At 37.4% G+C, this 144179-nt stretch overlaps 4 protein-coding genes, 2 long non-coding RNA genes and 3 pseudogenes across 10 annotated transcripts; 5 read left to right on the forward strand and 4 right to left on the reverse strand.

The window, feature by feature from the left end:
- The first annotated feature begins 15713 nt into the window (after positions 1 to 15713).
- Positions 15714 to 16770, forward strand: LOC147509508 (uncharacterized). The gene is made up of 2 exons (XR_015216570.1): positions 15714 to 16053; positions 16239 to 16770. It is a non-coding gene; the product is annotated as an uncharacterized LOC147509508 (long non-coding RNA).
- A 3572-nt stretch (positions 16771 to 20342) lies between these two features.
- Positions 20343 to 28192, reverse strand: LOC147509509 (uncharacterized; annotated as a pseudogene). Its single transcript, XR_015218505.1, has 8 exons — positions 27527 to 28192; positions 27157 to 27212; positions 26530 to 26802; positions 26212 to 26436; positions 25827 to 25946; positions 25405 to 25533; positions 22776 to 22844; positions 20343 to 20695 (listed from the first exon to the last, which is right to left on the reverse strand). The product of XR_015218505.1 is annotated as an uncharacterized LOC147509509 (transcript).
- An 18782-nt stretch (positions 28193 to 46974) lies between these two features.
- LOC147509510 (ubiquitin-conjugating enzyme E2 32 pseudogene) lies at positions 46975 to 48005 on the reverse strand (annotated as a pseudogene).
- Positions 48006 to 59512: 11507 nt separating this feature from the next.
- LOC147509511 (geranylgeranyl pyrophosphate synthase 7, chloroplastic-like) lies at positions 59513 to 64540 on the forward strand (annotated as a pseudogene).
- Positions 64541 to 67663: 3123 nt separating this feature from the next.
- On the reverse strand, positions 67664 to 68266 carry LOC147509512 (uncharacterized). The gene has a single exon (XM_086597841.1). The coding sequence runs from the start codon at positions 68264 to 68266 to the stop codon at positions 67664 to 67666; it is 603 nt and encodes a 200-aa protein (XP_086453967.1).
- Positions 68267 to 71189: 2923 nt separating this feature from the next.
- Positions 71190 to 98229, forward strand: LOC147509513 (uncharacterized). 3 transcript variants are annotated; one of them, XM_086601775.1, is made up of 15 exons: positions 71190 to 72244; positions 73003 to 73070; positions 73657 to 73807; positions 76762 to 76829; positions 80542 to 80552; positions 80610 to 80636; positions 81433 to 81492; positions 83602 to 83659; positions 83744 to 83856; positions 85625 to 85731; positions 92569 to 92614; positions 92710 to 92787; positions 94077 to 94158; positions 95461 to 95525; positions 97771 to 98229. In XM_086601775.1, exons 1-15 carry the CDS (start codon positions 71214 to 71216, stop codon positions 97969 to 97971), a joined length of 2166 nt encoding a protein of 721 aa, XP_086457901.1. In that variant the 5' UTR covers positions 71190 to 71213; the 3' UTR covers positions 97972 to 98229. The 3 variants fall into 3 exon arrangements, with proteins under 3 accessions (XP_086457901.1, XP_086457899.1, XP_086457900.1); XM_086601773.1 differs by having other exon boundaries at positions 80542 to 80666; XM_086601774.1 differs by having other exon boundaries at positions 80542 to 80636.
- Positions 98230 to 98598: 369 nt separating this feature from the next.
- On the reverse strand, positions 98599 to 102349 carry LOC147509514 (uncharacterized). Of its 2 annotated transcripts, none has more exons than XR_015218506.1 (5): positions 101994 to 102349; positions 101043 to 101140; positions 100837 to 100957; positions 99710 to 100750; positions 98599 to 98942 (listed from the first exon to the last, which is right to left on the reverse strand). It is a non-coding gene; the product is annotated as an uncharacterized LOC147509514 (long non-coding RNA). The 2 variants fall into 2 exon arrangements; XR_015218507.1 differs by having other exon boundaries at positions 98606 to 98942; positions 99710 to 99829; positions 101994 to 102270.
- Positions 102350 to 103731: 1382 nt separating this feature from the next.
- On the forward strand, positions 103732 to 105329 carry LOC147509515 (putative ribosome biogenesis protein C8F11.04). The gene has a single exon (XM_086601777.1). The coding sequence runs from the start codon at positions 103805 to 103807 to the stop codon at positions 105083 to 105085; it is 1281 nt and encodes a 426-aa protein (XP_086457903.1). The 5' UTR covers positions 103732 to 103804; the 3' UTR covers positions 105086 to 105329.
- Positions 105330 to 126656: 21327 nt separating this feature from the next.
- Positions 126657 to 131630, forward strand: LOC147509516 (glucan endo-1,3-beta-glucosidase 6-like). The gene is made up of 2 exons (XM_086601778.1): positions 126657 to 127824; positions 130273 to 131630. Exons 1-2 carry the CDS (start codon positions 127502 to 127504, stop codon positions 131384 to 131386), a joined length of 1437 nt encoding a protein of 478 aa, XP_086457904.1. The 5' UTR covers positions 126657 to 127501; the 3' UTR covers positions 131387 to 131630.
- Positions 131631 to 144179: the final 12549 nt, after the last annotated feature.

The raw sequence follows: 144179 nt of genomic DNA on the forward strand, positions 1-144179 counted from the left end.
ATGAACCAATGGAAATTACCAGGTTCTTGCTAGCATTTGTTCTTGGACTTGCTATGCCCGCTGAAATACAATACCCATGGTGCTATTGGGTAGATAATATGTATGTCTACACTTACGAGTTTTTGCATGAGTCGTATGGCACGGGCATTTTCCGTATCGAGGACCAAGGGGAATATAACGTCGCCTTTGGTAGCATGTCCATGAACATAGGAACTGTTATGTTTTGGATCATGCTAAACATTTTAGGGGAATGGCGTTTTTCTTCTGTGAATAATGCCACTTGCAACGTCTTCCTTGCTTTAGCCACGGGACGTATGTGTCATGACCTTCCCCGAACCTTGATGTCTAGTTTAGCTCGATCCCATAGCATGAGGCATAAGTACCTTCTTATGCCTGTTCTAATTTCCGTATTATGATATGTTTCTTTCCCTGCTTTTTGTACACGCTTCACGGATTGGATTACGGCCCATAATCGCACGCGACCCACCAATAGTATTATTCGATCTTTCCGTAATGACTTGGCAAGGGTGGAGGATACAACCTCATCAGGTTGCACCCTACACCTCGGCCGCACCAAGTGGCTCTTAATAGGTTAGCAATAATAGATGATAAATGGCGGGAAGCCCGGCAAATTATCATGGCATGGCAGACGCTGAAGGAACCTCACTTCTTTATAGAAGAAGAGGATGAGGAAGATGATGAGTAAAGCGGGAGATAAGGTAAGTTTTAATTCTAGTTAGTGTCTGCTTATGTCCCAAGCAATTTCATTCTTGTTAACCCCATAATGGGTAGAAGTCGTATAGAGTTGAGTCAGTTTTTATTTCCTATATTAGTACGTTCTAACCTTGTTTTGCAGATGTTCCTAAATTTCACGCGATTCAATGGTATTTTTCCTACCCTCTTTATTTAAAATGCTTTGAGGACAAAGCATGTTTCTTGTGGGGGGGGCATAGAAACACGTGTAATTAAGGCATCTGTTAGGATATAGATAGAGATAATATGCATTTGTTTTCTAGTTAAAATTTCAAAAATTCAAAAATATAAATAAATAAGTTCATGCTATACACTTAGGAATATTGGTATTGTTTTTCCTTCTATGCTCTTAATAATCTAGAAGTCTCAATGAGATTTTGCATTAGAATAATTTTTAGAAACTTAGGTTAATATATAGGTAATAATCTTTGCATCTATCTATAAATATATTACATGAGTATCGATGATTGTTAGTAGTAAGTTTCTGAAATCTAGGCTAGAGTACTTATTCTACAAATCCTCGCGGTGAGAATATAGCCTAAAGCCTTATATGAGTTTAAACATTTGAGAAATGACACAAGGGAGAAGTAAAATCCGGATAGAGAAATCACACGTCCACTTGCTTGATCACTATGCCATATCCTAAGCGAGAATTTAGGCCCTCTTTGGATCGATATAGCAAGAAATTCAAACCTATGAATTATTTTCCGCTAGTCGCCCCTCTAAGCCTTTCTTTAGCCTTTCATAAACCACAAATCCTTTACCCTGTTACAAAACAAAACAAAATAAAAAATTCAACCTACCCAATTTAGATAAGTCTGAAAATAGAATGAGGAAGAAAGAAGAAGAGAAAACTTGTGTAAACAAAAGTTAGTTAATTGCTTCAGAAAATAAAGAAAAGAAGTTTCCATCCAAAGAAAAGAAAAATAGAAATAGAAATAAAATAAAAACTCCAAAAATAGAATAAAAGGGAGTCAAAAGCCAAGAAAAGAAAAAAAAAAAAAATATGGCTAAGGATGGAAACAAAGTATAGAAGAAAAAGAAAATAACAAGGTTTTCTCTAAGTTACATAATATGAAGACTCTATTATCTCAGACTTGTCCTTTTTGAATATCCATTTCTTTCCTTCTTAAACCATCTCCTAATCCCCGCAACACCTAATAAAGACCTCTAGCTCAATTAGGAATAGGTTAGTGTGATAGTAAGTGGCAGATGTGTTTGATCGACTCCGGCTTCCTTGTTGTCATGAGAGATGCGGTAAAGTGTGCCCACCGCATTAATTGGAGTAAATTTGAACTTGAGTGGAAAAATTAGAGTGTTGTATCTTGACTATTATTGTGAAAACCTACTTAAGGACGCTATCCAGAGTTTCAAAACGAATCTGCTAGGCATTTCATAGTATTACTCATAGTATTTATATTTGTATCATAGATGATTGATTATTATGCATATATTAGCTTAGGTTTTTACTTGGTTATTCTTATTCATTTGCAAGTGAGATGTATATGTAGTTGATTTAGAGCATGAATAAGGAAACAATAGTTTTATTTCTTAGTCGTTGTAGTATAGATGAAGTTTGTGAGTACCTTCACTGGAAAACTCTCACGAGGCTATAACTCATCCACTAGGGAATTCCTAGTGGTTTAAGGCATTGTTGCATATGGTCAATGCAATCGCACTCAGCGAAACGAGAGTAGTTAGAACTCCATTTTTTGGTCACTTATTCTACTTTCTCATCTTTGCTTGAGGACAAGCAAAATGCTGTTTGGGGGTGGTTTGATAAGAGCCCAAAACTGTAGTTTTAACCCCCGTGAATAGAATCATACTATTAGACCAATTATGTGAGTAATAATTAAGAGTTAACACCGATTCGTGTTTTTATGCATTTCAGGCTTCAAAGTCCATTATGTGCAGAAATGTGCCACTTTAACGAGATAAAGGAGCAAAGGTCGGTTACTAAGGAGTTCCGTGATTAAAGGCCAAGATTCAAGAAGATAAAGCCTTTCTAAAGCCCGGTCAAAAGCTGAAAAGTCGACGCTGGGGCGTAAACAAAGACACAAGTCGTGAGAACTTTCAAAGCCGTATCTTTGGACTCAGACCTCGGAATGGGGCCTACCTTATGTCAAAACGACCTGCTCGAAAAGAGATGTCCAATGGTATAAGCCTTGATCCAATCAGAGGAGCAAAAGTGGACGAAAAGTCTGTTGAAGCCAACTGCACCTGAAGAGGCCTTTTTGGACTGAAAGAATTGGGTTTTGGGTCTGATTCTTTGGCCCAAAACATGGCTCCAAGCCCATGCACGATTTTTGGATCTGAACATATAAAAACCAAAGCTTAGCTCTTTGTTAATGGTAGATAGTTAATGGTAGCTAGTTAGACCTAAAACCATAGATAATTATAGATCTAGTTTTTATTTAATTTAATTAAGTTTAGTTTATATTCAATTCTTGTTTTAGATTAAACTCTTAGAATCATTATTCTTAATTAGTTTGATAAATAAAATAGCTATTTGTCAATTTCGATTCTTGTCATTTACAATTGTTTAGATCTAATTTCCCTTATTACGTAGATAGCTAGACTTAGATTAGTTAGATTATTAATTTAGTATTTGAATCATTGTTTTATTATTCATTAGATTAATAAAATAGTGTTCTCCATAAGTTAGTTTCATTTCCATTAATTGTTTAGTTTCAATTCGTAGATTCAAGTAATTGCCATTATTAGTTTAATTCAATTATTGCATTAGTAGTTTTGAATTGGGTTTAAACAAGCAAAGTTTCAATCTTTATATCATGTCTTGTTTGAATTCATTTGGGAATGATAGCGTGATGATTCTCGGCTAAACCTCCATTGAGGGGGTTGAAAAGCCTTGATGAAAGCTTGATTCGATTATCGTAGAAGTCGCCGTAATTTCCTTTCCACTCTAGAAATGATTAGTTCACCATGAGAATGGGTTTAATCATTCACATACTAGTTATGAATTGGTAGAAATGCCATGTGTAATTAGGGATTAGGAGTAACCATATTGTTCGCTGGGATTCAATTCGGATTACGACGATTCGTCGTTAGTAGGATTAAGTCGAGTTAAGGTGGAATCAATCCCCCTCTAACTCCTTATCATAGAATCAATGTAGCATTCCCATAGTTGTTCTAATAGTCGACTAGTTGCATCTTGTGGGTAGTTGCATCATAGTCAAGTTGCCACTTCGTAAATCTCTCATTAAACTTTAGAGTTAAGAGCACTTATACGTAGAGAACACAGCATGTGGAAGGACTAGGAGTGGAACGAATCACTCTACTCCACTATATCTCATAGGATTGAGAGTAGAATCTTTGATAAAGAATAAGCACATAAGATAGTTTAGTTTACTTACGTTTGAGTTTTATCGTTCATTTCGTAGGTAAACTATTCAATTTTATGCTTTATCATGGTCGCATTACCCAACGCAATATGATCCCCCTAAATCCCATTTTAATTGTGGAAATTTTTTATGTTTGGGGCATTGATTTTATAGGACCCTTCCCTATTTCTCAAGGTTTTCTCTACATTCTAGTCACTGTGGACTATGTGTCTAAATGGATTGAGGCACTCGCATGTCGCTCAAATGACCATAAGACTGTCGTGAAATTTGTAAAAGAAAACATTTTCTCTCATTTTGGTGTCCCAGAGCTATCATCAGTGATGGGGGTACATATTTTTGTAATAAAATTTTTGGGTTTTTAATGGAGAAATATGGAATTACTCACAAAGTTGCTACTCCATATCACCCACAGACGAGTGTCCAAGTGGAAGTCTCCAACAGAGAGATAAAGTCTATTTTGGAGAAAACAGTCAATCCCTCAAGAAAAGACTAGTCTATCCGCTTATCAGATGCCTTGTGGGCATACCGAATAGCCTTTAAGACACCTATAGGGATGTCTCCTTACCGCATTATTTTTGAAAAACCTTATCATCTGCCTGTTCAACTTGAGCATTGTGCCCTATGGGCCATCAAAAGCACAATTATAATATTAACGTGGCAAGCGAGAAGCGAAAACTATAATTAAATAAGCTTGAGGAGATTTAGAGTGATGCTTATGATCTCTCAAAATCCTACAAAGCTAATATGAAAAGAGTGCATGACAAGCACATTTTGCATAAAGATTTCAAAATTGGCCAAAATTTTTTACTTTACAACTCCATATTACACATTTTTCTTGGTAAATTGAAAACACGATGGTCTGGTCCTTTTATTGTGTCAGATGTGACCCATTATGGGGCAATCTCTTTGCTTAATCCACGTGATAACAGCGAATTTCAAGTAAATGGCCAACACCTCAAACATTACCACGAGTTACGCTCCCCAACTGTTGAACAAACTTTTCTTCAAGATCCGGTCTACATAGACTAGATGTTTCGTTTGATGTGCTCAATCTTGTTTTTCTAAAAAGGGTACATCATTTTGGTAGTCAAGTCGTCTTCTATTTTATGATCTCAAAAGTACTTTGAAGTGTGTGGTTGCAAGCGCTAGAACCGTAGTCCACAAAAACTCTATTTTAGAACTAAGTATAAATGTCTTCTGAAATGTGAGCAGACGTTCATAATGGTAAACGATGGGTTCCAAAAATTTCTCCTCCTTCTTTCTCCACTCTTTTCTACTCTCTTCATGCCCACATTCAAATCGTCATTTGGACAAAGTCTTACCCCTCTCGAATTGGACAAGGTCGTAGTACTTTTGCTCATCGATGACGTGCGCACAGAATGGGGTGGTGTATGCATTGTCAAACCCCTAACTGCCCTGGTCTTCATCCGCTTGGTGAAGGTGTTTATTATAACATATACACTTGTTTGACACTAACCGCTAGAGATAAACTTCGCCAAGTCGTTCCTCCCACAGGTTGGGATTCGTCTTGAGGATCTGATGTTAAAAGACTCAACTTGTATATATATATATATATATTGTTGTTCATAAAGAGATTCGTGTTCAACCTCGGATGTTGCCTACTTGGGACACAGGGAATGGATTCCACCAGGCCAACCCATAGAATTGGTTACTTTGAGTTCCCTTTGGGGCAGTTTGAGGATAGCCGTATGTAATAAGGGCAATATTATTAGACCATAGTGCGCACGGTCCAGGATGGTACCGTCATGCCCCTAGACCCATAATACATAAAGGTGAAGCCACAGTCTGGCTGGATTGGGTTCGCTCCAAAGCCGACATGACAGTTGCCTAAGAGTTTAGATGGTGAGTCTTCTAGACATCCATTGTTGTTCACATTAATCTCCTTTGTACACACATGCCTAAGAGTCATGTGTGTACGTTTACTTTTTTTAAGTTTGATTTGGGCTTTAGGTTTGATTTGGGCTTGGAAAAAAATTTGGGCCCGACCAAATCTCATGATTCTCACCATGCGTCACCATTCCCTCTTTCTTCCTCCACAAAAACCGGATCTCGTCCCCTCCAAATCCAGTCTTGCACGAGACAGCCCCTAGTTAAAATTGAGTCTCGCACGCGACCACCGTAGCTTAGTTTCAAATTCTGTTTTTGCCACCAACTTCAAATTCTTCCCCTCATCTCAAAACAATACATGTCCTCTTCCTGCGATCACAAAATGGCTGGAAATAGGCAAATTTCAGTGGAACAAAATTTTGGATCACTATTTGAAAGTGGGATGTTTGCCCAATTTTTTGATACTGAAACTCAAGCTAGAGGATGAGAGTATCTGTTGTATGCCAATGGCGGTAGTTATTCAATGGATTTGGTGTTAAAGTTCTACAACAATGGCGGCTTTAATGGCGACCATTTTTGGGTCACCATCGACGATGTGCCCTGCCAAGTCACACCCGCCTTGATATCCGGGATCACGGGCATACCTCTGGTCAACCATGTGCTGACTCTGCAGCAGTCTGTGTATCCATAGACTTACGATCTCATGCTCGACACATTAATCGAGGGTGATTATAATATGGATGGGAAATGTGCATATCAACATTCTGTGCGATGAAACAAGCTTGATGTGACTCAATGGCTGGGACAGAATGTCATTGGCACCTCTAAGCCATCTGACATTAACAAGACATTTCTCCACCTACTATGGGTCCTCCAGGAGCGAAAGGAAAACTTCTGCATAGTGACTTTTCTATTCGACATTATTACGCATGCCACACTCAAGTGAGCCCCTCTTGTCGTTCTTGTCACGCAAGTTATGATAAATTTGGGTTTCCTGTCTGCTACACCTTTAGTTCCTATGCTGCAATATGAGAATATGAATGTTTTCAAGAAGTGCATACTGTCCCCATGGGAAACCACAGCACACATGGCAGCTGAACACGATAACGTGGCTCCACCTCCCCCCATCCCCTCCACCTTTCTTTGATGAGGCTGCTATTTTTTTCAGATGAAGAAATCTAACCGTTGGATCTTACAAATGGGGGGGTATCACTAATAGGGGGGGGGGGGTAAGTCTATCTAACCCTATTTTATTTATGTCGGATATTTTATTTAGGTGTTTCCATTTTAATTTTATACCTAAGTATGTCTTATATTTCCTACAATTTCCAAAAAAAAAAATGATGTCACACATAACGGAAAATTTTACTGTCAACTAACAATCTACAAACGGTTAGAAAACGGTAAAAAAAACAATAAAAAAAATGATCAGAAAACGGTCATAAAAAAGGTCATAGACCCGCCACCGAAACGGTCAGAAAACGGCTCTATTTCCTTTCTATAAATAGAACGTTCACCACATCATTCACATTCACCCCTTTCATCTTCTCCCCTCTACACTTTTCTTTAAATCCCAATTATGTTTTTTTAAGTTCTTGCCACTCTTCAACTTCATGGATGCACTAGAAAAGTTTGAGCAAAAGCAAATTGAATATGCTACTCACGACTTCATGCTCGTTAGTTTTATTATCGTAATGTTGTTGATGTGGCATATAGTCTTATTTAATACCTTAGATCTGTATTTTGTTTTCCCGTTGTAATTATGGTGTGTTTTCACATCCCTGTACGTTGTTACATCTTATTGTGAGATTATATTTACATATTCCTTGTTCTTCTACTTACGCTACGTCTAGAAATCTTGCTTAAAAAAAATATATGAGGAGTGCTCCACTCCTTGTAGTCGCACTCCCTATTCTTTCCCCACCACACTACATCCACTTTTGTGCCTTGTTGAATTGATTTATGAATATATAAGTTGGTCAAACTACCCTGTGAAACCTTCTATCGTATAATCTATCTCTTCCCACATTGGATTCACAGTCTCAGGAATTTGATTTTAAACGATATTTTGGACAAGCACCTTGATAGAATTATTTTAAAAGATACAAGTGGTCTAACTACCCTATGACACCTCGATCCGTATTTTCTTAACTTTCGGATTGGTGCCTATTTATAGCAAGGCTAGACACCTCTCAAATCCAGTCTTCCCTTTTTCACTAAATTATCTTCACTACTCCATTGCTTCCATCTTTAATGGCCCTCACTCGAATTTTCTTGCCCGAACAAAACTTTATGGAAATTTTTCAAAGCGGTCTATTTCAACCATATTTTGACACTGAAATTTTACGACGAGGATGGTTCCCTCTATTACATCATAAGGAGGCTTTTTATTCCAGAGAATTTGTTCTTTATTTCTATAAACACAGTTATTTCTAAAAGGGGCAATTCTTTGTCCGTGCAAACGGATGCGAGTCGCGAATTGACTCTGGAAATCATCTATGAGGTCCTTCAAATTCCCATAACAAACCTTGGGGTACACCTTCAGGATTCACCATTCGACAATATAAGGTATCTAATGTTTGCAACTATCCTTTACGGTGAATACAACCGGAAAAACCGCATTGTTTATCAGCGATCCTTGCAAAGGAATCAATTATCTATGATCCAATGGCTAGCCCATAATGTGCTCGGCACATCTAAGACTTCCGAAATAACAAAACCCCTCCTCCATTTACTATGGGTACTGCAGACTAAATGCAATGATTTTTGCATAATTCAATTTCTCTGGAACGCAATCGCACGTGCAAGGAAAAAGTCAGCTCCTTTGCCAACCATTGTGATATTTGTCATGGTGCGTTGGGGTTTTTCTATTACTGCTCCTACTACCTATCTCAGAATAGCTAACATTCTCACCATTCACTCTGTCTATTTGAACGGTTTTTGGACTCCCAACGTTGCAAAGAACCATGCCGGTGCAGAAACCGGCGAAGCTTGTTCCTCTGTCAACATCTTCACTGAAAATGCAATACACAACTTATTTAATCCTATGGAAGGCCTTCGTTTAATTCACCAAGGACTAATAACATTATACACACGTCAGAACATCATCATTACTAGTCTTCTTGAATTTCACAACCTTCGGACAATACAAGACGAGGAACAAGTACAATTCTTGCACAGCCACAACCAGTTCTTGGCAAATCACAATCTCATAATGGAGAATCAATCCGAGATTTACCAGACACAAAATGCCCTGTTGCATGGATTGATTTCATTGAGAATCTTATAAATGGATTTCTCCCACCTAAGGATCCTCGCAGTTACCCGGGCCATAACCCAAATTAAATTTCACAAATTTCTATTAAAATTTCCGTTCTTTGTCATTTTCTGTTATTTTTTACTAATCCTAATTAAGTGTAGTGCAATTTACCTGTTGTAATCAATGTCATTTGTTTTTACTTACTCATTTCCATCGTATTCTAATATTTGGTTTATCTTTATCTACAGGTGGTATCTTTCATCACACATCTTCTGCATCTCCAATAATGGCACCGCCAAAGATCATCCCTGAACAATCCTTCCAGGCTTTGTTGGATTCTCTTGCTTATGGACTTCATTTCAGAGACCTCATTATATACCCAAGTCGGTTGGACCTCCTTCATTCTACCCCCTGAGCATACATACTCTCCAGGTTTAGCAGCTTATTTTTATGATAATATGGAAGATACAACAACATTTAATAATGCCCGTGGTTTCTTTTTGAACAGATTCGCAATCCGTATGGGTAACACCAGACATCTCTTTTATGAGCAAACAGTTGCTATGACTTTGGACCTTCCCTATCACCAGCCAACCCCCACCATTCAATACATCATACAAAACTCTTTTAATCACTACTTTTGGGAAGATTTTGCCAGACTCTATGGCGATGGCCTCACCCAAGTCATTGAACGTGAGGAACCTAGACGATGGCCAAACAAAACCATTCCCTTAGCAAGTATGACAATGAATGTCGGGACTACCATGTTGTTTCCTTCTTAACATCATGGGGGATTGGCATTTTTCCACTACCTCCGCATCAGCTTGCAAGACTTTTCATGCTCTTGCTCAACAACATACCTTTTTCGACATCACGAACCTCGTAATTGAAAACCTAAAGAGGGCTCGTCTTTTTTGACACCAGTATATCACCTTGCTAGTTACCGCATGCTAGATAATGAGGGCATTCTTCCCACAGTTTTCGGCAACTTTTCATGACTAGGTACGAGTAGATTCTATGTGTCCGGTGAACAGGATAATTCGCTCTTTGAGATTTCGGGTTTGGCGTCGGCGCTCTTCAAGGTACCTGAGGTACGTTTGTTGTTTCCCTAAAGACAAAGACATGATAGCTCATTTGGATACTTCTAAAAAGAGAAAGGGAAGCGAAGTTTGGTAGACCATGATAAACTGGCATGACGCCAAGGAATGGCACTTCGATAAAGATGAAGTTAGAATGGACATACCTCTAATTCATAATTAGGGTAGTGTAAGTTGATGTACATATTTGTTATTTTACTTTTTGAAGTGAAACACAAATAACCTAACAGTGTCTTTTCCCTTTTGTTTTATATATTATATATTGTGTTAGCATAATTCTCTGTTGAAGATATCAGCTCCATTTTTGCTCAAGCCTCTCAAGTATATTCTTTTTCCTCTTGACACTTTGAGGACACAGCGTCCTACTATTTGGGGGTGGTTAGAACCTTTCGCAAAAATTAAGCATTCATAGTTTGTATATAGTTTTATTTTCTGTCTAAATAAGTGTATTTAGTGACAAAGTCTCGTTTCCTTTTGGTGATGAAAAATATCTAGAAATCTCATCCTAGCATTAGAATTAGGATTTGTTCTTAGAAACTTAAGTTAATATGCATGCAATAGGTTTGTATGTAGTTAATTAATAAGTTAATACGTAGGCAATAGTTTTTACATCTTTGGATCGATATAGCCAAAAATTCAGACCTGTAAAAAAAAATCTCAGCTAGTCTCCCCACTGAACCTTTTATTAACCCTTTCTATTTCACCAAAAATTCATGTCACATAAATAAATAGGCCCACCTAGATGATGAGTATAAAAAAATAGAATGAAGTGTGGAAAAATAAAGAGAAAAACTTGTCACAAATCAAAATCAGTTACCTGTTTCAGCAAAAAAGAAAAATAAAAATAAAAACATGCTTCCAAAAATCAAAAGAAAAATCAAAGTTAGAATTTCCCCCAAAATCAAATTAAAAGGGAATACAAAAGCTTTAAAAAACCAAGTATGGAAACTCATGTTAGAAGCAAGAAAGAAAATAAGGATTTTTGTAGTGTAAATTTCTCGAAGACCTTATTCTCTCATACTTATCATTTTTTAATTTTCCATTCCATTTTCTTCTACACTACCACCTAAGCCCCATAACACCTATTAAAAACCTCTAGCTCAATTAGGAGTAGGATGGTGTGATAATAAGTAGTAGATATGAATTCTCGACTTCGGCTCCTCTGACTATCATTGAATATGTAAGGAAACATGGGCCCACTGCACACTAAAGTTAGCAAAACTTGAGTGGAAAAATATGAGAGAATTTGTGTTTCGACACATACCTGTGAGAACCTACTTAAGGACACTATCTAAAGGATCCAGAAACGGCCCTGCTTGTACATTTCATTATAAAGATCACTGCATGCATGATCATATGTAAATGTTTTGATTATTGTATGTATATTAACTTAAATTTCAAAAGAATTAATCCTTGTTTCCCCCGCTAGTGAGATATATAGATATATGAGATTAATTAAAGGAACAAGCCTTTGTTACTAAGTCGTTGTAGTATAAATGAAGTTTGTGAGTATCTTCTCTGGAAATTAAAACTCTCACGAGGCTATAACTCGTCCACTATGGAATTCCTAGCGGATTAAGGCCTTGTTGCATACGGTCAATGCAACCGCACTCTGGGAAATGAGACTTAGTTTAGGACAGCACATTTTTGGCCACTTATCGTTTTAATGTCTCTTCTTTGCTTGAGGACAAACAAAATGCTGTTTGGGGGTGGTGTGATAAGCACCCAAAACTGTAATACTAAACCCCGAAAGACATAGCATTTGGTTAATTATTTGTTTAACAATCATGAAATAATTATATTTTTGTACTTCCGCAGGTTTCCGCAGTTAACGTGAATATGATAATAAAACATGCATCAAAATACGGGAATACTGTGCATACTTGAAGTCCTCCCACTCAGGCCCAGTGAAGCCCAATAGAGCCTGACTAGAGCCGAAGATTCCAAAGGGACAAAACCAGTGCAGAACGGGTCCACGTGTAAAGAAGCAGGAAACTTCCGAAGCTCACATCTTTCAAACCTGGACACTAATTTTGGCAAGTGAACTGCCAGAACAACCAAGGCAACGAGCTCTATGCAAAGACAGAAAGTTGTAAAAATGCCAAAATCTGAGCCACCATTGGACACAGCACATGGACCTACTATGCGGGCCTACAAGAAATAATGAGTCATCATATATAGACAAGTAGCAAGACACTTGTGTGCCACCTTGCAAATAAAGACAAAATAATCAATGCATGAATTGATTTGTGAAAAGGAAAAAAACAAACTTGTAAAAAAAATTGGATTATTATGAAACAAAAGGACAAACCTTGTAAAACAAGGTTTGGATGTTTTGGAAATATACAGCCAAAAGGGAAATAAATGTACGGGGCTTTACGGAGAGAAGGGGGGATATATATTTGTTGGGAGGCTAGAGAAAACCAGACTTTAGACTTTATTTTCTCTTGCATATTTCCTTCCGTTGTTTTACATTTCAGTAGCTTTTTCATTTCAAGCTTTTGTATCAAGTATTGTAAGTATTCAGTTCAATAAAATCTATTTAGCTTCAAGTTAAATTCCTGCTCTTCATTCACTTCTTTTTACTTATTTATTGTATACAGTAAGATCAATCAATTCATCCAAGGACCATGAGCTAAAATCCTCCCAAGGGGAGGATTAATGATGCTCATGTGAGGATCAAGTTGCCATTTAATGTTTCAGAATCACTACTTATGAATTAGGTTTAGAATATACATCCAGTCCTAAAATGACTGAGTCTGACCAAGTTTGAAGTGCTGATAATATAGGACAGTCTCGTGAGAGACCTAGTCAAGTCTCGCGCGAGACCCTATGGTGGTCGTCAGCCATCTAGTTTGTCCAGCTGATGTAAAATCAAACCAGGAGCTGAAGTGATATTCCAGAGATGGAATGTTAAGTCAACTTCTTATGCTAGTAAGATGATCTCAGAGATTAGTGCATCTCACTAAGGATCGTTACTCGACGCCGTTTCGGGTTTGTCTATGAACTTGAGACGGATTAGAGCTATAGTGATATGGTACTCTAACTTTGGAAACTTATTTTGTATGATTATGATTATGATTAACCTTTTTCCTGTATCTTTATCCCTATTTATTTTATGTAGAAATCAATCGTTGTTAATTTACGATACTTGCGTTCCAAGTTTTAATGAAGCAACAAACTAAAATCCTACTCACTAATCCCTTAAGGTTGTAAATCCAGTTGTAAACCTTGCCTAATCCTAAGGTATGGATGATCCCTTACTCGACCTATGCTACCAACCCACGTGATTAAGGTAATTTGACTAATCGGACGTTTATGGACTTTGGACTTTGGACTTCGGACTTGGACTTTAAAGAACAAACCCTAAAGGAATGTTATCATAACACGTGGCAAAGATTTTTCCCGCCCAAACTAGATTCTTCACCAGTTTATCTACGTACAGACATATTCTTAGGTACTAACCATCAGCAACTTCTAATTTTGGTCATTTTACAAAGGGTGGGACTTCGAAACATTTTGGCTATTTGTATAAGAAAACTTTTTAAATATTGAACAATGGACAAGCTTGTAACTGAGTTGGGTGGGAACAATGGTGAAATATGGCACTAAGATGCTAGTTACTACTTCTCAACTTCAGTATATGTTATTAAATGCTACACTTTTGCTTTACTTTATATTGGATAAACTTATCAAAGTTAACTTCTATTTAACTTGTTATTGGATAATACTATTTTGTACATAAGTTATAGGTGTATATGAAAGTAAACCTGATAGTCTTAATTGTGTTTTTGTTTATGGCTTCAGTTGTTGATGTATCATACATAATACATTGCGGTTACCTCTGTTTATAATGGCATGTCCAGCCCAGTTTTGTGAATGCTAAATATGTATTTTCTTATTGAGTTTCCATACAGATTTCTCTCTCATTTATCTCCTTATAAACAAGAACAGTGATATAAGGGTACCCCTGATATAATCATAATCAAAACATGTGAACATTAACAGTTACTGTGCTGACACTCAACCACAATTAATGTACCGGCCGCTTCACAAACCACAAAATACCATTACATCGATTCATGCCCAAACTTATATAGTGAAATGTACTTCCAAAACTCCATAAGGTGATCTGTGAAGTGGAAGTGGGATTTCCAAAGAAACCCAAGTTGCTGACGGTACATGTAAGTGTAGCTGACGATGGCATCCACACAATCTTCATTGCTAAAACCTGGCAGAACCGCGGCTGAAAAGGCAATCCAATCTCACCACAATGACTACACAGTTGTCTTCTTCTGCTTTTGAATCATATTCAAGTAGTCAATTTTTTCATCGATCTAGAAAGAGACTTGTTCATCAAGTACATCACACAAAAACTCAATTTCATGCGCTTGGACAAACCTTCCACAAGACACATGAATCCTTCTAAGGAAATATACACATCAAATACTCTCAATTTCACCTCACCTGTTACATACTTCTTCACTCTATGCAACAAGAACAAAATCAACATGGAAATAGTAAACACAACTATGGAAATCTTAAAAAATTCTATACACTACTACGTAAAAACAAACCCTAGATGACCTAGAAACAAACCAACACTGAAGACAACAAACCAAAGTTCAAAGCATATCAATAAACAATGAGAACCATAGAAGGAGAGGATAATCAAGAAGATGAACCTTAGAAAAATCCATTATCAAGATTTGTGTTCTTGTCATCCATGAGAAACCTTACCAAAATCATGAAAGAGAGGATAATCAAGAAGATGAATTAAAAAAAACTAGAAGCTTTGGAGGTTTGTAAAAACTTTTATAGTTTGGCACAAAAATCGAGGTCAACGTTGTTTCGTGGCCGTACAACAAAAACTCCGAAACAGTTGCTAATAGTAGAGCAAGACATTGATACTCCCTCATTCCCACAATAGGTAATTCTACTTGTTTAAATGACTACCAGGTTTTCGTTTTTGTTAGGTTGAATCTAACGGTCAACAATTGTCAGTATGTATCGCGAAGAGAATTTAACAGGCAACTATCAATGTGCATGTCACATAAGTACGCAAGGAGAGAATGTGTTGCAGAGGAGAGAGAGTGTGGCAATAGGAAAAGAGTCTTGTAAGGAAGGGCAAAGGGTAAAAAACCCGTTGAATTGGTGAAAATTAAAAGGAATGGCGGAATCAAGCAATTACCCTTTTGTTCATTATGTGCACTTTTCCTAAGGACAATTGTGTAAATTTATTTTGTGACATAATAGCTAGCATTTTATCTCTAGAGTTTATTTGATTATGAATAATAACGATTAGTGACGGGATTATTTTATAATAAACATTCTCACAATTCCAAGCACGCGTGCAGAAGCTGAGTCATTCCTTCACTATCTATCTTTGTTACTGTACGAGGGCAAAGAGTTGAATCAGTCACCTCATACCATTGAACTAGATGAGAGAGGTTTTTACGATACCTCTTAGATGATAGCTGTAAAACAAGGTTCTTTAGTTTTTGGTTTGCCCCTTCATTATCATATATCTGCAATATCTGTAATTTATTTCGAAATTCTTAGGATGCCCTGAGTGAGGTTGTAGAGAGGCGTACAGTTCCTCAAGTGTTTGTAAATGGGAAACACATTGGTGGTTCAGACGGTATTCACTAGTTCGTACTACAGGTGTTATGATGCAGAGTAGACAGTTGAGGAAAGAAATAGACACCCTATCAAGAGCAGGGATAAACATGCAGTACTATATTTTTCCAGATTTCCTTTCTTAATTCGTATGGTTAGATTTTGAGTATCTTTCAAGAAGCATATATATGATATTAGTTATAGAATTCAGTATATGTCACCTATCTGTATTAAACACCAATATTTGAGTGAAAGCTAAGTTGTCAGTGAAGATATTTAAAGGGAGAATTATTCATGCAGGTTGAAGTCAGGGATGTGCCTGCTGATACTAAAGATAGAGATGATATTCTTGAGAGTGAATTTTTTGACACTAGACAGGCATTTCTCAGTCTTTGTCATGGAAATCATTATCAGTATGATACTCTACGTCGGGCTAAGCATTCCTCGATGATGATCTCGTATCATCTACACAATCCAAGCACACCTGCTTTTGTCACTACATGCAACATTTGCCATAATGATGTTGAAACAGGCCAGGGATGGTGATGTGAAATTTGCCCTGATTATGATGTATGCAATGCTTGTATTCAAAAGGATGGAGGCGTTGATCATCCTCATAAGTTGACGCACCAGACATCCTTGGGTGATCATGATGCGCTTAACAAAGAAGGTCGACAGATAAGAGTTTTGCAGGTATCAGGTATGTTATCTTTTTCTTCCAAGAAGGTCATGGATGTGCTCTATAGCATACTCACATTATTTTAGTAAATATGTATTCTGTAATTTTTACATTGAATATCCAGAAACATTGTCTTGTTTGAATTTGCCTTCATTATTGGTTTATTCTTTTATGTTTATTTCTTAAATATTTGTGTACGAAAACGAATTGTTCTAAATTTCGTTACACTCAGTACCTGATTCTAATTATGTTTGATTTTCAGCTATGAAATTTCTAGTTTATGAAGAATAAAAAGTGTAGTAATAGTGCTTAATTACTAGGATCTGCATCAACAATTTTTTCCTTGAGCTTATTGGAATAATCTTTTGTAGAAAGAATAGTAGCCCCCCTCCTTTTTCAGTTTGGTACTGTGCCTGGGTTCACGCATTGCACATAGTTGCAGTACTGTTGCCAATGACACCTAACATAGTTCTGATAAGGTGTTGTACACACCAGGAAGTGCAGTTGTGCATAAGGAGTTTGCATCTCGCTCCGTTTTAAGTTTTATCTATGACCAATAGGAGCGTCATATGGAGCTATCCAGCACTCGAGCCCATATCTTCTTGATCAGATGATTATCCATCTATGTTGGATGAAGAGACTCGATATTATACTTGTGCGAAGCATTTAGAGGTAGTCTCAGAAGTGTGTAAAGCATTCAAAGGTTAGTGTCCAAAGTGCATATGCCTTAGATGACAAAATATTGTATAACCAGGCACATGTCCTTATCATTGACTTGGAAGGAATGCGCGCACAACGTTTGATATCAAGAGTAGTATAACCACATGAGACCGATTCAGTGTTGCCTACCCAAACTCTGCGCTTATGATTAATATCCAACATTTTCTCACCACTATGATCTCCATCAGCACGATTTACACCATGTCTCCATCATGCTAACCCACTCTTTTTGGGCTATAATGAGAACTAAAGTATGTAGTGAGCACCTTTAGGATGCTTTTGCATCTTAGATATGGTCATTTAAGAAAGCTTTTGAATATCTTGGTGAAGAATTTTGCCTCCAATAGTGTTATAGGGATTTAGTTCACCTCTTTGCATGTCTATTCTGGACTCAACAAGCTCCTTTACCCACCCTTGACTTGTGTAATTAGTCTTACCAACTTCTAGGAGATTTCCATGTGGTCAATTGGAAATTTGTCCTTCGATTCAAATATAATTTTCCTCCAGGGGTGAGGAACATATATTTTATTTTGGACAACTTCATAATTCAAAGAGAGAACTAAATTAACAAAAAAGCACAACTTCATAATTCAGGAAACATAAAACACAGTACAATTGAATCCCAGTGACCAACCAAATTCCCACAAAACTCAGAGCAAAATTGTTCCAAATTAAATCAATATAACTTTTAACCAACACAAATATGAAGCAAGGTAGAGTAACTAGGATGAGGGAGAGAGTTAAAAAGGGCTGCAATCTCCTCATCCATGTAATAATACTCTTGTTCCCTTTTCCCTTCCAAATCAATATCACCAACATTGCCATTGTTAGAAAAAACATCATCATTCCCAAGCGCCGCAAAATCATCAGAAAAAAGACTTGAACCGTCTTCAACAACATCATTATTATCAAGAATATTTTCAAGTGAACCCCACCATGCTTCTTCTTCTTTTCCCTCTTTACTCTCTTCAGCAACATGATCAACAACACTGTTCATGCCAACCTCGGATGCGAGTCTACTCGAAACTTTCTCTCTAAGACACTTCAAATCCACGTCGAGTTGCTGCAACTTGTCCAATGTATCGAATTCGGATAAATCAACATTCTCCCACCAGAACTCACCCTTCTTATTTCCTTCTTCTTTTTTAGTACCCGCGTTCGCATTATGATGATGATCATAGACAAGTAGAGAATTTTTAGTTGAAACGTCTGAAGATTTAAGATACCGATCGACAACAGTTTGTAGCCATGTTCCGAAAACGCAAGAACGACGATCTCAGCATTGCAAAGTTTGCATAAGCTCTCGGCTTTCTTGAAGAGACCTTGTCGTCTTTTGCAAAAGGTGACTTGCCTCCTTTTTGTATTTTTTATCCTCTCGATCTCAATCTTATTCTTTCCCATAATCTCTGATCTCTAGCTCAGTGGCAGCAACAACTCTCGGGAAAACTAGGAAGAAGAAGATGAAACTGTCGAAGAAAAATTAAAGTGAAGTGAAGTGTTGTGCGACGGGGTGACAACTGGAGTTACAGCTGTTAACTACTTATTACTAATAACAAACTCAACTCTGAAACTAGATGCTAAAATAGACGCAGAGAAAGAGTTGGAACCGACTTATTACAACGCCTATTTTTTGGATATTTCACTCTATTGCCTTTTGGTGTACTGGAATACTTTTACATAAACCAAAATTGTATAATTTCTTTTAAGCCGGGAAAATATTTTCACCATATAAAGAGGAGGATTTGTTTTATTATTGTTTAAATTATCAACACTACTAAATACTACAAATTGATGATGGTGATACTAATAGCAAAAAGTTTGGGTTGAATAAACATTAACTGCATCAATTACCATGAAAGGTAGATGCAGTTATCGTTATCTATCTGAAAATGACCAATAATCAGTCCACACTTCACACTCTTGGATCACTGAAACAGGATGGAGAAACAGAGTACACTTTAAGCTGACATTAAGAAATTTAATACAAGACATATCTACAACATCTTTTGCGGTAAGTGCCTTCTAGGTTAGTTGGTAAAATCTTTGGGTAATGATACCAGAGGTCTGGGTTCGAACCCCGCTACACACTATTGAGTTACTGATCTCTTTAAAAACAGGTTTGCCCACACATTTACAACATCTTTTGCGGATGGACTATTTCTGGCATGCATCCCGCAGAATAGAGAAGTGGATCTTCCTTACAGCCCAATTACGAGCACTTGATGGATCCCAGACTCTTCCATGAAACTCTATACACAAAAATCCGTGAACTAACATGCATAATAGCCTGCTGAGGTAGCACTTAGATAGCCTTCGGCGATTCAAGGCCGGGGATGTAGTATGGTTATTGCCTTCTCATTTTCTGAAGCACTTTAAGCTTAGCACTCCTACATCGTTGATTCAGCCTCTCTTCCTCTTCAGAAGGAGTTAAAGGCCGCTTTGTGAGAATAATCCCGTTTGTACCGTTTATACTCTCCTTCACCCACGTTTATTCCTCACTACCATTGATGTCCAGCTGCAAAATTCTACATAACTCCTCACTGACATTAACAAGGTCATGAAACATTTTCTTCAGAATTCGGTCCTCCAAGCTGTGAAATGATAGAGATGACTGCCACCTTACCCCAAAATAAAGGCAGTCAAAACAAGCAGAGAGAGCATGCTCTAGTTTATTCAGTTCATCATTAACTGCTATCCTCAGTGCTTAAAATAGCAGTCTTCACCAAGCCATTCCTCCCTGTAAGTCATTCACAATTTATAAAAGGGTGAACTAGTACCCCCCTCTCCCCCTAGATGAGCCAATTAGGATTCCCCCCCTCTAGATGGGAAATTAGGGTCTCTCTCCCCCCCCCCCTCCAAAGACACAAAAAAAACACGGTCAATCCAATTTGACTTTTTTTTGTGTGTATATAAAGGGAGACCCTAATTTCCCATCTAGTGGGGGGGAAATCATAATTGGCTCATCTAGTGGGATGGTAATATTGGTTAACCTTTTATAAAAACCATTTAAGACAATGACCATTCTTGTAGTAAGAATTCAAAAGTTCAGAGACCAATATAAAGCCAACGCATACAAGGAACAGTGCATTGTAAAACTGAAAAAATAAATAGAAATGTATGATCCTTAGAAGATCACCAGCTAATAACACCAATGTAAAGCAGAACTCTAAAGAAAGAACGCCAAAACTCCGCACCAGATCAACTAGCTCTCCAGTGGAATGCAATCCTCCATATGAACGAGCATTCATAATTTTTTTTGAAGATGATTCTGGTTACTTTCCTCCCCATATTCTCGCAGAATTGGTCCTACCTCAGCCTCAGGCCACAAATATAAGATGTCTTCTGCTTTCAAACTTGCCTGTCATAAACTTGCAATCAGTCCCAAAGGAGGACAAATATGTGAACAAAGCATTACTAATTACCAACTGGAACTTTCTAATATGGTTGCACTTCAGCTCTCAAAACTTGACTTAGCAGTTTGGAAGCTGATTCTTCTTCAGTTCCACGACCAGTATAGGCTCATGCTCCAGTACTTTTCTCATCTATTATTGACCACCTTACCCCATTGCAAATTGATATACTGGATAGGACAGAACAAGAGAGAATGAAGAACAAACAAGAACTGAAGAACAAGTATAACAATACTAGATGGGCAGAGACTCACACCAAAAAATTTGAACCAAAACAAGAAATAGAAAAAGGATATGGCGGGCACTAGGGAGCTCAGCTAATTTCAACAACTTCTACTAAGCTCTTCTTTCAGTTTATTGTGCAGACGATATTTCTCTCCATGGACAGACTAAACTGGTCTTTTTGATTTTTACTAAAGAGGATATTTCTATACATCAACAAGCAGAGAAGGGAAACAGACAACAGAGGTAAGTGAGTGACATGTAGCTTGATAACAACTGGAATACTGAAGCAGAGTCTCTTTTCTCTCAAGCTTAAGAAAGAAAAAACATTAATAACCAAACAAACAGAACAGGTGAAGATGTTTCTATTTTACTCTTTTGTTGCATTGTATCCTTGTATGGTCATCTTACAATTCCCAAAATATCAAAGTCATAAGTTACCCGAGTTTCTGATATCATATCCCTGATATAGTCAGAAAGAAAATTTGGAAATGGGGGTTGGGTGGGGGTGGGGGGGGGGAGGGGAGGGCTGATCTTGGAATATCACTGTACACGAGGAACTTGCATCTTAGGGGGTTTCCAGATTGGGACACAAACAACCTTGCTACTATATTTGATCTACAGAAAAGAAAATTGGTCTGATAAGAGAAAGATTCTCTCACATGCATTAGGATAAGAAACAACAAAATTTCAGTGACTTAACAGTGATTTTGCTTGCTATTGTTTCTGACCACCACAAGAAGTGGGTAAGTTTATCTTCCAAGGATCTTTGGAGGATTTACTGGGTAAAAACTCAGACAACTAATCAGCCAGGAGCTTGGAGAAGGATGCACCAAAGTTCTATTCCAGTTTCCTTTTGCACTACAGAACCATAGTCTATTATTAATCACCTCTTTCTGGCATGTCTTTTCTCGAAGCAGTGTGGGATCAATTGATTCAGCCAAGAGTGACTGCCATAAGTCCCATAGCTGAAGTTATGAAGGAATGGATGGAATTGTAAAGTAATGGCTTCATTTCTTTGCTTTGAGACCTTACCAGTGGTGGGTTGTCACTTGTCAGATAGTTGGGATGTTCCTAAATGCTCTGATTTTCATATAACAAGCAGCAATAGTTGAACCAATGGTAACCCCAATCACAGCCACTCTACAGTAGTTAATCTCAGATCACTTGTGCAAAGAAGACACATTTTGAGAAACAAATCTTCCAACATGGCCAACTAATAGGAGTGAAGTGCTGTTGCGGAGTCTTCACTTTGCTTTATTGCGGATATTGGCCCTTCTTTTATCAATTAGTATTGTTGTTTTATTTTTTATTTTTTTGTGAATACTTCCCTCACCAAGATTGGTGGCGGTCAGCACTCAGCAGTCAGTAAGGTACCATGACAGGACAGTTCTACAGGTACAGACCTAGCACAGCAAACAGAAATTGATAAAATGGTATCTTCATATTTAATATTTATTTCTTAGATATTTAAGTGTTATGCTCTTTGTAATTAGAACTCACAATCACATTCAATTGCACATAATTTTACTATTACAAAAATTTCTATGGTTATCTTTGTTGTAATACAATTTCAAGGTTATGTTGGCCATCATAGCAAACAAGTGATTGTAGAGGACCAAACTAGTTGGGATGTCCTAGGGGCACATAGATGCTCTTGATAACACTTCTTTTGTTATATTACCCTCTTCTTAATCAATAAACTAATAATATACCTATTCAGCTAATGAATTTAATAAAAAAAAAAAAAATTAAAGCACATCAATAAAAATTTTACACTAAGAACACACTTGTAGCAGCACTCACCTTCGGATTCATGGGCATTTCAAGAGGTCCATCATTAAGGTCACTAAAACCTCTCTCGGCATTGCTTACCTGTAAAAACAAAGTATAGGCATGGAGAATCATAAAAACAATTGGTGTATATAGAAAACAAAATGAGTTACTAAATGATATTTTTCACTTTATTAAAATTGAAAATAACTCAGCCTACTCCTAAGACAAGAATATTGTGGAACCAACATTCCATTGAAATAAGAGGTACTCAACTGTTTATGTAAAAAGTAACCCAAACCATACAGCATCTCCTTCACACATGGCATACAAAGTATCAGATAGAAATTCTTCAAGTGGTCCCCACATCCCCATTTTGTTCCAAAGAAACAATTTAGGTTATCTTACCATCTTAATAAATCTACTGCAAGCTACAGTAATCTCCCGACGATGTAGTCAGATAGTCTCTAAGAAGATTAATCAACAATCACTTCCTGAGTACTCTCGTAGCTTCAAGATCGAGCCGACTTTCAAATTAATTGTTAAACCAATCTCTATGAGTATATCCCTGGTAGGTCAACCAAGTTGGCCTATTCAAGTCATAAACAACTTGTCAACTAACTTGTTTTACAAGCATTTGCTCACCTCTCCTCACCTTGTCAACTAACTTGTTTTACAACTTGTCAACTAACTTGAAACGACTTGTACATTTCACAGTAATTTATGACGGGAGAAAAGTGATAACCATACAATAGACCACAACTCTTCCTCACCTCTCCTCTCCATCGCACCAATGGATAAATTAGACCGTTTGGAGGAGTTCCAATAAAACTGGAAAGATTTATTCAGTCCCAAATCAGTATTGCATATCTTTCTCAACTCGTATAAGGTCGATTCCATATGTATCGAGTAAGTTGGACTTGGGTTTAGACTGTATCAAGCTTGTATGCCCATAAATTAGGGTTGTACATGTTTATCAATGTATTTGGGCCATTGGACCTTAATTGAGTTGAGACACTTAGGCTTGATTGTAACTGGATAATTTGTGTTTGAACAACGCCCATTATAGTGATAGGCATTTGATCCTGGGCTTGGCAATGGGTCTGTACCTGTTGGGGCCCAGAAAAGGGGGTCCCAAACATCGCTCCCTCCCCCATCTACATCAGTATTTAGTAATTGAGAACTGATTATAGTAAATTTCTCTTTTCACCTATTATTTGTACACTCGGAATATACATGAACATCTTCTATTCATTTTCGTAAACTAAACATATCTGCGAAAATAAAATGAATTTACAGGTTCTCTTAATACCATAAATATTAATGTCGTAATTCTTGTACCTTCATCATACGTCTAATACTTACAGAGTTACAGCCTTACAAGCTAACTGTGACGCATGTATTGTAAACTCCCAGATTATGGTTGGGACGCATCGATATAAGAATTCAGTCACTATCTGTATTTGTACACCTGATGAACCAACCGTTACAAAAATCAAAACACAATAGCAAAGCCTGATTCCCATATCTTTCTTTCAAGTCAGCTACACTACTGCAACAAGCCAAAAAGTATCTACAACAACTAGACATATAATGGTTCTCATACCTACCACAGTTTCTGCGAACATATACCTACAGATTCAAATACCAATTAATTTTAACGTGAAAGATTAATATGCAGTGGCCAACATATTACTACATTTTCAATCTGAAATTGTTTACTGAGTAATAGTGTAATACATATATATCTTGCTGCATACAGATTTCGTTGCAGCGGCCAGAATGACGATTTTGTGGAAGAAGTCCTATGGCCATCTGCTACTTCCAATCTCCTAAGGCATACTTCAACATTTTTAGAACCCAGTCAAGGGTGGGTTCTGAAATTTAGCATTGATATTCAGTTTGGGCTAATGATAGATATTCTACTTCCGGAACATACAAGTCAAACCCATGCAATAGACAGTGCGCCTAGTGGGTGTCTGGTCTCGCCTACGCTCGTCCCCAGCGTGTTCTTTAAATTGAACAGCTATACATCCGTAAAGTAGATACTTAGAGTTTATTGTTCAATAGCATCTATTCCCTTATTTCTTTTAAAGACTTCGACAGTAAGAGGTGTCGTTAGAATAAAAAATTATGGGCTCATGAAACTTTTGTCACAGTCAGAGCCTGCTCTTTTTGCAATATTAATTATTATATAACATATTCATACTAATATTGCTTACAATTTCATAAACTACTTGGCATCAATTCTTTCTTTGAACATCCTAACTTGAGTGTTTCTAGCGTCGGACACTTTTGTGTTTTATATCTTAAAAACAGCTCGAAATTAAATAGATTTTTAGCAAGGATGGTATTGACATGGATACGTAGTGTCCAACACGGCAAAATATCAAAAGTTGAGGTATGTTACATACAAAATGTGTCTGACACGGACGCGTGGATACATATGCAACACGGATTATTTTTGAAATATGGCGTCTCCATGTAACATAGCCGAAAAACAATGGGTGGTTTATCAGCTATGGGCATCAGACCCTCGTATTTAGCAAAAAAGGTAAATTTTATGAATTACAGAACACAAAAGCACACTACACAGTTCTAAAGAGAGAGAAAGTTCATTGTTTATATTGTAAGGGGGAAAAGTGATAAGTGTGTTGCATACCTTAATAATCCTAACAGCAAATCCAACAAAAAGCTTTCCTTCCCAGTATAATAAAGCTGTTATAACAGAACTACAAGCAATAGACCCAATTGATCTAGTGTCTATATGAAGCTCATCCCCTGATACCTCCTATTTAGCAAACAAATCCAGTATAGGATATTGTTAGATGAAAGAGATGGAAAGTCATTTAGAAGATTAATTGATGAATATTTCTAAGGTAACATCACCAATGAACCAAGTAAAAATAACAATATGTAATATTAAGCTATGTACTTATATGCATGTTGTATTTCTTGATAAATATGACTAACTACTAAACAACAGGATCAAATCTACTTACTCTAGTTCCAACTTCCAAAAACTAGCAACTAAAGTAGTGTACTGAACTCGGTGCAAATTTTAAAATTCAAGATGAAACAAACCTTTACATCCACCCCCTTATTCCAACCTCCCAGAAACAGCAATTTCTCCTTTATGTCAAGGGCAAATATAGCACCACTCTGAGTTTCTATGGAGCTTGAGAGCACGTCATTCTTCCATAACTGAAAAAAAGAAAAAGAAAAAGCAGAAGTATCACAAGAAATCAAAATTTCGTACACTACTCAAGCTAGTCAGTAATCCGTACATCTTTACAATAGATGTTCTTCTCATGAAACAAGGAAGGTGTGAGTGCCCAATTGAGCTACCCATTCAACTGACAATAGTCGTCCTTAAGCTTGCTCTAGCTTAGGGTTCATCTACTGTAGCACAGAATTGCAATGTGATACACGCACAGTATATGCTGGAAGGATATAAGGTATCACATACCTTTACACATCCATTCTCATGAGATTGCAGCAAGCATGTCACGGTCCACGGAGATCGCTAATAGAGAGGTGTGTCCTCCCCCAGTACTGCTAGAGGATTATGATTACTAAGTGACCATAAGCGAATGGTTCCATCCCAACTCCCACTGTATAGAACCCCATCACACACTGCCAGAGAAGATACTACTGACTTATGACCATTCATAGTGCATGTAAGAGTGTAATCCTGACAAAAGAGAGTACGCAGTGAATAACAGGTTAATAGTAATTTATCCAGTATAATAATAAGTAAGAACAAGGTGAGTATAATTGCCATTACCCGCGGTGACCATGCCTTAATTGACTTATCGCCACTCCCTGTATAGAGATGTTCAGTTCCAGAGACAGCCAATGCATGAATCCCACTATAGCGCCAATCTTTTTGCTCATACCACTTCTTTAGTCGCTCCTGTCCAAGAACTACGCCAATACTCCATACACATATGCCACTTCCACTATCACCGCTTATGCACAAAGGTTCAGTGGCATTCACAAAGACCACACTCATGACTCTATGCTCATGGCTTACGAAGGATTGCACATGAGAAAAGTTCTGCAAGGATAGAAATGGAGAATGGTAAGTACAGAGTGAGGCACAACAAATAGATTAAACTATTAAGATTGATTAATAAGGGAAATCTACAAAGGAGGATACACATTCTCTCATCTTAGTTCAATCATATTATTCCCTAATTTTTGTACTACTGTCAGTAGTGTGTACCCTAGGAGGAATCTTCATGAAAATAAACTTTTGCGTGTATCAAGCATCAGGAGCTCTCACTGAAGAATTTGTTCATATCTCTAGTAAAAAATATGAGTTTTCAGTAATCCAAAAAAACTTTGAGACTGGCACAAAAAGACTGCCCCTAAATACAGTTATAACAGGAGAATAATAGTAAATGTATACCTGCAGGGACCACACATGGACAGTCTTATCGAAGGAGGAACCAAATATAAAGCCCCCTACAAAAAGGTAGGACATATCAAAAATGTAATTGCTGCATAATAGGAATACACAAAACATAACCGCCAAAAGAAATCCAAGATTGATGGTTAATAACTCAAATTTTTTTCCTTAAATTTGTTCAGATATGAAAATCAAGACCAATATCAATAGGGTAAACAAGATCTGCAGGTGCAGCAAAGAAATCCAAAAAAGATTCTAAACATAAATACTTTTTCTTGATTTTGGAAGGTATAGCACCAATTTTTTTGATGTAGGTAGATAATTGGAATACCACAATATATGTTATAATGGAACTGACAAGAATCCTTACCTCCAACCGCTAATCCTGTGATGCAATCTAGGTGGCCCTGTAGATCGATAGATTCAAACTTTCCTAGACGCAGGCCCTCAACAAGACCTGTATCTATGTTCCCAACCCCGGTTTGCTGTTCTGCTCCATTAATGCCCTGCAAGTCAAATTCATCCTGTCGTCGGGACTCCGTGTCACTTTCTTTGGGCGTATCACACAAATTTCCAAGCATTAAGCAATGAATCATATCTTCCATGGAACCTAATGAATGGACGCCGACCAATATATCAATATGCGGTTTTACAAGCAATTCTCTAATGCATTTCCATACATCAGTAACTTTGGGCCGACTTCCTGGATCGAATTCCAGACATTTGGAGAGAATTTGATGTAACGGTACCAACTCTGAACCCAATGATACCTCCAACGTTGTTCTTACTCTCTCGACCCAACCCTTGTACAGTTCCATAAATTCAATAAATTTTTCTTCGTGTATTTCTGAAATAAGGTGATACAAAGTTTTGCATAACTCTTCACTTACTGATCCCCCCACAATAAATGAGACCAAAATACATGCCAAAGACCAGACATCCGAGGAGTACCCAACAACACATTCTAAGCTACTTAAGTCTTGTATAACCCCCTCAACGTGCAATAACTTAATAATGATCTCTGGGCTCACGAATGCTCAAAGTTCCAATAAATCATGAAAGATAGTTTCTGTTTTTGAGTCATTACTTCTTTGAGACCCGCAAGTCGCAAACTCCGCAAGACACTTGCGAACCCTTCTTCCCAGTACCAAAACCTCATTGGGGTTGACAAAGCCACGACCAAAAGGATCAAAACTAAAGCAAGACAAAGCTAAACTCCCACATACCAATCCATCAGAATGTAAATTAGCCAATGCTTCACACAACTCCATACCCACTATTGCAAAACTAGGCATTGCCAACTTCATCTCCCCATTCTCCTTCACATCCCCATTTCTCAACTCATCCAACTTTTTCCCCAAATCACCATCAATCCTCTCACACACCCATCTTCTGAACTCATCCACAATCCATAAACCTTACAAACCCGAACACGCAGCGACAAAGCTCTTAATATCAAACACAATTCATCTCTCTCCCCGTCATTCATTTCATTGAAAAACTGCAAAACTCTAACAATATAACTATAACTAATCACAGAATCATTCATAACAGAAGTACCAATACACAAAAGACTCACCATTTCACCTTCTCCCTCATCACACTTGACAGTCTTTCCATAACCCAACGAAAACAAATCATTCCCAGTCGTCTCGACCGATACCGAACCCAGTATTTCCAATTAGTAAAAAACTCTTGAGACCAAAAAGAAGGTAGAAAAAAAGCATGTTCAGAAACAAGTGGGATTTTGTTGGGAAATGAAACTAAGAAGATCAATGGTTTTAGTTTTTAGGAAGTGAACAGGGACCACCTTGGTCGTTAAAGCAGTTAACAACGGATTGTGTTTGAAAACGTTGGGGCAATTGTGGAATGAGTGAATGACCACATGATACAACTCTTGGGATTGTATCTGTATTGTTGAATTCTTGTAAACATACTGGACATTCTGGTAGTATTAGCTCCATCCTAATTTCTCACTTCTTGAGATTTTGTTTGTGTTTGATGCAACAAGTTTTCCATGACATCCACTTGCAGCCAAAAAAGTTGTGTAAATAGATGCAAACACAATAGAGGTGCTTTCTCTTATTTACGATGTGAAAAAAAGTAATGGGATAATATAACTAACTTTATAAGATGTGAAAAAAAGTAGTGGGATAATATAACCAATTTTACATCATTTTGTCTTGGATTTACCAAACACGAGTAAATTGGATGCAATGCAATCAGATGCAATACAATCACATGCCATTTGCAACTATTTGTCATTTGCAAGTCGGTACACCGAACCAAACAGAGCATGTAGCATCAATTCGTTACCATTTAATATTGACTCTACCTGTTCACCCGTTGCTCATCAAAGTTAGGTTTAATTCTTCCTCCCATCTTCTAAGTATCCTCTAGACGGAGTGGGAGCTTAGATTTATTACCTTCTTAGTGAGTAAGAGCATCTTTAGTAGTGATATCAACCTAGCATCAAACATCTTTAGTAGTGATATTAAGAATTTGGTGTTTTTTTAACTTCAGGAAAACTACATGTTGATGAAAACACTAAAAAAACACCAAACCAAACACCAAATCGACCAATATTTGGTTCCAGGTTTGGTGCTGTATCAAATCACTCACACGGTTTTTTTCCAACATGGGCTTGAAAGAACGCTAAATGGGCTTCTATGGAAGTTTTGGCAAAACAAAACGTGGGCGTGGGCTTGGCTTGAATGGCGGTTTTTGCAAAACCGCGTGTTTTTCGAAAATTAGAATCGTGGTGCATAAAACTTAAAAATTATAAGTTGTGCATAGAAGTTAAGAAATTAACAATTGTGCAATTGAAGAAATTAAGAATTGTAATTCAAAATCGAAAAAATTAAAGAAATTAAAACCTATGATTATGATTATGGGTCAAAATCTATGATTATGATATAATCATATAATATCCAAAATAATCCAAAACCTATCATATTACATCAAATTTATTTAGCTCTCTTCTTATGCCCATTACCACTCGATCCCTCTCCTCTCTCTATTTGGACTTTCCAAAGCTGCTCCTCTAAGTTCCTAATCTGAGAATTATGATCTTCTTTATCCAAGACGGAGGTTAACTACTTGACTTGAAGTTCCTCATATCCACGATGTTCTTTGCGTGTACACTTGCCGCATATCCTCATACGCTTTCGAAGTCGTCATCATACATGATTTGGGATTGTTGATATGTCTGAGAATATGCCTCCTCTCTTTCTTGGCTATAATGATACAAGGCAGTCCTCATCCCATCAAACATAAGAACCTGGTTCTCATATCTTTCTAGAACCTCAGCCTAAAAATCCAAGAAAATACAGTGTGAGTACATATTATATATATAATGAAGAAGATAAATAAAACAATTAAACTCACCATGATATACTGATCAATATGCGGCTCAGGAATGGAAATATAAGTAGGCTCCCCATCAGGTCCACACACGGCAAACATCTGAGGATTCCGCGCGGACACAAAGAATTTGGATGATATGCATTCGAGGAGGTTGTGGGTTGTAAAAGGCTATGGTAGATGAGGAATATGTAGCTCACGCGTCATCCCTTCCGTGCCCATTAAACTTCGAAGTTGTTTGCCCGACCAATGAGGAGGCAACAATGGACTCCATGGAGACACGGTTCCACCATCTATAATATTGATCGGTGATGCGCCTAACAACAAAAAAGAAGACGATCGCCAAGGACCACCACCGGCATGAACTTCATGAACTTAAATTCTACCCCCACGACTTTGCATCACTAACATCGGCATGGGAGCACATGGAACTCCATAGCGTCCGGTCATCGCCTCCAACATCATGCCCGCAATTACCAAACCGACAATCGCGTGCGGCAAAAACAACTCGTGATGTGACAACACACAAGCATGGTGTACTGTTGGATCGTCAAAGGCGGTGAGACAAACACCAAAGTCTCCACTCAATAGATGACAATGATCTAATATCAATCGAGCCACGAGCCATACGGATATTATTCCTAATCCCGCCTCTATTACGAGTCAAGTGAGGAATACGACCAACTAGCAAATCTAGTAGGTGATATCGGCAATCATGTCTATGTTAGGACAAAGACATCAAAAGTACTCATAAAACCAAATCTCTAAAAGTCCCGTGAATCCACGCAATCGAGGGACTTCTACTTCGAATGTCGTGAAGCTTTATCTAACGCCGATATCATTGTGGCATATCTTGAGCTACCCAGTCATAATCTCTCATAGTATGCAAATCGGATATATTAGCATAATATCTCCGCCGCATCAGTAGAATGACCATTGGGAAACAAAACATGCCCAATAAAAACATCAAAAAGCCCTAACATCTTGTCGGCACCCTCACTACCCGATTAGAAGCGATCAAAGCTAACTCCGCTCGTGTATCGGGGATGCAAGAGGGGTTCCATATATGCGATCTTAATATGAGATAGCTTAATCCCAGAAGAATCATAAGCATCCGCACCCAAACGAGGAAAACTCATAAGCATACTATCCATATTCTCATAACTTATATGAAAAAGTATCGGTTGGCCTATACCGATACTCAACCCAGAAATCATAGTGAAGTCTAGTGGTGTGAACCCTAACTCCGCACAAGGAAAATGAAATGTATGAGTTCTACTCCACCATCTTTCTACTAAAGCTATGACCATTTGCCCAATGTCGGCCTTCCCATAATCCGTATCAATCAAAATACTCAAAGGTGTATACAAAATACTATCTCTAATATGTACAAACTCATCCAAACTCCTAATAACCTTCCACCATTTTCTAACACTAAGTAAAGCCGATCTAACTCGGTAGTCAACAACATGCTGATATTATAAAAAAATAATGCGTATAAGATAAATAATTAATTGGTCCAACTCAACTAATTAATATTCAAAATATTTAATCAAAACTAATTAATTACGAGTATTAGCCATCGTGACTTTCGACCATGTTTTGTATCGCGTGTAGAAGACACAACTTCCATATCAAGTGCTTCTCCAGGTGCAAATTGTCAATCGAAGTCGTTCATCTGATACTCCAGTACATAGGGATGTCTATCAGTCGGTGCGACATCCTCGGGTTATTCTCTTTTTTGTCTTCTCCCCCACCGTATTCTACTTCCTCTGGTTCTTCTCCCTCATCGCCAATGTCGTATGTGTACTGCCAATCATCACCGTCGAAAGGTTCAAAAGGATCCATATCAAATTTTAAGAGTTTAGGTAGGTTTTTGTTTTTTTTTAAACTAAGGAGAGGGTTTTATAATTGTGAGAAGAGGTGAAAGTGATTGATTAAACGTAGCGGCTTTGGAGCTGTTTATATAGAAGTAGCATCGCGGTGTTACGAACACCGCGGTTTTGCCAAAAAAGCGTGGGCTTGGGCTTTGTCGGTTTGGGCTTTAGTTAAGGCGGTTTTGGCAAAACGCGTAGTTGCTGGTGTTTTTTGTTCAAAATTTTAGCGTTTTTTTGGTTGCTCTGCTAAAGATGCTCTAATACCCTTTCCCTAGCAGAGAGAATCCCATATTTGTGCACAATTTTACATCTTCTTAGGTGTGAGTTCGGGTGATCAAGATGGTAGAACTATTGCGTCTACAATTAGCGAGGTTAGCGCATCTGATTTCGTTCTAGGTCTCCATGATCAAAGTTTTTTACATAGGTAAGTCAATTTGGAGTGTTATGAGTTTCATTTTTAAGTTTGTTAAATGAATCATCACTAATTAGGACGTTTTAATGTTTGATTTAGTATGTTCCCTTTTTTTCCCACGATTACAATTTCTATGCCTTTTAAATAAGCTATCATGCCTTTTGAGACAATCCAACTCCCTTATTACTGCCAACAATATTATAGAGCAACAACACATGTTACAGCTGCCAACAATATTATAGAGCGACAACCGTGTTCTGACTACTCAATAAATCCATGTTCCAATCCACGTCATCGCTGATCAAATCTAATATCCATACATGGCGGCGTAGCGATAATCCCCCTGCGCCATCTTTTTCATTAAAATTGGCAAATTGAACATTGCCTCCTCATCCCAAAACGTTCTAGAGTATTACGGTAGTTTTTGGACACTTCTAATCGTGGGCATTTGGACATATGTGGTAGAATTAGATGGCGTCGATGAAGACGGAGATGCTGCGGCGAAGTAGATGAGGATGCCGTGGCGAGAACCAAATGATTGAGCAGCCTTTAACGGCTGCGGATTGTATATCTTTTGCGAAGAGGACATCGGACGTGGTAGTCTCCATGCGAGAATCGAGGAAAATTGGCGGTCGCGGACTTCCCTCTTAAGCCAATGCCGCAACATCATAAGCTCTAGCTGCCATTTCAGGTGTAATAAATGTTCCAAGCCAAATTCTAGACTTATTCGCTCGCGAACTTCACACACCCATTTAGATCCATTTCTTTGCCTCACTCCTCGTAAATAGGGTGTCGTGTTTCTTTAAACTTCTTTCGCCGCCCTGCTCTTCTCTTGTGACTTTGAATTCTTTGGGCGTGAATCGTTTGTGAGACATATTGTTCGGTTGTAGATGAAGAAGATGAAGTTGGAGAAGAATCATATTGAAAATCCATTGTTTCTTACCACAAAGGCTGTTGCCAACTTCACTTAACCATGATGACGACCGTGGAGAAGCGAGGAGGTGTTGGGGCTATTGGCGTACTCCCTTCCATTGAGTTCGAACATGAATCCACCACTTGTCTTCCACCATGCACTTCTCTATCCGACTTTTAACACCAAAGAAACCTCCGTCGTCCTTCTAAATAAGCTATCATGCCTTTTGAGACAATCCAACTCCCTTATTCGCCAACAATATTATAGAAGCGACAACCGCGGTTTAAAATTGCCAACAATATTATAGAGCGACAACACCTGTTACAGCGGGCTTACTACCCATTTCTTGTTAAATTAGTAATTGGTGGTAATAAATAGTAACACACCATCATTAACGATAAGTGCACCTAGTCTTCTTCATTCCTAGTACATAGTACTGCTTCTTGGACATGGTATATTGATATTGTTTCATTGCTTGCCTTCATATTCTTTGGAGTTGTCATGACCGATACATCCTTGGCCGGGTCAGTTTTCCTTTTGATTGTTAAAAAAAACCCATGAGCTCATGTTGGCTCATGGGAAAATAATATTGTTGTTATACTTTATGGTAGGCACCATGCATGTAGTGTGCCTACTAAAAATTCAATAGCACTAAATGCTATATAACATAACATTGTAAATTGGAAGCAATTGCTATAAGGGGGAAAAATTGAAAGTATAAATTAAAATTAGTCTTTAAAGGGATTTTTTGGGACTTATTATAGAGCCGCCGGAATTTTAGATGAAGCAATATCCAATCAAAACATCTTTGCTCCCATAGCGTTACAAAGTTTTGATAAATTTTGACATTTGTCTATGATTTTGGTGTGTAATTTATACTATGACATATCAACATTTAACTCCTTAACACTTAACTTTTCAACGTTCAAGATATAAGATAGGCCTTTGAGCAATCAATACACTTTTATGGGCGTCTACTTGACTTTATCATCTCAACATTTAACTCCTTAAAGCCAACACTTAGCCTTTCAACATTCAAGATAAGCCATTTCAGCAATCAATACACTTTTCATGGACTTCTACTTGACTTTATCATCTTCATACCAATGAACCTCAACTTTGTGAATAAAAGCTTCGGTTCAAAATAAATGTATTAATGTTTCTCAGCTTAGTGAACTTGATGTGTAATTGTGGTTAAATGTAGATGTAGTTTTGGATGGAAATCCAAAAAATCCATACTATATTATGGTTCAAATCAGTGAGAGATAATCTAAGGAAAATCTAATCAGAAAATCTACTTCAAATGCTTATGAAGGAAGATGAAAACCCATCAAATTAGTTGTAAAACCCCTAAAGACCATCTCATATGAGACTAATTCAGAAAGTACTAAATATAGTAATCAACTATAAAGAATAATGGTCGAACTGTTAATTTAAGACATGTTAATTTGACTTGTGATATTTAATTTGGTTCTCAAAAGCTCCAAAGCGGAGACAATATATTTCATTGTATGATAACAATATTAAAAGAAGGAGCGGACACCATTTAATAACCGATCATCCCATAAGGTGAGATCTATACTCCTGAAATTTAAATCGACTATTGAATGTCTTGAACAATGAAAATGATTTTTATCAGATTAAAGAGCATATTTATCCACAAAGATAAAGAAACACACATACCAAGTATTAATTGGATATATTTTATAGAACAAAGATCACGATAAATGCAAAAAGGAAAAGAACATCTTGAGAGGAAGTTATGTACTTGATTGTGATACGAAGAACATCTCTTGAGACTTGCGGCACCATTGTCGTATCTATCTATTTTGAACTTATGCTTGTTCTTTTCCCCGTGCATTGCCATAATGCCATATATGGACCATTGCAAATCTTATCTGCCGGGATTAGATGCTGTGTAATCTGTTTTCAGGTGTAAGAATCACAAAACCTTCACTATACTCTAATTGTAGTGGCCTTTATGGTCTTGCCCTACATTAATAAAATTTACTTATCAAAAAAAAAAAAAAAAAATGAATCACAAAATCCCACCCCACAGAAATATAGAGGAAATAATTGTAGAGCTTATACCTCTCGTTCTTTCTAGACCCACTCATTTTACAAAGTTTAGCAGGGCTTCTATGCTAGAGGTTCCCCGGCCATTTTTAATTTTACCTAGCCGCTGCTTTAATGATACTTGCAAGTTTGATCGAGTACTTGATGATAAGAGGCGAGTCCCTCGTCCCCTGTGATTGTGCAATTTACATTTAACTATAGGTGAGGGATAACTCGAAAACGATTCAGCCTTCCATCATCATGACTCTCACACAACCATCTCCTCCAATCTCTCTGCGGCTCATCCACCACCTCCACTACGTTCTTCTGTAAGGCAGGACCAGGAGCAGAAAGAGAATTTGTACAGCGTTGCCTCCAAACTTGCTCTATGTTAGAAACCCAAGCTACAAAAATGACCTCCACAGCGTACAACCTAGGCTATCCTCATCAACACTTATTGCCACGCTAGGCAAGTGGACCATGCCCTCGAAGTCTTCTAACATACCCTAACAATTGACTGCGCCAAACTTATGCCTCCACTCTTTGAATACAAATCAATCAAAGGGTTACATACTATTGGATCAGTTTCAAAACTATAATGCATAATCTTAGAGTGAATTTGATCAACATAGTGAAAACTCAAATTCTCACACCACTACACGCCCTAAGAACAGTAGCAAAAAGTAGCATTGTTAAGACTTAAGACATATACCACTTACATTACGCGCTAAAACCCTAGAAAAATAAACACAACCCCCGACGATACAATTTCTTTGCTAGAAACACATAAAAGGATAAAATAAGCAAACCAACCTTAACTTGCTTCAAGTACTCCTCTTGCTTCCTCATTTCCTTGACTCTGCGCCTCCTAGGCGATTTAAACAAAATTAAATAGATCAAGACAAGTAATATAGAGGATAACCTTTTTCGTTTTACATTATTTTTTTGGGGATGGGGTTGGGGTGTTGAAACATCACTGAAGGCGATGGACCCTCTGTGGCAAACTACAAACTTCATCGGACCGCTCTTTTCTCGGCATTCACAAACTCTTTTCATGCTTCAAACGGATCAAGATATCTATAAACGGAATCAATGTAGTGAGAATTAACTGTAGAAAGTGTATATAAGGTTCTTCAAAAGTAGTCTATAGAAGGGTAAATATACCCGCATACATAGTTTTCGAGGAAGAAAGAGATCAGAGGGGAGAAAATTCAAATCGTATTACCGCGGTGTATTTCTTGTACACTTGATTAACCAGCGACAAACCGAATGGGCATTTGTACTCCAGCCACAAGGCAAATCAGGTGCATGTGCTACATCTAAGTACATTGATAAATAATCTACATTGTTCCCCTTTGGATAAATCAACACTTTCGCCTATCAAAAACACAAAATTGTCAGAGACTAAAAAGAGCTTATTATATCAAATAGCTCTAGTAAGCTCTTGGCAAAACATGTAAAGAATCGGAACTCTCGCGGACTTTTCTTTTCGTGGTCAATGACCATTTGTGAGAACTCTACATTCCTAGCAAGAGCGCCATTTGTTTCATCCCTTTGCAACAGTATGAGACAAACAAACTAATGCCGATCAGTTTTCCCAGCTCCGCGCTTTCCAAAATACAGAGGCTTTGGCTTGAGATTACGAATGACCCTATCCCCGCTATGGAGAGTTCAGAAGAATCAAGAGATTTTTTCCGATTTGGAGATTTGAGAGAGTTTGGGTGTTTGGCGACAACTTGGGTTTCTTTTTGGATTGTTAATTAATTCCTTACCCTGACATACAATTCAAATGAGGTATTTTTTTTTTTTTTCTCAAAAGACATGTGAAAAGACCTAATAAATTTCTATAAATTACAAAATAGACCAATTTTAAGGGTATTTTTCTTAAGAAGGAAAATAAATATTCTGAAAATATGGGTTTTTTAAAAAAAATTGTTGATGTGGCTCACTGTGAGCATCTTGGAAAAATGGATACCTATTATTCTTAAACCCATCATGTCTGGGCTATATTTAAGGGAAGCACTTGGAAGTTTAACATATCCATATCCAATAAGTAATCCATATCCATATCTATTAACTAATACATATCCATATCTATTAACTAATACATATCCATATCCATATCCATATCCAATAACTAATACATATCAATTAACTAATCCATTGTTTTTAGAATTTTTTTTTTTTATCCCATCGTACATTTGAAATAATGAAATAATCGTAGCTTTGTTTTTGTTTTAGCATAACACATGAAAGGACAATTTTAATTTATATTAAATTAGAGAGCAGGCCAAATTCAGGGTTAGTTTGGTAAGAAGGCAAGTAATTATTTTTCAAATAGGGACTATTTTAAAAACTTTGCTGATATGGCTCACTATGAGCATCTTGGGAGAAACGGATATTAATATAGGTAGGATGAGTACTCTTTTTATGGACTTGGTTTTTGCCTTTTTTGGACTCAAACCCAATTTTGACACTTGTCAGTTTGGGGCCATTGCCTATGCGCGGATCCTACCAAAGGAGCTCCGTGTCACCAAATTTATTCTCAAGAAATAAGCCAAAATGCCTAGTTTCGAATTTTAATCAGTCTACGACAACTAGGTTTTGAAACCATTGATAAGGATATTTTTTTGTTTATAACTACTAGAAAAATCAGATTTCACGTTTTAATTATTAATAAGGATAGACTTGACTTTTTATATTTGGTATGCACTAATGTCAATGCATACTTCGTATACCAAGAAGTGGTATCCACTGACACTTGTGCATACAATTTTATTTGTGATGTTTGGTATGCACTAACACTTATGCATACCATTTTCTTTGTGATGTTTGGTATGCACTGACGTTTGTGCATACCTCGCATACCAAGAAGTAGTATGCACTGACACTTGTGCATAACATTTTCTCTGTGATGCTTGGTATACACTGACGTCTGTGCATACTAAGGTAGCATACTAAGGTGGTATGCATCGACACCTATGCATACCAGGGTACTATTGTCTTTTTCGGACAAAAGTCAACTATTGTCATTGAGAGTGTTTTTGAAATGCGGGTGGGTTTTTTGGTTTATTATTTCGTAATTTTGTCCTTTTTAGTTTTGTCCCCATTTATTCTTGAGTAGTTGTAGTTCTAAAAGGACATCGCAAGTTACACTAAAATAACTGGCGATGCAGGCGTAAGCGGAGAAGGAAGGGGCGTAGAAGAAAGGGAGAGAGTGAAGAAGGAGAAATGGGTTTCAGCAGTGTAGTTTGTGAGATATAAATTTTTTTTAGTGGGGGATACAAAAAACCAAACTAAGCCCTTGTTATTACAATCAGCCTACAACACATTCAGAAGAACACTAGATGGAGTTTTGTCTTACGGTCTTACCAAACAAGTTATGGTTGTGAATAAGAGTGCGGACGGATATCCAAAAATCCAAATCCGATTCGTATTTGAAAATTTGGATATTATCTGAAAATTTCAAATATTGGATTTGGATAAATTTTGCTATTCCGAATTAATTAATACAATTATATTCTTATATTCTTAATTAAATATATAAAGTAAAGAGACAGTGAGACAAGACTTTCGTGTCTTGTTATAGTACTAGCTAATGCCTGTGTCTTCGACACGGATTTCATAAAATTATTGTGTCACTTTATTGTAATTTGCATTAACACTTAAAATAACATGCCAAAATCAGTTAAAATTATATAGCAAGAACAACATAAATAGTGTTGCAGCAAAGCTACATCCCAATACCCCATAACCACTACTTGAGCACTACACGGGAGAGAGGCAATGAAAACCATAGAAAGATCATTAATAGCAATGCCTATCAGGCATGTCACCCACAAAAAAGTCAGATCTCGAAATTCACCTAGGTACAGATTGTACTTGAAGTATCTTTATATAATTTACATCTACGTTTTAAAAAACGAGATGAAAAGATAGCACTTAGATGGTTTTAAAGCATTAGATAAGTCCATCCAACAAATTAAAATATACAATAGATTAGGAAGTCAATCCTCGGTTGTTTTTGCTTTACGTGGTCTTTATGTAGAATTTCAAAGGGTATGTTTCCCAAGTTTTTTCTGTAACTGCAATAGTAAGATAAATATTCTAAGCCAGAACCTAAGGATCGCAATTACACTTCAAAACAAAAAAAACCAAATATCCCTTTTCCTTTTGTTGCTGGGTATACTATAATTATATTAATATCAAAAGGACGTACAAAATTGTTAGAGAGGGTGGTAACAACAATCTACTCCGATCCCTGAATTATCTACAGTCCAAGGAGTCATTATGGAGAACTATGTTATTGTTGCATTTGTCGATACCTTGGCTTCTGCATATTGAAGTGAACATAACTTTTGCATAGTTCTTGATGCCTTAAGCCATCTGAATTCCTGCAAGGGCGCAAGGCAGTTGTCCCTTGCATTGTTTGTCTCTTAAACTAGCCTCACACCAACCTGGCACACTCCTCCATCTCTACTAAATTCAGTTGTTCTTCCTTGAGGGTGTATCAATCCGCATTCTCTAGCTGAGTAAATTGCCAAGGATAACAACAAAATGTGGGAAAATCACTTCAATCAGTTCTCACTTTTGAACCCAAGATTTTATTCCAAAAGAAGATGGAGCAGATGCGAGAATAAACTGCAAAGCAAAATCTCTAAAAAAAGAAGCTACAATTGCAAGTAAGAATAAGGATTGTGTGGGCAACTACCATCCTCGTTCTAGCACTTGATTCCATAGTTTATTCCCCCTATCAAGAAACAAACAGATTTTTCTGGAATTTTATTTAAAGGTTCTCTTCCATGTCTTGCTTTTCACCATTAAATAACCATTTTTTGTTTTGCCACTAAACTTTCTTGCTTTTGTTTCAGTTAAAAGTGCATACACAGTGATAAAGTTAAATCAAATATCCTCCAACATAACCAATACAGTAAAGAGGAAGTGAATGTGAGGATACCACACACTTTTAATTGTTATTATCCTAAAAGAGGGTGGAAATATAAAAGAAAAACAATTCATAAAGCATTGCTCAGTACTAATTCCCTATCCTATATTTATAAAATAAAGCATTTCCACCAAACTCAAACTCACCTAAAGTAGACTTGTCATAACAAATTATTTCACATTCCAACAATGCTTCCTCTTCTCATCTCCCTCTAAGCATATTTGTTCGACAAAATCTACAAATCTAACTACAAAATAACCAACGTCAAATTGTCGTTTACAATGTCCTAGCAGAAGGAACTTAAAAACTATAAAACGTGCACTCACAAAAATATTACAATTGTTAGTTAGGCATAGTTTAATACGATTTTTAATTTTTGAAAAACAAATACTATAAATCATTTCCATTACCTTAGTATCCAGCAGTCAAAAGTCTTTGCTAATGATCTCATTCTTTTTCTTCAAGTTAATTGCTTCCACATTATCCTTGTAATACGAACCCTTACTTTCCCGTGGTCTTTTCCTGAGCGAAGTTTAGAAGGGTTTTGGTAATCATACATTGCCATTTCAAGTTGTACCTGTAAGATATTAAAAAATATTGATAAAAAGACTTAATAAAAGAAGGTGTTGCTGTTGATTAAATTATGCAAATGCTAAGCATAAATGGCTGACACAGGAGCAGCTAAGTTTTCCTATATTTAGTATGCTTTATGTGAGTTACATGACATATGAAAACCTAAGACCTGCGGAACGATTCCATGTTCTCTAAGAACGGCATAGAGGTATGCTCATACATTTGGTTGCACTGAGTTGGAACTTCTAATTTCAGTTGAGGCACTCAATCTCCAAACACTTGAATGATAGTCCATTTATCCCACATAATGTACGTGTTGGTAATCTGAATCAGCATTGTGCATTTATTTAGAGTGCCAACACAAAATTTCCATAATCCATGGTAGAACTCAAAGTGTAGTAGTAGCCAGTAGGCACACCCAGTTTCATGAAAGAAGCACAATTAAGCATATATGACACATACATTTTTAAGCTAACAGTAGTACTGTGTCCATAAGTTAGCAACCAAGATTTAATAGAAAAAATGACCATATAAAAGAAAACAAAGAAGAAATTGTAAAAACTGCATCAAACTAACAGATAAGAAAATGCCATACCTGAATTATTCACTTGAAAAGAGCACTAATCGAAAAGGAAGGGTATCATGAAGGTTGTGTCAATTACGCAAGTTATTGCCATATATATAAAAGTATACATAAGTCGGTTATTGTGGAAACCATTAGGTGTGGGGAAGATGAATTCCATGCTATCTATAGTCTATGAGTAGCGATGAAACATAATGGACGGAGCAATTAAACATCTATTATTATCTTACTGCAAACACCAAAACCCCTTACTGCAAAAATATTAAAAATCAAGGACAACCCTCTCTTTGATTAAATTCCCATATCGACACTCTAGTGTGAATAGTTTAAAAAGGTGGATAAACTCTTTTCTTAGATAAATTATGTTCTTAAATAAAAGATAGCATTGCATATAAAGCACTCAGATATCTAACCGTAGAATTGGTTTGCTGAAAATCAAAAAATAAAGTTCAGGCACGCTCTTATTCTCAACATTTGTTCAGATTTCTGATACCTATCTAGGAGTAGTACGCTATGGATATAAAAAACTTAGATATTTAGCAATGATCTTAATAGCATGATACCTGATTTTGAAGACTTAAGTTCAGCCATTCTACCCATCTGTTGATCTTAGTCAAAGGACGTGTGTCAATGATTTCAAGAGCATTAAGCGTCTTACATGATACCAAAACAAAAGGAAAAGTTAACACATCAGATGAAGTTGCACATCCAATTGAATCTCACTTGGTCAAGAAAACCAAAAAAAACAAAAAAAGTTTACACATCACCTGAAATGAAAATTTTCATTTGATAAGTGTTCCCTAAACAAAGACAAAGAAATTGTTAAAACAGAAACTGAAATAGAGGAGGGAAAAAGTACGTGAATATTGCTTTGCTATTTGTATTTTGATATCTCCCAAACTATATAATTAAGAATGACAAATATTGTAACGCATGACATGGTGAGGAGGCAATATGATAAAAATGAAAGATAAGATGATACATTGACCTGTTTTTACAGTTGATAACATCCTGGGTGTCTAAATATATGTAGACCTTTGTTCCACTAAGCGATGAAAGAGAAAATTTTCCTACAACATAGTATTTATTTAGACATGAATAAGTGTTCCCTAAACAAAGACAAAGAAATTGTTAAAACAGAAACTGAAAGAGAGGAGGAAAAAAGTACCTGAATATTGTTTTTCTATTTGTAGTTTGATATCTCCCAAACTATATAATTAAGAATGACAAATATTGTAACGCATGACATGGTGAGGAGGCAATATGATAAAAATGAAAGATAAGATGATACACTGACCTGCTTTTATTGTTGATAACATCCTGGGTGTCTAAATCTATGTAGACCTTTGTTCCACTAAGCGATGAAAGAGAAAATTTTCCTACAACATAGTATTTATTTAGACATGATATATGCATTATTTTGCTTCGTGGAGTAAAAAATAACATACCGATAATATAAAGGTGGAATAAATATATACCTTGGAAATCTCTTAAATCAAGTGAAGTTACAATGACAATCACATTTTCTAACCTGCAAAAGCCACTGTTGTATCATGTGCCATTTTTTTTTCCTTCGTTGAGAACTTCGAGCTTTGGAGAACGAAGGGATTTTGTGATCTTTGGAGAATGAAGGTTCTTTTGTTCATTTTCACGATTAATGTCACAGCCCGAATTTCTAAACAATAACAAAGTGAATATTTGAAATATAAAATCTCAAACATCACTAGGTTCACTTGTTTAGGAACCCAGACTATGACAGGGGATACTACACATACAAAACCCTAACAGCCATGTCATAAAAGAATCAACTTAAATTAAAATAATCCCAATAATTATCCACAACTTCTTTATTAAGATAACATCCTTCCAAATAAAATATCAAACAAACTATCAGAATAAAATTCCTCACTACCATGTTCTCATGCCATGAAAAAGGTAAACTACGTTATTACATTCTTCCAATAAAGAATCAGACCTAAAAGAAAACTAACGTTTGCTCGGTGCACGGATCCCAATCACACGTAGCTGCGGTTCCACTGCCTTCCACCTATGTTCCCAAGAACACACCCACGTTGCCAAAACAAAGCAAACATGGGTCAGCAAAATGGAATTTGCTGGTATGAGTAGACTAACTACATATAAATATTTTAGACTTTACTTATCCAACTAACACTTTAAATCTATCATCACCTAATCATTCTCAGCTTGGAAGACAGGTAGTTCCGTCATCTCAACCGGCATAGTTTCTTCCCAAGCAAAACTTCCATTTTATTAACTTCCATTTTTATTAACTCATTTAAATAACTCTTTTTAATATCTAAATAATTGCATTACACTTACCGATATCCACTGCTGTATAAGGGTAGGACCGCGTCCCTGCACAAAATATTATTAAGTCCTACCCTCCTGCAAAAGAAAGTTAGAACTTGTATATAACCTATGTATATATCCTATATGTATTCAAAAGTAAGCCCAAACACACTCTCATAATCAAATCAATTTCTCTTATCAATTAATCAATTACTTTTCTTATACACCCACCCTTTAGTACCTACTCCATGATTTGCACTCCACACATTTGCCAAATCACACATTCCTGTGTGCCTCTCTCCCACCGAATACCACAATATCATAGCCATCTACGGGCTTTCATACACATATTTCACGACCTCTTTGGGCACAAAACTTCAGGTCATTCATGGCACATTCAATGAATACCTTAGGTCATTCCCGCCACATTCAAGGAATACCTATCATATCACTAACGGGCCATTCATGGCACATTCAATGAATGCCCGGGTTATTCCGCCACATTCAAGGAATACCCAATCCTACATTCCATTACACTCAAGGAATACAACTAACCCGCAAGGGCGAATACCTTAGTTCCTCTTTAGGGCGGGTCCAAACGCAATCACGGTCATTCATGGCACATTCAATGAATACCGGGTCATTCATGGCACATTCAATGAATACCCTTATATAATAACACTAACGGGCCATTTATGGCACATTCAATAAATGCCCACCTAACATATGACTTCATCATCATAAATTAAATTCCAAAACTTGAGGTGGAGAGTTCTAAAAGGGTGCGGTAAGTTTTGTTTACTTTATTATTGTACTTTATTGCATAGATTATTTGAGAACGTAGGAATATCTTGATTCAATTATTTTTGGTTTCTGGCGTTATTAATTTCATGAATGTATAAGTGTCAACGCGTTGTGTATATCAAAAAGACCGAAAAATCACAAAGCAAGTAAATACACGTACACAAGTATATTTATAAAGGTCCTAGCCTAAGGTCAAACACGTTAATAGTCCTAGACTTATCCTATTAGACCGAATCATAATTTTAGGGAAAAGTCAAATTTTCGGGTCAACTGGTCAAAGTCAACCCTGGTCAAAGTCAAAGTCCACTCTGGTCAACAGTCAAAGTCAGAGTCCACAAACTCTTCTAACCCAAAGGCCCAAAGTCTAAGGCCCAAAAATAAAAATCCAAAAGTAAAAAGATATTAGCCCACACGATTTTGGCCCAAGCCCAAATTCGTTTTTGCTACTGTTCATCTCCTTCCCTCATTCAACTTCCAGCCACCACCGACCACCACAACAGCCACCACCGGCCATCCATGACAAAAAGAACCCAGCGGTTTTCATCCTCGCAAAAACCCCTACACACCTATCCTAACAATTCATGATTACGTTATCTTTGTAAAAATCACATCCCGCCATTAACAACCTTTGGAGCTTCGACAGCTCCTCTCCAGACCCAATCCACCTAACATATTCACCTCAACCCAACAACCATGTCCCAACAAAAATCCAAACAACAACAACATTCAAACAACACATTACAAATCCGGACGGTTTGGGGTCTTGGTCGAACGCCATTAATGGTCGTTTCAAGGCTTCCCTCACCCAATCAACCCAAACACCAATTCGATACCCAACTCTTCATTACCACAACCAAACATCATCAATAACATTCAAATTTAACACTTCAACATTTCCACAAATCAAAAATGAAATATACTTCAACCACAAAACGGGAAGGACGGTTTGGTGCTTTTGTGTCTTGATGGCGGCGCCATTACCACCGATGTCCGGACTTCGGCGGTTTAAATGCCAAAAATTCGAGTCCCTAGTTATTTTTTTGCGGTGTTTCCAAATGGTATCTAACATAGTCGACACCATTAACAGAATCGGCACCCTTTAACAGAGTTTACCGGATAAAAAAAAAAACCAACATTATTGTAGCAGAAACAAATATTTAAAAGATCGTCCGGACTACTCACCGTTTAAAACCCGAGCTTCTTCGAGCGAAACCCGAAAAACCCAACGTCTACTGGCCGCTAGCGAAACTGGACGATCTTTCTTGTTCAAACCCCTTTTTTTTTTTCTCGGTAAAAATTTTTTTTTTTTTTCTAAAACTCCCGTTTTGTTTTTCCCTAAAAACTCTACGTGAGAAACCCCTATTTTCTGGTTTTTAAAACCTATTTTCTGGTTTTTAAAACCTCCCCGAAAACAAGGGTTTTAAACCTATCTACTTACTTACGGGCTTTTATCCAAAAACTACTAGATATCTTATCTCTGTTATTTATTTACATTATTATTATTATTAATATTAATATTATTATAGGAAAAGCAAATAAAAGCCGGGCTGTTATAATTAAAGCTTTGGAGAACTTAACCGAAGGGTTCTTTAATTTCACAATTAAGCTCTTTAATTAATTCCTAATCCACACCTTTTATGTAACAAAGAGTGGCCTAAATTCCTATTCGACGCAACAATATAAGCAAGGAATTAGAAAAATAATCATGAAAAGTTTAGGGGAAACAATGTAAGTAGAGAAATAAAAGAAATGCACTGAAGTGAAGGAACTTAATAAATTAGCTGGTCAGGGGCTCTTACCTTTGAAATGTGACTGGTTGGACGAAATGCAAGAGATTCCAAGCGGTGCAACACGTGCCTGATGATCTACTCAACAATAAATGAACTATATGTCGGGTCTTCTTGCAACTGTGAGCCCTATCGCAGCCCATGTGAACAGCCGATCATCTGACTGTTTTGAAACTCTGATCTCTGGCCTTTGTGGCTATTCACCATGCTCTGCTGCTGGGACATGTCTTGATACATTCAATTCACTGTACGGAAACTGACACTCAGAGGACCTGCATTGGCATGGACCTCTCGAGCGTCAATCTGTCTTCGGCCGGGGTTTTGTCGCTTTCGTCGGGGGCGGCTATGTTATCACCATCCAAAGGAGCAATAGGTGCTTCACCTTCTGCATTGGTTGGGTGTTCATCAGATGACTCTTGTGTAGCAAGTTGAGGAACTGGGGGTATTTTGCTCAGCATATACTGGTGAATTTGCAAGCAGTCTAATAAGTTCAAAGCATACAGTTCACAACTTATAAAAAAAATTTATAGGGGATTCAAGTATAGAATTTAAACATACCTCAAGAATTAGTCTTTGGCGTTCAGACGTTCCAAATTTTGGCACTGCCCCACGCGATCTAATTGCCAAACAGCGCCTTTCTTCTTTCTTGTAATCCAGTGAGCCCAAGGCACCATTTGGATTTGTGCGCATGAATGCAATCAATGCAACTAAGGTTGTTTGAACTGCCATTAAAAGTGGTGGGTCGAGGGATATGAAAAGCATGTCAAACTTTGGGCAAACAAGAACATACTCATTCAATTGGAACTCTTTATCCAACTCAAACATCCTTGTATTTCATATATACATTAATCAGAACAACAACTCCAGTTATCTATCTTTTATAAAGGTCTATGTTTAACACAGAACTATAACAGAAAAGACAAACATAAAATTATCAATTACACCGTACCATGTTCGTAAAACTTCACATCTAAAAGGAAGAACCTAATACTTAATGGCAAGAGAGTCAACTATTAATAGTCTCTCCAACTTAATCTTTAAAATGATGGAAAACAATTAAATGCACATTGTATGAAGCTTACCGCTCCATGATGGCTGCCAATGCTCAGGATGATAATTTGATATGCTAAGATAGATCTTGGTTTGTGTCTCAAAACGGCCATTTGGCTGCAAAAATAAAAAATAAAAAATAAAAAAATCAACATAAAAAAAATAAGCACACAACATAATAGATCAGAAAAGTTTTACTTTAAGAAACTTATATTGAGCGCAGTCCTACATAAAATATGTAGAACTTTGTGGTATGAGTGTTAAACCGTTACCATTAATTTGACAATGAAAGACTGTTGGAGAGCTACATCAGAGAGTTTAGAGGACAGATTAATTTCCACTAACACGTCTAATAGACCAATAAGTTTAGTTTGCAACATAGGGTTGTTTGCATATAGAAGCAGGAACTATCTATTGCAACCTGGCAGCCCAAACTTCGTACCTAATCCAGACTTTAACCCGAATGCATAAACAACAACAAACAAATATCAGAATCAATAATTTAATAATCAATTTTTTCGTCTCCAAAAGATGGAAAAAAAATTACGACACGCAAACTTTTAACGCGTACAGTTGTTTTAAGATGACATCGATAAATTAATGACAACTCTTTGGGTAAGCAGTAATCCTATGTTTTGGGTTCTCATAGCCCCACCTCACTTGCTCCAGTGGGTAGGAACAACCGACATTAGCAATATCCAAACTGACATTTAGTAGGTAAACTACTAAATACTAACTATAGAATCAGCTAACACACAAAAGGTATCACATATTATAGCTGAAAGTTGTACCTATGAAGATAAGGAAATAAAGATGAAAATGAAAACACTAATAGTAACAAAAAAAAGTCGTTCAAATAATTTGGTTACCTACAATGGAAATTTGGCAATTTTTTACTTAAGCAAAAAGTCACAAAGGAAGGGCACGTCTGAAAATGCAACTGACATGTATAAAAACATAGCTACATTTAATTTCTAAAACTCACATTCTAACAAATGTATATGTAAAAGAGCCGTTTAAGTAAAGTATAATGTGTTGTAAGTTGATGTTGTTTTCGCTTGCAACAACCAATTCAATCTTTTATAATTTCACTCGCAAGCAGTCACTAAAAATCACAAACTAATTCGATCTAAAACCCAATTAAATTACCCCAATGTTGTGATTAGCTCTATTAATTTTGGCATAGGAAAATTATTTAATAATGATATTTGACATGTTCAGGAGAAGTGTCTATTTTTCAAAGGCCTACTACGGATACGAAACTGGATATGGAAAAAATTGGAGAAAAGAAGAAATAGGAAATTAGGAAAACATGATTAAAGTAGCGCTTCTTGGTCAAAGTAGCGCTTCTTTTTCAATTAATCGTCAAAGTTGATTTTTGAGTTAAGAACAAATAAATTACTTCATTGAGGCACTTTAACAAACATTATTTCTTCTATTATGCACCAAACACTTCCAGGAAAACGGTGAGGCCATTCACAATAAAAAGAAAATTGTTGCACCCAAAATAACACCAATTTACAACAGAAAATGCAATTAGATCCACTAAAATCAATTGGACACAGCCAATATAATTAAATCAAATCAAAACAAATCAATGCTAATAACCAAATCGGATTAAACTAAAAATGTAAAGGCTGTTAAAAACTTTACCTTGATACCTTGATAGAGGAAGGTTTTGCAAAAGATCATAAACACCTATACCCGAAAGCAAACAACAACAAATAAATATCGGAATCAATAATCTACGACTCCAAAAGATTGAAAAAAATTATGACATGCAAATGTTTTCATGTGAGCAAACATTAATCGATAAATTCATGATAGAGAGAAGCTTACAGCTAGAAACTAAAACGCGACTTCGGATTTGATGATGAAAGAATGCTGGAGAGCTGCGTCAGAGAGTTTAGAGAGCATGAGAAATGAGAGGGAGACTGCACTTGGGTTGAGAGCGGTGGAAACAGAATGGGTTTAGAGAGCGTTGAGTTTAGATCATCTCAGGAGATGAAGAGTTGCCTGCTTCAGGAGATGAAGAGTTTAGATTCGAGAGAAAGAGCTTTCTCTTTGTTCGGTTTCTCTTGGCGCGAAAGTGATTGCACTCCTAAGGGTTTTAACAATTAATACTTTTAATTATTCCTCATCCAAGGTGGCGCATTACGGACCCTCAATTTATACCCCTCAAAGTGAATCCCAGACGTGAGTCAGAAAACAGTCCTGTTTTGTTAAGTTGATCCAAATAAATGAAGTCAAGGACAGGAACCGGTTGGATACATGAATTTTGGGTTACCCCTCTTAAATCTAGCGGGATGATTTAATTTTTCGCCAAATAGTTGAGCCAGAATGAACTTTGAGAAAGCCCAATTTTTCACATTCACACTATGTCGCCCAATGGTTAGACTATGACGGCTAACGGTCCTTGTTATTTTACGCCAATGGTTATGGCTGTTTTTTTTTTTTTTTTTTTTTTATCAATTTGGTGTAGTGCACAATTATTTAATTTAAATTTCAATCTTTATATATATATGGAGAAGAAGAAATGTGTTATTGTGATGAACAATCAAATTGCGATGAGCGCTTTCAATAAAGGTTCATCTTCTTTACAAAATAAAAAATAATATTATGGAAATGGTATAAATTAAAATAATTTTGAAAGAGAGAAAATATGTGTTATTCATATATCTATTGGATTTCATTCATCGATAAATATTTGATGATAAATATCATAATTGAGTATAAAAAAAACTCATATCTAGAATTTGTGAGAGCTCATCATGTTCTTCATTAGAGAATTTGTGATGTGTAATGTTTTTTGTTTTGTGTGAAGGTTGGCGTTAAGCTGGCCAACTTGGCCGGTCTTTCAGCTAAGTTTGTTTGTTTAATCATTGGAATTTTCGGTTAAATATCGGATTAAATTGTTGGAATATTGGGTGAGATTTGGAGTTTTGAAATTTTCATATCACAATTTTATACAATAAAACAAAATGACAAAAAATGAGAAGACCATACAAAGTTTATGAAGACTTTGAAACAAACTAATATACCACATTGCATTTGGATTTTCAATCTCATTATTATCTGAAAAAGATCTTGTTAGTAGGTCATTTCTTTCAAACCATAGTGCTCATACATATCTGATTCAACTTTAAAGTTGTTGAGACCTAAAGTCGTGGTATTAACTAACGCCATTGCACACTCATCACGGATTAGCTTTACTCACATCAAGCCCCTACATATGTATCTTACACTTATCAAGAAAAACATTGATTGAATTGCCGAATGTAATTTTTGTTAAGAATCTGGCAAGCAAGACGATTAGTCTCAACACATAGTTGTGAGGTTGTAATATGAATTGTGAAATCCGGAAATAACTCTTAGTGCCTATGCACTCTGAAATTTATTTATTAAGTTACACACCCAGTGAGAACCTTTCCATGTGATTTCCAAACAAATATTATGTATATTAAATTATATGTTATCATATCTTATGGTATTGGATGGTATTTGAGATTTTTAGCTTGCCTCCAATATCTCAAATCTATATAATAAGACAGCTTGGTTTTTAAGTGGTTTGTGTGAAGCCTACATCGGATGGCTAATAGTTAATACAATTAGTACATCTGACGGTAGAGTTAATACAATCAGTACATTTGACGGTAGACCGGCATGATTAAAGAGTAAGTTGATTCCCATTAGAAAACAATCTTTATGAAAACGTACTCAAAAAAATTACTACTAACTTATCTAGAATTTATGAAATTTATCTAAATAACTTATCTAACTTATTTAAATTCTAACTTATTTAAATTTATGTAAGGTTATCTAAATTCTAATGTATTGATGATATTAATCCTCATAGTTTTTTTATCGACAAACTCTTCCGAGAGTATTTCCTTGGTGTTGTGAATTATCTATATAATAAAGCAGTTTGATTTTTTATGTATTTATATCAAGCGGTCGTTAATACAATCAGTATAACTGACGGTAGACCAACACGATTAAAGAGTAAGTTGATTCTAATTAGGAAACAATCTTTATGGGCATATTACCGTGTGAAATTGTGTATGTATGATGCACAAAAGTTCAATTTAAATATAAAAAAATAGTGGAAACACTCTTGATTTTTTTCCCAATAAAATTGGGGTTAAAATACTAAATTGACACGATTTTATTTTGCTAAATTTACCCATAATGACTCGAGTGGCATAGCCACAGGTTAAATTCTAGTATCTTATATGTAACACTACCTTGATCCACCATTCGATGCCAAAACAAAACCAAATAAGTCTAACTATAAATATAGTTATAATAAGAGTAACAAGTTAAAAAGTAAGTTATCACACGAGAAATCATGTCTATGTCAACATGCATTTTGCAATGGTTCATAAAATTATGAAACAAATGCGCGCAATTCACATTTTACATTTTTTTTTTTCATGTTTTCAATCATGTTGATTCGTGGAAATTTGGTTTTGTACATTGCAATTATAGGTGTAGCCATCTTATTTTAATCCAATTAAATGGTAGTTTGCACAAGTTTTGCCCAGTCGATAATTGCCAATTCCATGATTATTAATCAAAGTATCAAACTATATAAGCATGCGGCATTTGGTTAGCCCATGCTAAAATCTGAACGGTTGGAAGTTGACGCCGACTAATAATTTGCCAATTGATTTTATGCAAGATATTATTTGGTGAGTTGAAAGTTGAAACCAAAGTTAGAAGTGTTGGAATCTCCATTGTATTTCTAAATACTAGTGTGTGTACAAAGTGGAGGAGATGAACAAAGAGTGTTCTCTCCACTTTAGTGCATAGAAGATAGTCCCACATTGGTTATCCACTACAAGCAAGTGAAGTATAAGAGACATTCCTCTACCATAAGGGCACCTTAAATACTTTTGTGTTAGGAGGGAGGACTCACCCAAAGCCACACCCGCCCGTACCAAGTCGAGTCACGTCGGGATTGGGCTTGGGCTTGGGTTGGATGCCTCATAAAATGAAACATCTAGAAAATAGTCAATTTGAAACTCTAAATATCTTAGTAACAGACCCCACTTGCACTCCACAATAACAATCTCACATGCACGAATGTACAATAAGGTGAAAGATAAACCAAGTCCTTTTTTTCAACCATATAAACCAAATAACACAATAAAGGAACAATATTTAACTTCAAACTAATTCAAATCCTAAAAATTCAATCAATATAAAGAATAAAAATCAAGAATACGAATATGAACTATTTTCACTACCGAAGAAGAAGTTGGCGTTACTGTTTCTGATGGGACTAGTAATTGAGATGATGATTCTTCGACTTCAATTGTAATAGTTTGTTAGGGGAGAGATAGAAAGTGTACTTCTGTTTCTCAAAGTGTGTGTTCGTGCGTGTGCCCAACAAAAGTAGTGTTAGAAAGAAGAGGAAAAATCAAATATGGGACGTTCTCTCTAGCAAAAAATAATTACCATTGGAAGCGAGAAAATAAGGCACATGATGAAGTAGGCGCCCTGAGATACACTAGCTACTAACGTTTTAAGGCTATGTCTAGTGGTGCAGCAAAACATCAAATATGACGGAAATTGTAATCCAATGGTGCATCAAAATGCTAACCCGCCAACGTTATTAGTATAGATTTACCTATCGATACCACCAATTTTAACAATATAGCGTATGGGACTGGTGACTAGGGAGTTGTTGTTGTTGTTGTTTTTTTTTTTATATACATCATTGTCAAAGGCGGCTAGGTTTTTTTTTTTTGGTACGCCATCGGAGAAAATCATTGGGTCTTCAAACGGTATCCCACTAACCTTATACACTATTCTATTGTGGTTTGGTGCGATGGCGCCCCAAGCCATTGGACCAGTGGCGGAGCCAGGGGGCCCAGGGTACGCCCTGGCTCACCCTCAATTTTCGGCAGAAAAAAAAGTAGTTTTACTATTTGCAGAAACTAAAAAGTACAGCAAACTAAATGACAAAAGTCCATAAAGTACTAAAGTCCATAACCGACTCAACAATGTCTTTTAGAATTTAGACTATTACCATGACTCAAAAGTATTCAACTTGAATTAGAATTTAGATTATTACCATGACTTAACAGTATTCAACTTGAATTAAAAACCGACAAAAGACAAAATAAAAGCACAACACACACACTGAAACCAAACAAAAAGAAAACCCAATACCTTATACTCAATTTTGACTCTTTGCCTCATCAAAAAGTTAAACAAAATTACAAAACCCGCCCCCACTTACCCCACTTTTCCACAATTCCACCTTTCTCTATTATTCTAATTAGCTATCCATAATTTGATTAATTTCTAAAAGTTTGCTAGGTAAAGCCTAATATTATTAAATTTTTGTCTTATTTTTTTATCTTTTCATGTTAAGTTGATTTCTAAACCATGTTTTTAGTTTTTGTAATCTTTTTTGTGAATTCATTAAACCACATATTTTTATTTAATTTTATTTTGTGAATATCATAATAACATTGGTGGTTTATTTTAATTAGTGCAATTTCAATTCAGTTAATTAATGGTTTATTTTAATTATTTAAACAGATATATTAAAGTATTTGATCAAAGGAAAGTCGTCACCTGCTCAACCTACCCAACCACCTAATAACACAAATAATGTTGCCAGTGTTGAAGTAGGATCATCCTCAAAGTGAAGTCACCAAGAAACTGAGGATGGTGGTGTTGAACAACCCACGTCAAAGCGGGTTCAACGTGAAAATCGTGAAGAACTTGACTTGTCAGTCTTGGGGAGACCCACTGAGGAAAAATGTAACGCATGGTATTTTTTAAAATACATTTTTATTTATTTATTAATTAATTAAATTATTTATTTAAAAATTTGGTTTGGATTGGATTTTGGATCACGCTGGAACAGTTTTGGGCGAATGCGTGTTGAAACTGGGTTTGGACCCAAAGTATATAAACACATTTTAGAAAATAGGGTTCGAGAGAAAAATAAGATATTAAAAATGGAAAAGGTTGGTTTGGTTTCTTTGGAGGTGGAGCAGCGGACGGTTGGACTACGGAGGATTCGTTGGGTTTTAATTCAGGTGAGTAGATTAGTTTTCTATCTCACGAAATATGTTAATTATTCGGGTATTAATATTGGTCCTGTCTTTGGTAAAAACTAGCGTTATTAAAACGGATTTAAAATCTGTTGAAACTCCGAAAATTTGGTTTGAACTGTCAAAGCTTAAGCTTGGAGGCCGTCAATGGCGGCGAGCCAAAACAAGCATTTGTTCTGTATAAGGGTTGGAACTGTTCGAAGTTTATTGAACACTGTTGATATATATTAAATCTTGTTTGGGGTCGTTGGATGAGTTCAGGCTTTCGAAGCTCTGTCGAAGCTTCGACAGACGTTAATGGCGTCGACTTTCGTTTTGCTTGTTTTTAAATTTGTCGGCTTGAAAGGGGTTATTGTTGTTTTGTTTGGTGGGAGGTTGTCAAGGTGCTGCCAAAGCTTTGAGGGAGGCTTTAATGGCGCCGAACGCCTTTACTGGGTTACTGGAGGTTTTGGTTTTCGTTTTTACTTTTCGGGTTTGAACTGCGATTTGGGAGTGGGAGTATGGATTGAATGGTTTGTAGTGATGGGACTGAGTGAGGGCTGTCGAGTGGAGCTCGAAGCACCATTAATGGTGGCCGAATTTCCAGATCTAGATTTAGGAAGAGTTTTTGGTTTTGATGATTTTCGATTTTCGTTTTTATTAAAGTTGGTTGGTTTTTGATTTGTGACAAAACCTATTTGATGAAGTGAGGGATGGTGGCCGATTGTGGCCGGTCGATTTTGGTGGTGGTGGCTGTTGGCATCTAGAGAAGATGAACAGTAACCGAACTTGGGGCTTGGGCTTGGTTACTTTGGGCCGAAATGTTTTGTTTTGGTTGGGCCCGATTTGTTTTAAGTGGTTGGGCCTTTTCTATTTGTTTTGTATTTTGGACCAGTTTAGGTTAAGTTTTCTTGGGCCAGTTTCTATGAGTTTGTTTTGGGCCGAACCCATTTGTACTTTGGACCAGTTTAATTAAGCTTTGTTTGGGCCAGATTAATTTGGCTTAGTCTATGGGTTAGATCAGTTGATGTTGGGCCCGGTTTTGTTTTAATTTGTGGACCAGTTCAGTTAAATTGATGGACCGAACCATTTGTGTGTTGGACCAGTTTAATTAGTTTCCTTTGGGCCCGATCACTTAATTGTTTTGGGCGGTTTAATATTCTTTGGGGCCGGTCCCATTTGAACTTAAAATAGATCTACGTAGTCTTCCAACTTTTAGACTTTTGGGTTCCCAAGGTTTTGGGCTTGGCGAGTTAGGTCCGAACCATGACGCGTCGTACGTGAAATGAGCTTTACGCCTTCGACCTTTGACGAACCGAAATGCGCAATATTATCGAACCTATCGAGCATGGAAAGCAGCAGTTCGACTTTTGTGATAATGGTTTGACTTTGATTAGGACATGTTGACTTTGGTAGGACACATTGACTTGGACTTTGACCATGACATGTTGAGTTTGACCTTGACCATGAGGTGTTGACCTTTGACCGTTGACTTTATTTGACCGACCGACTGACTTTGTGGATTATTTGTGAAGGTTGACTTTTCCAGTTTTCACATGTTTGATTATATGGACAAACATAGTAATAAAATATTATCGTATATCAGATAACCCGGTTGGTCATTATCTAATTTAGATTTGGCGTGAAGTAGTGTGTAAAACATATATATATTGGGGCTTTGATTGTGGAATGGATCGCCTAAATTATCACGCTTTTTATGTTGTATGTTATATGGACACATATAGTAATAAAATCTTTGTGGAAGCTTTAAGTATATATTTGGTTGTCATTATCAAGAAAGATGTGACATTGATGTTGTGTATTTTGACGACGTGACGATATTGAGATGTTAGGAGACATTATATTCCTAATACGCTATATAAAAAGATGTATCACGATCGTTGAAGCATTGTGACATGATATAATATCTTTGGGATAGTTATATTAATCTAATATCTTGGAGAAGTGTATATACACCCCATTATTTTATATGTGAGATCTTTAATATAGTATCGGTGAATATTTTCACCTGCGGAGTGTGGTGTAGAATAATATATTGGGCGTGAATGAAGCGAAAGTGACTATGAGATATAATTGAGATGTTTTAGATATTATGGCTTAGTCTGATAAGGTAATTGACGCGCATTGATATAATAGAAATGTTTATGAGTCATTAATGTATGACACTTTGAATAAATTACATGCGAAAATAACGAAAATCCTCCTAAACTTCGTGTGATTACCAATAACTCGGTTAATCTGAATGGCGCTTCCGACCACTTCGGCGTTCGGTTAAAAATGAATGGCGTTTCCGAACGGGCGTCCCCTACAGAATAATAGTGCCATTGATTATTCCGATTCGCCAAAAAATAGAACGATGATCGCTTAATATTTTATCCGAATAGTGGCGGTGCTTACATAGATTTGGCTTCCGGTGTGAGGATTTCCGGTGTCATGGCATCCATTTCGGGGTGGTTACGGAGTGGCTCATTATGTAAAGGGAGGCATGTGGATATATGTGTTCGCGTTGGGTTCGATTTGGTAGTGGAAACTAGGTAAGACATAGATCTGACGTGAATTTTAGGGACACACAAAGAAAGCCCCAAATAATCTAATTATGGTAATGTGTTGGTTAATGATGTATCTTTAGATAGATGATTGCGATATGCTTCATCGGGTTATAGTTTAGTTAGAACCTAAAGCTACTCGATGGAGGAACTACACTTTATTTATTATGTGTATAGTTTTTGTTGTGTGGTTAGTGGGAAGTTAAAGAATACCAAAGGAGGAACTACCCGCCTTTAATTATTATTCTTAAGGATGTTGTATTTGTCGTTGAAAGTTAAGGCTCGATTGGAGAACTAACGCCTTGTGGATTGTGTAATATATGTATAAGTATATTTGTATTTAGCATTACTCTCACACCAAAGATTGTTTATAATGTCGACCCGATTTGCATGTTTGCTTATCGGGTGTGTTCATTCAATGAACATAGTTGATAAGTTTTGACGAGGGTTTAGTGTTGAAGAAGAAGAGCTAGCTAACAACGCCTTTGTGGTTTGCGTTAGCATCAGATTTCGGGATGTATTTTGTTTTCCCGGCGTGATATAGATTTTTCTGCATAAATGTATTTGTACTTTCATTTGTAATTTTAAATAAGGAGTTATTGAAAGAGATTTGTAACCTAATCTTATTTGTAAATTTTTGTAATGAAGAGGACATTTGTTTAAGTTAAAATTTTTATTGGTTTTCAATTATCCGCGATATTTAAAACCTGTTTATGGGTTTTGGAAGTGGAAGTCGTCACACCCGGAGATCAAGAGTCGGGAACAAATAATGTTTTTCCGAATTCTGTCGAAATTCGGGGTGTGACAAAAAAGATTTCAAATTATCATCCTAATGATCAAGACTCGGTGAGAAGAACATATTTGCTTAGGGGTCCTTGCTAGCCTAATCATGCTTTTCATCCAAGAACAAAGAGAATCCGACGCTTTCAGAAAGAGTGGTATAAGGAGTTTAGTTGGTTGAAATATAGTATTCAAGAGGATGCTGCGTTTTATCTATATTGTTATCTCTTTAAACCTAATAAGGGGGCACACGGAGGTGGAGATGTTTTTTCTCACAGGGGGTTTACTAATTGGGAAATAAAAACCAAATTAAAAGAGCACGTTGGAGGACCAAATAGTGCTCATAATATTGCTTATATGGCGCCACGGGCTTTGTTAAATCAAGAGCAAAGATAGCGAGACATTTCTTCACGGATTAATCGACCAAGTTCGGAAGGGATTATCGAATACACCTAGCCGCAATAACCGATTGCATTAGGTTTCTTTTGAGACAATGTTTAGCTTTCCGTGGTCATGATGAATCAAATGAGTTGATCAATAAAGGTAATTTTCTTGAACTTATAACGATTTCCGAAAGATCATAAATAAGTCATTAAGAAAGTTCTTGATAATGCTTCTAAAAATCGAAAATTGACCTCACCGATATCCAAAAAGATATTGTGAATTGCCATCGTGGAAACTACAAATGCTATTCTAAAAGATTATGGAAATTCATTGTTTGCTATTTTAGTTGATGAAAACACGTGATATATCAATTAAGGAACAAATGACAGTTGTTTTGCGTTATGTAGACAAGAAATGTTGCGTGATTGAGAGATTTTTTGGAGTTGTGCATGTTAAGGAAACTAGTGCAGTAACACTTAAAAAGGCAATCAATGAGTTGTTCTTTAAGCATGGGTTGAGCATATCTAGACTGTGTGGACAAGGGTATGATGGGGCCAACAATATGCAAGGTGATTTGAATGGCTTAAAAGCACTTGTAATGAAGGAGAATGAGTCTACATTTTATATTCATTGTTTTTTCCATTAGCTTCAGTTAGCCCTTGTAGCAATTGCAAAGAACCATGAGTCAATCGCTAACCTTTTTAGTATTCTCTAATGTGGTGTAAATCTTTGTTAGAGCATCATGTGCGGACGGGATATGTCATACGATGCAATGAAGGCTAAAGTTGTTGCAGCATTACAAAGCGGAGAAATTTCAAGTGGCAAAGGGTTGAATTAAGAGACTAGTCTTAAATGATCTGGCGACACTCGATGGGGATCACACTATTATACACTTCTTGGCATGATAACCACTTATGGTTCAGTAGTTTATGTGCTTGATAATGTAGCGGAAAATGGTTCAAGCTCAGAACAAATAGGCGAAGCTTACAGATTATTGGATTCAGTGCAGTCTTTTGAATTTATCTTCAATTTGCATTTGATGAAAGCGATACTAGGAATTAGCAATAATTTGTCAAAGGCTTTGCAGCGTGAGGACCAAGACATTGTCAATGCCATGACTCTTGTTAAAATAACAAAGGTACGCTTACAGGCGATGAGAGATGATGGGTGGGATAGTCTCATGACTGAAGTTTCTTTACTATGTGCCAAACATGATGTGGTTGTTCCAAATATGGAAGAGAGGTATATGGCTCGAGGGAGATCTCAATGAAGAGCAGAAGGAAACACCAATTTATATTACTATCGTGTTGGATTATTCTATCACTGTCTTGATTTGCAAATTCAAGAGTTAAACGACCGGTTTAATGAAGCAAACACATAATTACTTCTTTGTATGGCATGTCTTGATCCTAGTTAATCATTTGTTGCTTTCGATAAGCAAAAGTTTATCCGTTTTGCTCGACTTTATCCCGATGATTTTTTTAGAGATAGATCAGATGGAATTAACGGATCATCTTGAGAATTATATCATTGATGTACGTTTCGATACTAAGTTTGGTGAAATAAATGGAATTAGCGACCTAACCAAAAAAATGGTTGAGACAAAGAAAGACATTGTGTACCCACTTGTTTATTTGTTGAATAAGTTGGCGTCGATTTTACCTGTTGCTACTACCACTGTGGAGAGAGCATTTTTTGCTATGAATATCATCAAGAATCGTCTGCGCAATCGAATGGTGGATGAATGGTTGAATAATTGTTTAATAACATACAATGAAAAAGAAGTTTTTGATAGCATTGATACCGAGTTGATCTTATAACGCTTCCAGAAGATGAAAAAGGATGACGAAAAAGAAGGCCGCCGAGGACAACTATGAACAAGTACTTATTTAGATTTGATTTTTTTTTTTTCTAATACATTAATATATATATATATATATATATATATATATATATATATATATATATATATATATATATATATATATCTGCCGGCTACATCGACATACTATTCTAACATACTATCTTGACATACCTAGCCGACCCTCAGATCAAACAAAATCTAATGGCCAGATCTACTTCTAGAAAACCAAGCAAATAAAAGAAAATGGGCCACAAATAACAGGGCGAAAATGTCATTTTCTTTTAGAAAAAAAAAGAAAACCCCTTTCTTCTTCGAGTCTTTTTGAGTTATCCCCCCAAAGTTATGTCGAGTTTTGTGTTTAACCCCCAAAATTTGAATCATCACAATTAGACCCCCAATCTGTCTCAGACTTCTAAAAACACTGTTTATTTTTTTCATAATGCCCAAACTACCCTTTTACAGTTGTTTCCTCCTACAAACTACCCTTTCACAGTACTGAGTTCATGACCCTCTCTACAAACTACCCTTTCACAGTACTGAGTTCATGACCCTCTCTACAAACTACCCTTCACTAGAATTCAGATCGACCTCAAACATCATTTCCTCCTGAAAATGTAGAACAGAGCCTACATAGAGAATTGGCATGATTAAGAACTAAGAACAATTTGAGCTTCAGATCGACCTCAAAAACTTGATTCAAGGGTATGTACAGTCTTGTAGATTTAGTGAAGGGATTGAGTTGTTTGTTAGGCTTTGTAGAGAGGGTCATGAACTTAATCCTTTTGTGTTTACTACCGTTATTAAGTCGTTTATTTGTATGGAGTATGCCGAGCTTTGTTGGCGCGTTCATGCTTGTATTTGTAAGCTTGGTCATGATTCCAATGCATTTGTTGGATTTGCGTTAATTGATCATTATCCGTTTGTGGGTTTGTTGAGGATGCGAAAGAAGTGTTTATTGGGATTCTTGACAAGGATATGGTTTCTTGGACTGGAATGGTAGCTTGCTATAGTGAGAATGGGGAGGAGGCTTTGAAGCTTTTCTCTATGATGTGGGAGGAGAGCCAATGTTGGATTCAAAATGTGAATTTGAGGCTCAGTTTAATTGGGGAAAAAACAATTTTGCTCTGTAATTTTCTTGAAAGGGTAGTTTGGGCATTATGGAAAAAATGAACAGTGTTTTTAGAAGTTTGAGACAGATTGAGGGTCTAATTGTGATGATTCAAATTTTGGGGGTTAAACACAAAACTCAACATATCTTTGGGGGGATAACTCAAAAAGACCCTTCTTCTTCTTCATTCACGTTGGTTTTTCACAAAAACCATTGGGTCTTCTTTATTCACGTTTTTCTTTTCTCCACCCAAAACAAAACACTCTAAGATTGAGATCGGATTAGTTAGGAATGGGATGAGATGCTAAAATTTGATAAGAGTGTGTTGTTTTTTATTTGATTCATGATGACCTCCCTTGTATGGACGACGATGATTTTCGTCGTGGAAAGCTTACTTGTCACAAGGCTTTTGGTGAAGAGAAGCAATGATACTGCGGGTGATGCACTTTTATCTCTTGCATTTGAGCATGTAGCAAGCTGAAACCACGAGTGTGTCTTTCGACCGCGGTGGTTTGGGCCATAGCAATACCGGGCTTCGGCATTGGATCGGGATGGGGCGGGAGGAGGTCAAACGGTTGATATTGCTAGTGAAGGAAAAATAATTTATCTGAGTGAATTATAGTACATACACTTGCAAAAGACAACAGTGCTTTTAGAAGCTTCCGTCGTTTGTGGAGTGATCATGGGTTGGGGACACGCCGTCGATGTGGAGAGATTGTGAAAATATGCAAGGTATATAGGTCTTTTGTTTCAAGTGGTGGATGATATTTTGGATGTTACAAAGTCTTCAGAGGAATTGGGGAAAACGACAGGAAAGGATTTGGAAAGTGATAAAGCCACATACCCTAAGCTGGTGGGGATTGAGAAAGCCAAGGAGTTGGCAAATGCATTGGTAGCAAAAGCTCATGAGGAACTTTCATACTACAATAGCACAAAAGCTGCACCCCTGTATCAGTCCGCTAATTACATTGGACAAAGACGAATTAGTAATCTGCGGGTTAGGAGAAAATGTTATTATTGCTTTCCATAGAACGTAACGTAAGAACAAAAAAGTTACTCAACATATCGGCAAATTCAAAATCTTGGATAAGGAGATGTTGTATTAAATTACTCTATAGATCATCTAAATAGACTTGGGATCGGACTTGCATTTTGGTTCCAATCAGTATACTAAGCTTTTGTGAAAACTAGGTTCCCGGTGCTTTGTCTCCGTTATGTGTATGCTGTTTTATAAGTCGGTCGTTCTACACTTTACTCTTCTTTATAATCGTAGATCTCATTTAGCCGTGTGTGCCGATATTGAAATTTACTTTTTTGGCTAAACTACTGATTATTTACATCTTGTTGCTTTGAATTGTTCGATTAATTTGAGTAAATTATACAACAAGCCGCTATACAACACACTCTTATCAAATTTCAAAGATCTCATCCCACTCCTAACTAATCCCATCTCAATCTTAGAGTATTTTTGTTTTCGTGGAGAAAAGAAAAACGTGAATAACGAAACCCAATGGTTTTTGTGAAAAAAGCAACGTGAATGAAGAAGAAGAAAATGTTTTTCATATTTTTTTCTAAAAGAAAATGACATTTTCGCCCCTATTATTTGTGGCCCATTTTATTTTATTTGCTTGGTTTTCTAGAAGTATGTTAGAATAGTATAGTATGCCAAAAAAAAAAAAAAAAAAAAAAAAATATATATATATATATATATATATATATATATATATATATATATATATATATATATATATATATATATATATATATATTTGAATGCTTGGTTTTTGTCTAGTTGGCTCACCCTCACTTACTTTCCTGATTCCGCCACTGCATTGGACTTAGCCTAAGAAAATAAATTGACAAATGATACTTGTTTTCTCTCGGGGTAGAAAGTTTTGTTCATCTTTATTTTTTAATCAATGATGAAAATTAAGAAAATGTGGACTTAAAAGTTGAATAAATAGCTATTTTTTAAAAGATATATATGATCTCCCCATCATGAAGATCAAACATGCCAACAAAATTCAGTTCGTTTAAAGAAGTCTAACATTACCAAAAATTGTTATGAATATAAAAAAATAATAGATAGTTAGATAAAAGTTTAAAATTGAATGTTTTACAAGACTAAGCATATTTGTTATAATGATTTTCAACGTGGGAAAATCGTATTAACAAAAACTTTGGCCGTAACTCATATGCTGCAAATGTGGGGACAGTGTGGACATGATAAATGTGGTTCTATCCCTCCCTATATATTTACACACGTGCCACAAACGTGATATGCAAGGTTTTATAAAACATGGGCGTGCACAAAAATGTGGCACCAACATACTTTATGATCATGCAACACCGTTACTGAGGGAGAAAACTAAAGAATAATAAAATACATCAACAAGTATGTTACTGTGTCATTGAATGAACCTATAATAGGTAGCATTCTTATCATTTAACATGGCATGACATTTAGTAATGTTGGAGGTTTCAAGTTGAATTTGGATTGCTTTTAATTTCATTTATTGGATACAATGTTACGGGAATAACGATGTGGTTGTAAAAAACAATTATTTTTTAATGTCTGGACAAGAAAAAAAGTTAATGATCCGAATGATGCAGGAGAGTTTTCGTTGCAACAATTAATGCCAAACTTGGTGAGAAAGGGGAACTCTTCAAGTCTATAGATCGAATTGATTTTATTAGAGACGTGTTCAATGCGGCACAACAAGCACCCCGTTTGCAGAAAACATGGTTTATTGATAGTGTGATAATGGCGAGACACTACTTTGTCCACGACACACACGATTGTGCAAGGATTTTTTTTTTCCTACTGTATATTAGTTATTTATTTGTTTATTTTTAAATCTATTTAATATTTACTTTTCTTTGTGTAACAGTCGTACATGGTGTACAATGGTGTTTATCTAGATAAAGAATTTTATAAGAAATGTCCCAACTTCTGAAGGCATTATATCTATATTTGATAGATTGTAGCCTCTTACAACACTTTTGTAGGAGACAGGTTGTTCTCTTCCCTCTGCTTTTAATTAGTATTGTTCCCGTTAGTTATGTTCTTTTTCAACCAAATTTTGTTTCTATTTTCCTAAGTTATAACCAAACATAAATAACAACAATAGATAAATAACACGTACTATCCTGAAGGTTTTTTATTTGTGCTTTTTTATTGCTAATCCTGACTAAGTATACAATGTGCAGGATGATTGAAACGATGATTCTAAAGTGTCTTGGTTATTGCTCCTTCCAATCAGCTTGTTGCGGCCAAGGTACAAAAAACTTAGTGGATTGGGAATATTGTTGTCTAGATCGATAGTGGATGGAGAACGATCAGGGGCGGCTCAAGGCAATCGGGGGCCTAAGAAAAGTCCGAATATGGGGTTTTATAGTATTAATATGTACCAATAAAATTGTTACATCTTATGGATTTGTTTACATCATTTCATATGAATGCAAACCTCAATTTATTTAACAACAAATTTATAAGATAACAATTATTGTAAAAATTGATCCCAATATTTTTTATTTATTTATTGAATAGTCATCTCATAAACTTGAAACTTCAATAGATTTATTTAACAAATAAATGCACAGGAGAGAGAAGAAAAAGTATACGCCAAATAATATATATATATATATATATATATATATATATAGGGTCTTTTTGAGTTATCCCCCCAAAGTTATGTCGAGTTTTGTGTTTAACCACCAAAATTTCAATCATCATAATTAGACCCCCAATCTGTCTCAGAACTCTAAAAATACTGTTCATTTTTTCCATAATGCCCAAACTACCCTTTTAAGAAAATTGCGGGAGCAAATTATTTCCCCCCCAATTAAACATGGCCCACTCCAATAATTTAGATTAAAACCCCCAACTTAGGGTTTTATTTTGCTTCTCACTCTATTTCTCATCTCATCGCTCGTCTGTACTGGGCATTAGATTCAAAAAGACCACAAACAATTTTCGTTACCGATATAGAGTTAATCAATATGAAGAACCGATATTGAGTCGAATTCGATACCGATACCAGTCCAACCCCAACAACCAGATTCGATACTGACACAAATCAATTACAAACAGTCCAACTTCGATACCCACCTCCCAAAACCTGCACAAAAACTTCTTGCAATCTTCACTGCATTCAAACACCAAGTTTCAATACCGAACAAAAACACCCAATTTCAACACCGAGTCAATTCCTAACATAAAATTCCAATACCGAATCAACCCCAAACAACCAAATTTCGATACGAATAAAAAACCAACAGCCTGAAGGTCAACAAAAAACCAAATCAAAATCCAAGAAATAAAGAAGTGGCTTGGACATCGGATTCAAAAAGCTTGGTATGGGTGGTAGCCGATACTACTCACCTGGAGGCGACATTCCATAGTTTCGGAAACAAAGTTTCAGATGAGACATATCACTTGGGGGCGAATTCAATACCTATGATCCTAATCCAAAAATTTCAGTTGAAAACAACCGATATTCGCGAAGAAGGAACTCAAAGAGTTTGACTTTGGCAAGATTAGTTTCTTAAAGTCTTGTTTGGATTTTTTGTTTAAACTTCGACATTTCCGCTGATGGGTGGGTAATATTGGCAATGGAGATGGCCAGATGGGTATTGGTTTCAGAAGTCAAATTTCATAAATGGGTCTAAGAAAGATAATGGGTCTAAGTGACATCTTAGCTGGTTCACCACCACCCATTAGTTGTTGTTGGAGAGAGAAGCAAGCTGGATTTTATATGGTTGGGGAAGAAAGGAGTCAACCAATATCGGATAAGTCAAAGAGGATGTCAGAAATTTCAAACGGTTCTTTAACTTTCTAACAACTCTTTCAAAGGGGTAGTTTGGACATTATAGAAAAAATGAACAGTGTTTTTAGAGTTCTGAGACAGATTGGGGGTCTAATTGTGATGATTAAAATTTTGGGGGTTAAACACAAAACTCGACATAACTTTGGGGATAACTCAAAAGACTCATATATATATATATATATATATATATATATATATATATATATATATATATATATATATATATATATATATAAAGAATGAGGGATTATATAGAAAAACCAAATTAAATAAGAAAAAAAAAAAAATGATAGAGGTATGATTGAAGTGTTTGTCTCAATGTCTCACTCATATTTGATTATTTGTTATAGAGTAAAAAGGAAAAAATGCAAGGAAAATGAAGGAGTTTAACGTGATTTTCTAGTTTATAATTTTCCAATGTAAAAACGTTTATCCAACTGATTAAAATAAATGAAAAACAATAATGGGATTTTTTTTTTTTTTTGGCTAACAAAGTGGGTTGTGGGCTAAAATATATTGGGGGTCCCTTAGGCAGTGAGGCCCTAAGCCACTACTTATTATGCTATGGGGTAGAGCTAGACTTGAGAACGATGAAATACTGTGCTACTGAAGTAATTTCTTATTTATAAAGTGTACATTACATATCTTTGGACATGTATAATTGTAGTATGCCATTCTCCGGTAGGGATTAAACCCAAAAACTTATGTGGTTAGGAAAAAAAAGTGGTTACTAATGAATAATTCCAAAGCATTAGAAGTGGACTAATACATTCAAATCCAATCATCTCTAACCAATCATTATTATTTTTTTCTAAGTTAGCAATGTAATGTATTGATATGAAAAATGTTACAAAAAAAGTCCGGCTTAATCCAATCATTAGAACGATATGTTGATGGTAATAAAATGGTGTATTTTTTTTCCAATAACCATCACCATATCTATATATTAGAACATAGTAATATCAGTTATAGAGTTGGAAATACTAAGGGGAAGTTGAGTCAATGAGGCTCCTTTTATAGCCCAGGAAGCAATCTCATGTGCCAACTTATTCCCAGTTCGCCTGATCCAACCAAATTTGTATTCACTAATTCTTGCAACTAGAGTTTTAATATGACGTACAATAGAAGAAACTTTTCAACCTACATCAGCTACAATATTAGCCAGTACTAGCATAACACTTCTGCAGTCACCCTCGAAAATGACATGTTGTAGACCCATTTGTATTGCCAGCATCGCAGCTATCTCTGCTCCTATGTACTCAGCTTTCTCAGCATCCTCAACAAGAAATCGCTTGTATGCAGTCCCTTGGATGTTCCCATCTCCAGAACGACAAATGGCCCCAGCAGCTCGAGGCCCGTATTCTTGTCGAAAGCACCATCAAAATTCAGCTTATACCAAGGGGGCGAAGGCGGAAACCAAATACTAGCTTCCTCATTTCGTGAGCCAAGTAACTGGCTATTATTGATATCGGAATTAAGCCTTGCATAAGCTGCTTCACATTTTGTACTTCTGAGAATTGTATTATGTAGCATTCTATTCACCCTTAGTTCATGGTGTTCCATCTTTGCCTTGTTGCGACTCTCCCAGATCTGGTACAACAATAAGAGGTTGTAAATACCTCTTCTTATTAAATATTCTTCCGTGCTCTCACACCAGCAAATGAATTCTTGTAGCCAATCTTTGACAGACCAATCGCTATGAAGATCAACATGTATCATGGATTCAGAGACATACCATACTCGTTTAGTCCACTCACATTTGAAAAATAAGTGCTCAGCTGTTTCGATATCCTTGTTGCAGAGTATACATGCAAACATCTCCCTTGAACTTGTGTTTATCCAGAATATCCCCATAAGGCAACCCCCCCATATACAATTTCCAGAGAAATAACTGAGTATTAGCAGCAACTTTAAGTTTCCACAACTTCTTGAGCACCTTAGGATTGAATGAAGGAAGAATTAGTCACCAACTCATCTTGCTTAGTAATAAGAAACCTATATGCAATTTTGACTGATAAGTGATAACTTGCCATTTTTGGACGTCGGCCATATGATTTGGTCAGTGATAAGGCTTGGTCTGATAATAATAAGGTTTATGGAGTTCTTGATTGGATTAGGAAACAATTCTCCCAATCGATTTTGGTTCCATGAATGGGACAGAGGGTTGATAAGATGACTTACTGTAAGACCGGCTATAGATGGATCAGGTTCGAGGTAATCTTTAAGCAAGATGGGTTTAGAAAGATGTGTAAGCCAGGGATCATGATATATAGACACCTTTGATCCGTTTCCAATTCTCCACAGATACCCTCCTTGAAATCTTTCATGGTTCTGACTATACCTCTGAAAAAAAATAAGAAGTACCCTTAGGCAACACCTTCATCTCCGTCATATTCCACCAATTGGGGTAAATACTTTTTAACAATTGCGACCATTTTGAAAGCTCATTTTTAATTAGTCGCCAACAATGCTTGCTGATGAGTGCCTTGTTCATATCTCTGCTGCTGCGGAACCCAAGGCCACCGTTATCTTTGCTTTTGCATTACCGTTCCCACTCAGAGTGTGATATGAGTTGGACGTGTCAGTCCCGTTCTACCAAAAATTCCTACAGATTTGCTCAAACTTGTCGGTGATTTAATTTACAAGGCAACATGTAAGTACTCATGGCATAAATTGGAATTGCTTGAGCTATTGATTTAACAAGTGTAGTCCTGCCTGCTTGGGACAAGACTTTAGCCTTCCACCCTGTAATTTTTCTTTGAACTCTTTCAACCAGATATTCAAAATCAACACTCTTCTTTGACCCAAAAGAACAGGTACGCCAAGATGCATTTCCTTTTCATCAAAACCTCTGATCTTCCATCTTTTCATGAGCATTTTCTTGTGTCTTGGATGAACATTTCCACTAAAATAGGCTCTAGATTTTTCAAAATTTACCGCTTGGCCAGAGGCACGGCAATAAGTCTCCACTATTCCCTTCATTTTTGCAGATTCCGCTAGATTAGCTTTACAGAATATTATAGAGTCGTCAACATAGAAAATATGGCTTATCCCTGGTGCATTCCTCCTTATTTTTATGCCCGTTAAAATCTTTTCATCTTCAGCTTGAGCTAGTAGTCTAGAGAAAGCTTCAACAACTAGAATATAAAGGTATGGAGAAAGAGGGTCTCCCTACCGAATACCCCTCTCAGGATAAACTTTATCAAGCGGAGTACCATTTAATAACACATTATATGATACTGTGCTAATACATTGTTGGATTAATCTCCTCCATTTTGCTGAGAAGTCTAACTTGCCCATAATCTGATCCACAAAGCACCACTCTACCCTGTCAAAAGCGTTTGCCATATCGAGTTTTATAGCCATCCAACCCTGCTTCTATTTCTTCATCCCCTTTATGTTATGTAGGACTTCACTAGCTAACCCTATATTATCACCTATAGATCTGCTTTTCACAAAGGCACCTTAAAGCGGGGAGATAAATTTATGTAGGTGAGATTTGAGTCGAGTAGCAAGGATTTTTGAACAAATCTTATAGGTGAAGTTACATAAACTGATAGGTCTGAATTTCGATATATGGTCTGGGTTGGGAATTTTAGGTATCAAGGTGATGAAAGACTCATTAATGCAAGGGGTTAAGGTTGCAAAGGTGAATAAATATTTGACTGCATTACTGATATCTTCCCTAATAATATCCCAATACTTTTGCCCTTGAAATCCATCCGGACCAGGGGCCTTAAGAGTTCCCATACTTTCCACAGTGTTCCAAATCTCTGTATCAGTAGGGGCTTCAGTGAGATTAAGATTTTCACGGGGAGTGATACAAGGTTTGAAAAGGCTAAGAAGGTCTACATTTGGAAGAGGTTTATCAGAAGTAAAAATAGTTCCAAAATAGTCATTAGCATTTGCACCCACTGCTTTTCGTCAGTATGCCAATTCCCTGCATCATCTTTCAGTTTTTCTATCTTATTCTTCCTTCGCCTATGAACAGTGGAGAGATGAAAAAATCGTGTGTTTCTGCCTGGAGGTGTATTTAGAAGGTGGAGACTGTATTTATAAGGTGGAGACTGGAGAGAGGTGGATGGGAAGAGTTTTGCTACATATATGGAAGAGTGTGGTCAAGTAGAGGCTTGTTTGCTTGCTTCACACTTCACAGGACGTAAATTATGTGGTGAATTTACGAACGAGTTTGTCTAAATATTGCGGTGTTCTGGGACTCGCACAAAGTATATTATGGTCAATCTAACCGTACATTTAAATGCTCCAGAAAGTTCTAACTCGTTGAATAATATACTATTACTTTGGTTTGGTTTGGTTTTCCATGGGATTGTGCCAGTGTATGATCGGTTTAATTTTTTGTGGGATGATCTGATGAACTAGGTACTAACATTTGTTTATCTGATGCCACTCAATCGACACCTCTTTCTGCCTCAAGATATCGCTCCGCCTCCATGCAGGCATATATCACTGAATAGGAAAGCTTCCCATGCAGAACTCAACGTCTCAACCTAAGTAGTGAGAAATCGATACAATTAGCGTGCCAAACATAAATGGAGGGAGATGTTAATTCCTCTAGATGTAAGTGCCCCCCAACTCCCCAAGCAAAGTAGACCAAATATAAGCATAAGCGTACCGTTTGTACACACTGAAATTTGGTCCGACTACCTGGGCTTACTAAAAAAAACCAAGAATTAGACTCTCAAACATCAAAAACCCATGGGCGAAAAGAGACCCTTGCCAACTTTTCCGTGATTCATTCATGATTCACGTATGTAGAAGAAAAAAAAGTTGGGAGGAAGCAATGATGTCTGGTTTAGAAGAAAAAGTGGATGACAGTTGTGTTTTGTGTGTGTGTATGAGAGAGAATCTAGATGGCTGTTTATGGTATGTGATTAATCCTAACACGCCTTCCGACGCCATTCCCGTTTCACGCATGCCTACTTTGCTTAGCCAAGGCTTTCCCACAGCATTCGCTTCTGTAGTTTTAGGAACAAAAATTTATGTATTAGGCGGTTTTGAGAGAACTTTATGCAATCAAACCATCTTTGCAATCGCTAAACCCATCATGTGCGTTCCTTCGTCCAGAGTCTATGTTTACGATTTTTTGTACCCTAACGATGGTTGGAAGATGGGTGTTTACATGACGGGTGGTAAGGTTCAACCCTTCGCTGCGGTTATTGATGGCAAAATATTTGTCTTGGGCTCTAGTTTGGGTTATAACTGTCCTCTTCCCGCTGAGCCCTGGGCTGAGGTCTTCGATCCAAACTCCAATTCCTGGTCAGACTTACCCTATCCTCCTCACTCTGTTCTTTCTTCCACCAATAACTATAACTCAGACTCAGTAGTTGATTACACTAGGAAATCTATAACTTTGAGTTGTGGCACCCTTGGTTTGGCCACTTTTGATGCCACAAACCGTTCTTGGATGTGTCACCCATACGAGGAGCAGACAAAAGAATATAATGATATTGATTTATATACAAGCGTAATTGTTGGGGATGTTGTATATGTGTTTTCATACGGAAGATTGTTGGCTTGTCCCCTAGCTGCATTCACCTCCTTAGCTAACTGTAGCAGATATGCAAGTGAGGTTCACGGTTTACAGAGTGCTACTGACTCTGCGAGGTCTGAGTTCACCCCCATCTTTCTCCTCCACTTGGGAATGGAACAGTTATGCCTGGTTTGGTGTGTCGATGGTTTGGATGACAAGCAGCAAGTTTGTACAGTAACCTTTCATGTTAGATCGGAGAGTGACGGACAATTGCATGCTCACATATGTCACTCTACTTCCTATCTTGCAAAGGGGAAAGGCTTTGTTGATTGCTTGGTCCTGTAAGTACTGATGATCTTCTCACTCTACATATACACTCGTCTCTGTATGTCTGCGAGGAACCATATTTAAATAATAACAGTATACCAATATAGTGGCCTTATCTACTGTCAATCATATACCATTGCCGTGCACCCTTTACATTCATTTATTGCACTTACGTTAGCACAACTAGCTGGGTTTGGTACACATTTCCTGTTTTCTGAAGCTTCTCAAGTTCAGAATAAGTACTGTCTCCCTCACGTTTTCTTCTCTCATGTTTCTGTTATCACCATACACATACTGCACCTTTCTCTTTGACCTTTTTTTATGCTATGAAGTCTCTTATTAAACCAGGTATTTATTGTGTAATCTACTTTGGAAAGTTATTCTGGGATTAACTGTACACTTGATAAGTAATGCGAGGAAAATGTTTTTCTTTAATGACACGTACAAATACAACTAGTAATCCTAGTATATATATGGTGTTAACGTAAAATTGGTTCTTATTGGTTTATTTTTCATTTTAAAACGGGATTTAAATAGAGCTTTTGTTGTTCTCAACCAGTTTAATTTGTAAAATCTGTGGCGGTTTTATCCAGTACAGTTCACATTGATGTGGGAGCATCCATTCTCTGATCTAGTTTACCCAACGGAAATGTTGGGACAAAATTAGCACAAAGAATAGGAGTACCTTACTAAGACATTCATATATTGCATTTATTTGTGCTTCAAGTAATTTTTTATGCAAATATGGTTGCATATGTACATATCTTTACAGGAATCAGTCAAATTTCGTTAATGTTGGACCAGTAGCTAAGAGCAAGATATCTAATTCTGCTATTCCAGGTATGCACCATAAACCAACTCTTCTACTTTATCTGGACCTTCGATTATATTGTAGTTGTTGATATTCCTGTTCTGTAGAATTGGTAGTACTTTTCGACTCTCATTACAATTGTTCCAATTTTTCGCTCCTAAACTAGATAACAAATGCACCAAGACAAACAATCTTCAGATAACAAATTTGAGGATTTTGCATTTGATTGTATGTTTATATGAATCATTATGCCTATATCATACATGTATTATAAAGGTGGTATTGTGTTTTATTTGAAGATTGTTTTACAGCTAAAATAGTAGTATAGAAAATTTAATTTTTTGATAGGGAGCTCTTTCTTTACCTCCAAATAGGAGCAAATGAGAAATAATCTCATGAGTAAGTTCCTCCTCTTTCTCCTGCTCATCCCTTCTTTGATTGGTAATGAACCAGATAGCACCTCGATATCTTCTCTCTTTAATAAAGTTATGCCAGGTCAAAACTTATTTTTATTTTACCAGATAGCTTGTTAAGAAATTTTATTCTAGTTTAAGATTTTTATTGCGTAAATAATTTTTGTTTCTTCCTTATTATGATGTATAACTTCTCATCTAGTTGAAGAGTATGTTAGGAAGAATAAGAAGACGAAGGTCACATTGAAGGAAACAGATGTAATAATCCAGAGTGACGGACAATTGCATGCTGACATATGTCAGTCCAGTTCCTATCTTGCAAAGGAGAAATCCCTTGTTGATTGCCTGGCACTGTAAGTACTGATGATCTTCTTCTCTCACTCTACATATACTATTAAATAATAACAGTATATCAATATAGTGGCCTTATCTACTGTCAGTCAACTACCATTGCAGCTTGCGGCATTTTCATTTATTACACTTACATTAGCAGAACTAGTTGGGTTTGGTACAAAGGGCCAACAAATTTCCTGTTTTCTGAAGCTTCTCAAGTTCAGAAAAAGTACTGTCTTCCTCACACTTTTTTCCCTCATGTTTCCATTATCACCATACACATACTGCACCTTTCTCTTTGAGCGTCTTTTATGCTATGAAATCTCTTATTAAGCCAGGTATTTATTGTGTAATCTACTTTCGAACTTAGTCACACAAACCGTGGGGTTAGTACAGAGCTCCCGCTCTAAAATCATGGTTTGTCGGTTTTAGCTTAAAAGCTCGTTCAAACCGCTCTCTCAATTTTTTGAAACCACGATCTCGATTTCTAAAACCACACTTTACACTTCCAAAGCAGTTGAGAAGGTTTTTAATCATTCATTTGTGTAAGTTTTGTACTAAATTGAAACCCAATCTTAGTTTCTTTGATGAATCATTTGCAGATCTGAAGAAAACTAATAGAATATTTGAATCTGATTGAAGATAAATGAAATATGGACGAAAATACAACTATTTTGGGACGTAATTGGAAGAAATGATAACATATTGACTTGATTAAACTAGATAAATTCATATGGGTCGAGAGTGTTTGGTTGAAAGAAGGTTTAATGAAGAAGAATAGGACCGCTGTCCAGTACTCCCCTATCTCAAGATAGCTCCAGTTACTTTTTACTAGTATGACTGATATTTAGGTAGTTTGGCAGGCAACTCAAATGAATCGCCCGATATTTTTGTATGAGATTTATTGGTAAATTATGTTTTTGCTATTTTTTTTTTTTTTTTGGATTAACAAGCAGAGTTTTTGAGAGGTCTTTTATCCTTATTTTATTAATCATAAAAAAACTTGTTACATCCTTATATATATTTTGCCATTGGCATTATCAAACACTATTTTCCTAATATCCTCTGAAAAGGAGCCAGGAATTATTTCTTCCCACCTTACATTAGGTACATTACAAGCTAAAGTGTTTGCTAGTTTGTTTGACTCTCTATAAACGTGTCTAATAGCAAAATGCTCCAATTCTTTAATTATGCTTCTGATCCTTGTCATCATGAAGTTGGCCTGCCAGGGATGTGCTCCCTCTTGCTTCATAAAAATACCACATTACTTTCTCTCTTTCCTACTTATTAACTCAAGTTTACCGAGGGAAAAATCATTTGTAATTACTAATATTTTCATCTTAGTACTACTTTAATTAATGTAAATAATTAGTACATATAAACGCTTTGTAGACGCTCTCAAAGTGGGAGCTTCTCAAGTTAGGCGATTTCGCTCTCGCTCTCGCTCCCGCTCCCGCTTAACGATCTGGTGACTAAGCTTTGGAAAGTTATTCTGGAATTAACTATACACTTGATTAGGGGTGACTTTGGATCGGATCGGATCGGATTAACCTTCTTCGGAATTTTTCCAATTTTTTTTCGGAACCTAATATGCTAGCTAAATCCGATCCAATTTTTTTTCGGATTCAAAATATATTTCCAATTTCGGAACTTTCGGAAATTTTGAAATAACTCATAAATTTCAGAACACTTGGTAAATTTTCAAAAATCTCTTTACTTTCAATTATTTTTGGAATATCATACGCCAATGTTCATTATAGGGAGAGAAAACTATGTCCACAACATCAATGTACCAACAACAATACACATTTGTTTACTGAGAAAACTCATTTTCATTCAAACAAGTGATCCAAGAAAAAATGAGAAAAAGAACCTGCAGCCACCAATAGCAAGCATTGCATTCTGTTAAGGTCTGGGTATTTGTAATGTTTCAATCTTTTTTCGTGTGTGGAAATTGAAGCGTGAAGTGTCTGCATAAATAATCGATTATGGTCTTGGACTCTAAGTAGTTTTACATAATATTCTATCTATTGGAATTTGGCTTTTGGATTGGTCTGGAAGTCATTGTATGACTCAATGATATATTTTTTTCATATCATTGTTGTTATGGCAGACGGTGTAATGACAGTAGAGTGGTCCAATTCAAGTGGGGAAAAAGCGGCTAGGTTATGTTTTTGTTTTGTTTTTGGAAGTAAAAAACTATAAAATGAATGAACGGTCGAGATCTAATCAAGTGGATAGTGAGAGAAGTATATATTTTCGGAATAAATTGGCAATAATATCATAAATTTCGGAATTTTCGGATCGGATTGGATTTTAGAATTATATCCAAATTAGATCCAATTTTTTTTCGAAATTTTCAGAAATCGGAAAATCGGAAAATCGGCCCATGAAAACTACACCCAGAGCCAGACCAATTTCGGGTCGAATTTCGAAAAAATCGGAAATTCGGCAAAAAGAGACACCCCTACACTTGATAAAAGCAATGCGAGGAAAATGTTTTGCTTTAATGACACATACAAATACAGCTAGTATATATATATGGTGGTAACGTAAAATTGGTTCTTATTGGTTTAATTTTTATTTTAATAAATGTTGGATTTTTAACCCTTGTAAAAAAAAGGAAAAAAAACATAGGATTTAAATAGAGCTTTTGTTGTTCTCAACCAGTTTAAATTTGTAAAATCTGTGGTGGTTTTATCCAGTACAGTTCACATAATAAAGTTGATTACCAAAGGTTGGAAAGCTGGCATAGTGGTTGCAACGCACCTCTTCTCTTGCATAATTTCACATGGATGTAAGAGCATCCATACTCTGACCGAGTTAACTGTTTACCCAACGGAAATGTTGTGACAAAGTTAGCACAAAGAATAGGAGTACCGAGTACCTTACTTAGACGTTCATACATTGCATTTATTTGTGCTTCAAGTAATATTTGATGCATAGATGGTTGCATATGTACTTCTCTTTACAGCAATCAATCAAGTTTCGTTAATGTTGGACCAGTAGCTAATAGCAAGATATCGGATTCTGCTTTTCCAGGTATGCACCATAAACCAACTTTTCTACTCTATCTGGACCTTCGATTATGGTTGTAGATATTCCTGTTCTGTAGAATTGGTAGTACTTTTCAACTTTCGTTACAATTGTTCCAAATTTTCATTCATTTGAGGATTTCATATTTGATTGTATGTTTATATGATTCACTATGCCTATATCATACTTGTTTTATAAAGGTGGTATTGTATTTTATCTGAAGATTGTTTTACACCTAATTTTCATAATAGTACAGAAAATTGAATTTTTTAATAGGGAGCCCTCTTTCTTTACCTCCAAATAGGAGCAAATTTTGAAAGTCTAGTCTTCATCTGCACTTATTGCTGTTGTAAAGCTTAAGGTGCTTGGTTCAATCCAAAAAGATATTGGGAATCTGAAGTAGAAGACTAATAAGGAGAGGTAGAAAATGTAGAAGGGAAAGAGGATCCGTGAAAATTGATGAATGTTCTTAAAACAGCGGATGTTTTTTTTTTTTTTTTTTTGATATATAAAATGTATTTATTGATATAACCAAAAAGATTACATGAAACTTAAGGCTTTGCAAGAAACTAAAGTCTTTTAACCCATAGCCCCCATCCACCCCAAATAACCCACCTAAACTAGATAACAAATATGCCAAGACCAACAACACCCCCCACACCACACACCCCACACCCCCACCCTCACCCCCGCGGCACACACACAGAAGACAACAAGCCGCTTGACCCTTAAGCTGTCTTCGTCCCCCACTCCATCCTTGTCACTTTAGTATACTCTTAGTCCTCCTGGATACAAACTTTCCTCTTTAGCTACCCACTTGCTGCGCCCTTCTAATTAATGGGACAAGCCAACAGCAGAATCTTTTTTAGTTAGGGGTCCAACCTGCCTAACTTAAAACCTCACGTGCTGCATCATCACCCCTCTCACCTTAAAACAGTGGAAGTTCTAAGGTGAGCTTTGTATGCTTCGTGGAGTTATGGAATCATGCATGGGATTAACATGACCAAGCTGCAGTTTTCGTACTATTTGGCAGTCTGTTGGGGTTCAGGGAAACCAAAGCTTTCTCATCGGGTTGGGCTTTGTTTATTGTTTACAAGCATCATTTAGTACAATAAGATTTCTATAGTTGAAGGAGAAGACAGACACCCTTTCCGAGTGTCGATAGAGAGCAAAGATGCGTTATATGACTTATATTAACTTCTTAGGGTTCTAAGAGTGTGAGGGAGAGATCGAGAATCAGAGAGAAGATCAAGAGTGAGATTTTATAGAAAAGTCGGAGGCAGACTTTTCTATAAAAATAATCTTTTGGACGAAGTTATGCCTTTTTTGGGACAATTTTTGCTTTCCCACTTTGATGTGTCAAGGAAAATTTCCAAGTGGGCCACTTTATGATGCAATCAAGCACCTGTAAAAAGGCCACATGTGAGTAGTGCCCCTTCTGTATTCAGATGCATTATTTGCCTAGTTGCAGGGTTTTTTTATCGGTTAAATGTGATGTGTGTGTATATATATATATAATCATAAGTCAACTTTGTAGAATGAGATATCCCACTCAGATACAACAAAGGGAAGACAGATACAATATCAATACTATAAAAAAAAAAAAACTACGACTACTAGAGAAAACTAAAACAAAGAGATGCAATCATGCATGGCCGAGCAAAAAACCCCATCTGAACATAATATCCCTGAAAGATGTATCTGTCCACCCCTCCCAAAACTTCGACCAGAGAAAAACGAATCCCTTGATTACTACAATCATATGTGCCATAGTCATTTCACATCCATCAAAATGTCTCCTGTTCCTTTCCAGCCACAAGGCCCACAGGAGCTTATCATATCTATTAAGGCTTTATTATTTCAGTGGTCTAAGATTTTTAAAGAGTTTAGGAGTATCCCTTTTGAGTATTTTGTGGTGAGATGGGATAGACTTTTGTATTTAGAAGTAGAATAATTTGTAGATCTCGGGTTAGCCTCCTGTGGCTATGTTTTTAGTTTTATTTTGTTTATTTGTAAGAGTAGGCTTTCTCGGCTTATTTTTTTTTCACTTTTAATGAGATTTCATTTTTACCGAGCAAAAAAAAAAATATATATATATAAAATAGCAAAAGGTAAGATGCCCCACACTCTGCATCCCTTTAGGGAATGGACACTAGGCACCCAAGAGCTCAATAGATCTTTCACTGACTGAGGAACAACCCTATGCACTCCAAAGTGGCCCACAAAGTAACTCCATATCTCCCAAGAAAAAGGACAATGAATGAGAGTATGACTGACTGACTCCCCATCAGCCATACACAAGGGACAAAAGTTAATGATTATTTTCTTTCTCCTGATGAGATTGTCTATGGTCAAAATCTTATTATGGGTCGGCAGGGTCGCACACCAAATGAAAAAAGAAACGAAACAAGGGATCTTTGCCGACCAAATAAAATAACTAGGAAAGTCTGGAATCATGACCCCTCGGGTGGTTGCCGGTAAATGAGAACACAAAGAAAAGTATAAAGACTTGGCTAAGAATTTCCCATTCTTTTCTATAGTCTAGTGTTGACTATCCTTATCCGGTCTCACAACAAGAATCACCTCCAGCATAAGTGTGACTGTGTGAGGGTGGCAATGCTCGCAATATCCTAATCAGTCAAGTGAACATGAATCCCCAAATCCCACCCAAGATTACCGTTATTTAGATGCATGAAATCACAAATGGGGCGATTTAAAAAAACTGAGGTGGCAGAAAGTCTCGGGAAAGACAAAAACAACGGTCTCACTGCTACCCATCTATCCTCCCAAAATATGATTCTACCCCGCACCTAAGAGCTAAGGCATATGTGATTGCATTAAGACATGTGGTTGCAGGTTTGAACTTTTTGGTTATTTTAAAAGCTTGAACTTGTAGAAAGGGTGGACTTTAATGAATAGTAAGATAAGTTATTAGATAGGACACAGGTGGGATACACCTAGATGTGGGGTTGAATAATCTCCACACTTCCCCTCAGCAGAAATACAATGGTATTAAACAGGTTGCAGACACTGGAGAGACTTGAACCAGCAACCTCGTATGACCTAAGCTCTGTACCATGCTTAACCGGCGGTTACTCTAAAAACTGGAACTCGAACTTGTGTGGTGTATTAGGGACTTAGGGTGATGGGGAAAAATAGCGTCTTGCTAATGATTCAAGTGTTAATGTAGTTTTCTGATAATGTTAATATATTAAGTACTATGAATTAAATAAAAAAGAAAAGAAAAAAAGAACTGAATATTACGAATCACAGGGATAAAACATAGGTGGGACACCCCTAGAAGTGGGGTAGAATAATCTCAACACCAAATAGCCTAGCAAAATCCTACTATATGGGGCCCCACATAGCACTTTGTAGATTTATGTGACAAATGGGTGCCAAATGAGAACCTTATTTTCTGTGTTCACATTGCAAGCAATTGTCTATGTTGTTTCTATTCAACTGTCAACTTTTAATTTATCTTTAGTCATCCAATACTTCCCTTGCATCTGCATTTGTGGAGTGTCTCCCTATCTTACAATCTATGATTTATCAAATTTTTTATTGTCATTGATTACATTAAGATCATGTATATGAGTATTTAAATTTTAAAACCAAGGTGGTGTGAATTTATTTGCTGTGCTGTTCCAAATGTTTATTGAATTTTCAATTTTGTGGTTCTTTGGTACTATCGTGACGATGTCATTGAAACTTTCAGGGACAAGACGAAACATGGTCTCATATCCGAAAAGTTCTTTTGCATTTTCAGACTTGAGCCAAGAGGGGATCCCGTCTCGGTCTTGGTCCACACAGGTGCTAATGCTCAAGCAGATTCGTGTGTCTGTAATGTGTTGCACATTATTAATCTTACAGTGAGAACTTTAATAGATCTACACATGCACATATATATGAAGCTTTTAAGGAACACACTGATGAATAGAAAGACGCTTTTAAGCAATTTTCAATTGTTTAACATTTATTTGGACTGTGGAACTGTTTAACATTCTCATCCACTGTTCGTTTTCATGGGAGATCTGGAGTCATTTTGTGGGTCAGTCTGTGGTGTCGTGGGTTGTTTCTCAGTCAGTGAAAGATTTGTTGGTTTCATGGGCTCTAAGGGTACATTCTCCGAAGGGGTGTAAACTGTGGAACATTCTTCCCTTTGCTATTATGTGGGCTCTGTGGCTGGAAAGAAATAGGAGACATTTTGATGGTTGTGTGACGTCTATGGCAGAGGTGATTTATATCGATCAAAGGTTTCACTTTTCTTTGGTCAAAGTTTAGGGAGGAGTGGAGAGACACAACCTTTGCGTACTTTATGTTCAGATGGGATTCCTTGCTCGGCCAAGCATGATCGTAGTTTCTTGTTAGGGGTGCATCTTCTTCTAAGAGGAAGCCTTGCCATTGTATTTTTCATGTTTTCTAGTTTCCTTTGTTGTATTTTCATGGGATATCTCATTCTACATTGTTGATATTATAGCCATTTATAAATATACACATTTTACCGATAAAAAAAACATTTATTTGAGCTCTTTCATTGGTGTCACACAAACCATTGCACAGAAGATCTGTTTTTAATTTTTGTTCGTTTTTCTGACGTTGTTTATAGGTTACGAGGCATGCACATCGTGTCTATGTTGGTGGGCTTCCTGCTGGGGCAGATGAGCAGGTTATCTCTGATGTTCTAGTGTATTTATACAATTTATTATGTTTATCAAAGTTTGTTTGATAAACTTGATTTTGCGTGATTAAGAATCTTTTCTGTGTGTTTTTTATTCTTTACCGGTTAAGTACATACATAATTTATTAACCCAAAAGCTGGAGTTGTAGGAGGTATTCTACTACAATATGAAAACACAAAAGAAAGGTGAATGGAAAAAGGAGAGAGGGACAATCTAAAGGTAAAGCTACAACAAGATAGGCCATTTTATCAAAGAGTCCCATCTAAAGTTCTTAACAAAAAACTTTCAAAAAACCTGTCCTTCTATTCCTCCCAATCTTCCACCAGAGGTACACAGAGACTTTGATTGCACTAATAACCTCCTCTAAAGCTAGTGATCTATCCTCTATGTTTCTCTTTAGTCCTTTCCAAGCAGAGGCCGACAGTTTAGCAGCCTCCAAGGAATGAACTTAAGATCCTGCTAATAAATCCTTCATTGAATAGGGGACTAAGCGAACAAACTTGGACTGATGAACCAAATAGCTTTGTGCCTGCCAAGAATGCTACAATAGTATATTGGTTGATCCAGGCCAACAAGTGGAGCCATTCCAACAAATTGAACCGAAGCCTTCCATAGAAGGAATTCTGGAGTCCGGCGGTAGAATAAGAGACTTATGGGATACCTTAAATGGTGGAGAAACTTGAAGCTATAAGACAAAGTGGCAGAGAGAGCAAAGGTGGAGAGGGAGATTGCAAAACATTCTTGTTTTGATCCTAAAATCAAGACAATCCATAGTCGAGCAAAGAAGAAGGTGGAAGAGGAATGTCTAAAAAGTTTAGTCATTCAGATTCAGAAGTCTATGGGTAATGCAGTTATCATAGAGGAAGTGTTGACTAATCAGGCACCTGTTCTTGAGGAGAACAAATAGGATACAAAGGTGCAGGTGTAAGAACAAGATTATTGTTAGAGTTCTAAGGGATTTCTCCCCAGGGCGTCTAAAGGGTGGGCTGTGATTGGAACTTTTTAGGATGTTTCTATTATGTGAACACTACTATTTTCTTATACATAGATGTGTGAGAGAAGGCTGAAGCTAATAAACACCGTATAGTCTTTTGTGTCTTTTTCTCTAGACTTTCTTCTTCTTCTCGTGCTTAATAGCCAAAATAAATTTTTTTCTACAATAATATGATTGTATTTGGTAATAGATGGGGTGTAAGGATTGAGGGCTGATTTGATGCAATCGAAATTCCCTTAAACAAAAATTGTACGAATCTTCTACTGAACTCAAATTTCAATTCAATCAATAAATTAATGTGGCCAAAGGCCTACAACTCTTTAAATAGGAAAACCACTTCTAACTAAACACAATCCCTAATTTCAGTAGAATGCACTAAATTCGAAATTAGAAATAACCCCAAAATAAACTCAAAATAGCAATTAAGCCTATTTCTAATGTTCCCTATGACGTAGAAACTAATATGGGACTCAAATAATGGTTATTATTGAAGATGAGCATCCAACTTAAAACCAATTGGGTATAAGTGGAGAGGCCTAGGAACTTATATATTTCAATGCAAGGCTTAACATGTCCCATGTGGGACTAAACATCTCAACTGTTATGAACCATGAATCACATCATACTCCTCCACTTGAAGAACTTGACTCCAATAATTAAAGTTCTTTTTGGATGAGGTGGCTTGATAAGCATCCTTCCCAGCTTTAGCAGGCACAATTTTATGAGATGACAGCTTACACAATGTCTGATTATGTAGGGTTGAGATGCGGTATTATTGTAAATTTGATACCACGAAAGCTTTTGGTTTAACTGTGTTGATATTTTGATTTTCTTGGGTTTCGAGAGGGTTGAAATTGTAAATGTGATTTACCGTTTACGGTACTTATAGTGTTGTGGAGGTTGTAGAGTCCAGGGTTTATTGCTTGCATTGAATGTTACCTCCTGTATATGAACAAATTTATAGATACTGAAAAATATCACATTTTGGTGTTTGCATGAAGAAGCCTTGATTTTGACCTTCTCAAGTACTACATTTTTTATGTATAAATCGTCAAGTTTATTAAGTCTATTTATTTGATTTATTGTGTTTTTTTTGAACCAGAAAATTGTATCCTTCTTTGGCCATGTTTTGGTTGATATCGGAGCACATACAGGTCCAGGTCTGTTTACGTCCAGCAATTCAGTTGCCTCTTTTCATATTTTCAAGCATATTATTTAAATGATTTTTCAAATGTTACTTTCAGCTCTTGCTGTAGTCAACATCCACATCAATAGAGAGAAGAACTTGGCTATTTTGGAAATGAGTTCCGTGGCGCTGGCAAGCAACACAATGGCGCTCAATGGCATTATCTTTGAGGTGAGCACAAGTGCACAACCTTTTTGTTGCTAGACACATGATTAATCACGATTTCTTATTTTCTCTGTTTACTGTATAATTCATGTGTTTCGTCTATCAATGCGAGGTGCCTGTGATGACCTTATAGGTTTGATTAAGACTAAAAAGTAGAAGCTTGTACACTTTATGTGAACTGAGCTTCTCTACTCACTGTGTAACTTCTACAGCAATACAAATTTCAACTTATCTAGCGAAAAGAAAAAAATATAATTCATGTGTTTCGCGGTGACATCATGAGGGGTTGGTCATTACAAATACTTTCACTATAGGAAATAAGATATTCATTGTGCATGTAAGAACAACATAACCAAACTAACTAGTTCTTTCCCCCTTTTCTCTCATTTGGAAAAAATGTGTTATACTCTTCTGTTAAGATGGAACACCTGTTGCTCTAGAATTTAGACTAAAAGAGGGTAGCAAGGAAAGTGGATGGGTAATCCGTAGTCTGGCTAGCAATCTTACACTACAGGTACCAGCTCTGCTACGAGAAATGGGGGTACGGATCTTAATTTCCTATAATCTAGGAGTCTGATACTGATCTCCTTGTGTCTTTTTTTGTTGTTGTTGTTGTGCTTTCTGTCGTTGCACATCCCAACCGCTGAATTCTTATTTATTTCATCCACCCACCCCTACTGACAGTCAACCATCACCACTAACAGTCCACCACCATTACCCGTAGCAGCAGTCTACCGTCACTGACAAAGGGGCCAGCAGTAGTGGCTATCCACCACCATCTCTGGCAGTCCCCAAGAACCCCCAAAACCTTTTTATGTTTCATCTGTCTGTTAACATTTTTTATTATCTTTCCTTAATCTATCACCAATCTCTTGATTTTCATTCTAACCTATCTATCTGGCGTTTGATTAGCTTTATCCACTCTTGTCCTGGCTTCTTATCTTTCTTAGCCTATATCAAATTCTCCTGCCAGATTTGGTCACGACTCTAGTGCCCTTGCTACCATGTGCCCCTAATGCTCTATAAACTTCAGCCTCTCGTCCTACTCCTTGATCTCTTAACCAATTTGATTACATTCTGTATTTTGACACTGGTGCTACTCTCGATGACTTCTTACTGGCTCTTTACACACTCGATCTCCGTATATGGGATCTTTCAGTTAACTATGTTGTCGAATGCAGCAACAAGGTGGCAATCTGTTGTGAAAATATATGCAGGCCGTTGTCAAAGGCGTTCCTATGGTGGCGCCAAGATGGCCCAAGGCATTAGTTGAGAATCCTAACACCTTTGGTCTAGATTGAAATTTTGAAACTCACACCTGATTGATGAATTGCATGCTCTCATGTCTTGGGAAGTAATGTCCGCGTGTTCAATTCACTTGCCAAAACTTAAAAAAATCAGTTATATCTATAGCTATGGCTGGTACAACTCAGTGTGGAAGTGAATACTGACCTTAGAGACTGACCAAGACGGGCGGCTTTGAACCTTTATGAACTGTTTTGGTATATATCTCTTGATGTTTGCTTTACTTAGAACTTTTATTAACTGTATACTATGGCGGCAAACTGTTTTTATTTTTTAAAGCACCATTGTTATTGATCACATGCCGTAGGTATGACCGACCTTAGAGTTGAACTGTTTTACACAATTGCATGTTCAATTGCAACTTACCCACGAAAGAATTTATGACAGGCATGCAATACAGTTAAGTGGGTTCCATGGGTTCATCAGTAAGCATTTTAGTTGCTTAATGTACTTCTTTTTATTTGATCAGGGAACTTCCCTAAGGCCTAGTGACTACAACCCTGGATTAGCGGCGAATCTTGGACCTACCCAACCAAGTTGTTATCTCAAGCTAGAGGCCATCGATCGACTACCACTGTAAGTTTACTTGTAGATATGTTCTTTGAAAGGAAACATTTGGTTGGTTGCAGGTTTGTCGGGAAAAAGAGTTTTGAACCATAGTCATTGAGTATTTAAGAAATAGGAGTAACATCCGTTTACCATGGTTTTTTATATCATGATTTATACCTCGCCCCTTTACAATATGAGTTAGGAGCTAATATTTTGTGGATATGATTTACTAACCATGGATAGCTACTTCCACAAAAATTCAGTTCATTTGGAAACCTCTAACCTAGTTCAAAATTGTTGACAACTTTAAATTTTTTTTCAACGGTCCAGAAACTTTGATTTGCAATCATCTTTTGGCATTGTTAAACACCATCAAATGAGTTGAAATTTTGTGGAGATGATCTTCATGGTTTGTTGGACGTATCCAAACCTCTAACCTAGTTCAAAATTGTTGACAACTTTAAATTTTTTTTCAACGGTCCAGAAACTTTGATTTGCAATCATCTTTTGGCATTGTTAAACACCATCAAATGAGTTGAAATTTTGTGGAGATGATCTTCATGGTTTGTTGGACGTATCCACAAAAACTAGGTTCTAGTTCATCTTGTAGGTGAAATTGTGGGGGCATGGTATAAACCATGGTATGAAAGTTGATCCCTCCCCATTATACACACACACACATCAAGGCTCTCAAGCGGACCATCCGCATATAGATTTCTTAATTTAGGAAGGCTCTCACCTGTTTAACTTTATCTCTCTCTCCTACTCTCTCACTTAATAGTTAGCAAGGGTCACACAGAAACTCCAACAACGAAACAAAATAAAGTATTAAAACTACTTTACCATTTCGTTCTCTGTCTCTCTCCCATACTATTTCTCTTTTCATTTTCTTCTCTTTCAAGGTTTGGAAAAACCATAATCTTTTATCTCTACTCCCCAACAAAGTGGTGTCATCCCTTCTCAAGGGATTCATTATGTCTACGTATTGTACAGTCGTGTTGGACGTTGGATCAAATTGGATAATTAAAATTAAAAAGTTAGTTGGATAGTTTTTCAATAATGTGAATCAGTGAATGTCGATCACAGAACATGGTTAATATAATGAGGATAGTTTTAGTTCTTTGTCGTCGTCGAAAAATCACAGGTATATGAAAAGAGCATTGAATTATGAAGAAGCTAATGAAACTTATGTTTCTCTTTGGTGCGCCAATTCTTTTCACTGTCTTTTCAATCTTCGCTCTTTTATGAACTCGATCTAAAACTGTCATTCCATTGTCTTTACAAGCCCAATTTTAATCCCAAAAATGGTGTTAACAAGAAAATTTTCCAAGCTTGTATAAATCAGTATGTAGTGGGAAGTGATGTTACTTGTTCATAAGAAGAAGAGAGCAAATACAGTGTTTTGCAGCTTGAAAAAAATGCTATTTATTTCAAGAGATGAGAAAACGGACAAGAAAAATTGGAAAGAGAGTAGTAGGAGGTAGAGAGGTCAAGCAAGGAGGCATAAGTGTTTTTCACTTGTTTCCTTCTTTGTTGTGGTATCATCATTAATTATACTTGGTGAGAAAATTTTACACGAGAGGAGAGAGAAAGAAACTAACATGTGAAATTCACTGTTTTAGTTAGGTCCGTTTACAGATGGTCCCCATGAGATCTTTAATACCAGGGCCGAAAATATCAACCGATATATCGGCTTTTGAGGTACCCGATATGGATATAATGCAATATATTGGATGGATATATTGACACATTTTGTATCCAATATATATTGGATTTTTCGATATATCGATATACACGATATAGATTGTTGACTTTGATTAATCTTTGACTGATTTTTATTAATATATCAACTATATTTTTGATATATATCAGTATATATAGGCAATATTTCTAATATTTTCGATATATCAACATACAAAACAAATTTTTTACCGGTCAACAAAAAGATATATATCCAATTTTTAGGGGGGTCCGATATATCGCCCGATATCGAAATATTTGGCCTTGCTTAACACTAGGGTGAAATTTATATACAATGGTTTTTATTTTTCTACAAATTTACTTGTGACTTGATTTTTTGTGGGACTCCACAAAAAATAGGCTCATTTTGAAATTTCTAAAGATGCCAAAAGAGGGTTGCAAAATTTTAAATCCTGGCTGTTAAAATAAACTCACATTTTCAAATCAACTTTTGAAAGGGGTAGAGATTTTGAAATTTTGTGTTTATGTTCTTTATAGTTGTAAGATCATAACCACAAAGTCTTAGCTCTTAGTTCAACTTATAAAAGGGTGTTGTATAAATTGTTGTATAAGAAGTGTTGTATATGGATCCCTCCCCTATATATATATGAGGAGGAATAGAGCCATATTGTACCCACATTTTTTATATACAAAATGAATTATGGCTTGATTTTTATGAATATGATGTGCCCATAATGGAGATCATCCTCACAATAAATCACTCTATTTGGATATGTATAATCTTGCATGTACACACACATTACTCATGTTGAATATACTTGAAGTTATGAAACACATATGAATGTCTGAAGTTATGACCTACACATTCTTGTTTATCAAAACTATAAGGGAAATAAATTTAGACAAAATGGAGATAGAATTTAGGCTCATTGCTGCATACAATTGTCTCTTGTTATGGAGGTCATCCTCGTATAAAATGAATAATTCTAATATCTGTTACCTTCCAAACTTTATTGTCGAAGTTTCCAACCCTTTTTTTTAGAGGAAATGTCGGTATAAGTTTTTGTTCTTGCTTTTTTTTTTTTACTATTTGGTGAAGTTAAACTCCTTGGCAAGGTCGTATTCACAAAAAAATAGCCTCAGACATATCTTTGTTGGCTTGAAGAAAGTGGTTGTATCATGTTCCCTATCATGGAATTGAGTTAGTTGCTTAGTTTGTGAAGATTATCTCCTTACAGCAGCATTGTTCTTTTAAAAAATCAGTTCCTTGCTTCATTTCTAACTATGTTTAGGATATGACGATATGTTGTACCCTTCATTATGCATGAGCAGCTCACGTGATGTTTTTCTTCTCACGTGTGTCTGCTATTAGAAGGGTTGATCCTTCGTGAGGAAATACATCTTAAGGCCAGTTATCTTCTAATAATAGCTCCATTAGAAGCAATGAGCTCACCGTTACATCATTCTATAGGGTACTAGCCAAAAATGAAGCGATCTTGAGATTGAAACCACAAGAGATTATGGTAAACTTTCCACATAGAAGGATATCGGTGTCTTCTATTCCTTTTAGGGTGGCTTTTTTCAGTTGGATGGCTTATCTAAGAATGTTTCAAACCACATATAGGCTTAATGCTAAAGAGAGAACATTGTGGATGAGTGTGGCTCTTGTAGGACGAGTATTGAGGATGTGGAACGTGTTCTTGTTCAATGTATATTTTTGCCAAAAGGGTATGGAAATTATTATTTCTATCTTTCAAGGAGCATTGGTGTCACTGGATAGGATTGAGGATGTGCTTGGTGGGGATATAATCACACATGTTCTCTCTCCGAAGGCAAGATGGATAGTCGAGCATCTACCTAGAGCTATTAGTTGGAACGAAAGAAACCAAAAAAATTCCTAACACAAACACAAGACAAAAAGGAAATATACAAAGTTTTGTTGGAGGTCAAGGAAACAATATATGATTGGTCTAGGGGTGTGACCACGTTGAAAGAGTAGGTTTCAAGACTTTATGGTTAGTGTTTTGTAAGGTACTAGCCTTTAACCCGGATCCTTTTGTTCATCACAATGATAGAACTTAAAATACAACAGCTTATTGAAGATTTAAAATAAAAACAACATAGCTTCTTTGGGTATGTTTGCATTGCTTCATCAAACCTAATAACGTAATTGAAGCACATCCATGGAAGCCTCAACAAATTAAAATAAAAATTAACAACGCCATAGGCATGCTCAACCATCGATACATGATACATTGGCATGCTCAACATACACAGCTACAACTGTTTTACCACATGTAATCCATCTTTAGATTTTCTTTAATATTATCAGAGCAATCTTGCCTACCTAGTAAGCTTTAATTTTCTTTAAAATTTCATTTTGAAGGTATTGGAGTTTTTGTAGATGGGAAAGTACAACCTCATAACTCGGTGCCTCACTAAGTGGAGTTATCTTTTTAACTATTTGAAAATGAATATTTTACCTTGAAAAACAAAGATAGCTCTACTAGTGAAAGACTCTTAAAGTCTTAATACAACGTATGTACAATAGGTGTTAATTTGTGTGGTGCTAAGATATCTCAACAAGATGGGGTCCATGTACCCACTTATCCTTTGCCATACCATTTCTTTCATAGAGATGTGGCTTAGCCTTTGTATGCTTGTACCTTTTGTAGTGTGAATCTCTCACACTACATCACTATTATTAATAGAATATATTGTTTGGTTGATAAAAAAAACAAAAAAAAAATGTTCCTAAACAAGGTACTACGGGTGGCATAGGACATCCAAATAGTCCAATTACAGTATGCTAGAATCTTAATCCATTTTAAATTTGCAAAATTTGTAGTCTCCAACGCCTAAACATGAAAATATCGACAGTCCAAGGAAATAACAATTCCGGATGCCATTCTGCTGTGTTCTACTCTACAATTCTTCTGCTGAAAATTTTAGTTAATCTGTCCTTCCACCCCTGATAGGTTGGGATATGTCATATCTGCAATGATGTTTCTTCCTAGCACCTCTTCAATTCTATTCAGGAGTACCCAAGGCTTGTTGAAAGATTGCAAAAAAAAAATCCACACCCCAAGCATAGTAAAGGATAAAAAATATTGCATAACCACTTTTTACTAAGCTTAAATAACAATAAAATATAGAAAAGGATAAAAAAGATTTGAGTACTGAAAAAGATTAAAAAGTTTGTGCGGTTGCTCCTGCATACCTTTCAAATGAGTCAATCCTACAAGTAGACAAGTAGACACAAGGACTTTTTTTTTTGATGGAAAGCTAAAATCTTATTTATATATAATTCTATATTTACAAAAGCCCCAACCATCAAAAGCTAGGACTGAAGCAGCAAGAACAGGTGAGCGATGTAACCAAACTGAAGAGAAAGGAGGTAAAAAATTAAGTCATCTAAAGACCAAGAAGTGTTTTCTGCAACTGGGTGGGTGTGCTCTCCACGTATCTGACGATGCCAAACTAGCAGCATGAGAAGCAAAACAGTCATCACTTGAATTTCCCTCCCTATAGCACCAAAGAATTATGAATTCCTCAAAATTTTGTAACAAGGACATGATTTCCCTGTTTATTTTCGCCAACAGCCAATTTGTATCGACCGTTGTAGCAGTCATGTATTTGTACAGTAATTGAGAATCAGTTTCCAGTTCAATCTTGCGGATGCGGAGTCTCACAGCCAAATGGATACCATATAACATAGCCAAAAACTCAGCCAAATTGTTGGAGGTGTGAAGTATTGGGATCGCAGCACCCATGATAAACTGACCATTAGCCATTCGTAAAACACAACCAGCACCTCCGAATCCCGGATTCGCAAGGGCAGCTCCGTCTGTGTTGAGTTTTGCCCATCCTTCAATAGGTGGATGCCACTTAATATATATAGTGATGAGCTCCTTGTGTTCTTTTTCATCTAGGATGTCTTTAAGAATATGCAGCTGTCCATAAATCTTTCTGATGTAAAAAATAGGATCTGGACTGTTGCGGTTGAAACGTGAATCATTTCTTGCAAGCCAAATGAACCACAAACCCAGTCCTAGCAGGCAAACTTGAATATCCCCTTCAGGCTGCTTCCTTACTGTATTAAACATCTGGAAAATTCTTTGTTTAAAATCCTGAACAGAAGAGTAGAGGACGTCGTCGATCATTGTCATGCAATTTGTACCACACCATACAGCCTTTGCAAAGCTGCATTATTAAATTATAAATTATAAGTAGACACAAGGACTTTGTACTTACGTGATAGTTATAAATTATTAAACCATAATAGAAGCGAATATCTTGGGTAAATGAAAGTTAGGCCCAACTAAAATAGTTGAAAATTCAAATGTATAGCATAATTTTAACTGTTTTTTCATGTTTAATATTCTAATAATTTTTTTTCAAAAATTTTAACTAGTATTTTCTCAATGTTATGCTTTGTAGAACTAAAGAAATGTAAATTACGCGTATGGTATTTAGAAGTTTTTCTCGTAGGCGCTTACACGCACCCGCTCTCGCTCACGCTTTGCGCTTTGGTTGCTAAGTTTAGCTTCGCTTCTTCCCCCACTATTGTTATGATTCTCCTGCTCGTCTCTATTTCCTCTGACCTCCAACCTCGATACTTGATCTTTTTACTACATTAGTATGTTGTACCAATTAAAAAATGGAACCTGATAACAATGGGAGGGTTAAGGGAAGACCCCAAATCTATCCCTTGAGTTGAGAAAGTTTAAGTGTTGGATGTCTTATTCTTCAGTTTTACACGTTGACCAGTCATTCCCTTTTGCCATAATTTATTTACCTCTAATATCTTGCTTAATTTGCTGTTCATCGAACATAAGGTCATATTCTGAAAGAAAAGGGGATGAAAATACACACTCGAACTCATTTCTGTGTGTTGTTAGTATTTTAAGATGGAAGGGGACTACTAGCAATGGTTAGCAATGCACCTTTAAATTCTGTCCAAATTTCTATTTACTTTTAGAATATGATTTGACTCACTCTTGGGTTCTTGCTTTGATTGGTCGTACACAAGTATATGCATGCAGACAACATGCACATGGGAATTAAAGTCAAATAGAGAATATCTGGAGAATTAGCATATTTGTTGTGCTTGTAAAGGAGGACCTTTTCTTAGACACTTTTTGTTTGTGTTTTGTTTTGTAGTAGCGCAACAAATGACCAAGATAGCATGTTCAGACGGAAAATGCTGGTAAATTATGTGAATGCTTCTGTATAACTTATAATATGGCTGTCTTTGTACATATTTTTGTTTATGAGACTGATAATATGCTATATTAAGTGCAGGCATTAGCCTGGGAAGCAAGTATCCCACATTCAAATGGATTGGATGCTCGCCGATCCCATGTTGTCTGCTTACTTGAGGTATTAGCTAGTAATTGTCTACAAGCCACATCCACTACTTTAGTGTTAGTGGTTTCAACTTTCAAGTGTGTTAGAATTATAGTGTTAATTATTATGTGTAACTAGAAGTAACAATGATAGACCTAATATAGAACACATAATTTTGAGATGCTATTACATATTGATGAACAGTAAAATTTCTAACAGATTGTCATTCTAATCTTAATACAACTGTAGCTTCCAATGTCTTTTCCTTAGTCGTCTCTTCCAAATTATCTTCAAATAAAGGCCAGGTGATAGATTCTCTTGTGCTCGCTGACACCATCAATAATTGTCCTGCCACTAGTGTGACTGGAGTTGGTTATTGGTCGCTTCCATAAGGCACTTTTCTCAGAAAATTTAGCATTTATACTCCTATTAAATTGGTTATTGTAGTAGAAACTAGGAACTAATTATATACATCACATCCTTGTGTTTTTGGTTGACGTGGTGTGCCTCTGTTGCAAAAGTTGTCGGAAATAAGTACTTTGGAGTTTTGGTGTAGTTTTGGCATTTTACATTGCCTTATGCAACTTTGATACGCATACCACACTCCAGTCCGGTGGTTCACGAAGTGTTAGTGCTGATGTTGCATCGTGATTTTTAATGCAGCATTCATGTTGCACTGATCTTTCTCGATGCAACATCACTGTTGCACTGAACTTTGTTGATGCACATTAATGTTTGCATGTTGCACTGAACTTAGTACATCGATTCTCAATGCAGCATTAATGTTACACTGGAAGTAACACTGCAACATTCATGTTACGCCCAAATTCCTGACCTGATGGGAACAAATATTGTGGACACATGTCATGCTGCTGTGTGGTCAACACAGGGGTGTACATTATAACTTAAGTCCCCCCCCCCCCTCTATACGTGACCAAATCTGGTAAATAGGGATGTTTGCCATAATTCCTTTTTTTTCACCTTGGAATCCATGAAGAATTGAGTGATTGGGAACCAACCCAATGTTGGAAGTGTGTAATGAGATTATCAACAAGTGTGTTCTCTTTCATAGCTTCATCAAGGGTGTAGTCACACATATGTGGTCACTGGTCAGAGGGACCAGAAGAGTGTCTACCTCTGGCGGGCACCTAGTGATAGTGGTATTAGGCACATGAGCACATCAGCAAGCACATCGTTACATGTGCTGATGCGTATATATTTAGGAGCATAAGTTGCAACGACATCTTGATGTAAATTTGTATTTGTATTTGTGCATTTTGAAATGAATACTCATCTTGACATATGTTTGCTTTTCACACTAGGCTGTATGTGCAAGTAATCCGTTGTGTGACGACGAATACAAATGTTTAGAGGGGTTCTTTTGGAAGACTGGAGAGATATACGGTATGCACAATCACATTCTTGCAAACTTTCCAGGTTTCTCTTCTAGATCTGTTACCAATCAGAGTATCAGTCTCTTGTTCCATTGTAGAACTTTTATGTATTTGAATTTAGTCCTTAATTCCCCTCGGGAGATGTCCTCTTAGAACTCTAACACAAGCTATTCCAGAGGAGAATTAGCATTCCATCAAGCCCTCAACTTTGTCATTGAAATTTGGATTTGGAAGGGAGGATTTGGGAATCTTTATTTATTTTTTGTTTGCTTTGTTTGTCATATTTCATAGACTAATATGTAGTAGGAAACTTAGTACAACCTTGTGGAATATTAATAGCGTCATGGCGATATGGCACACTTAGTGTGGTGGGAGTCTGCCCATTGTATATCTGAGATATCTAATTACTCATATTCCTTTACTGTTTGAGTTGTCAGGAGACACCATTTTATGACATATTCTCAATCACCTTAACAACGACGGTGGAGAACTAAATGGTGGATTCTGGTTTAGTGAAACCTTGAATATTTGGATATTGTTCTGTTTAATATTCTTTCAGTGTGTTGAAACAAGGTGGCAATAAAGGGCATTGTTATAAGGGAATCCTGGTTTGAGGCCATTCAACCACTTCAAGCAATTGGTTTTCAAATCCTTCCTGGGGCACTTAATCCTGAAGGATGGTTATTATGCATCCTAGGGTTTACAAACCCTCAATGTCAGCCCCAGATTAGTTACTATTTTAATTCAGATTTTCAAGGTTTTGTAGAATTTGAGTTTAATTAGCATTTTTAGGTCTTTTAGGCTATTACTATTTTTTGGATTATTTTAATTATGAATTTCAGTTTCTATTTTGATTAGAATTGGTTTTAGGTTAGATTTCTATTTTGAAAATTGTGTTAGATTATAAAATGAGGTGTAGGCCTTAGGCCAAGTTAGAGTTGATGAATACTAAAAGTTTGTGTGTTTAGAGAAAGGTTTCTATGTTTGAGAATCAGGTCTCAAAGTCAGATCTTTGTACTTACGTGTGCATCAGATGAAAGAGTCATCTATAAGCCTGTCCCATCCAACATGAACTGTTATCCGAAAATCCAAAATCCTCTTACCAAACAGAAAAGTTGGCTGTATTATAATATTAAGGAAAAAGAGCTGTGTCATGATTTTGACCACTCATTGAACCAGTGATTTTCTGCCTCTCATCCTCTTGTCAATTGTATGGTAGCTTGAAACCTTTAGTTGGATCCAAACACCATTCTGGAAATTTAATGAGCAATTTAGAACTGAATTTGTTTTCCTCTCTTGTTGAATGAATCAGGAAAGTTGAAGAGCGTTTATGTTCCATGCCCAGATGGAAAGCAGAAGGGTCTGCCTATTGGAAGGGTGGGTAATAAATTGTTCTTGCTAATCTGTCTTACAAGTTACAAGATTCTCATGTCCTTGTTTTTCCTAAGAATGTTGTTTTATGATCTATTGTTAATTGATATAATCCTGGATGATTACGATTCATGAAGGAAAGTGTCATGTTGGTCACACCAAATGGCCAAATATTGTAATGCTCGGACCTTAGACTCGAGGAATATACTTGTGTAAAGGAAGGTATTGATTGACTTACATATTTTACTGTGGAGATTCTGTTGGATCATGAATCTATAGCATAGAGGATGGAATGATTACTTTAAGTGTGAGCTAAGGTCAAGACCATGTGGAATTCCATCCTCATTGGCATTGAGACTTGAGACTGGCCGTTAAGGTGCAATAGGGGTGGGCAATGGGCCGGGTCGGGCTAGCCCGACCCTAAACATTTAAAAGCCCTTTAGATATTAAGGTCGGGTCGGCCCGGCCCTAAAATCAGCATAGGATCGGGTCGGGCCGGATCACAAGTCTAAATCTCAAGCCTTGACCCTACCCTAAGCCCTCTTTAAAGGCTTTTTAGGGGGGTTTTTGTGGTCGGCCTATATATTTTTTTCGCTTTTACAAATACCATTTTTAGGACAAAGGTTGTTTTTTGGTTTCGTGGTTACAAATGTCCGCTCAGATTTCTCGGGCTTTTAATGGTGTGGACCGGAAACCTTTAGTTCTAGACTTGGCTTGGATGTGAATAAAAATATAATTTATAAGAAGTAAGTGGGAAAATAAATTGAGAATAATAAGTTATAGACTTTGATTTGATGATCAAAAGAATAAAGTCTTATTTTTTTTATTAGGCTAGTGCTCATTATTTTTCATGGCTGCTAGATAGGTTGATAAGTTTTTGTTATATAAGACAAGTTATTGGAAGTACCCTTGGGTGTAAGTGGTAAATTACAAAGGACAATGTTATTTTAATTAAAATATTTAACAAAGAGTTGGACAATTATGGTATATGTATTTATAGTGAAAATGTAAAACTATAATTAGGGCTTGGTTAGGGCTGAATTAGGGTTGGGCCTATGTTTCAGAACCTTAGCCCTAGCCCTGCCCTAGAAGGCCTTAGGGTCGGGTTGGCCCTGCCTTAAACTCTATGAGGGCTTTAGTTGTGAGGGCTTTATAGGGCTTATAGTCGGGTCGGTCAGGGCCGGATTAGGGTCGTTAGGGCTAAATTCCCACCCCTAATAGGGGTGGGCAATGGGCCGGGTCGGGCTAGTCTGACCCTAAACATTTAAAAGCCCTTTAAATATTAAGGTCGGGTCGGCCCGGCCCTAAAGTCATCATAGGATCGGGTCGGGCCGGGTCACAAGTCTAAATCTCAAGCCCTGACCCTACCCTAAGTCCTCTTTAAAGGCTTTAGGGCCGGGTTTTAGGGTCGGGCCTATATATTTTCTTCATTTTACAAATACCATTTTTCAGACAAAGATTGTTTTTTTGGTTTCTGTGTTACAAATGTCTGCTCTGTATTTCGCTTTAATGGTGTGGACGGAAACCTTTAGTTCTAAACTTGGCTTGGATGTGAATAAAAATATAATTTATAAGAAGTAAGTGGGAAAATAAATTGAGAATAATAAGTTCTAGACTTTGATTTGATGATCAAAGGAATAAAATCTTATTTTTTTTATTAAGCTAGTGCTCATTATTTTTCATGGTTGCTAGATAGATTGACAAGTTTTTGTTATATAAAACAAGTTATTGGAAGTACCCTTGGGTGTAAGTGATAAATTACAAAGGACAATGTTATTTTAATTAAAATATTTAACAAAGAGTTTGACAATTATGGTATATGTATTTATAGTGAAAATGTAAAACTATAACTAGGGCTTGGTTAGGGCTGAATTAGGGTCGGGCTTATGTTTCAGAACCTTAGCTCTAGCCCTGCCCTAGAAGGCCTTAAAGTCGGATCGGCCCTGCCCTAAACTCTGTGAGGGTTTTAGTTGTGAGGGCTTTATAGGGCTTATGGTCGGGTCGGTCAGGGCCGAGTTAGGGTCGTTAGGGCCAAATTCCCACCCCTAAGGTGCATGTCATATTGGACGTGTTATATGTTTGAAATCAAGTATTTCTATTGAATCCTTGAGAAAAATATAAGACAATTTAACATGTGTGGTTATCTATATCTTTTGGTTAGAAAACATATTTTTCTTCTTTTACTCTTTTTCTTTTCGTGGGCCTGGGGAAATTTATTCAGACTTTAATGTTTGCCACAACACTATTTTAGGTTTTCTTGGAGTATGAACTCATGAAGAGTGCTGTTGAGGCTATGGAAGGGATCAATGGGAAGGTGCTTGGGAGGGAGCGTGTCCTCGCTTTCTATTACCCTGAAGACAAATATGCAAGCAAGGAGTGGGACTATTTGAATGATTACATCAATTTGAAAAACTGGGCAAAACCAACTTTTAGTCGAAGAATCAGACTGTAGATGGTCTTCTAACTTGTTTTTTCTTTTTTTTTCTTCAAGAAAGAGTTTCAGTCTGATCTTTTATGACAGAATGAAAATCTTGATGAGCTCAAAAGTATTGGTAGTTTCTTCACTTTCTTTTATGTTTCTTCCCAACACAATCTTCTTATTAAGACCTCTCTGTATTTTGGGAAACAACCTTATATTAATGTATTGCACACTAGTCTGAATATATCTAAAACGCTAGGTGCTTCACCACTGCGTTATTTTTTCTGAAAATGATAGTGCCCCGAATTTTATGCGCCTCATGATCGTTGGTTATGTATTTGTTCGTAATCTGATGTGAATGAATTGGGTTTCACAAAATCGAGCAATAACTAATATTGGGAATGTCGAAGAGTCACCGTGCTACCCAACTTGGGGACGAAATTTCATAACTTGAGACCGGATACCAAAGTACACTATTTTCTCTCTATTTTTTCAAGCTTTCTGTCTACTTTCCCATCTCTTACGATTGTCTGTTCTCAAAGATCAGAAGTTAGATACTTGGATCAGTAACATCTAATAAATGAATCGGATGGAATTGGAATTGGAATTGGATTTAGATTTGAGTGTTTTGGGTTTCACTTGGTTAGTCTAGTAGAAATACTCATGTTCAAGATGGGAAAATCAGTTTTAATACATTACATAAAACACTCAAAGAACAAAGAATGGGAACAAACTTTCAGTTCAAAGAATCTCATTTGAAGGAACTTTTTGTATAACCTTAGGTTTCTCCCACCCAAATATCATTCCAAAAGGAAATTGACTCTCCAGTACCAGGGAGAAGACACACCCTTTTGCAAAAGTATCCCATTCACTAGTGATGCCCGTCCAATGAGTTATCCCAAAAGTATGGCCAGAGTACAACAGCAATATCGAGGCATTGGCGCTCTTGTGTTTCTGAATATGGAGCTTCAACCCTGCTGATTGTTTTCTTTAATCTGAACATACTGCACACATAATTCCAAAGCAAAAGTCAAATAGTAAAAACAAAATTTTCAAATGTAATCATTCATTCTCTAAGGCTGAGTCCAATGACTCTCTATCCCTTTAAAAGTAGAGCTAAAGTCAACAGATTTTTACTCTCTATCATTAATTTCCTCTTTATATATTAATTTCCTATTTTACTCTTTTATATATACAAAGTAAAATAGAGATATATATATATAAAAATCTAGATAGAGAGTAAAATCTTTTGTATATATATATAGAAAAATAATGATAGAGAGTAAAATATGTTGACTTTAGCTCTATTTTGTTGACTTTAGCTCTACTTTATTGACTTTAACACTACTTTTAAAGGGATAGGGAGCCATTGGACTCAGCCTAAAGGATTCATAGGCATCATCTATCTATGAAAGCTTTCATTATCTCACTAACAAAATTTTGAGACCGTAAGTGATGTTTACGAGTTTCGTGTTTTGAGGCTAGAGCTCTATGATATCAAAAATCAAAGATGTAAAACATAGACACTATAACTACAACTCAGCCCCCTTTTATTGAATTTATGAGTGTTAAGGATACACCAAAACAGAAGATTCATACAAAAAATTTCACACTAAACTGAATCACCAAAAAGCCACGTAGAAAGTTTGAAAATCCACAAACAAATGAGGTGAAAAACATCATGAAGACAATTTTATTACTATATACAATGATTAATCTACATGTAGTCTGCAAAAGTGACAGGCAATCATCCAAAATATAAAAGTCATACTTGTACAGGGAAACAATCTTCCAACATGTTCATGGCATCCAACTTTATGTATAGTTCCTCCCAATAAGTAGGTTCAAACTTGTAGAGGGCCTCTTCTAACTCAACATTACCCAAATTACTCTGTTTATAAAGGAAAAGGGAGAAAATTGTTAATCTTAACAAATAGTAAATAATAAAATAAAAACTACTCACATGTCGGTCACGCCCATAGTAGAAAAAAATTCTTAAACATTTAACATTGTCTTTAAGTGAAAGAGGGTTGTTTTATTATCTTTTACTCTATCTAGGACAACTTTTATTTCTGGAATAGATCTTCTCAAATCACAAATGTATGTGTCTACATCAACATAATCTCTCGTTTTAGTATGAAGAGTCCTCTCATACAGTCCTTGATTAAACAATACAAACAATACAAAATTAAAATATGTATTGATACAGTCTAGTAGTTCAAGGATACTAGATAGCACTTATTAGATATATTAAAAGAAAAATCAAACAGATATTATGCAACATTTTTCCTATTAAGGTGAATCAACAACCCTAAGCCTAGTCATCCATACTCTGGTAAGCTTTAAATCTCAACAAGCTATTGTATTAAAAGTCAGATGCTAGTCACATGACTACTTACAAAAAGCCTAAGAACATAACACTTTATAAGACAAAGATTTCTCCGCTCACTTACATGCCAAAAAACAATTAGTGAAATTACTAACATCAGCATTTTGAAATCGTTATATAATGGAGAAAATTAATTATTGCATGCCATCTTGGTTATCTAAATAATAGTTTAACTGCTTTCGCCCTTGAAATAGGATTAGAGGCCTATCCAGATGCAATCACACTCAACTCCTGTAAAGGTTTCCCTAAGATAAGTGAAACCTAAGATGCATATGAAAGAGTGTTGAAATAGGATCCCTAAGATGCATATGAAAGAGTGAAATTCAATTTCATCATTATCAAATGATGTTCCACTAGTTTGTTTCGTCATTAGAATCTTAGCAAGATCATCAAAGTCTTTGTTTTCTCCATTAGGATTTTCATCTTCAAAATGAAAACAATTAGTGTTAGTAAATATTAAGCAAAAAGTTAAGGCAAAAAACTTTAAATATAAGAAAAAGGAAACTTACCAGTGGGATTTTGAATAATTGGTCTTCTAAATGTCTCAGGATATACAATATTTTCAGACGTCACTCCACCATGTTGTCTATTTCAACACTCTTGAAAATAGACTGTCTCTTCGATGATTAACTTGAAAATTTCATAAAACATATTCATATCAATTTCAACTTTAAAAATAAAAACCTAGTCAATTTTCAAAAGACAACACACTTACCGGCATAGATATCTGAAGAAGTAAGATGTCGTATTTTTGAGCCAAATAAAACCCAGAGTTTTGATACCTTGATTTGAAAGAATATACCAGTGAAGTTCCTGTGAGATACAATCGTCACTAAGCTACAAATCGAATATTTTACACTTATGAGTTCCCTATGTTATGCTACCGGGAACAATCTCCATTACTAGCTCAATAATAAGTAAACAAATGTCCTAAACATTAACGAATAAAGCAGCCGAAAGATATTTCTTCTACTTACATATTAAGAGTTCATAGTACAAAAGTTAAGATCATGTAACTTGGCTAGTATAAACTAACTGAAAGGCAGCTTGTTATCCCATTCTTTTCTCTAAATGAAAAACAGATCAATAATGTTATTACATTTTAATAGTACCCCAAAGCATAGATTCCAACAACTAACAAACATAAACTTAAGTGGGTGTTTGGTTCTCATTTTTTCAAAAAATCATTTTTTCTTAAAAAACATTTTTATGAAAAAGTATTTATTCTAAAAACAGTTTTTCAATAAACATGTTTGGTTGTGATTTTTCTTAAAAGCTATTTTATGAAAACAGATTTCGCACTATGTTTCTCGATATATTTTGGCATATCGTGGCATAAATCACTAAAGTCTAAAACATTGGGGAGTTCATTTGCCTTTACCACCCAAAGTGTTTCCTTCAAAGAAAAATAGTTTTTTAACTTGAAAAACAAGTTTTACCTAATCATCATAAAACAACTTTTTGGGATCAAAAAGTGTTTTTTTGGATGAAAAACTATTTTTTTTTAAAATAGAAACCAAACACATTTATTTTTTCAAAAAATGTTTTTTCACTAATAAACATTTTTTGGCAATAAATAAATAGGATCCAAACACCCCTAAAACTAGCCCAAAATAAACACACCCCAAGACTGAAAAACAAAGAAAGTAACAAGAAAAAAATATACCATTTTTCAAGTGGAAGTTGTTCTTCCATGTGAACACCAAAGGAGAGCAAAACACGGTCAGCAAAGAGAAGGGGAAGACAAAATGAGAAACAAAACCCTATGTAATAGAGAGAAGAGAGTGTGTTATGTCTGCTTGTCTGTGGGTTTAAGAAGGGCTTTGTGTCTTTTGTCTTTGTTTGGGAATGAAAAGTTTTTGCTTTTCAATTTTTCAAAGGCACGAATCTAGAGAGAGACAAAAACATATGATTTTTTGAGATTCTAATATGAGATCCATGCTCACTCTCTCACTGGCAATTTGTTTCAGTGAAAACTGCAAACTGTCCGTGTCAAATTTATGCATTGTTCTGTAGGAGTAATACTACACTTTACACAAGAAAAATGACAATTTTACCTGGCATGTTGCAACATCAATATTGCATTAGTGAAAATAAAAGCTAAAAATCTTTTTTCTCTCACTCAAAACACTTATTCTATTTCCATTATCATTTTTTCATTCTTATTTTGTCATTCTCATTTTTTTTTTCATAGCAAACCACTGTAACGTTAATGTTGCACCAATAAATATCACTTCAATATCAATGTTGTACTATAAAAACCATAGCTAGTAAATTCGTGGACGGCAAAAGTTCGATACGACAATTATTTGCCTAAAATTTAAAATTTTCAACAATAATATTTTTAAATATTCGGTCCAATAAAACGCTAACGGTAAAAATACGATATATGTGTTTTAAACGGGTATAATACGAATGCATTCCTTTAAAATTCGGCTATATATTTTACATTTAAAACTTTGATATATAAGTATATAACATTTTTATTTTTATTTTTACAATTTTATTCATGAAAAAATAATACATATGTCAAATTTTTTGTTCCACTTACTATTACTAACACATTTATTTTTTGTTTCAACTAAAGCCCGACCCGTTTTTTTGAATTTCAAAGATCCAGACATTATAATTCGGCAATTATAAGCCCGGCCCAACCAATTCGCAAATTAAACCATATCATTCAAAAATTCGCCGAATTATTCGTTTTATTCACCAAACCTTATAATTTGCGAATAATTCGACGTATTACTAACTATGATGAAAACCACTGCAACATCAATATTGCATAATGAAAAATCAATGGAATTGATGGTTTGCTATGAAGAAAATATGAGAATGGCAAAATAATAATAAAAAAAATGTTAATGGAAATAGAATAAATATTTTGAGTGAGAGAAAAGAGATTTTTGGCTATTATTTTCACCACTACCAACATTGATGTTGCAACAAATCACGCCACTGTATCTTGACTGTGTTATTTTTCCTGTGTCACTATGTTAGTGTAGTATTACCATAGTTTGTGATTCCGAACGAAACTTTGGAATTCCGAATATATAGTCGAAATATCTGAAATTCCAAATATAATAGAGGTCGAAATTTAATGAATTTTGGTTTTTGAATTTGTCGGAATTTCAAAATTCCGAACTATGAGTATTACTCTTTCTCTGTGCAACATTGACGTTGTAGTGGTTTTCATGGTGTAACATTAATATTGGGTGGTACATCTCGATATAACATTGATATTACAGTGGTGGTTTTTCATATTGCAACATTGATGTCACTGTGTCAAATTCTATGTATGAGTGTAGAATTATTAATATTTTTAACACCTACCTCGTCCGTAACCGTAGTCCCGAATTGGGCCTTTGGACTTGGGCCCGTTTTAGGCTCCTTCCTCATTTCTAACCCTAAACCCTAAACTTTAAACCTCTCTAAAACCCCAATATTTTCTACTTGATTCTCCACCAAATTTTGAACATGGCACTTGAAGACCCATCATCAAATCTGAATCCCACAACAATAGGCAAAGCAGTAGACGCACTACTCAAATATAACAAATCCCAAACCAAGAATAAAAAAGCTCAATTACTAGAACATGATGACTTCATTTACTTAATCCTAACACTTAAAAAAATCCCACCCAAAGGTAGAACTAACCCTTACAAGATTCCTTTACCTTCTCCCTTCCACCCCTTTGATTCTTCTCAGGAGTTATGCCTTATAATTGATGATAGGTCTAAGACTAAGTTTTCACTTACTTCTGAAGCTGCTAAAAAAAAGGTACAAGCTGAAAACATACCTGTTAGTAAAGTACTTAAGTTCAGTAAGTTGAAATCTGATTATAAGCCCTTTGAAGCCAAAAGAAAGTTATGTACTTCATATGATATGTTTTTCGCGGATAAACGGATAATACCGTTACTTCCTAGGCAATTAGGGAAGGAGTTTTTTAAGAAAAAGAAGATACCCATACCTGTGGATTTGTCGCATAAGAATTGGAAGGAACAGATTAAGAGGGCGTGTGAGGCCGCATTGTTTTATTTACGGACGGGGACTTGTAGTGTTATTAAAATTGGGAAGGTGTTGCAGGAGAGGAATGAGATTGTTGATAATGTGGTTGCTGCTGTTAAGGGGATTGTTGAGATTGTTCAAGAAGTGGGGAATGTTAGGTCACTTCATTTGAAGTTATCAGAGTCTTTGGTTTTACCGGTTTATCAGACTGTGCCTGATATTGGGATGAAGATTGCGGGTGTTGAGAAGAGAGAGGAGAAGATGGATGTTGATAGTCAAGGTGAGTCGGAGAAGGAAGGGGAGAAGTCTAGGAAGAGTATGAAGTTGAAGAAGGGGAAGAAGGGGAGGATTCATGAAATTCAGTATTTGGATAACAATGTTGACGAAATGTTGGATGATGTGCTGAGTGATGATGAGGATGATGAGATCAATGTTAATGCCCTTGTTGAAGTTTTGGATAAAAAGAGGAAGAAGTCAGAGAGCGCACAAATGGAGTTGGTTCTTAAGGAGGTTAATGACGAGAAACAGCTGAAGAAAACTCCCAAACTGAAGAAGGGAGAAGCTGCAAAGAAGAAGAAGAAGAAAAATGTGGTTGCTTCAGATAGTAACGGGGGAGAACAGGAAATTGATGATGAAGCAGTTGGCAACATATCAGTTCCCAGTGACTTGAAAAGGAAAAAGAAGATTAAAGTTGGAAAAACTGATAGTGGAGGTATTAAATTGAAGAGTACGAAGAGCATGCGAATCTAACCAAGCTAGCTGTATATTTATGGTGCAGTTGCTTGAGATAGTGTTTCGCAGAGGAATGTTATTGCCCGTCCATGAAGTATGGTTATTTTTGTTAACTCCATTGCTGATTTGTTTTAAGTTATTTATGTTGTTACTTAATAGAGTGTTGTACTACATTTTTATTTTAGTGAGTGCTAAGTTTGAAGACAATTGAATCAGTTACGCATGTTTTCAATCAAGAGGAAATTTGTTTTTTTGGTATCAATTAGCATTTCCAATGACCTTTACTGAAGTATAATTGATCACTTCTTTCTGCTAATACCTAATGGCAAATGCCTGGACTTGAAATGATTTGATACCTGAGACCTCAGGAAGATTTTATTAGGTCCTAGTATACTGCTAATCCGTTATTACAGTACCAGATATTGGTTATATAGAATCTTCCGAGGAAGATCTGTAATTGCAGTAGTAGGTTTTGGTTATATAGTGTCTTAACAAGGAAGACTGGAGAATCCTTTAGAGTAGAATTCTGGTAATGTTGATATTTCCTAGTATTATTTACAGGAGACGATGCTGTAAATCTCTGAGTGACCTCCGTCTGTAGCTTTCTTCTAATGGCCCTGCTTGGTTTACATCCTGGTAAGATGCAGAACCTTCTTGAGGTGCATCATAGTTCCTTCTAAGCTATCATGATTGGTAGACCTTCTCCTAGTTTAACTCCACGTTTACAGTTCCTTCCCTAGCTGAAGATGGGAACTGATTGTAAAACATGGGGTCAACCACCCAAGGCTTGACTAACAGTAATGTAATTTATCCTATCGATTGTTCTATTTATTTCATAATTTACCTGTGTACAGTGTACTGATAGCTGCACATCGACAAACGAATCTTAATAAAGTCCTACATGGGAGGATTAAAGCTCACAACACAGAAAATGGTCTTAAGCTACAAATTTTTAAGATCTGGCTTTGAGTAGCATTTTGAGTAAGAGAAAGAAACTTATGAAATAGGTATCTCTAAGTAATGGAAAAATTGTTAGCTATAAGTCTATAACTAACAAACTGGGGCACACATTGTTCACGGTGGAAACTTAAAGAAAGAATTTAGGTTTGGATCTCTACAAGCATGGGATAATCAGCTTAACCGTAATTCAAGATGGAAAAAATCTCCATTTCAAGGTGTTACTTAGGATTTGCTATCTTTTTCGTTTCTGTTCAATATCGTTTCTTGTCTTAGTTACCTGTTAAGGCTGTAATTATACTCTTTAGGTGGGGTACGTCGATGTACATCGGATCAGGTGGTCCTTTGTTAATATCCGTTGGCTGTTTCTTTTGGTATTGATGTTAATCTCATGTTTATATCGATTTAATATCTTTTACCCATCAAAAGATGAAGAAGATGGAAACGAGAATTTGAAAATATGTGCACTTGAGAGTTGAGAGTCTGGTAAACCTCTATAAGATTCATCTGTTCTTTGAATAGGCCATCTTTTTCTTTTGGTTAACGTCATAGACTGAATCGATGATTTAATTTGCTTTACCCCAAACCAATTCCTAGTTCGCCAAAAATCTCTGAATTTTGATGAACCTAATTCAGGAAAATGTAATTGCCCAGTAAAGTATTTGGGTTATATGAAAGATGATATTTACATGCTTATACTCCTTATCTGAAGATCCAGTGGAAGATGACCCCACTTGTTCTGTGCCTGTGTAAGTAGAATTGCAGGAATTTAAACAAGATCTTTGCACAGCAATCAATAGTGGAAGTGAAGGTTATGCCACTTGGTAGTTATTTTTAGGAAGATTGGAAGTCTTGGAGGTATCAGATACGAAATAATGGTTGTTGAGTGACTGGAAGATGTTAGACTCTAATATATTCATGTTGTTTTTCTGTTGGATGTTTGGTTGTGCTTTTGCTTGTGTGTTTAACTCAATTCCCATCTATTATGATGCAAAGGAGCTAGTTCCTCCTAATTGGAAGAAAGGGGAATGTGATTTACAGACTGTTATGTGTGCTGTTGTTAGTACGTAGTAGAACTCCAAAGAATTACAGTAAAGTGGTATTCGATATGTTCCACATTGTCAATCTTCACTTAATGGAGCCCAGATTACTTGACAAAATACTTAGCAAGGAGCCTGAAAAGGCCATGGAGTTTCAAGCTAATTTGCCTAGATATAGTAAGTGAAATACAGTGCAGCTGAAGCGTCATTTGGATTGCAGTCCCCACAATGGAGACATATCGTCTCTTAAAGTACCCCACACAACAAGAAATAAGCGGAATAAACAATCATCATCATGACTTCAGGTTCTTCTAATAAAAAAAAGAAAAGAAAGGCTGCCAGAAAAAAAAAAAAAAAAAACAAGTCTTACAACAAATTTACCAACAACAACAAAGGCATCAACGTACATTCTCCACAACTAACTTTCAAGGTACGTACTTACTCTCTCCCCAGGCCACTTACCTGTTATTCAACAAAACATGTTTGCATGATATACTTGTTAGTTTTATCACTTTTATGTCTGTCACTTCTGTCAACTTATTCATGTATGTGTGCCCATGACGTTGCTTTCCATAACATTTTCTCTGTTTTGCATATATCTATGTTTTCTCTTTTATAAACAGGAGAAATGAACGTGGGTGTGTCACCTTTACATCTGATGATCGTAAAGATGTAAACAAAATGGAAAAATACAAGAAGAAAGTTGTTCTACCAGTACTGTTGGGCTTGTCTTAGAATCAAGTTTAATGGAGGGATCTGGGAATGATGGAGATGAAAAGTCATTGAAGAAACCGGAAACAGAACCATCAGGAATGGAGGAGGAAAGGGTTGTGAGAGAAAATGAATCTGAGGGTGATTCTGTGAGTAGAGCTGTTAGCATTGAGTATGTTGATGTAGGTGATAATGCTGAGAAGGTTACAGGTAGTACTTCTCTTGAAGAGCCTCAAATGGTTGAAAAGAATGAGTCTTTGGTAGTGAGAAGCCAGTGTTATTGAAAGAAGAAGATAAGGATTCATTTGTTGAAGCTGTTCGTCCTGTTGAGGTCGAAGAGGCTGGCTCTTCAACCACTGAAGTGGTTTCTTCTCATCCTATTGATAAGGTTGTTTTGATTTCTGAAGAGATGATTCAAGTTCTGGAAGACAATCCTGCTGTAAAAACTGGGGATTCAAGTGTAACTGGATTGCTTCCTGAGAAAAATGAGGACAAATTGGTGTCGTCGCGAGACGCTATTGTTGAAACTAGTGATGAACCTAAAGAGTCTGATTCTATTGAGGTCCCTCAAAATCAGGTGAAAAGATTTGTTTAGTTGTTTTATATATGTGCTTTTTTCTGTCCTGCTTTGTTTGTTAAGCAAATCATTATATTCTTTAACCGTGATAATGGATCAGGAGCTGGAAAATGTGCCTTTCACTCAACCGTTGGTGCAGAGAACTACATGGAACAGTTGTTGTGGATTGTTTGATGTCCTATCAGGCTCCAATAGATAAGAGTAAGTGAAAAAGCCTCTCTTGTTTGATTCAATTGTCTGTATTCATCAGTCAAATATGTGTTAATGGAAGATGATTGAATTATAGTTGTTGTTGCTATCTGTATGTAGAATGGGGATTCTGCAAGTTGTCGAGTCTTTGAATTTTTTATCATCTGTACAGGTCTTGGTTTAGTAATATGGAATTTCCAAATGTTAACCAAAGATGATTTCTGAAGAGCAAACATGTTTCCACTTTGAAACACTAAACTAACAAACCATAAATAAGGTAATATAATCCACATTACACATAAGTTTTACTAACAACCCTTTCTCCTTATCATGTGAGACACCACTAGTCAATTGTAGAACTGCTCTTTTATCACTTTAATATCCCTTTTGATTTCTCAACCATTGCTGAAATTTGCTAGGAACTATAAGGAATTTGCAATCCTTTAATCTCTTTCCCCTCGTAATAATGAGATACCAATATATTAAGCTCATCCTCAGGCCTTTCTGTCTTGGACGAGGTGTCGCGCAAACTAGTGAAGACTAATGTAGCCTACACCTCTTTTTCTTTGATTTACCTTCTATACATATGATTTATATTTGATGCACTGTTATTCTGTCCTGGAATTTTCTTTCCTCTCATTTTCCCCTTTGGTTCAACTGTTGAATTCTTGAATGCTGAGGACTGTGATTATGATTTCCCATAGTTTTGTCCAACACCTTCATCCATGTCATCTGGCAAATAAAAAGTCCTATTCTTGATATGTAGTTTACTACTTCTTAATCTAAGAATGCAATAGTGAATGCAACTAAGTCATAGGGAAAAATAGCATACGGCAGAGGAGATTGAGAAGAATATCATGCCTGAGAAACATGGATAAACTCTAGTATCTAGCAAATGAGAAAGGAGCAATAGAAAACTGAAGGTTTTTAAGAGAGCAGTATGACTAAGAAGTCAAGGATAAACCTCTTAAACGGAAGAGCTGAACAACCACTGACCTGCTTTTGCAAATAGAGTCTATCCCAATTAACAAAAATCACTGTGCATCTTACAGTACTCATTCATGGGAGATAAAGGGGCTAATTATAGTCAGTGAAACTTTCCTTACGTCATCTTGGTTTAAGTCACCCTTTCCTACAAACATTTATACTGGCCTGAAGTAGGGGTGTTTAAACATTTATATACTTCATGGTGCACTGCATTGGACAAGGAAGCAGCAGGAGCATTTGTCTCATCTTATGTAATTCTGAGGTGCTCTAACAATGTGTGATGCTTGTTATCTTATCAAAAATTGGTATCACTTCTGTTACTATTATGTTCGGCAGAATGATCTATTGCCACATAACCTGTTCAAAAATGGCTTTCTAGAAGTAGCATTTCTTATAAAGTAATGCAGTTGGCAATTCTTTTTTTTTTTCTATTTTGTTTCCTGCCTGGCTGGCATGGCTGCCTCATACTGAAATTTTCCAGTTTTGGATCCTTTCTTCCATGAACTTATAATGTGATTTTCCCTCTGTCAGTTAGAAATGTGAGCAGATGGACACGATTAGGTTAATGTCTTAACTGTAGTAAGACAATGCCTGGGTCACTGGGCCATGAAGAACAAGATGCAAAAACATTCGCCTCATGGGTATTGTTGTTTCCCTTAGTATTGTTTCTTCTTTCTACTAGTTTTTTGTTAGTTATAGTGGAGATCTTGGTTTGGGTGGGTCTGATCCTATGCTTACGAAGAAGGAAATTTTCCATTACTTCATGCCTTCACTTAGAACTAGGGCATTTCTACCCTAACATTAAAGCATATCTACAAACTTAATTTTAATTATATTGATAGTTTGTTTTTTCTTCTGGAATTTCCTAAACAGGAAAGTGGACTACTTGAAATATGATAACTGTTACAATACTGGTACTGATGGAATCTCTTAGTGATATTTCTATCTACTTATGTGTGAGCAAAATGGAGGAGGAGAACTTTGTGAGTTCTCTCCACTTTAGTGCTTTGAAGATAGTCCCACATTGGTTATCCACCACTGACTTAGTAAGTATTGAGGACTTCCTCTACCATAAGGATGTGCCTTTAGGGTACAAAGGCTTTTGTGTTAGGAGGGAGGACTTACACAAAGCCACACATGCGCCCGCACTGCGTCGCATTGTCCGGGTCGGGTTCGGGCTTGGGCTTACTGTGTGTGTCTAGTTAGTGGGTAGTGGCTTGGCCAATTGCCACACACCATCCTAACCCTAGCTGCTGCTGCTTCTCTTCTTATTGTTAGCCGCCAGAGAGAGTTATACGCCGTTCTAGAGAGTAGTTTGTTTTAGTGCAAGGCAGACTGCTGTAATCATTGTATCCTGTGAGGAGAAGACGCCACTGCTACCTTTCTACACCATTGGAAGGGGCGAAATCTTTCCTTAAGGACAGTGTCATACACGCCTTGGTTGTTTATTGTTCCTACTGTCCTCGACTCTACTGTTTTCTTATTCCGGTTCTAACAGGTACTACGTGCATACCCCCAAGGAAAGGTATTATTGTATTAAAATAGTGTTCTTTACTTCATTCTGGTATTAAAGTGCACGTTTGTTTATAGAGTGGGCAATAGATGCAACTGGTATTCTTTTGAGAGGGAAAGGTGGCTGATCGATTGTGAAAATGGTGAGATACTTTTGATGCACTAACATGATTTTTTTTATTTGTGCTTCTATGGTTGATATAGGTACCCTAAAATGAGACAGGCTTTACTTAACTCTGGAAGATGCATCTATTTCCCTCTATGTGAATGGCAACTCAATTCTTTTCATACTTGATCGAGGGGGGAAAAGAACATTTAAATTCTTTTGTGATGACTAATATAACACTTAATTGATTACGTATCGAATAAGCGTCTAAGCGTTCTTTTTGGATTTCAGGGGTCAGTACCACATGTAAAGGAAACTTCTGGGACCCCATTAATGGAGAATATAGTAAATTGCTTGATAAAGTTGACGAGGTATTTTCTGTCCATTTACAATTTCGTAGGCGTATATCTGTCTATTCTAATGCATTCTAGTGTATCAATATAGACTTTTGGCTTGTCATAAGGCTGTACCTGAGTGTCACTTACACTAACATCTTCTTAGTGGTTTAAATGTCATTTCATATTTAGGAGAGATATCATATTGAAAAGATCCTGCCACTGCTACTTACTAGATTACCCTAAATAAAATCGCCCTAGATTGGCCAGGCAAATCAGTTTAAAAGTGATGTCCCCTGCCTGCTATTACTTGCAGCTAAAGTTAGAATTGAACCTCATCTATATTAGGTCAGCAGATCACCTTCTCCATTCTCTCTAATGTTACGAACAAAACCCAATTCTCTATTTCCTCTACCAAAAAAGAAATTAAAAAAACCAATTCTCTCCAAAATCCAAACACCAAATAGATTACCCGCTTCTACCATACCGGTCTAATTAAAATTCCAATCCCACCGCATCAATTTCTTATTTTGAACTCTTCTAGTTTTGGATTAAAGAACCATATATAGGAAATTCCAATCATTAAGCTTCTGATTTTAGTTCAAATCGGTGTTATAGAATCAGTAATTCAAATAGTTGTTGTTTCAGTTACTGTTGATCGAAATTTTCACATTTGTCTTTATGTGATAGAAACTGCACTGGGAGTTAAGAATGAGGAAATGGCACTTATCGGTTTGCCTGATGAGTCAAAAGGTTGGTATTCATGTTTTGATTATACTATTTGTTGTCTTGTATAATCTGCGTGCCTATGAACTGTGAATAGAAGGAGATTAAGTTTTATTGTTATATTTTTGTCAAATGCTGCATATCGAATGACAGCAGATAGCATCATAGCTTTATCTCCTCGACACGAGTTTTTCTTTCCCCCATCTTTTGCTGAAGTTGTAAACTAAACAAACACAATTACAACTAGCCAACTAGGGCACATTCTTTGTGGGTAAAAGAAGCCATGAGCATAGTTGATGGATTCATTTTGGTGTAATCGTTGTTGCGGATCTGATCGATAGTGACACCATGGATTCAAACCGTATTCTTCTTTCTTCTGAGATCGACTTCAGGTCCATTTCTCCTTTCTTCTTTTCATTGATCTATTTTCTCAATCTCTCCATCACTTATAAATAATTTTTTCCATAGATAAATGTTACTCTTAAAATATTTGGTTCATTTCGTTCTTGAGATGTTTAATTTCAGGTTAGGTTGCGTTTCTGTTCAACCAATTGGGGTATGTATCACTTGAACTAAGCTAGGATTTTTATTTGGTTGGGGAATCGCATAAAAGGATTTTTTGTTTTTTCTATTATTTGGGTGATTGTTCAATCAATGGATTTTGTTCACTTTGATTTTCAGTTGACCTTTGTTGCACAATATCCTATTTAGGTTTCGTATTCAAGAATACCGAGACAACTTTGGGTGTCATGTGAGTTATGCTGGATGTGTGCTGGTTTTTCTTGCCATTTTGTTGATAGGTTTGTACTGTTGAAGGTTAAATTAATCCATTATTTGCAGTCAATTTGGTTTATTTTCCTCTTTGCTGAAGGCTGAAGCCTTTATTACTATTCTCTGTTGTTTCTTATTCCATATTTGTCTTCTCTTCTCCATTTCTATATTTTCAAATGTTATTAATTTATCAGTCGATGGTGGAGACTCAAGAGAATCATACTTTTCTAGTCGTATACATGCAACCCAGGTTTGCTTTCTATCGACTTTTTTCTATAGGGTTTTGTTTCCCTATTCTAACATTTAGTTTTAATCTAGTATAACATATAAGTTTACTTGGAATAATTTGTGATATTTGGTTTCACTGTGTACTCAACCTTGGCTTTTTATTTTAGTTGTATTAATGGATTCAGTAAATTTAGCCTGAGAACTCAAACAAGTGAAGATGAGAATAAATATATGGCGAGCATCAAACAAGTAAGATATAGGAAGGAAGTGGTTGAGGCACTACAAGAAAAATGGTCGTTCATGCATGAAGTAGCTAGCACAAGGTACGTGGTAGTTCTTGATCTGTTCAAATCTTACTAGCCATGACACTTTCCATTGATTGAACTCTTTGAATTATGTTCACAATTTGGATGGTGCTCCTGCAGAATTTGGCCTATTGTAAAATGGAAAAGAAGTGAGGGTTTATGATACTTAAAAGCATCCTAATGGGAAAGGGAATAAGGTACTACTTGTTAGACCAAAATGAATTTCTTATGTCTTGTAATGAATTTGGAATGTGTAATCAATTTCAACTAGGCCATTGCTGTAAAATCCCTAGAACCTTTTTAGTTGCTTGCCATAGATCCTACACGCTGGTTGTTTGGACCTCAATAATGCTACATCTAGATCCATGCCAAACTCTGATCCGTTGGTTATATGTACAAATGATTATCTGAACAAGGTATCATGTCCTGATTATTTTGAAATTGAAGTTTTATTCTCCTTGGTGTTTAACATATTCAAATGGGAACTCTAAATTGTGGCTGAACTGTACATGAATATATTCTTTACATGTGTTGCACTCTTAAAGCTTGTTATGTTTCTTATATCTGGATTAGGGTTTTGATGTTGCTACTTCAACACCAATATTAATTATCGGTGTTTGTTTATGCTATAGGAAGACTATATGGTGTGTTATTTGAAGAAAGATGCTCATTTAAACTCCTCATGCGAGAGTTTGCTTTTGGTTTTATGTTATTGGAAGAGAGGTCAGTACCTATTTAAGCTTTGATTTATTGCAGTAAATTATGTTTAAACTAACCACTTTTGGGTTGTTCGAAGTGACTATCAGGAAGCCATCCCTTGTACAAAACTACATACGTAAAGTCAAGTAAGTAACAAAAGTGAGCCTACAACATTTCTTTCTCTTAAAACTCTACTGCTAGCAATTTTAACCATACTCAACTTTTCTTTGATTGTACAAATTTGTAGTCAAGGTGGATGATAGATGGTGGATAGCATGGTTGGTACTGTCCTGGTTAGTAATTAGATTTTTTAGGGTGCAAAATAAAAGTTTTGTGGCTTATTTGTATATAGTTTCTTTGGCTACTCTTGCATTTTCGCTAGACGCAAGTCAATGTTTGTTTGTGATACAATGGATTCATAGCTCAAAATGGCAAGAGCACTCAAATATTTTGAGAGGATGATGGTTCGAATCCATCTGGATCCAATTATGTTTTTGTTTTTCAATTTAAATTTGTTCTTTTGCAAGCACCCCTTTTAAGTGATGTCAATGGGCTTTTCTAATGTCATTTTTCCAAAAGTAATGTCAAATTGTTGAATATTACATCAGGTAAAAAGTTATTTCTATTCTTACAACATCAATTTATGAAGTGATGTTGTATCTTTACCCTTATAACATCTTTTCAAAAATGATCTAAAATGTTACGACATCACTTCCAGACATCAATCAAAAAGTGATGTTAAAAACACACATTTGTAACGTCACCACTAGTAACATCACTTTCGTAAGTGATGTGATACAGTTTTAACTTTTTCAGTGATGTAATACAACTTTTCTGTTGTAGTTACATGGGAGTTACACTCACTAAACTACCTGTCACATATTTTGGACTACCACTCACCTCCATAAGGCTGGGTATCAAAGACTGCTACCCTCTAGTAGAAAAGATCACGTGCAGAATCCAAATTTGGAAGTCTCGATGCCTATCACATGCTGGTAGACATGAGCTTATACACTTCGTGCTCACAACTTTTCATGTATATTGGGCAAGAACTTTTGTACTGCCAGTCACAGTCCTTGATCAAGTGTCTAAGATATGCAATGATTTTCTTTGGAGTGGTTCTTCTTTGAACAGTAGCATGCACCATGCCAGTTGCCTTAAAACTGCTTTACCAAAGAAGAAGGATCTAGCTTAGAATCTAGAATAAGGCATCCTATTGTGGACTAGTTTACAAGATTGTAACTAAAGGTGAGAGTCTATGGACAAAGTGGGTGTGGAACCAACATATTAAAGAGAACAAATCCTGGCACATGAAGATACCACAACATTGCTCGTGGGTATAGAGTAACATTCTACAGATAAGTGTGGCTGTGAGATTCACTAGATATGTCATTGGTTCTAGGACTAACACATAAGTATGGTACGACCCATGGTGTGGAGATAAGATTCTTATTGATGATCCAGCAGCAAAGAACTAGCTGAATGTACCTTTGGAAGCCAAAGTAAGTTATCTGGTCACAAATGGAGAATGGAACACTACTGTTCACAGTATGCCAGAAGGGGAGTTGAAAAGAAAGATTCCAAGTACAGAGTCATGTACATGAAGACAGAGTGGTGTGGACTTTATAAGCAAATAGGGTATATAGTTCAAAGTCAGCCTATAATGCTCTCATAATCCCTAGAGAGAAAGTCATGCGGTTCAATCTGGTATGGAGAAAACTGATGATATGATACCAAAACATTCTTTTACATCTTGGCAACTTATGGCAAGAAGCTTACCAACACATGATAGACTGGTAAAGAAAAAAGGTGTTACAAGAATCAAAGTGTTGCTTCTGCCACACAATACTAGAGAAAACTCAAAACACCTATTTTTTTAGTGCCCCTAGAAAAATGCAGTGTGGAAAGGGATTAAAAATCTTCTAGGTCTGAGAATTCAAGGTGATACTAATAGAGATGAAGTGCAGCAGGGATTATAAGAGATAGCGAAGGTGAGGTTTTGCTTGCCTTCACTAGTGGAGGGGGATTGAGGTCTGCCCTATTCCAAGAAGGAAAGGTTATATTACTTGGACTATGTACAAGGTTGCCTAAAGATAAACAAATCTGAGATTATAATGATTCCCTTAGAGCCGTCAGAATTCTCGGAGATAAGGAACCAGCTCCATGGTACTGCCTAGATCTTGTGCTTGGTATTAAAAGCATCATGTATGGTGCTTGCACTGTATCTATGATCCATAGAGAGTTGTGACTACCGAGCTAGTTTAGATAGTCATCAAATTAAACTTGTAACCACTTCACTCCTTTTGATGAGAAGCTTAGCTTATGTGTAAAAGAGAATAATGATATGCTAAGATTTATATGGGGTTTTAATACATGTCGGGTCAGCCATAACTCTAAATCTAGTTATAAAAAAAAAAAAAAAAAAAGCTTTTGAAATTCATGTTACTTTGTCCTTTATTGCAACACAAGCCATAGTAAATCATTTCTTTAATAACTAGCATAAATTTTCATCAAGAAACATCTAAGATGAAAGTGAATAAAATAAACACATTTATATTGATCCCGTTTCTGGCTGGATTCTGTACTGTTTGAGTATTTGGGTTTTAGTCTGGATTTGTTGAGCTTCACATGGACTTGATCGGAAGGCATATATATACTCTATATTCCGTGCTTAAATGTTGGCTTTATCATCATTTTTACATTAGTTGTTCCAACCTGCAAAAAACACGAAGATGCAATTATTTCATAATTATTAAGCACAAAATTGACCGAAATGTTACGTCTTTACGGGGTTTTATAATACAGTTTTGAGTGCTTATTATATATCAATTCAAAGTTTGAAAACAAACAACTAGTCCACATGTAATACATCAAATACTTACATATACAAATATCGCATCACATAAAACGATAGATTGTAAGCTCACGTTGGATCCATGATTTTGAATCTCTAGAAAGTTATTTATTGAGTTGCAAAGAATTGAAGTTTTCTATATTTGCAACACAAATAATAGTAATTCTAATGTTTCTTTATTAATACAACTCATCTCCTTTAATACAATTCAAGAAGATCCCGAAATCATGTTTCAATGTATGACTTTAAACAAATGTAAGTATCATCTCATGTTGTTTGTTTTTTTAATAATCTCAAGTTGGATTTCCTAATTGTGTTTTCATATGAGTGATCGAGACATGCAAGACTCATATTAGTTTCGCAAATAAAACAATAAATAAATTAGAACGAGCAATAACTAGCTTTATAAGTATGAAGTTTGCACTCAGGTGAAAAAAGTAACAAGAGCAAAATTCAACCGAAATGAATCTCTCAAAATTATCGGAATGTATATCTCGACATCTTACCCGTCTTTTAGCAATTGCGAATACAATCGTAGTGAAGTAAGATTTTACATCATCATAGCCACCTAGACCAACACAGATACATTAGAGTGTCTACCTTTCTAAGAAATACACAATGCAACAACCCATATTTCATATAAATAATTCACACCTAAAAACACCTCTCAAAATCCAATAAGTATTACTAATACAAAATACTACCCCTAAGGGTAAACCAATATTTGACCTAGACTTGTTAGAAAATAGTACTAAATATACCATTGTAGCTTGGGACAGGAAACCCAAACTAATTGGAAGAAAAAGAAGAAGAAAAAAAACTATAATATAAAACAAATATGGTGCATTAAGAGCCTCGGCTACACAAAAATAGTTTTGTAACTAATTAGTAACTGTAGCTGCAACCTCCAAGTCCACAAATCAATATTGGTTTAAAAGTCTCCTCTATCCCGGCCATGCCTTACATTATTTCATGGCATGGAGCTAATTGGGGCGGTTACAAGGTATATATGTAGCATCTGTCCCCTATATCTCTATACATTCTTATTTTTCTGATAATTAGTTTTACAGCATTAAGGGAAAAAAAAATACAAGAGAGCATACCGGCAGTACTAAACCATATGTGCGGCAGCTTCAATACTGTCGACTCAACTTGATAAACACCGGATATGAAACCTCGTTTCAAATTGTATACGCCGAGATTGTGACCACCATAAGGTGTTTTGATGAACCTAGCAAAAAAATAAGTAGGAAGTTGCTTTTACATTATTGCCCTCGGCTATTCTCTTGTTTGAGGACGTATGTGAGCTCCATATCCAATTAGGAGTTCTACTACATTTTCCAAACCTTGATGTTTTTCTCCTTACCGGTAAAGGTTCTAGGTTTTCTCATTTGTGATGGTTTACTTAAAGATCAATCTGGATCCTTAACCTTTATTCCCCTAGCATGGGAAGGGTTCATATGTTTGTACCGCACTTCTCGACTATGGACATGAGATCTTGAAGAAGATTCTTCATTGTTCGGGTTTGGGTATCCAAGTTCACTCAATTGGACTTAATATTCTAATAATATATTGTGAGAGCATGTTAATTTCAACAACTAATATTTAACTTGAAAGAAGATGAATAAATAAGTGTTCATTATGGTAATACTTTATTTACAATAGTGTTCGTATCTTTTCCTAGTATTATGATCCATATATTTACTGTTGGGGATTATATCAATACCAATCGATCAGGTATATGAACTCAATTCAACTAGGACAAAATCTAAATATCAACTACAACCTATACTAACATGCCCAACTCGCTAAAACAACTATTAACAATGATAATAATGTGCTGAAAGCAAAACCACAACACAAAGATTTAAATGAACTTAAGATTAATAAAGTGGGAAGGAAGATTAATCTCTCCTTTTCAATCACCTTACTAGATATTCTTATCTCTTTTTGGGGTTGTATCTCTCAAAAGGTTATCTCTCTTTGTTTTAGTCCGGATTCCAATCCTTCCGACTTGTTTGGTTAGGTTTTCCAAAACCTTGATCTTGGTTCTTATCTCCAAAACCAAATTGGCGGTCTCAGAAAAAAAGGCCCAAAAAATTAGACTGAAGCTTGGCTTCTAATGAGTGTGTGAAGTCGCTTGCTGGTAGCCCTCGATGGAGTGCGGGTCGCCCCTATTCTGCGATCCGCCCTGGTCTAGTTTATTCAAATTTCTATTTTTCTCCTCCCAGGGATAACTCAAGACGGTGGGGATACCTCCATGCAATTGCCAAATCATCAGAGGAGTGTGTCGCCTAGATAGCACAACAAATATCAAAACCTTCGGTAAGACTTTGGTCATCATATCCGACCCGTTCTTGTCGGTATGGATCTTTCGATACACAAATGCTTGTCTTCGAAAGTTCTTCTCTAATCCAATGATAATAGCGTGTATGTTCTTGGATCTAGAATGAAAACTTCGGATTCTTGCTCAAGTGGATGGCGACCTTGTCACATAGAACTACAAACTAATTTGCTTTAGCCCTTTTAAGAACCTCTTCATCCATAGCAACTCTTTTTTCGGTCGCAATATAGCCAGAAAACTTTTTTAGATTGCCAAGAAAGCAAAAGTAACCGGATAACCGGAGGTGGACTTCATCGAAGTCAACATCACCGCCATGTTATGTAGCCTTCAAGTAAGGGCTTACTTCCACCAAAGCACAAACATGATTTGAAGTGCCTTTTGAGATATTCAATATCCACTTAACACCTTCCCAATGCTCTTTTACCCGGATTTTTTTACAACATGGAAAGCAATATCCGTCCTAGTGGGATAAGGAATCTTTTTCCATCCGACTCGCTTTCATGCTCACCCTTAGGACACATCTCTTTGGTCATGCGAACCGGCCACCGTTTTATTAACCGATCGGGTTTCGCTTTTTGATCCATGTTGAATCTCTTCAACACCTTTCAATGTAGCTTTCTTGAGAAAGAAATCACGAAAGTGATCCGCGAATCCGCTTTGCTTGACCCAAATCCTTCATCTCAAAGGACTTACTCAAGTCTTTTTCAACTGATATCTTGTTGATGTTTGGGCCAACTATCAACATATCATCCACAACAATGAATAGACAATGATGCCCCCACGAAATTCGAACAAACACACAATGAGCGGACTTTTGTATCCTTGCTTCGGCCATAAAGGAATCAAACTTTATGTAGCGCCGGTGCTTGTTTTCAACCCATACAAGCTCTTTAGCTTTGCATACTAGGTGCTCCTTTGCTTTGACCTCAAACCCCCTCGGGCGGGTCCATGTAGACATCTTCAAGGTCTCCATGAAGAAAAGCCGTTTAGGTTCATACTTGCGGTCATACCCAATACCACCCTATAGAAGTCATCTTCACTACAGGAGAGAAAATCTCATCAAAGTCAATTCCTTTCCTTTGACCGAATCCCTTCACAACAACAGCTTTATGCCTTGGGTGAGGATTGTTTCTCATGCTTGACTTTGTATATCCACTTATTCTTGAGAACTTTTTCCCCGTGGGTTTCAACTAACTCATAAGTGATTCTTATCAAAGAATCCATCTGCCATCATGGCCTTCAACCACTTTTTTTCTTTGTGTACCTTAGTGCCTTGATAGTATAGGTTCTCCACCATCCGATATTGATGTGGTGGATACCGGGTTGAAGTTATTCTCCTTCGGACCTCCTTGCCCCATGCATTCGGGGAGGTTACTTCGCTGTTCTCGGTGGTGGTTCATATCATTATTTTATACCAATAGGTTCTATTTAGCAATGGATTCTCATCATGAGCTTCAAACTCATGGTTCTCTGATTCTCGCGCCAGACGTTCCAATCGTAGAACTTCGTTCTCAATCAACAAGATCATTGGTGAAAGCCTCAGTAACTTCACCCTCCTCAAAGTCTGCTATGGTTTGGTCTTCTAAGAACACAACATCTCGACCGGATTACCTTCTTGTTAATCGGATCATAGAGTTTGTAACCAAACTTTTCATCTCCAGGAAAAATGTAACCGCTTGGCTTTGTCATCAAGCTTGATCTCTCATCCTTCGGAATATACAAATCGCACCCAAAAATACCCTCAAGTATCCATAATCAACATCTCTTGCCGACCATACTCTCTCCGGATAATCACTATTGAGGTTTTGCCGGCGACAAAGTTGATCACATGCACTAATTGCTTCTACCCGGTAGTTTCTAGGTAGCTTAGAGTGAGATAGCATGCATCTCATGCTATTCCATTTTGTTGCGGTGTCTTGGGAACGGTCCGCTTCATGACTTAATCCCATGACTCGCAATACTCTTCAAATGGCCCAATGTACTCACCCCCATTATCCGGCGAATACACTTCAACAACTTCCCGATCTCTCTTTCCACCATGTCGTGGAATTTTCAAACACGCCAAGTACTTCATCCTTGGTCTTCGACTATAGGCCCATATCTTTTTCTTTGAATCATCAATGAATGTCAAGAAATGGTGGGACTTCACTCTCATAGGACCACATTTATGCGTTTTATCGGGGATTAAGTGTCCTTTTTCGTGGACGGGAATCTTTGGAAAGACACCCGTGTTGCTTTCCTACCAAACGGTGAGTACATGTATTTAAATGTGTACCTTTAATGTCCGGCATGGCCTTTTGCTTAGCAAGAACTTCCATCCCTTTTATGCCCATGTGATAAATTGCTACAGGGATGAAGCTTTCTTAATTACGCTTTACACAAACTAGCCTCGTGTTTTGTAAAGAGAGCAAGTTTTTTTTCTCGGTCGCTACAATGGAACCTCGCTCGGGTTTCCATACCCCGCTACCAAACGAGTTTACAAAATCGCCATCTAATTTCCCAAACCAAATTAGGCTTAAATGGGACATGTCTTACATCCTTAAGTGTCAAGGTGTAGCCGACATTGGTTTCTATATGAACATCTCCAATGCCTATAATCTTCGAGACTCCATACCCATCCTTGCTTCACCATATTCAAACCGTAGGTAGTGAAGAATCCCCTCGCGGTGGTGTGACGGATAGGATGCTCCTCAATCTATCACCCACTCGTATCCCGACATGAGGTACTAAGACAAAGACACACCACACCGACACAATTCCTACTAATTAGGTCGCCGACTAGTGCGTAGTAGTATCTTTGTGTTTCGTTCCTCCGCACCATGTCTTCATGTAATGCGGTTATTCTTCTCATCCCTCTTCGATTGTTCTTAGACTCATATGAAGTGGCCTTTTTGTGGCACAATAGTAACATTGCCTCTCCGCCTTGGGAGTTCTAGCTTCACCCCTAGATTTACATCGCCATCACCTCTAGAACGAGATGGTTTTTCGCTTCGACCTCTCCCCGTTTTCTGTGAAAGGATCTCCGAGTGAGAAGAGTTCGCTTCTTGCACTCCTTCTAGTCTCCTCATTCAACAAAGACGTGGTAGCCATCTCCATGGTAACAATTCCATCCTTGGTCGCTCCATGTGAGAAACCGCTAATGTCTCCCAACTTTCGGGTAGAGAGCCTAATAGAAACAAATCAACTTCGTCTCTCCCAAATTGATCTTCATCAAATGCATCCGATTGATGATATTCTCGTACTTCATTAAGATGCTCGGACATTGAAGAACCTTCTTGGTACTTCGTGGTTGCGCAAACTTCTTAACGACTAGCACTTTGTTTCCACCCCGACTTCCTCTCATAAAGGTCTTGAAGTTTTTCCTTCCATTACGTAGTCTCTTGGGCCACATGGTGAAAGACACCGTCGTCAATCCATCGCCGAATGTATCCAATCGCTTTACGTCAAGCTTTTTCCTTTCGGCCTCATCGATAGCTTTATCCGGTTTTACTCCCTCATTCTCAATGGGAAGTGCCAAGTCCTTGCAATATAGCAAGTCTTCCATCTTGGCTTTCCGGATGGTGTAGTTCTTCCTATTTAGACTCATCATATGAGTGTTCACGGAATGGTCCATCTCTACAAGTTATTTAACCTCAAATCATCGTGAATTTTCCAAACACCTTTCGACCAAGATTTGGATAACACCCTAGGCTATTCTAACCAAGGCTCGATACCACTTGTTGGGGATTATATCAATACCAATCGATTCCCCACTACACGGATAACTTGTATATGAACTCAATTCAACTCCCGGACAAAATCTAAATATCAACTACAACCTATACTAACATGCCCAACTCGCTAAAACAACTATTTGATAATAATGTAAAGCGGTGAAAGCAAACCACAACACAAAGATTTACCGTGGTTCGGCCAATGATGCCTACTTCCACAAGAGTCAGTTCTTAATAAAGTGGGAAGGAAGATTACAATCTCTCCTTTTCAATCTCTCACCTTACTAGATCACTCTTATCTCTTTACAGGGTTGTATCTCTGTAAAGGTTATCTCTCTCTTTGTTTTAGTCTGGATTCCAATCCTTCTGACTTGTTTGGTTAGGTTTTCCAAAACCTTGATCTTGGTTCTTATCTCCAAAAACCAAATTCGCGTAATCAGAAGAAAGGGAAAATTAGAAGCGCTTCCCATGTATGGCGAAGTCGCTTAAGACACCGGAAGCCGAGGGCTGGTCGCCTCTATGGCTGGTGCCATTATTCTATTTGGAACTCGAAGGAAGTGCTTCATCTAGTCTATTTTCTCTCCTCATGTGAGGGATAACTCCAACATTTACATTCTCTAGATCAGGGGCGCATCTAGGAGTTGGCTGACCCTGGCTATAGCGGTAACTTTGCTCAAAAAATAAATTATAGTGGTAACTGTTCATAATGTATACCCTCCAAAAAAGTAAAAAAAAAAAAAAATAGTGTGAATTAGTGCTAGTAGCCCCCCGATGGAGAATCCTGCATCTGCCCTGGTCTAGATTGCCCATTTTGGGAGAAGAATTGACGACGGTCTAGACAAATATAATACTCAAGTAGTCGTAGATATTTGTAGAGATTTCTTCTTTAATAGTTATTGTTCTTCTTTGCAATATTGATATTGATTTTAAGATTCTTTTTGCCTTTTTGGTACTAGGAAAACTATTTAATAGAGACCTGACATGAGTTACGCACACTATAAGTGTTTCAATGAAATTATGAAAGTGTTTAACATGGGTCACGTTGGGAGATTTTTCTTATAGGGGAGAGACTACCCACGTCAAATGATATATAGAAATAGAATTCCTTTCGAAAAAGAAATAAATAATATTATGAGTTACAACTTGTTGTAACAGCAATGCCCCTACGTTGAGAATCTTTGATCCGCTATGGAGCGCCACTCAGCTTTGTATATGGATGTTATCAGGATACCAAGTCGTTTAACATTTTCTAGACACGAAGCTTATCGCAGATATACAGTCCGATTCTATAGTAACCTTTTGATACATAAGTCTTTGTCCTATGATCATGGCTTCTTGTATAGCCTATAGTTCAACCATTGAGTTTGTTGCATTTTATTTTATTTTATTTTTTAATATTTAGATGGTTAAGACATGCCCACACCGGTTACATTGAAGAGCCCTAATCCGAATGCTTACATTTCTCGAAGACTCATCAACTTCGAAAGGAACCTAGTCTAAAGGCTCTCCTTAATGTGCCATTTTGAGTAGACCCAATCACCCTCCACCATTGTTGCATTACTCAATATCTATGTTGCTCAGACGCAAACACTGTGACGCGGTGATTCAGCTATATCTCAAAAAAGTAGGATGCGAGATGCGATAAAGGATGTAGAAATTAATTAATATTTCATTATTTTATTTTATATAAATTAAACATTAAAAACTAATATAAATGTATCAATATTTATAAATTCAAAATTTTTAAAGATAATTAGCCACAAAATTAAGTTTAATATTTCATAATCAAATTTTAAAAACATGTAATAAGTCTTAACAAAATAAAAAATAAAAAATTGTGTTTTTAATATTATTTTTTATTTTTTAGGTCAAAATCCGTGTCCTGACTATATTGACTGTGTCTTGACCCGTGTCCGGTTTAATTGACTACGTCTTGACCAGGGGCGGACCTAGGAGAGGGTTGGACCAGGCTTCAGCCCGGGTCCTTTTGCTGAAAAAAGAAAATACTATACTACCTAAATATAACCCAAGTGAGAAAATAAAACTTGGTTGTTTCTAGACCATTTCATAACTAGTTAGCTAGGGTCTGACAATACTGATAGATCATATTTACTATGTATTCTCTCATCGTTCTTTTAGCTGGCCGATTTCCACTTACATGGTTTCCACAATATTACAAGAATACGTAACCAAGCTCCCCATAACTTCAATGCAACTCAGACTAGATACTGCAAAAAGTTATCTTGGATGAATATATAAGTTAGTTCTACAACAGAAATGCCATCTTTGCTTTTGGCCATGGATTGAGCTACACCACATTCAATTACAATAGCATTTCAGTGACTCCTAAATTTATTTCATTTGAATGGTAGTTATCGATGAGATGTAGACAAGTCGGGTCCTTAAATTGCATTGCTTGATTTGGTGGAATGTATGCTTTAGATATGTGAAAATTGTTGTTTGAAAAAATTGAAATGTTAATATGATTCGTTGGTTATGAAATTTTGTATGTTATGTGTTAATGTGTCGTCGTGTCAAGATGTACTGTTTTTTTTCTTTGGATTTGAATTTTGGTGCTTGTTAGAATCGAAATTGTGGAAAGAAATGATTTTGATGCCCGCAAGACCCGTAAAATACCGTTTAAATAGTTTTACTTTTTAAATAGATTTGTAGTCGAACTTGATTATATATTTTGATGAATTAGTATATATTTGGCTACTTGTGAATTATGGTGTTTCAATTGCTTCTTTGGAATATGTCTATTATTTTTTTTGTTCAAGACTCTTGCTATCGTTGTTTAGCCCGGAGAGAGTTGAAATGCTGGATCCGCCTCTAGTCTTGACCGTGTTAACCGGCGTACAAGGCGGACACATTCCATTAGTAGGTGAGTCCGTGCTTTAGAGCTCCATATACTCAAGTTAGTTGTCCATCTTCATATAGGCAAGGCAATTAACACCAAAAGTATTAATTTGATCCACTCGCAAGGCAATTAACACCAAAAGTATTAATTTGATCCACTCGGTTGGTACCATAAAAAAAAAAAAAAAAAAAAAAGATCACTGGGTTGGAAGGATCTGGTTTTTATTAAGAGGCTCAAGTAGTTTAATACTTTAGTTTCCCTCCAATAGATGGATATGATAATGGTATCAAACCCCGAAACAATTGAGGAAATAGTGAAATGAGACCGGTTCCTCTATAACCCGGTACAGAGATTGATTCCTGTATCACACACACATCTCGTATCTCAGCGTACACACACATTTCAGAGCACACACACAGGTATCGAGACACACACATCTCGATCAACGCGAGATAACACGGTTATATAGATGATTTCTGGAACCGGTTGTAGAGATCTTGACTCCTAATGAAATATACACAAAAGCACTCATGTATGGTATGGGCCCAATAAATCTCTCCACTACGTGGCTACGTGCAGTCGTGCACAGTTCTATCTACTGATGGCAACCTGGTGACATATTAATATATTATTATAGTCAGATAACAACTAGATTTACCTAGCCAGAATTTGAATGAGTATTCAGTGACGGTAGATTCTATAGCAACAGTTAACTGACTTTAATAACAGAACACACCTTCCACAGTAACGCCGTTATATTACCGTCATGAAAAATGCCACCAGCATTCAGACAAAAAAAGACGAATACATTTATTCATCAAATGCATGTCTTGTTATTTGCAGGTACAGTTTTTGATAGTTTTCAAACATGCCAGCAAGAACTAGTTCATAGAAATGAATGCTTTGACGAAGACACATGTTTGGTGTATATCAAAGTCTAGTATACACTTTACTTTAGTTGCTGCGTTGCAGTAGAGATTCTTGAAGTATGCTTTTTTACACTTCATCCCTTTAAATCATGCTTTTTTTTAAGTTTGTTTATTATTTCCAAAGTACAGACATATCTCGTCTTTCTTGACTAAATTAGTCTATTTTATTAGCAACTGTAGATGTGTTTTCATTTGAGCTAGTTTACAAAACCAGGTAGTCTTAGTCTCTTTCCTTTCTTTATCGCCAGCTCTAGTTTACTATCTTTAGTTTCTTGTTTCATCTCCTTTCTTCATCACCATCTACTGCACTTTGTTTTTATCCTTGTCTTCTCCAGCCCCAGTGTGATTTTTCTTGTATTTAGAGACATGGTATGTTTTGAAGCTGGTTTTGTTGATTTTGTAAGGATTTAGATCTGTTTTAGTGGGTAGCTAGGCCTTTGGCTTCAAGCCCATCTCAGTTTAAGTCAAAGTTGAGATTTTTGGGGTTTGTGTTGATTCAAATAAAGCTCTTAGTTCTGACCCCTTGTAGTTTTGTCATTAATAAGCTGTATTTAAGTGTGAAGTAGGGAAGAACAGTGGATTTTAGAAGTAATGGGGTGGTTTTTTGGGGCAGTGGTGCTGTTGTCTATGTTGGTTTCAGTAAGTGGTATTGGTGCTAACTGGGGAAACCAAGCTACTCACCCTTTGCCACCTGATACAGTTGTAAGACTATTAAAAGACAATGGGTTCCAGAAAGTGAAGCTCTTTGATGCTGATTATGATACTTTGAGAGCTTTGAGCAAGTCTGGGATTGAGGTTATGGTTGGTATTCCAAATGACATGCTTGCTACCATGGCCAGTGGTGTGAAGCAGGCTGAAAAATGGGTGAAACAGAACGTTTCTGCGCATATTTCCAACAATGGTGTGAACATCAGGTGAGTTATATCTGTTGCATTCTGTTCGATTTCTACATGTATTTATTTCCTTAGATAGTTCTTTTGGTATGCCAATTGCTTTAAGTTTTCAATGTGTAAAACTCTGATATTCATAGATATCCTTACTTATAATGAGAACTACTGCAGATTGAGTTTTGGACTAAACACATATAAGGTTCAGGGTGTGGCTATATTTTTATATAATCTTTATTGGAAAACCCTGACATGCTGTGCTTGGTATACCAGCAAATTTGGTCTATATAGTTGCAAACCCAAGTTGTTTTCACTTTTTAGGGCTTTGTTTTGCAACTACCGAAATCTATCTCAAAGAAGATGCATATTCATTCACAACTTGGTTGCCATTTCACAAACTTAGAAAAATTGATTGTAGTAGGCATTCATGGGATGACATTGGAGGGAGATTTATACTAGGAAGTTAATATGCCTTAAAGCCCTTTTCCGTGTAATCCTAATTCAAGATTAGCTACAAAACTTTAAAGGAATTTTACATCTTTCTATGATTTGGTAGTGCAATGGTAACCAGTTTGAAATATTGCACCAGCCAAACTTTGACACTGCAGTCTTTTGTTATATACCAAGAATAAATTTAGAATGTTAACAAAATTAATGGTTTTAGGCATGAGAAAAAACCAGTTATTCCCTTTAGGATCATTAATGTTTTCAAATCTTGTTTCCATTTGTGATTTGAAGGTGTTAGGTGAGTAAAATGAGATGAATTAGGTTTATATGAGTCAGGTGTAGAGCTTGACTAATTATAGTTAGTTATAATTATACTTTTGTAAAAGTTTATGGACAAGACAGACCTAAAAGTGACCACTTTGATATCATTGGTTATCATGTCTACGAGGATATCGGAGAAAATGCTGTACATAAATTTAGGCTGGATGAATGAAGTGGAGGTGGGATTTGGGTGGTTTGTATGAACTACCATATTCCAGAAACAAAACTTATCTCAGCTCTCAAGTAGAGTTTTATAGAGACAACCCCTCTAGGTAGTGTTAATGTTAATTTGCAGCTATAGTCGAACCACATCCTAATAAAACTAGTTATGAATCAACAATCACAAAATTATTATTGGATCCTGTTGGCTACATGGAGTATAAGATTCTTTGTAAAAGGATTGAGAATTGGTTCTTGGCACAAGAGAGTACAATTGGATGAAAAAGTACGTAATATTGCATGACGATATAAAGAGTTATCCTTCTGAGGGTGAGGGAGGAGCTGCAATGCGTGGCTGTTTTCTACTATATAAGAACAAGGTTTTCTTTGGTAGAAGCAAACAACTGATCTAGCTTCATTCTTGAGAAAATTGAGAATACCTTAAGTTTGTCCAGCAATGAACCATTAACTGAAAAGCTGGAAATGTAGGCATTGTCCAAGAATGGATGATCATCTTGAAAATCTTGTATCAAGACTGGAAGTTCTATCAAAGAAAGCCTTGCCTAAATCCTTCAGAAAATATACATCATCCTTATCAACTATAAGACTATAACAGGAGTATCAACTCTTTATATTTCATATGCATTACTTCAGGAATCCCTGGATATCTTATACCATTTCACTTGTATATTAGCTTGAGTCAACAGTGCCACCAGCCCACCAGTACTGATCACTTTTCTAACTTATGTTGCAATCTATGCTCCAACCGTTTTACTTCTATGAAGAATTTATAGTCTTAAAATGAGAGCACACTACAATTGTTTAGTTCCACTGAAATGTGTCAACTTGGAATACCTCATAGACTCATAAACTGTAGAATTTTGGGAAGAAGACGCCTAAGACATTGTGTTATTGTAGGAAGGGCAAACACTGGACGTCATATGATAGCATGCACATGTGCCTTAGTCTATTTATCGAGACCTATTTTTGGTGAAACTGAACCTTTCTTTAGAACAAAAATTGGAACATATGTTTCTGTCTGTTTTGGGGGGTGGGAGGGGGGAGGGCTTATAGTGTGGCATGACCCTCGAAAGTGATGGACATCATCTTCTTGGAACTCACAGATCTTTGCTGAATGGCTTCGGCGTGCCACATGGAGTTGAAATGCCAGTTGGCACTAGGGACAAAATGAATGGCACGGTCTAGAAACCGCTTAAAGCCTCAAATCTTCAAAACTGCACCTGAGTGAATAATCCTGAACATAAAACAAGTTTCACATGCCAAAGTGATATTGCAATGAATGTACTCATTGGAGAAGAAAGTACAAAATAAGCAGGTTTGTGTTCGTAAATATCTCTCTCTGTGTTCGTAAATATCTCTCTCTGTGTTCGTATCTTTCTAAAAACTGTGTTTGTGTACGTAACTAGGAGTTCCGCAATTTAAATCTCTCTCTCTGTATCTCATGTTCGAATTTTAGTTCTTAGTGCTTGTTCCTTTGAAGTCTGTTAATTCTTACTTGCTTTACCAAACTTATGTCTGCTTTGTCAGGTATGTTGCGGTTGGGAATGAACCTTTCTTGCAGACATATAATGGAACCTTTCTTAGAACGACCTTTCCTGCTCTTCAAAATATCCAGGCAGCACTCATTAAAGCTGGCCTAGGCAACCGGGTAAAAGTCACTATCCCCCTCAATGCTGACGTTTACGAGAGTCCTTCAAGCCTCCCATCCGGTGGTGACTTCAGGGCTGACATCCATGACCTCATGCTGGCCATTACTAAGTTCTTGAGTGACAATGGAGCTCCCTTCACAGTCAACATTTACCCCTTCATAAGTCTCTATATTGATCCCAACTTCCCTGTTGAATACGCCTTCTTTGATGGTTCATCATCACCCGTGATTGACGGGAGCGCTAGTTATACCAATATGTTTGATGCAAACCACGACACCCTTGTCTGGGCACTCCAGAAAAACGGATTTGGAAACATGCCCATTATCATTGGAGAAATTGGTTGGCCTACTGACGGTGACATGAATGCGAATGTTGGCTATGCCCGGCGGTTCAACCAAGGATTTATGACCCACATCTTGAGTGGGAAAGGGACCCCAATGAGACCAGGACCTGTTGATGCATACTTGTTCAGTTTAATTGATGAGGATGCCAAGAGCATTGATCCTGGAAATTTCGAAAGACATTGGGGTGCATTTTACTATGACGGCAATCCCAAATACCTGCTTAATCTTGGGTCAACAAACACAGGAGCTTTAGTTCCAGCCAAGAATGTTCACTACCTAAGCAGGAAGTGGTGTGTGATGTCTCCATCTGCAAACCTCCAGGATCCCCAAGTAGCACTAAGTGTGAGTTTTGCATGTGCGCATGCAGACTGCACAAGCCTTGGATATGGAACATCATGTGGTAACTTGGATGCACGGGGGAATATTTCCTATGCATTCAACAGTTACTATCAGATTCAAAATCAGCTTGACACGGCTTGCAGGTTCAACCTTTCTATGATCACAAAAACAGACCCTTCAACTGCAGAGTGCAGGTTTGGAATCATGATTGAGCAATATTATCCTAGTAGTGTGCCCAGATCTGGGTATCCAAGCAACCTGTTTAGTTTGATGGCGAGTTTGATACTTATTTTGGTGACGGTGTGGTGATAATCAAGGTTTTTAGAACATTCAGCTTTTTTATTCCTTTAATTCCCAATTGTTTTAGTCGAGTAGATGAACTAACAGTTGGAATGAATGTTGCACATTAATTCGGTTATCGAGATGTAATCAAAGAGGTAAAAACTCAAGTGTACTAGGAATCAGTGGTAGGCTTAAACATGCTGTTTTTTTATTTATCAGCTGGGGTTTTCCACTTGTAGGGATTATATATGAATCAATGCCTTGGTATGGAGTCCGAATTTGTTCATCTCCATGAAACCTTTTATTCTCGGGCTTCTCTTGTATTCCCTGCATCTTCTTTCGCTCTCTTCGTTCCTCTTCTCCAAATAAAGAAAACAACAAAAAAAGCTTTTTTGGAATTGATAATTCAACCAACAGAATACTGGATTAAACTTCGGACGGTAAAAATCGAAAAAATGCGCCGGACGGAATGTTTGAGGGAACGTTTGATTCCGTCTGAATGTAAAAATCGAAAAAATGCGCCGGACGGAATGAAACATTTCGTCAGAAATTAAAAAAAAAAACCGAAAAAACATATTAGACGTTCAAAAAAAAAAACTGATTTAAAAAAAAAAACACACGAGACGGAATAAAACATTTCGTCCAAAGCTTACAACTCAGCTACTATCTCGATAGGTGTGAGGGAGTGATATTATCATTCAGGAATATCAAGCACGTGCTCAGCAGAGTGGAAATACCACACCAACCTCTGACCTAGTTCTCCGACCTACCTTCAGAACGGCCTACATTATTAGCTCACGTCCATGAGCTACGAGATCGCTCTAGAACAGATCGACTCGCACATCACCACGCAGATCGTTCTATATTATGGCTCATTCTATCTTCTAGATCGAAGCAATTATTACCAAAGTTGCACTTACACAATCCACTACCGCAAGTTACTAACCACTGTAACTAATCCCCATAATTACAGAATTCCTACCAACATCATTCCCATACTCTTTTTCAATCTTGACCAAACATTTGTATTTGACAGTACACGTGTTAGATAGAGATCTACACTCTCCAGCTATAAATACTTCCCATATGAACTACATGGGACGATTCTTCTCTCCCCTTAATCGAGATAGATATCGTAAGCGGGCTTCATCAACTTAACTTCGGTTTTCCAATATCCAATCCCCTTCTTCTCCCAATATTGTATGTAAAGGTAGACTAAAACGCTCCTTTACAATAGCAACTGCTATTCTCGTTTTCACTTAGTCAAAAGTCACCGCCATTGTCACCCTTGCATTGGGCAAGGATTTTTGCTCCAAAACAGTGAAAACTCTCAATTTCCCTTGTTTCTCACTTACAAGGTATTGTCACGTCCCATGAAGAGGTCACGAGGGTTTAACTGTCTTACGTATTCAAGTGAGGGTAGTCTTGTCAGTAGGAGTTCTCAATTAAAAAGTTCTGGGGTCTGTTTTACTTTACTTAAGCAAAATGATTAGTTAGGTAATTAGCGTGAGTGCCAGACTGCCAGGTCGAAGCACTACATGTAGGGGAGCAATATCCCCACTAAGGAACATTGCAGACGAAGCACAAGCGACCTCAACGCATCGACCTCCAAGACCGATCTGCGAAAGCAACTCCTTACAAGTAGGTGTGTTTTTGCGAGGCGAAGCACAAAGCGACCTCAACGCATCGACCTCCAAGACCGATCTGCATGAGCGGCGACTCCTTACAGGTGGTGGTACGAACGAAGATACTTCAAGTCACGAACACTTGGCGAGGAGACGTAACGCCCCACCGGATGTAATCATTGCCAAAATCTTATTTGCATTTCCCACCACCGGAAATAGGGACTACCGCGCCAACTCCCAATCGAGTATGACTCACACCAAAACCACTCCAAAGACTCATTCACGATCTCTACCCTACATTTTGTACACAAAGGGTACACGTGTCCGAAGGATCTCCACTCCTTTAATCCTATAAATACCATCTCATTGGAACTACGCCGGACTGATTCTTCTCTCCCTAAGAAAAGGAAAACGAGAGAAGATCGTAGGCGGTTAAGCTCCACAAATGCGACCTCGGTCCCATCCAAAGTCCAAACCCATCTCGCCCTTCTCTGAATCGAGAAAACTAAAAACGCTTCCTTTACATTGGCGCCGTCGTGGTTTCGACATCGGAGAGCCACTTTAGATCGAGTTCATCCATCTCTAACTCTCCACCCACGAAGCATGGTTAGCATAGAAGATCAAGTTGAACCTTGCCCACCGGTTAGGAATAACGAATGAGAGCATTTCCTTGCTTTCGGGGAGGAAAACGCTACTTTTACGTGCTCGGTGGATAGTTATCGCAACAACAAGTCGGAAACGGAGCGGGTAGAACAAAGATCAATGACGTTAATCGCCAGCCTTTAACGAAGTTATCCCAAAGGATTGGCCGGACCTCTGCGAAGAAGGACTCGACATGATTGTGCACAAGATGCTTAAGGCGTATCAGCGATCTCCGTTCACCGCAGAGGTCCTCGATAAATCCTCTCCACACGACTTTATCCACCCACGCTTTCCCATGTATCACGACGCAAAGACATGCCCCGAGTCGCCGAACATGTGGCTCGCTATATCCGAGTTTGGCACTCTACCTCCCGAAGTTCGATTATCTCCACCTGCAGAGATTATTTCCGGCCAATTTCAAAGATGGCTCTAGATTGGTTCTTTTCAATCGAGTCCGATTCTATAAACACTTTGAAATTTTATCGATTTGTTCGCCCGACCAAGACGTCCCACAACAGCGGAAGAAGGCGGATCTTGATTCTCTGTTTCAATTATCATTCAAGGAGGGCTTAAACTATTCGCGGAATTCCTAGGACGGTTCAAGGCGAGCTGCGCGTGCATGGAAAGTGGCTTGAAAGAATCTTTTCGCCATTAATCGCCTTTTCCAATGCTTGCCGAGTCGCGAAAATAGCGACCTAGCTAGGTCGTTGATGAAGGAACGCTTCGTGAGACACCGCGTAGAGCTCTACGGCGTGGATAAGTACATCAAGTTGCAAGAAACTTTAAAACTCCATGGTTTAGCGAGAGCCACGAGGTCGTAGAAGTCTCGATCGTTCCCCGGGGCAAGAAGCGCCGCCCGCGATATGCTGCCCTTCGTGCGCGCATCGATAACAAGAGAGAATTCACCGTCCCCGACATCGTTCCCCGATCCACATCTTGGATAAGATTGCGCCTCATTTTTCCGGCCAACCATCAGACGCCCAGCGGTCGACTGGCAAGCCTTTTTGTGCATTTCATAAAGCAAAGTGCCATGAAACCGATGCATCTTTGGGGGCTCAAGCATTATCTCCAAGACACGGTGGAAGCCGGTTATCTCAAACACTACATTAGCATTTCGATGGCGACTGCGTCACAAGATTCTTTCGGCTCGTCGCGTAATGCGTAGTCGATCTCCACCTCACCGTCACCGCCAAGGGATCTGGGCTCGCCCTCACAAGTAGAGGGCGGCTCCCGTGATCGTTTACCGTCCACGAGAGAAGGCGACACTCGTCCGATCGTGACAATGCTCGCGACTATTCATGTGATTACCTTTCGGACGATTCGTGACCTCTTCCCGAGAAAAGACGTCGGGTCGGCTCTTCGGGGAAGTCTATCATTTTACTTCACAGGCAGCTCACGCCCTTCATGTAGCGCCATTCATGTTGTAAACCTTTTGTTTTCATTAATGTAAGACAAGTTTTTGTGCTGACTGATACTATCTACTCCATTTAGTTGTATTGAATGCATTTCACGGGCTACATAGCCTCTCAATTCTTGTAACGCCGAGGACCTATATTTCTAGGATCGACTAAAGCGAGAACGCCTCGAAAGCGGAGCGACTCGGGAGCTCACAGGCCACATAGCCTCTCCAATTCTTGTAACGTCGAGGACCTATATTTCTAGGATCGACTAAAGCGAGAACGCCTACCGAAAGCGAGGGCATGACTCGGGGAGCTCACGGGCCACATAGCCTCTCCAATTCTTGTAACGTCGAGGACCTATATTTCTAGGATCGACTAAAGCGAGAACGCTCTCAGCGAGCAGACAGCTCTCAGGAGCTCACAGGCTACATAGCCTCTCCAATTCTTAACGTCGAGGACCTATATTTCTAGGATCGACTAAAGCGAGAACGCTCTCAGCGAGCAGACAGCTCTCAGGAGCTCACAGGCTACATAGCCTCTCCAATTCTTGTAACGTCGAGGACCTATATTTCTAGGATCGACTAAAGCGAGAACGCTCTCAGCGAGCAGACAGCTCTCAGGAGCTCACAGGCTACATAGCCTCTCCAATTCTTGTAACGTCGAGGACCTATATTTCTAGGATCGACTAAAGCGAGAACGCTCTCCGCAGCGCGCGGCGACTCTCGTGAGCTCACATGCTACATAGCCTCTCCAATTCTTGTAGCGCCGAGGACCTATATTTTCGGATCGACTTAAAGCGAGAACGCTTCTCCACGAGCAAATACTCAGCCATCGCAAGCTACATGCATCATACACAGAACACATAACATGCATGCGAAATACAACCAATAACAATATTCGATCAAGCATTGCAATAGACATGCCCACCGATCTGCTGGGACTACCCAGAAAATCCAGATCGGCGTCTCATACAAAATAAACAAAATATAGAACTGCCGCTTTCGCGGAAACCGATCCTCGAACAAAAGCGAACCTTTCGGGCAAGCCCGAAAAACACAAATTTCTATTGTTTGCTCTCGTATAAGAGAGAGGAATGTAGACTATACTCACAACTTACGACTGACAGAGTCAGATGACGATCACCTTATCAATTCTCAGTAATGACATGCTTGTCTTCCGGGGCTGCGCTAGTCGAAGCAGTATGCCGAGCTGACCTCAGCACCACACGCATTTCAGGTTTTTCTTCCTCGCCAGCAATCGTTTTCCTCAGCGTGTCATACTTTTCGTCCAGGCGGCATAGGCGTATACAGCTTCGAGATATCGCCTTCTTCGCCTTTCAGCGCCACCGCCGACATTTCTTCGCATAAGCGATCCAACCGCCAATTCCCTTTCCATTTCACATCACATCCACCACCGATAAATGGCGTTTCGGCGATTACGTTTCGGTACTTGGTGGACATCACTTCTAGTTTCTTCTTGTCCACCCCCACATTTCGCGATCAACCCCGACTCACGCGGCGGATTCCCACTAGTCTCGAACGCCGCACAAGATCTTTCCTTTTATCATACTACCGCAAGAAAGCGATGAACGGTTAGACCACCGGACTCCAGCGAAAGTCGGACAATGACTTAAGCTATCGGGAACTCACCAAACAAAGCGGCCATATCCATCGTCCCGATGGTGTCCCCATGTCCTCGTCCTCAACCTCTCGCTTTATCACCATCTAGCACAATCCGCTTCGTAACGCTTAGTATTTATGGGAGCCGAGTGGAAGCTTCTGATCCGGCGTTTTACCATCCGCTTCTTCCCGTCTTCCCCGGTAGTAGAATTCGGCTCCCCACATCCTTACATGGCGGGGCCGAACTCACCAGAATCGGGCGACCTTGCCCCAACTTCGTTGTGCTCACCAAGCGACCGATGGTTTCACCAGCTTTCGCATTTGTGGCGACTGAATACAATGCCGGCCAGGCGACTATCTCTCCTCGATCGTTTATGACCCCCGCTTCTCCCTCGCAACATTTCTCTCCCCGATCGCCATGAACATGAGGCTCAAACTCCATCTCCTCCATTGATAGTGGCGGCGTTTCTCTCACAAACGCATCGACATCTAGCCATCCTAACCTAGCAGCAAAGTTACGGAAACCCGGTTAACACTTACTCTAGGTATTTCTCAAACGAATAACATTTACAAAGAAGGAATCACGACACGGGCGAAGAAGCAAGAAGAAGCGAGCACGCGGCGGTGGTGAGAAGAAGAGCGAGAGCAGAGATTTCAACGATGGCCAAATACCTTGATGGTATGTAAAGAGCCGTTTATATTCCTTAGGAAACGTCTTTTCCTAAGAGCCTCATAATTGCCTTGAGACGCCAAACGCCATATGCCCGCCATAATTATGTCCCCTGAACCCCTCGCCTCCCTACACGTGTCACGCACGTGAAGAAACACTTCGGTTTGCCGACCGAATAAATCGCTGATTCGAACAACGTCTCGGGCGGTATAACCCAATGGCGGGGCGCTTCATCCACGCTTACCGGTCATCGGCAGACTAAGTGGTCACATGAACGCACCTACCACGTTCGTTATGCGATGATCTAATCACAATCAGCTATGATCAAGCAAACGAGTCAAGCACACAAAGCAAAACAAATAGCCCGCGACCGCGATGTAAAGGAAAGGAACGACTGGTTTACCCGTTTTCTCATCTGGTCGTTGTTTAGCGAATTCTTTGAGACTACTCGGGAAATCCAACCCGGCTACACAAATACTAACATCGCATGGTTACCCCGAATTAGCACGGGTACCAAATTTTGCTCAAAGTATAGTATAACAACACAAGAAAACGAGGCGCCGGGTTACCCTGGAAACCGGTTCTATTGTATCACAAAGATATAAGCCGACAAGAAACAAAAATAAATTCACGGCCTCCATGGGCACCACATCGATTCGCCCGGGCTCAAACGCTTCATCAATCAACCAAAGACCTTCCCCTCCACTTCGATCGATATCCCGCCCGGTTCTAAACTCATCGCCAAGATCGTGGTCAGCGGTTCGGCTTAGGACACCACGGTTTCGGTATGATCAAGGAAGACCCGATAATCGCCCGGCGTCGTCTCCTGCACTGTTCCGCGTGGTGCGGGGCGTCTGGCGTGCATGTTCCTCCTTCAAAGCTTTGTACTCCATTTCCGGATCTCCGTAGTCGGATCCGGATCGATGTGACGCCTTTAGTAGCGTCTTCCGAAAGCAACTTTCTTTACGGTCGCGAGGGTATAGTCGTTGACCTCCCAATTTCGCGATTCGCGGCCTAACGTTACCTTCCGCTCCTTCTAACTACGCCCGGATCTTGGCCGTGTGTTTCAAAGATCTTCGACAGAGTCGAGCTTCATGTGCCTTCCGCGAGACCCTCGAGCTCATCACGCCTCCATCTTGGCAGCGTCTGACGTTTTTCAGCTCTTGACTAACTTCAAAGACGGACTCCCTATCTGTTTTCAAATAATCAAGCGCAATCTCTTTCAACTTTTGGAACCCGCTGACAAGCTGCCACAAGGCACACACGCAAACAGATCAAAGCAACGAATAGGGGTTAACATGCTATACTAACGAACGATAATTCTACGTACCAGACATTGCGCGATTTCCATCCGACGTATGGTATCCGCTAGCCCCTTCTCATCCAATTCCTTGCGGTTCCCATCCAGAGCGATCTGTTCCAGCAAACAGGCCGCTACCTTACTCGACCTGAAGCTGCAGTCGGTGCGCTTTACAGTTCGCTGCCCTCCGTGCTCGTCCAGGTACACAAATTGGGCCTCCAGCTCATCGCCACTCACAGCCGCTTTTCCACTCGCCTTACGGGGAGCCTTCGCTTTCACCAGCGGACTGGGTTCCCGTCCTTGTCGAGGCGGACTAGATCCCGCACCAAAGGTGGCCAAGTCCATGACCTGCTCAGGACGCGCCCGACTCCGGCGCCCACCGCTAGCACCACCTCCTCCACTCGAGCCCTCCCCCAAGGCATGTCGCATCACTTTAGCCATTCGAGCTCCTCGGCTCGCCACTTCAGCTCTCTCTTCTCCTCAGACCACCCACAGGAGCAGCGGCTTCTGATCTCCAACTCCACGGGGAGCATCAATGGTCGATCCTCCGGGATAAAAGCTCGAGCTACAAACCCCATGACCTCCACAGGGACGCCCTCGAGGCGCCCGGCGCCGGTCTCGGTCTCCCGTGTTATCGGATCACTTGTATGCGTTTCTCCATCACCCTTCGCCGTCCGACTTAGAGCTCGCTCCTTTTTGCACCTTCCTCTTCTCCGGATCGCAAAGACCTCCTTTTTCCTCAAAGAAATGAGCAAACTCTGGAAGCTTAGCTCGCTTTTTGTTCCGACTCAACCGTCGCGAACCTTTCTATCTCCCCACGATCGGTTCGAGTCCATACGGGAATATCCGCAAACAACACAAAGAGATGAACCGGTTAGACGGCGGTGGCTCACCCACTAACACAACAAGAGGAAGACAATCCTACCCACGGCTAGACTACACATCCTAGTTCGCAACCTACATCCACCGGCACGATGGTTGCCCACTCAGCAAATGACCTCCTCGCCCGGGCCTCATTGCTTACACCATCAAAGCCGTAACGCAGCGTCGGCATGGTTTGCAAGCTAAAGTTCGATTACCGGACCGCCTTCATTACGTAATGCTCTATTATGTCGGACACACCTATGTGGAATTCCCCACTCGCATTTAACAGATTGAACACCACGAATAGTCGCCGGTGTTGCCAACGAAGCCGACATGGAGACTTCCCACAATAACTCAAGAAGTCACAAACTAATTTCGGAGAGCGGTATTCGCATGAACGCGCTCAACCGGTGACCTTCACATATGATTACTCCACCATTGGAGGCTTGTACCCCTCACTCTGAACATTTTCACTCAACCTAGGTTCGTATATATTTCCGTGTCGCATTATTAATCCCATACGCCGCTTTTCTTGACTCGGAAACGATTTGGCGCCCCGATTCTGACTCTTGGGTGGAGGTCACCACCTGGCGTCATCCCCTCCTCGACCGCATCGCATTACTAGCCACCTCATCCTCGACCCGGATCGGCTATTAACCTCCTCTACCCTAACTTCTTCTTCCACTACAGATCCGATCATCACCGCTCAACGAATCCTCATCCTCTTCTTCATACTCTCCACATTCCGGTGAAACCTCCCGTACCTCTTCCTAACGAGTGTCATGAGGAATCCGACATTGTAATATCACCTTATTCTCGAATCACCAAACCCTAAACCCTATAACCTAACACCGACCTACCAACTTAATAAACCCCTGGAACGAAGAAAGCAAAGCGAAAATGAAAAGCAAACGAAAGCGAAGCACTTCACGCAAAGCCACCGCTTGCGTTTTGCGCGGAAGAAGAAAACCGGAAATACCTTTTGGTTGCCTCGATTTTGATTTTGCACAACCGCTGCTCAGTTCCTAAGAAGTTATGATTACGGCCTATGATATAGCCCACACACGTGTCCAAGGAACTGTCTTTTCCTGACTTCCGAATACCGCGGCGACACGATTCCTTTCCAACTGCTATGATTCTGTCACGTGCCAGCAACACGCAAAAATTTCTTTCCCTCCAGTTTCCAACTCAGCGGCATCCCAAACAGAACGATCTCCATAGCTCGCTCATGCTTCACCCAAGTGTTGAGTCTTCTCGCCAGATCGCTGCATGAACCCGACCATTCTATCGAGAGGGGTCGTGGGGGAGCAATATCCCCACTAAGGAACATTGCAGACGAAGCACAAGCGACCTCAACGCATCGACCTCCAAGACCGATCTGCGAGCAACTCCTTACAAGTAGGTGTGTTTTGCAGACGAAGCACAAGCGACCTCAACGCATCGACCTCCAAGACCGATATCGCGGCGACTCTTTACAAGTAGGTGGTAATACGAACGAAGATACTTCGGTCACGAACACTTTGGCGAGATTTAACGCCCCACCCGGATGTAATCATTGCCAAAATCTTATTTGCATTTCCCACCACCGGAAATAGGGACTACCGCCAACTCCCAATCGAGTATGACTCACACCAAAACCACTCCAGCACTCATTCACGATCTCTACCCTACATTTGTACACAAAGGGTACACGTGTCTGAAGGATCTCCACTCCCAGAATCCTATAAATACCATCTACTGGAACTACGTCGGACCTGATTCTTCTCTCCCTAAGAAAAGGGAAAAACGAGAAGATATCGTAGGCGGTTTCGCTTCACAAATGACCCGGTCCCATCCAAAGTCCAAACCCATCTCGTCCTTCTCTACTGTAATCAGGAGAAAACTAAAACGCTCCTTTACACTACAGAAATGTAAGAGTCTTAGGTCAGGGCGTAGAAAGTGTACTGAAGCCATGTGGAATATATTGAATAAAAGTTAAGGCTCTGTTCTTCATTGAAGTCAGAGAGTTCTATTTGCTTATGCTATTGATTCCATTGTATTTGGGTCTTCCAAATCACCTGTAGATCAGGACAAGCCTCCTGGCATATTTCAGAAGCAAGGACTCAAATTCAAAATTTGTCTATGATAACGACCAATTTTTTTTGTTATACCAGGTTATATATATTCTACGAGATATATCTATGCATTAGTCCGAATTCCAAATAGATCCACTACTGTAGTAGTCTGTAAAAACGTGTAATGCATTGATAGTTTTATTGATCCTAGAGTTCCAGGGACCTGTGTCATTTTTTGTCAAGCTACCAACCGATTCTATGTAATGACACAGCATGAGGACAGTAAGAATGGCCCTTTGCTAAAGGAAAAAACGATGCAACATAAAAAAAAAAAAAAAATCATGTGGGAAGCACAAAATATCAGAAACCTCATTTTTACAACATCCCACAGTGCATCGCTTGCAAGGATAAGAAACTCAAGGGAGCTATCAATAACTTCTTCCTGTAACAAACACAGAAACAATATGAAGATGTGAATATATATGCTAGGAATTCATTGATTTGTAAGAAAGCATTTTTTTTTCGTTAGTTATTTGGATTTTGGAGAAGAGGATGGGAGAGAGAAATAAGTTGGAGGGAATGAAAGGGAAGACAGTTTTGGCGGAGAGAATCTTGGGAAAAACTGATTTTCTTTTTATTTCAGTTACTAGTATACCGCAGAGATGAGTACAAAGATGAAGGGGGCTGGTTGGAGAAGAAAAAGGGTTTTGATGTTTTTTCTCTGGTTTTTTGAGGAGAAACATTTAGTGGGGCGACAGACAAGTGTCGCAAGGGTCACTCGCTAACGCTCCTATGATTAACTAGTATACTACTAAGCAGTGGAGGCGTGAGCGGAGAGAGAGAGAGAGGGAGGAGTGGAGATTTAGAGTGCGTGGAGAGAGAGAGGGACGAAGAGAAGAGAAGAGACGAGAACAGACAGAAACCAACCAGACACATTTTTTGGCATACCCCCCTCGGCCCAGAACGTTCGCTCCGCTTACTTGATTGACGTTTGCTCCGCTTACTTGATTGATTTGTTAAAATAAAAAAAATCTATTTAGACTCTCTTAATAACCCCATACGGGGAAAAAAGGAAACTAGTGCTAAACTGTTTGCTGGACATGTTGGTAATGTTGGTAATGTTGGTATGTCAACTAAATGGCCTCTGACTTATTCATGGAGGATGAGAGTGGATGGAATGTCAATTTCCTAAATATCTCATTTCCTCCTTTCGTAAGTCAAAAGATACAAGACATTGTTGTGAGACCAGAGGGTGGGTGTGCAAGGAATGATAAAATGAAGTGGTGTGATGGACAGGGCAGATCCAGGATTACCACTCAAGGGGGTTGCTACAACCATAGTTTGTGATTCTTAACAAAACTTCGGAATTCCGAATATAGAGTTAAAATATCCAAAATTCCGAAATCATCTGAAATTCCGAATGTGATCGGAGTCGAAATTTAATAAATTTTGGTTTTTAGATTTGTCGGAATTCCGAAATTCCAAACTATAGCTACAACTAACATATACTACAAATATTTTTTTTTGGGTAAATTATACACTATTATAACTAGTATTTTTTTTTTTTCAATGGAAAAGTTGGGTGTGCTGCCCCCTGGATCTGCCCCTGGTGATGGATGACAAAAAGCGGATTTAAAGCTATGAAGTCTGCCTATAAGTTTTTTCACATGGACAAATGGTGTGCTCAGGCTTAACCATTAAGTTTTAATAAACAAGCTATATCAACACATATGGAGAACTTAGTCGTTAGCATCCCTGCTAGAACTCAATTTTTTTTAATCTTAAAGATGAAGATGTACAAGAAGGTGTTGCCTAATGCAACAAGAAAAATGTTGAAAAATCCTAGTCACAAATTCATGGGTTTGAGTTAAATATCCATGTCTAATCTTAATTTCTTAAAAATAATCCGGCTAGTATGTCCAACTCTCTAAACAACTATCAACAACAAATAATAATGTAAAGAAGATAAAGCATACCACAACACAAAGATGTAACATGGTTCGGCCAATGGTGCCTACTTCTACAAGAGTTAATCCTTTTATAACGTGGGAAGAAAGATTACAATCACTCCTTTCAATCTTTCACCTTACTAGATCACTCCTCTCTCTTTACAGAGTTTTTTTCTCTGCAAAGGTTATCTCTCAATTTTGATAGCTCTCAAAATTGGGTTTCTTTTTCTTGTCTTGTGTTGTCTTATTCGTGTGTTTAGGTTTTGTCAAAAACCCAAAACTTATACTTCAAACTCGCGGTTCTGCAAAAATAGAATTCTGCTGAAAATAGAATTGAGCACAGGCGCGCCCTCATCAAGGCCATTTATAGCGCGCGCGCCCTCTTCAATTTTCACAGAAAAGTCCAGTAGACTTGTTTCGGAAAAAAGCTGAGAAAAAAAACTACCTTATTTTTCTCCAAGGCTCCCTTGGGAAAGACCATTTTCGAGCTTTCACTCGCTCGCTCAAACTTCTTCACGCAAACATCACCAGATTCTCTCATTCTTCCTCATGTGAGGGATAACTCCAACAATCTCCCCCTCCCAAACAAAGAGGGGGGATACCTCCATGCAATTTTCAAATCAACAGGAGGTGTGTGCTACCATTCCGGCGGTAGCACAACAAACATCAAACTTATCTTTCGGTAAGACTTTGGTCA

The sequence above is a fragment of the Coptis chinensis genome, chromosome 3 (genome assembly GCF_015680905.1).
Source record: "Coptis chinensis isolate HL-2020 chromosome 3, ASM1568090v1, whole genome shotgun sequence".
NCBI lineage: Eukaryota > Viridiplantae > Streptophyta > Magnoliopsida > Ranunculales > Ranunculaceae > Coptis > Coptis chinensis.

Bases quoted from the DNA above. Each gene is read 5' to 3' on its own strand.
- LOC147509512 (XM_086597841.1), bottom strand. From the start codon at position 68,266: ATGGGGATATTCTGGATAAACACAAGTTCAAGGGAGATGTTTGCATGT.
- LOC147509513 (XM_086601773.1), top strand. From the start codon at position 71,214: ATGATGTCTGGTTTAGAAGAAAAAGTGGATGACAGTTGTGTTTTGTGT. The intron at 73,808-76,761 runs GTAAGTACTGAT...TTCTCTTTACAG, and splicing joins CTTGTTGATTGCCTGGCACT to CAATCAATCAAGTTTCGTTA. The intron at 76,830-80,541 runs GTATGCACCATA...TGAAACTTTCAG, and splicing joins ATCGGATTCTGCTTTTCCAG to GGACAAGACGAAACATGGTC.
- LOC147509515 (XM_086601777.1), top strand. From the start codon at position 103,805: ATGGCACTTGAAGACCCATCATCAAATCTGAATCCCACAACAATAGGC.
- LOC147509516 (XM_086601778.1), top strand. From the start codon at position 127,502: ATGGGGTGGTTTTTTGGGGCAGTGGTGCTGTTGTCTATGTTGGTTTCA. The intron at 127,825-130,272 runs GTGAGTTATATC...CTGCTTTGTCAG, and splicing joins AACAATGGTGTGAACATCAG to GTATGTTGCGGTTGGGAATG.